The following is a 144179-nucleotide window of genomic DNA, read 5'->3' on the forward strand; positions in this document are numbered from 1 at the left end:
ACTTCTGTTTGCAAAAGCATTGTGACCGGAGCAGAAGCTTGAGCTAAAACAAGCTTGGGCTGGAAATTTGATTAAGCCAATAAACAACCAGGTACTCTTAAGAAGTTAACCTTTTTAAGCCTCAGGTTTTTTTTTTTTTTTTTTTTTTTTTTTTTTAATCCATGAAATGGGCAATAATCACACTTTCTACATTTGCGGTGGGGATGAGATGATATATCCAAAGCACTTAACACAGTGCCCGTAGTAGGTGTTTGATAAAGGACAGATACTGTTATTGCTATTAATGGCCCTTATTCTGCACTCATTACCTTTAAGTGATGTGGGTATTGGCCAAGGCTCCTGCCTGAGACCTGAGTCCCTCCAACAGGGTGCCTGTCCTGGTGGGTGATGGGTGGTGGCTGCATTTTCGGCAGGGGGCCTGGGGGGGGGGTCTGCTCTGGGGCTGCTGAGGGCACAGAAAGGTCACCGAGAGCAGCAGGCCCGGGACCCACACTATCAAAGGCCTGAGGCCCCACAAGGACTGGCTTGTTTCATTCAAACAAAGGGAAGGGTTTCCTTGAAAATCCCCCTTTTTCCCCAGATTTCCCTCTCGGCTGCTTCTGTGGTCACACATGTTTCCGATGAATCCACATTCAAATGAATTTTGGCCGACAAATAACTCGATACAGCTCTTTGGTGGGAGAGAATTCTTTCGGGATGAGGTCATGGTTTGGCTACAGTAAAATTAAAAATAACCCAGAACCCCCTGCTGGCCAGCCTGGCATCCACCCAGGACAGTGCATTTGGGACCCATTATCGGGTTTATCGGGGTAACGTATCGCAGAAAACCTGCTTCTGTTTATAGACCATTTTATTATTCCGTTTTGACATTTCCCTTTTTTCTTCAACCCCTTTTCCCCCTTAAGCAAATATCTATTAGACTGAGTTGAAATGTGATCCAACCAAATATACCCTTTTTCAACTTCAGGCTAAAGTAGGTCTGACTAGAAGCAGAAATGCTTAAGTGAAAAGTTATGATTTACTTTCTTTCTAAAGGGAAACAGTGTCAGAAGGAGAATTTTATGTGACAAGGGAACATTCGGCGCACAGAGCAGGGGCTGGCAGCCAGCACAGACCTGGCCTGGGAAAGCGGTGGGACTTGGAAGGCTGGGCGTGATCCCACCCGGCGCCCCCCACCCCCAGGCAAACTGGGAGCAGCGCACAGGCAGGACCTGAGTCACTTCCCAAACTGCAAAGCCCTCAGATCGTTTGTGGGTGTCACAGTGGTCAGATCAGGAAGAGAGATCAGAGATAACACATTTCTCCTTATCCTCATTATCTTACTACTGGGCAAACTGGGGCCTGCAGGCTGCAGGGACTTGTTCAGGATAACTCTGCTGAGATGTGGTGTTAGCCTAGCTGGGTCTTAGACTGGTAAGATTTTGAGGATCAGCTCTGCCTTGTGATCTTAACAGAGAGACGTGACTTTCTTGTGCCTCTAGTCCATCGTCTGTAAAATGGGATAATAGCTTCTGCCTTGTCTGTATTATACAGCTATGGAAGGATCCAATGAAGACACAGCAAATACATACTGCGTGCTTCCTACGTGCTCTGCACCGTTGGAAGCCCTCACACAACCCACTTACGAATCACCACAGTCTCACCAGTTAGATTCCAGCATGATGCCCACCCCGAGGATGAGGGAGCTCAGTGAGGCTCAAAGAAGCTCAGTTACATGACCAAGGTTACATCGATGGAGCATGAGAGAGGCTTGATTCGAAGCTAGAGTTCCAGATGACAAAACCCATGCTCTTAACTATGACAGGACCGGGTCTCTGTGACCAATTAAATCAGAACCTGGATGTAAAGGTAAAAGGTGAGATCCAGGCTGACAAGACAGAGCCCACGTCTCCTGACTCCTGCTGCCGTGTCCTCTTCCAGGACCCCGAATGGCCCCAACTTCTGGAGGGGGATACGGTCAGGCTGCTTTCCTGCCCTTTCGATCAGGCCTGGTGCAACAGATTCAATTATGAAATGGAAAGATGGTTTGAATTCTCTTTGAACGCATCAAAGTACAGACCTGAAAGGAATGTGTGCTGGTGAGGGTTGAGGGTTCGAGAGGCGGGCCTTTCCTGAAGGCTGACACGCATAACGGCATTTCACAGCCACTGGGGGTCTCGGAGGAGGGGCCTCGTGGTTGCTGAATCCTGAATCGGGCTCTGCCCTTGCGTTTGCTCCTCTCCCCTCTTCCTCCCTCTCTTCCACTTCTGATTGCTCCCAGGCCTGACTCCCTCCTGGCTTGCCTCCTCACAAGCGCCTGGATGGTCAGATGACCTGATGACCTGGCCCCCAGCTTCCTCGTCAATCTCCATGTTCCTCTCTCCCTTTTGCCCTCTGGGCTCCAGCTCCACTCCTGTGCGTGCGCGTGCGCGTCCCTGTGTGCATGCGCGTGCCTGTGTATTTGACCGCTTCTTGAATGCATTAAGTTCTTGCCCCTCTGTGGGCTGTTGCCTCTGCGCAGAATGTTCCACACTCCACTCTTTGCTCAGCTAACAACTCACCCTTCCCATCCTGGTCCAAATAACCCTTCCTCAGACACGACTTCCTTGACCCTCAGTCTTCATTAACCTCCCTCGACCTCTCCTTACTTCTCTCATAGAACCATTTCTTTTCCTTTGTGCCTTTTTTACACTTTGCATTCATACATGCATTAAAAAATGTATCTTTTTATCTAGACCAGGGATCAACAAATTATCTATTACTATAATAAACTTTTTATTGCAACCCACCTGGCCAATGGGTTAAAAATGATTTTTACACTGTAAATGACCATGTAAGCACCTTAATATCTTTGATTTTGCTTCTTCACCCTGCAAAACCTGAAATATTATTATTTATATTTGTCTTTTAAGATGAAGTTTGCCATCCTTGTTCTAGACTATGAGTCCCGTTAGAGCAGAGACCATGTCTCTTTTATTTCCTCTGCATATCCAGCACCTGACTCAGCGCCTGGCAGGTAGTGGGTGTTGGATAAATATGAATCTACTGAAATTACCAACGGATTCTTCCTTTCAGCACCCCCTGCCCTCCACACCCCCAGGAAGGCAGTAAGTTCTGTATGAAGAATTCACGCTGCATCCAAATCTCATTTGAAATCCAACTCTGGTGTTTACCAACTGTGGGATTCTGGATAACGATGTCTCTGAGCCTCAAATTCCTTATCCTTCAGGTGAATTTAATAATTGGAAAGATGCAATAAGGTAATAAATATAAAGGTGATTTAACAAAATGTGAAGACTATAAAATGTTAATTATTATCATAATAGTTGATGCAATTGGACCAAATATCAATTTATTGCCCCTGAGCTCCCAGCCACCTTTCATTGTTTCCTCTGCAACAATGGAGGACCCTGTAAATAGTTCCTCTTTGCCAGTTCATACAATGCTTAGTTCTCTCAGTAGAGGGCGCTGAAGAGACACATTAGGAGGAAGGGACTACTGATTCTGGGGTTCTGCTTCTTCCTCTTCGCATTCTGCTGCCAGCATCACATTTCAGACATTCACTGGTGCTTACCCTAAACACCTTTTGGTGGCATCTCTGTGAACAACTTCCCTTTGATTTTCACGAGCACCTTTGTGGGCAGATTCCCAGTGAGTCCCGAAGCATTCTGGTGGTCAGTCTTCCAGCCTTGCTGGCACCATGGTAGGTTTCCAGATTGTCAGTCTTAACCGTAGGTCCCTGCCCATCTGTCCTGACCTACCTGTACCTAGACAGGGTATTTCCTGCTGGCCGCCTCCAACTGCAGTTTCCTGCCCACCAGCCGCAGCCTGGTGTCTGTGCACCAGCTCTGACTTGGGGCAACCCAATGAACTTCCTTGCCACCCAGCAGAGTACAAAGGGGACCTTCTCCAATGAGGTGAATCCCATCCTTGGAGAGGGCCCCCTGCCTTCCAAGTTTATTTCTTCCTTAGATGCTCTCCATCAACCCTAGGGAATGACTTTAATCTTTATTGCTTTATAGATTAACTATAACTGTTATAATTCATAATTCCATCCATTAAATTTTCTCTGTCTAAATAACTACATGCTCTCTGTCTCCTGATTCGACCCTGACTGAGACCGCATTGTTGCTGGGAAGGGTCTCAGGAGACAGACACACCAGGTTGGGGTTTCGGGGTTGGTTTGGTTGTGCCTCTGAACGTCTGTGTAGCGCTGTTTTCTGCCAATAGGAAGTGAGAAGCCAGCAATCCATGGCACGCACTGGCATCACCATTAGTCAGGCTGCCCTCTGAACATGATAAAGTGCCAACTGAGGACACGCCTTGGGAGCCCATGGGTTGTGGCAGCGATGATGACAATAGGGACCGTGGTGTGGGAGGATTCTTCTGCATGCACTCGAGCAACCACAGAAAGGAAACGACAAACTCTAGCCCTTTAACTATCAGCTCAAGTCACAGATTGAGGAGCAGAGAGCTTCCAAGAGGGACTTAAAATATGTTCCTATTTCTTATAGCTGCAGGGTTGATATTGCAAAAAATAAAAAAAAAAATTTATTGTGTGAGTTGCTGAATTACAGTAAGAGATGAATTCAGTCTTGCCAAGTTTCCCACGGGAAAGTTAGGACATTTATTGGGAAAGATTAGGATACTAAAACCAGGAATGAGAACATAGGATTGGCCCCAGACAAAACTGACAATCTTGAGCCTCCAAGTCACTCTGCATTTCCCTTGTCACTGAGATTATCTTGTTCTCCCTGCACCCTGAAGTTAGACTCACCTTCCTGTACCTGAAAACCTTATTACCACTTTACCTGGGGTAGATGCTTTAATAGTGGAAGATCAGTCTCTTTAAATTCTTTCCCTCTTGCCATGGTTAGAGTCACATCCATTCCTGCTCCAGAAATGAGCACATATTAAGGCTCAGGTGGAAATAGCTAACACCAAGGAGAATGGGAGTTGTGGTCATTAATACATTGGAGGAAACCTGGGGAACGTGAGTTGGAATGGATCTTATTGGTGTTCGACCAAGGAGGGTAGGCGATAACCATGCGTGGACCGAATCCACTGGTGTGACTAGACATGCCAGATAGCGTTAGCTCAAGCATCCCCTGGTGGCTCTAATCACTTATGTGGGAACTGTGAGTGGGCAGGAGAGGTAGGGTATGTATGGCGAAGAGATGCAGAAAACGTCTGGTCTCATCTCTACCCTCCAAAAGACCACAACTCTGCTGGGGAGAAAATCACCTAGATCTATGTGAAAGTGAATCAAAACCAATTTATCAGGATGGCAGCCACCTTGGAAGAGAAGGAAAACAAGCAGCAGAAACAGTCAGAGCTGCGGTGCTCAGGGGAAAGAAACCCTTACAGGCTGTAGGAGAGAGAAGCAGTTTCTTGGAAGGAAGGAAAGGGCTATTAGAACTGGAGGGATACCAAAGTTTGAAGAGGGCAAGACAGGAGCAGTAAGCGAGAGGGAGAGGCAGGCTTTCAGATCAAGACGGAAAGCATGGCCACAGATCAGGGATCATGAGATCTGTGGAGTTTGATAAATGTCCCATGGATACTTAGGGCCCCTCTAAAACCCAACAGGGCATTGACTCCCAAAGTGTAACTTACACCCTACGACCTCAGCATCCTCAGCCTGTGCCCAGGGCTGCTGTACCTCCTGTCCAGATCCCAACATGTGGCAGGCATGAATTTTGCCCTTTACCCTCAGGAGCCCACACACCTGGACATTGACCATCATCAATGTCTGGTCCAAGAGCATGCAGGCTCCACAGAGTAGGAATCACCCCGGCTGCAAGTTAACCTCCTCGTTGGTTCTAGATTCTTGTCTGAGGCATAGACCTCTTTCTTGGGGTGGCTGGATGGGAACAGTCTGCACTTTTTGGGAGAGATTCTGTTCCTACCCCCAGAAGTTTGGCCAACACTCATCCCAGTGGCTGACAATCACAGTAATACATTGTGACAAGGCACAGCAGTCCTCTCAGAAGAGGCTACCCCCGTACAGTCAGCGTGGAGGGAAGAATCAGTGGGCTTTCTTTGTTCTGCCTTTTGGACACTGATGTTCATAGTATTACCTCACCTTAGCCTTCTGAGCATTTATAGTGGTAGGTTGGTCAAAAATGTCACTAAAGGAGCTACATGCCTGTAACCCAAAGAGGTGGATCTGTGTTGTATCTGTCTCCAGATAGTGGTGTGTTCAGATCTGTTGCAGTCTGATGCCAGAGCCTCCCTCTGGAAGCTAAGCTGCTCTCCAGTCCAAGACAGTTGAAGAAGCTTCATGGGAGAGTGACTCAGTGGGAAGTTGGGGCCGAAAAGCCTAGCTGACCTTCCTTCTGTTCTTGCCTTGGATGATCTGATTTACATCTTTAGTCGTATAGGAAGTTTCTGATGGAGGCAAGTGGTGATGGAGACTGCAGAAAACAGGCAGAGATTCAGCCTTCTCTGGTAGGTGGGTCACCATCATAAACTGAAGGGAAAAGACCAAGGAGGTTATGGAACTGGGCAACAGGCCACACATGAAGGAGAGCTGAGAGATGGGGGAAAGAAGAGGAACGCAGGAAGGGCTTAGTCAGTGTCCTCGGACCTCTGAGGACAGGGGGAAAACTCGCTTTGTTTGGCTACAGTTTATATCCATTCCATTCCTTCCAAAGGAATGTAAAGGACAGTAAATACATGTTTGAATACATGAATGAAGATCCAAAAAGCAGATCCAGAGTCAAATGAATATAAGGTAAAAACAAGACGTTTTAGTTGAGTATAAAGAATGGATTAAAAATCAACGTCAAGTATTTAATTGTCCAGTGTTCCTTTGGGGATATAAGCCCCTCACCCCTGCGGTGTGCAGACGTCAGCAGAATGGCCCTAAGGAGGCCATGAAGCGGCATTTCTGAATGGCATAGAACCCAGGGACACATGTCAAGCTGTCGCTCTCTGGATTTATGCTGATTAACTTGTGAGATACAGATGTGTGGTGGTCACTTGGGGTTGCCTTACTACACAAACCACAACAGGGAAAGGAGGGCTTTCTTTGTTCATGGATCCATTGCTAAATTTTATGGATATTACAACCCTGACCTATCAGTACCTCCAGCTTTTTTCTTAAGTAAAGCACAGACTTGTAAAAAGAAATAAGAGAAGACACGGAAAGCTGGGTGACTGCCACAGGGCTAAATTGGATATGCCATGAATAATAAGATAAAGATGAAATATGCCTGATTATTTGCAAATTTTAACTAAATCTATTAGAAATATTTAATTACAGCTATAAAAGTTGTCATCAAAATGGCCTGCCCTAACATGAACATAAAAAGAGTAGACGATGAAATCTTCATTAGTTAATTAGAATTTCTTAATGTAATGAAGTGTCATCCTGATAGATTAAGTTAAATAAATATGGTATGCTCCATAGTTTACAAATGAAACCCTGAAAATAAAAATGGTTCAAAAGGCTAACATTCTGTCTTTGTTCTGTTCATTCATTCATTCGATGCCCTCACTATAGTTACTGTAACACACACATTATCAAGTGTCAGAGCTGGAAGGACCCAGGACAATGGAGGGAACTCAGTAAACATTTCTGCATGCACAGATGATCACCAACGCCAGCGCTCAACCGTGGCACATTCAGAGGAAGAAACACTCGGGGCTGAAAGCACTTGGCATTTGATTAAGGATAAAAAAGTCATCTACAAGGATATTGCTTTAATGGCAGCATTATAGGTATTATCTGACATCTTTGGATGAATTGCTTCAGTGTAGATGCCAATGACTGTGTTAGGTTGAACATGGGGTGAAAGAATGAGGAGGACTGGGTGTCTGTCTCCCACACAGCAGTCAGAGTGATCTCAGTCTGAGGTATTTCCATATCTTTCCATCACTGTCATAGCCTCTCAGTTTCCTGTCTGGCCTCACCTCTCATTGGGTTCCCATCTTTTATCTCTCACTTCCAGGGGAAAAAAAAAAACCAACTCATGTGCTCCATTCATATAAAGGCCCTGATGGTGTTATGGCTCCTTGCCTTTGCAAATGATGCTACTTCTATCTCATACAGTTACCCGCTCCTTCTTGCCCCTCTGGATGTCTTCCTCTGGTCTTCAAAGCTCAGCTGTCTTCTCCAGGATGACCTCATTTACTCCTCTGCTTCCCCAGCCCAACCAGGCTAGGCTAGGTTTCCCACATCCTTCCTATTATGTGACTTTGTGTTTATCTCTATTATCGTAATTATCAGGTTGAATTATATTTATGTCCCCCCACTAGAATGTAACCTTCCAACTTTCATAACCATGTCCTTGGCAATTAGCACATGGTCTTATACTCTTTAATTTCATAAGTGAGAAATTAGAAAAAAAATAACTGAGTTCTGGGCAAGAAATGAAGGATGTTTTCACTGAGAACTTCCTCCCCTTTATCCCTGGGTCAATGGGCTTCACTTATCACCAGAAAAATTCAGAGATGCTAATTTGACAACAGTTTGAAAAAATCATACATGGGAAATTATAATTGCACAGGTCCAGTCTCTCTATCTTGAGGTTACAAAATGAGTTAACAACAGGTAGTTTAAGTCAACATGCCATGCATGGTTGCTTCTCAAACAACCCAACTCTGTCTAAGGCTAGAATGGGACTTTTATTAAAAACACTGGCAAAGTCTGTCAAAGTGAGTCCTTTCATATCTATAATTTCTACCATCTGTAACATCTTACATTACATAAGATCCCCAATTACCAGTAGCAGTGTTAATCCATCATCTGTCCTAAATATTTTTAGATGTTCTTTATGTACTCGACTTAGCCCCCCTTTCTGTTTTTATAAATGTATGTTCTTTGCTTGCCACAGTTAATTTTATGCTGACTTTATCATGGGACAATCCAAAATCCTTTGGGGATGAGTTTTCCAAAGTTGTATAGAGTATATAATAACAAGCTATATAGAAACCAAAGGAAAAAAAATTACAAGTCTCTTAATTAAGGAGAGGCACCCAAGTTTTCTCCTTACATCATATAATATTACAAATATAAATTCTTACAGGGTTATTATTTCTATCTAGATAAGAAGTTACTCTATAAAATCTGTGTTACTATTTGTAATAATAGGAAAAACATATTTCCAGTAAATTATTAATGCTAATATTTCAGATTGCATCTTTTCTATCTCTTCTTAATTGGTATGAGAAAATTATTTACTTTTCAAATTCCAGTTTGACGTGAAGAAACTCTTGGTCAAGTAAATATGAGCAATTACTTACCATTTGATAAATGAGAAGGCTCTATATCTCTGCACCTCCACTTCTTTTGAAATGGCAATCACTCTCAAATATCCCTGAATAGAGTTGTCTGCCTTGTGAAGAACTGAGCTACTCCTTGGTACAAATTTAAAAGCAAAGACTGGAAATTATACCCCAAAGAGCCTTAAAAAATAAATCCTTCTCACTGGCACACTTTACAAGTGGAGGTGATTTTATGTGTAACATACAAGATGGGGTCCCACACAAGACTCCCTGGACCTGCCTGTCCATGACGCCAGCGGCATCTGCGGTGGGCAGTCCCCATGTGTGTTGTCAGTGGCCTGCCAGGGGTTAGACTATCGGTCTCCATTTTTCCGTTTCCTGGCTTTCTCTGAAGTCAAGGAAGCTTGCTCAGCCCCTGGGGGCTAGCAAACTGTACATGGACTCTGGCATCCCGTACTTCAAGGAGGTGGTAAGTAGGAGTTTCTACACAATTTCTTAGAGAGTTTTCAGGAGGACTGGGCCCTACTTGCCCACAGAAGCGCCTTGCTCAACAGGACATCTGTTATTAGGTCCTCCTCCCGCCCTGTCTCTTCCTGTCTGCTCGCCTGTCCCTGTTCCCTGGGTTCATCCAAATAAATTACCTGTGCTTAAGTCCTAGTTGTAGGTTCTGCTTTTAGGAGTGGATTCAAACTAAGATATTAGGTTCCAAAGAAAGCCTTGGTGAGCTCCAAAATGGCAGCAAGACATCCTGATGATGATACAGTAATACTAACGTTAATGACAAAAAAATAGAGTGAAAAACTCAATAAAATCCTCAACTCTTTAGATATTTAAAATCACTCCTAAATTATGCATAAATGGATGAAAAATTATACTCAGAGCATAAAATAATCTAGTAAAAAAGATAATGAGGGAAGTTAAATGCTTTATCATAGAAAAATTCATTTCCTGAAAGTTTTTCCATCAATAGAGGGAAAAAAAAATTCAGTAGTCCACATAAGACATTATAAAAATAAGAAATAAGAAAGTTAGTAAATAAAATGAGGACATTTACTAAGAAAGCGGGAAATGATGAAGATAAAAAGTAGTACTATAGGCAATAAATACAATTGACAATTACTTATTGGTTGCTATGAGCAAGGACCGTTGCCCCTTTTTTATAATTGACATAATTTCACAGGTGATAAATTGAGGCACAGATCAAGTCACCCAAGATCACACACTTAGAAAGTCATGTGACTGAATGAAAACCTAGTTTGCTATCTGGACTTCAAGTGTCCCTCTCTCTCTTAAACCATGAACTGCTATTCAACAACTGTGTCTTACAACATGCACATGCACACACGTGTACAAACATGTGTACACACACATGGACAGATAAATCATGTATTTGTCTAACCAAGGTAAAAAAAAATATGAAACGTAAATTCAAAAATGTTAATGTTAAGGAAGGAGTACTTCCTTAACCACAGGTAAAGGGAAGCTGTATAAAAAGGAGCTATAACCACGGGTAAAGAGAAAATTATGAAATAATGAATAATTTGTAAAAGGTTTTGTCAAATATTTAAAAATGTGGATAAAATGTACTGTTTTCTATGAAAAGGCAAACTACAAAAAAAAAATCAAAAGAATTGTATAGACTTAATGAACAAGCATGGCTCTCAGGGCTCACACTTACTACTGTGATGATATGGAAAATGCTCCTTCTTCCAGGCTGGCACAGCCCGTGCCAGGATCATGGGCTTGGAGAGCAGAACAAAGACCAGAGTACATCCCTCATTGCCATGCACCTATCTCAAACCATACATGGTGGCCCTGGACCAGAGCTCTTGGCAAAGTAAAATCCCAACCAGGAAACCATCAGGCAGAGCTGCATTTGTGCAAAGCATAGGAGACCACCCTGCTTTGAGTCTTGGCATAGTCTGGACTTTAGCCTTTGGTAAGATGAAGGAATTCATTTAAATATGCCCTGAGCACATATTGAGGGCTAGACATTCCACTAGGTGATGGGAATAGAGAGATGCCCTAGATACAGATTTTGCCTTCAAGGCATCCATTTTCCAGTGAGAAAGAGATAAACAAACACATAAATGCAAAATATTATGATGAATATCTATATATTAGGAGGGAGAGAGAGATAGGAACATGAGAGTATGCAGGATAGAAGAACTCTGCTTGGGTAAAGTATGGAAAGATTCAAAGAAGAAGAGCCATTTGAGCAATGTCTTCAAAGATGAATAGGATTTCATAAGACAAATGAAGAGAAACAGAATTTCAGGCAGAAGGAATAGCATTATTAGCAATGTTATAAATATGAAAAAATAGATGTTATGCCAGAAAACTGTGAACATTTTTTTATAGCATGGGGAAATGGGATGCAAATTTGGTAGAAGAGGAGTGAGATGGGAAAATTAACCTATTGGGTTTGTATAAACAGTGTTTATGCAGAATGCTAACGAGCACGAGAAAACATAGATGTTCTGGGAAATATAAGAGTTCTGCAGACAAATACATTTGAGAATTGCTACATATCATATGCTTTACCCTTCTGTGGAGATTTACAATGAATAAAAAATTCTAGTAGTAAAAAGAGTAAGTAAATAAAATAATCTGTTTAACCTTGTTTCACAAGTACTTGAAAATTGATTTTTTCTTTCATAGAACACCAGGTAACATCTCCAAGTATATATTTCAGAGACAAGTCACAGAAAGGTGAGTGTTGGATGTATGGAGAATGGACTAGAGGAGGGAGGAAGTAAAGGCTGAGTGATGATCTTCTAAGGAAGACATGATGAAACTTGAGGTAAATAAAGCAACATGACCTGGGGTGAATCTAATAGATTTCGAGAGCTCCTTAGAGAGGGTATTTCTTGGGCCTTAATAATCAGCTGGAGGAGTAGGGTAAAGAAGAAGGAAAATTCATTTTTATGAGTTTGTCTTGAATCTAAAAATACTGTGAATATGAAAACCCAAGATGATACATGGTCTTTTCCAAAACTACTTTCTGCCCATATTATGTGATACACAGAAGTCCCAATATAAAGAAAAATGCTTTTCCAGCTACCTAGAAACTTTAATTTTATGAGGAACATATTATCTTTGATAATCAGAGTTCTCGAGACAAAGCTGAACCAAATAATAGGGCTTAGGTATTCCAGGATACATGGCTGTGGATGGCCTGGGCAACATCCCTAGGTTGCTGTCCTAGGTACTGAACTCATTGTTCTAGTTATTGGAAACGCCGCTTCTCTTGCCCTTCTGCCCCTGTCTCACATTCACCATTCTGACGGAGCAGCAGCCTAGTACCAGACCGAGCAAAATTTCCTCCAACTAGCATGCCTGCCCTTGCCAGAAGCAGCTGACTCTGACTTTTGATCAAGACAACAGCCTGATTTCTCAGCTGGACTCCTGGCAGCTCAGCAGCAAGCTGCAAGCTCTCTGCATCCACAGAGGTTAAAAATATCCTGACAGGTAGGTAAACATTTCCTCCAGGAATAAATTGACCAGTCAGAGGAGCAGATAATTTGTGGCTGTGGATGGCTGTGAGCTGTAGGAATGAATTCTCAGGGTCTCATTTCAGCAGACTCAGGTTTCAGGACCTGGAAGTTTTCCCTTTGCAGGCAGCTTCTATTGGCCACTGGCTTATGTCAAGCTCGCCCCTCTAAAGGACACATTTTCTGCCCTCAGGAACTGAAACATCTAGTGGACAAAGCAAACTCATAATTTAAAGTAGTGTGCAGTGGCCTATATTTAGCATCAAGTAAATTAAATGTATTAGGAACCAAAAAGAGAGGATTAGCATTAAGTGGGTTAGTTATGGAAAGCTTCATGGAGGACGTGGAGTATGACCTGGCCCTTAATGCCCAGGTAAACTTCAGATAGACAGTGAGGAAGAGGGTGTGCATAAAGGCAGTATCATAAGACTGGAAATGCCCATGACGCATTATGGAGACAGTAAATACTCCCCTGGTTCAGCCTAGGGCTCCCTCCCCTTTCGTCCTCTCCAATTGCATTCACATATATAACCTCTCCCCTAGTGATTGCATTATTTATATCACACAAAAGGAAGAAAAAAAATCCTTTCAAATCTATTGAAATTTGGAAGAAAATGACTTTGTAGCCTCCTCCAAGTACTTTTGATATTTTCTAGAGACAAGCTTCTTCAAGGTATAAGAAGCATTGTAGAACTGCTGGTCCTCAAGTCACAACATTGAAGACTTTAGCTCTTGGGTGGCTTAGTAAATGTTAATAAAATATAGCTCCTGACTTGAGAAAAAGCCTGTCATGGGGCAAACAAGGACAATTTGAAACAAACAGAAAGTTTAAAGAGATAATTTAAAATGAACAGAAAGTAAACAGAGAGAAAGAGGAATCTGGAAATGGGCAATCTGATGGAAGAGACAGGAAGATTTCATAGACAAAAGACCATCTTAAGTGAGTTTACAAAAACTTTCTGCCTAAAAGACAGTTTCTAGACTAAATTCTGAGACAACAGGCAAGAGAAGGGCTAGAGTAGTAAAAATACAGCCCCAGGAACTTGACGTGACCAGGGCGGAAAAATCTCCCTTCTTTGGAGTTTGACTTTTAAGTTGGAGCAGATAGAATGGCCAAGACCTCCCTATTTACTGTGTAGGAAGAACCATGTAGGTCTAATCAGTGGGGGTGAGGGTTCCCAGTAGTAAAAACTAGGATTTTGGCAATTGATAGATAAATGTACTTAATATGAATAGTTTAAAAATTGTAATCAATATTATATAGTATTAATCAATCACTTACTTTGTGATGACTAATTATCCTACAGACCTTTCAAACAGCAAACACCTAGAAATGCTGTCTCCTCACTGACATGCATGAAATCAGATGGCAAATATTCAACAGGTTTCATGAATGTGACAGCTGAGCTCTTCTTTACCATCCTGCCAAGAGAACTCTGATTAACCACCAAATTTCTGGCTGGTAGGAAGGGTATTCAGTTCCTCACTAGCTGTGTTCCTCTTGACAGTCACACTTCTACTTACTCATTTTCTCCCGTGTCTTTTGACTCTCAACACTCATTTAATTAGGGTCCCTTTCTTCTCCTTTCTCTCTTTCAAAGAGCCCCTTCCCTTTCTCTCTTTCTAGTTTTTGTCCACTTATAATTTGTCCATGTGTCCATTTACAGTAAATTTTCCCATTCCTATTCATTTCCCTTTGTCTTTTGTATATGGCGCCATGGACGATCTCTCTTGGGGACTTTGATCCATGGGGAGCACACACAGTTAGGTCTCAGGTGATCAGCTTCAAAGGTTCAGGAATTAAAAGTAATGCTCTAGAACAGTTTCAATGTTCAATAGTTAAGATAATTGCTTTAGAGCTTCAGATGCCTGAAAAAATGTGCTTTTATGGAATAGGTTATTTGCTAATTTTACCAAATCCATAAAGGACTTGAGAAAAAAATAGAGCCTTTAATAGAGTTTCTTAGCATCCTTGAACAAGCAGGTCTCATGTATCTCTAGATATGAGTCATGTCTCTGTGTATTTTATGCCTTTTTAAAATAATGAGGGTCTTTCCTGAAATGAGTAAGATATACCTGGTACCAAGAATAGTTCATTTTGGGTATTTCATGCTGTGTATGAAGAGACCGAGGCTTAGAGAGGTGAAAGGCATTTGTTGTGATTTCCAGGTCCTCAGAGCAAGTGTTTAGCAAATATCTATGTTCACATGCTTATTACCCACTTAGCCTTGAACATCATATAAAAGAAATGTATTTTTAAATATATGTACCAAACTTTAATTTTCATTTCACACTCAAAACTTCTGTACAAAAAGAGGCAAAGCAGGCAAAAAAATTACAGTGACTTCAGCAAACAACATCTGACAACTTTAAAACAGCTTCGTGTATGCAACAGCCTTTATAGATGTAGTGGGGAAACTGGGTTCCAAAGTCTTTGTTTCTTTAAGATGAAATTCCAAGCTTCATTATCAACATCTAGAAAAATCTGTAGCAGTCTAGAATACAAGATTGAATGAGCAGCCTCTGACTTCTACGGCACAATTAGATCCCAAGATTGAGCAGGCTTCATTTGCCTTTTGAGGAAGCATGAAATTACTGTTACTTAAATGTGATGATGTATTAAAAAAAAACCTCAGTTACCATTAACATCTTGATACAATGTTGATGACTAGTAGCAAACATTGATGAAGCATGATCTGAACTGATAGTTAAAGGACAGTATCTGGTGACTTTCCTTCTGGTTTTTAATTAATACTCCAGCCCCAATGGGTCACCGTAATTCAAAACATTCATTGCCATTTTTTTCAACTAATTCTTAGTGGCACATAAAAGGTTTCTGAGAACAAAGTTATAATGTCAAACTAGCAGTGCATCTGAGAAATAGAATTTTCACCTTGTCGCTTGCCCCAAAATAAATATGAGTAATGGAAAACACTTTAATTTGAAAACTATGAGACATCAAATATGAAATATAGTTAACATTACATGGATACCGTGGCTAGCGCTCTCCCCTAAACCACCCACGGGCCTTGGACATGTGCATGCAGCACAAAGAAATGTCATTGTCCAAGGACGTCCATTGTCTGGAGGACAGTCTGTTAAAAGGGTTTGTCTCCCACCGCAGCTCTGGAGTGGACCCAAGGCCCATCACCTGCTAGTGATCACAGACACTCAGTTAACCTGTCCTCAAGCTCAGGCCCTGGGCTTTTGAGAATCCAGGTGCTGATGAATCCTGGCTTTGAAACAAGGTGGCCTGACTGAATTGGGGCAGGCCGGCAGCCCCTCCCGTATGTTTGGTCCTATTTGATAGAAAGTCTAATTGAAAGTCATAAATGTGCTCAACTGTTCACTCTGCAAGTCCTCTCCTCTCTCCAAGACTTAATCTCCTTCCCTGATAAAGGAGGAAAGAAGCCCCAGTGATGACGCATGGTGAATGCCTCTCTATTTCTCGTCTTGACAGTTGCTGCCCAAAGATAACATGTGGCTGCCAAACAGAAGAACGTTTCTTGAGCTGAATATTTAATGAATTTGTTTACCCAGGGTTATCCTACTCTCTGGCTTCCTCCAGGGTTTTAGAATCCCTGGGTTTGAAAAGGTCTTGAAAGCCATCTAGTACATTTCTGTTCTGATGAGAGAGCCCTCATCCAAGCAGCTGTCCTTGTTCAGCTTGAAAAGCTCCAAGGAAAAGGGCCTTTCCTCTTCTTGTTGACTGACATTTAGATACAGACCAGGGAATCTTTTCTGCCACTTGACTGGATTTCTTTGCTAAAAATAAACCAGAGTATGTCTCTTTTTCTCTTGGAGGACCCCAAGGAATGCCAGCTGGCCACTAAAGTCCAGAAAGCAAAGGTGTGACAGCTTATTCTCTGGGACCTTGTGAATGATGCCAAACCCTGATGGACGCAGCCCCAACTTCTGTAATTATCATTCCCCTGGGCAACTCCTTCCATCAGAAATAGGCAAGTGATCAGATAGGCCAGGCTGAGGGTTTATTTAAAAGTGTCCAGTACCATCTCATAGTATGTATGCATAGGCCACTTGGTGAAAGAAAAAGGGCAGAATCAGGAATGAGGCATCCTGGGTTCTAGTCCTACATGTGGGTGATCCTGTTTGACTTCATCCTCTGTCTCACTTCTCCACTGGAGATCAGACTAGAAGATCTCCAAGATGCCATTCTGAGCTCTGCTCTGCAGACAGAATGGCCCTTGTTGCATTGTTAACCATCAGGACAAGTTGGGGTGATGCTTATTGGATTCTGCTTACTAAGGAAGGATGTGAGAGTCAGTCTGTTTACTGGCTCACAGCCTTGTAGGGCTATTGGAGATTATCTGTTTTATTTGCCCATTTTATAGAGGAGGCAAGTGAGACACAGAGAGCATAAGTGAATTTCCCAAGATCACTCTGTGAATCAGTAGGGCTAGGACTAAACCCGGGCAGTCAGACCAGAGATTATACATTGAGACAAGCTGGCAGTTGGGTCGTGGAGGGGCTGTCTTTTAAGTATCAGGTAACCAGAAAACAAAACTGTCTCCTGTAAATTCCTCCAGTTTTCTGGTAACTAAATAAGTGTCTAGACCTCTGCTGACACACGAATGGTCCGCAGAGGACAGGGCTCCTGTTAGGAGTGGCTGTGTGCCCAGCGCTCCACAGACACATGGAATGTCAGCAAACTCACCCGCAATCTGAGCCAGCGCTCCGTCTCCCTGACCCTGCAGACAGAGGCGTGAAGCAGAGAGATGATGTCCTGATGCCTCGGTGCCCCTCCTCCCCACCTGTCCCCCACTTCCAAGACAAGCCCCGTCGCCAGCCCAGCCACAGCAGCACATCATCTAGTCTCGCTTCCTTCCCACGCGCTGATTCAAACACAGCTGATTTTCCTCTTGAGAAGCTGAAAGGGAGCGCTAGAGGGTAGAAATCGAAGCAGAAAGAGAAGATGCTGGTAAGTAAACTTACGTGCAAACAGAAAAGTTGCACGTGTGCTGTGCGGTCTGAGGAAAGAGAGGGGGCGTGCTGAATTCCAAACTCATGGATTGGGGTCTCCACGTGCATTTTTCTTTCCTTGGATCCCTCTCTCTCCCTGTCAGGATAACAGCTGTGTTTCCTGTAGCTGAGCTGACACAGGAAATCGAATATTTTGTCTTTCTATAGCTATACCTCCCGGTGAGGTTACACATCTAGAATTAAAACCCGACCGCAAACTATTAGGGATTTCTGATTGTTACAGGTGTAAAGAAATCCAGTAGCAAAGATCAGCGTCTCCAAATTTTGCCTTCGGAGAAGGGGACTTTGTTTTCGACATCAAAGGTAAGGCTCGCCAGTCAATTTATGCTCTGCTGGGTTGAGTCAGTCAGGATACAGATTAAGGTCCATATATTTCAGTGACAAGAAGGAAACGGTTATGTAAATACACGAGTATTAACATCAATCTGTATTAAATTATGTAAACATATACATCTTCTGAGGTCAGTACAAAGATCCTCTTCTCTGAGCAAAGCTTTACTGCAGCATTGCTCGAATCTGTTTGGAAGTCGATTCATCATTCAAGTGTTTTGTAGTGAACCTGGATGGAGAGAAAATGATGGGGGTCAGTGTGCAAACCACGCTCTGAGAAAGCTTCAACGATAATGACTCACCAGCCTATCTTTACATTGGGAGACACAACTGATATTTAGAAACCAAACTCGGCCTTGGTCTTTTAGATGAAGAGCGACACTTCACTGCCCAGACTGCGCCCAGAGCACTCTCAGGTTTAATATCTGATCCTTCCTTCCGAAGGAATTTTATATTGTGGTTATTACACAAGTAGATCTTCTATCTAATCAAATAATCATGCAAAGAGATACAAGCAATCTCACTGTCCCGGGGAGTAGACTGCACGGGCTTCAGTGCAGGATCTTGGCCGTGTCGGCTACCCCTGCTGGGTGTTAAAATATGGATTTGCATATAACACATTACCCAACACTTAAAAAATTTATGGTTTTCTACTTTGATGGGGATGCTCGTCCTCACTGCCACCACAAGGGGGCGCAAAGGCAGGTCCACATAAGGAAAAAGCAGTGTAATTTGTATCCTCACATGAACTGGTGTCAAATAGTTTGTGAAAAGGAAGGAAAGGAGAATTAGCTTGTCATAAAATCTTGACCTTGTCCGAGGCCCTCCGTGGAAGTTTTTATTTCAGTCACACTAACTCTTTGCAGGACAGGTTACTGCCTCCATTTTACAGATGAGAAAACTGAGATTCAGAGACACTGAATGACCCATTCCAGATGACAAATATGACAACGCATGAGTTGTAAACAATTTGTGATTTCTGATTTGGATTCAGGTCTGGCTCTATTCCTTCGTCACTAGGCCTCCCGAGAGACACAAAAGGCCAAGACTCAGATGGAACGCATAGCCCATCACAGTGCCCTGTGTTCGAAGCCTTGCTTGACTGAATGAAGCTGGAAAGTTAAAAAAAAAAAAAAAAATCAGACGCCAAAGTCTTCTTACTGAGCATGGAAAGCCAGCCTTCCGTGAAATGGGCTCCAAGGGAGAAAACCTTGGTTCACCCGCAGAATCTGGAAGGCTCTCGGATGAATACCACATCTGTTCTGAAGAGTGAGGACTTAGCACCTCCACAAACAGGATCAACCTCAGTGCTTTCTTTATTCATTTCATGGGTGCCTCAGTTTCTCCCTTCACTGAATGGGAAAATAGATCTCAGCACTCTGGCTTGTGATAACCAAACGGGACGGCATGATGGGAAATGAAATACACACACGTGGGGGGTTAGTGCTCCGTTCCACTCACACTTACTACATTTACTACATGCACAGTGTGGAGCAGAATGGAAGGAAATTGAAGATGGGTAGGACAGCAGGGACCATAAACTTTCCAGACTGCAATCCAGATTGGCACGAGTCAACAAGCTCCTGGAGATGTGTCACAGCTAAAAAGCAAGAATCCCCCCTGAAGTGGATTAACCACGTGTCCTGGGGAAGAGAGCAGGTGCTGGGGCATTACTTATTAGCAGTGAGGGGCACTGGCCAAATACAGGGACATCCAGACGGTGGAGAGCAGGGTTCCAGTTCTGGCAGCTGCGCATATGAATCGCCCAGGGACCTTCAGAACAAACACACAAGCACGAAATGGATGCCTGAGTCCCTACCTCAGAGATTCGAATTCATTTGGTCTGGGTTGGCCCTGAGCATGAGTGCTTTCAAAAGCTGCCCACATAATTCTCACGTACAGCTGGTCTGGGAACCACGGGTGCAGGGGGAAGTGAGACCCGGGGAGCTTCTGCTTCTGACAGGTCCTCACTAACCACAAAGCAGTGTGGCCGGGAGTTAGGCCCTCGACCTGCAGGGCCACCCAGACCTGGGTTTAGGTCCTAGCTCAGCCATCTGCTGTGAGACTTTTGGCAAGTTAGTTAACTTCTCTAAATTTCGGTTTCTTCCATCTGTAAAAAGGGGATGATAAAAATGGTGCTGACCTCAATAGGGTGCTGGGAAGATTAAATGTGTTAACAGATGTAAGGGGTTAAGCCTGGTGTTCTGGCCCTCGGATCCCAACAGCATCTGAATTTGCAATGGATCTGAGGGGTTGGCTGCCCTGCAGGGCTGAGGCTCACCTGAGGGCGTTCAGTAGCCCCTCCACACTGTCCGGGGCCTGTTCCTTCAAAACCTTGATGCAGCCTTTCATCTAGGAGGAAAAAGCACAACATTTTGTTAATACTCTAGTAATTCTGTCCATCATAATATCTGTCCATAATAATATCACATTATTTCTGCCCATGGAAATCAAACACAGAAATGACCCACAGACCTTCCTACCTCCTAGGGCCAGTGAGTTGCTTCTCTGGGCTTCTAGAAGGTTCTGTGTCAGTTTTCATATTATACTGCCATTGAACATTGTATGTGTCTGGCATTTGGGGACAAAGACTTGGGGCTTTGATCTTCTTGTCTGGGACTCCAGAGCCAAGGGCAGAGCTCTTCCTCCAGCCTGTGCTCAGTTGAGAATCACTGGATGAATTGCAAACCTGCTCATTTTAAGCCATCCCTCTGCCCAGAATGCTCTTCCTCCTTCAGCTGTTTGACTGGCAAACCTTTAACAATTTTTTAGGACTCAGCTGAAGATCACCAACCCCAGGAAGCCTCTTCTGACCTCATTACCTTAACCAGGTAGAAGTAACCAGCACCTCTTTGTATTCCCAGTAGTATGCTGGCATTTCTCAGAGAACCTTAAGGTTTTGTTCCCAGACGAAGCTGTCTCCCTCATTAGGCCAGCAGAGGGCCGGTAAAGGACAGTGGTTAGGAATGCGAACCATGTAGAGACAGGATGCCTGGGTTTCACCCATCCTTCCTTGTTTAGTATCTTCATGAACCTAGGCACATTTTCTTAGCTTTCTGTGCCCATGTGATATAATTTATTCGTAATTTGGGAAATTCGTGAAAACTAAATTTATACAGATCACATTATATTATGCACATTCTGGAATTATTATTTTTATTTTTGCAAAAGAAAAATCTTTCTGAGAAGAATACACTCGCTCACTTGAAGCTCAGATGTTCACGCACTGATTCAAGAATACTGTACTAAGGGTCTCTTTTATAATGATCATTTATAAAGATTTTCTCTGGGTATACTTCTGGTATGTGGACATTTTTTTCCTGAAGTCCCGAAAAGCCCTGTTAGATTGATGGAAGCGGCCAGAAGCACAGGGCTGAGAATCATCTAGGGGCAGGTCTAGGCTCATCAAAAAAGGAATGTCGTAGTCAATCAGAGATGCCTGCCATGGGTGCAGGACGGGATCAAGCTCAGGATGAGGAGATCTGGTCCCTCTCCCAAAAGAGCGCATGGTCTAGTGGGAGAAGAGAGGTACCTGGTTCATTAGGAGGTGGGGTCTGGAATTCTGGGTGAGGTTTGGGCTGGGGACAGGGGTTAAGGAGTAATTCTGCAGTGGACCATTTGATACAATTTTAAGGAAATCAGTTGCAAATGCCATGTCACTCCAGCCTGTTTTCCTGGCACCCACGACTAGCATCGGTTCTCTAAATGACACGGATCCCTCTGGGCTTCCACGACTTTGCTCTGATGATACCTGCCCTCACCCCACCAACCCCCACCTGCCTGCGGTACTCTTCCTCGTCTCTGCCCATGCGGTAAAATCCTACCCCTTCTTCAAGGTCCACCTCGAACATCACCCGCTGTCCCTGCCTCTACACAGAGCTTCTCCCTCAGCCTGGTTTCTGGAGCTCCCGCACCTCCATCGTGCACTCCTGAACACGTTCTCTGACAGTGCAGGTAACAGTACCTGTTTCAGGGCCTCACAGATAAATATTTGTTTTTTTTCCATAGCTGATACCCTAAGGATTTATAAACCAAGTGCACGTGACTCCTGGCTTAGAAGCAGACTGGTGCCTGGAAGAAGCCCCTTTATGTCCTCAAAGAAAATGGTCCATCAGACCATTGTGCCTGGTAGACCCGAAACCTTCTTAGATACGTACAAACTTTGAGATAAACAAATCTTTCTTAGTGAGACCTGCGTGAACAAACAGACTTCATCAAGACTGAGTACGGTTAGATCTAATATGATATAATGCTTAGGGCCTCAGCAGAAAGACTGCAAATGACAAGCAAGGACTAGCTTTTTAAAGGTTAGGGCTAAGACATACTTGTACGCAGTATATTTTTAATTACTGACTCTATGACAAGCTAACGAATGGCTGTGGTAAATGAGAATGTCCTGTGGAGTGCCAGGTAATAAATTAGGTCTACATTCAGATGATATTCATGGGTTATTAATAGAGCTATTTATTCCCAATCTATAGCATAAAAATGTTTAAGCCTCACAAAGAATACAGTAAAAATATTGATTGGTAGGAAAAAACTTCCATAATAGACCATTATGCAAATTAAATACGTTTTAAAATTGCAATTAGAACAGGGTGCTAATTTGTTAAGTGCATACACACACCGGCACAAACACCTATGTAACAAGAAGGGACTTCTAGATGCTGACATAATGACAGTGGTCATCTATCCATGGTGAGGTCACCATGGATACACTTAATTTTCTGTATTTTGATTTCCTGTATTTTCTCCAAACCTTTATACTAAATATTTATTTTCTTGGCAAACAGAAGTAATTACATTAAAAATAATGATGCCTCTATGAAGAACTTTGATGAGCCAGGGAACCAGGACCTCAAAATGAGTAATCCAAGTTGCATTATTCGCTGATACATTTTCTTGCTTTCATCAGACTTATGGCCCCGCTGAGCACATGGGCCTTCTGTCTGCGCAGAACTAGAGCATCGGAGATGCGGTTCTGTGCGGATAAATGAGCATACAGTGTGTCACCCGAACTTAGCCGCGTCAGAGTAAGTTAGTACCGAGACATCCTATTCTGTACTGAAAAAGCTTTAAGTCAATGGCATACACTCCTGGGTACTGTGGCAGGCCAACGCTGGGACGAGACGAGGACTGCTTTATCCCACCATCAACAGGAAATCACCAGCACACCAGAATCATTTGTTTTCCAGTCATATTCATTCATTCAGCAACAGCTGTGGGGAGCATCTACTGAGCGCCATGCTCTACGTGCTAAGGACACTGCCAGGCAAAGGAGCAGACATTGGGGTATAGATCCTGGTCTCTGCCCTTGTCAACAAACTCAGAGTCTGTGAGGGAGTCAGAAAATCCAAAATGGCAGGTGACTGGGGCCAGAGCAGAAGGAAGACTCTGACCCATGCAGGGCACAGGGGATGTGCTCTGAGAAGAGGCGACATTGGGGAGTGTCTTAAAGGAACCCACCCAGCAGAGAAGAGGCAGGGTACTCCTGGCAGGGGAAAGGGCTCAAGCCCCAGGACAAGAAAAGGCATTTGGAATGGGGTGGAGCAACCTGCAGGGGCGATGGGAGAGGAAGTTGGAACGCTGTTCGGGATTTGACCACAATGTCTTGTAATCCAGTATCTCCCAATGCTTTTCACATTGAGACACATACAACATATAAAACCACAGATTTCAACAGCACTCTGGGTACGTTGCACGGGCAGTGAGCGGCTGACTGTTCCCCTGCTGGGCTCCTCTACAAGCTGAGGGCTCAGCACCTCTACCTTCCTGCTGTGCTTGTGAGGTGGGATGTTTTGTTAGAAGCACATGAAAAAGCCTGGACTTCTTCCTACAAGGAGAGCTGCCATGATGGGGCTTGTGTCTCAGAGAGCTCACTCAGAGAGTGATGGGGAGAGAGAGAGAGAGAGAGAGGAGCAAGGTTTATGTGGCGACATTCATGAGCTCTTGCTGGGAAAGCACATTTCGCAGCTATTCTTACATCGATCTTGGAGGTCTTGCAGAAAGCTCCCACGGGGTGGACGTGGTCGTACAGGATGATGACCCCCACCATCACCCGCATGCAGAACATCAGCGTCTCTTCGCTGGTGAACCTGCTCCTGTACTCCCTGCAAGAGAGGAGAGATGGCACCGGCCGGCGTCACTTCCGTGGCGCAGCACACTCCTCCCTGACTCCACATCTGGCTACTTGACACTCCTCCGATCCTCTCCTGAGAACCATCCCAGGCCTGCAACAACCAGGTGAATATGCTCTTAAATTCCCCCTGAATCTGTCCCAACCAGTGTGAGATCAGGGAAAATGAGACGGCAGTAAATTCTCTTCTCTTCTGTCCTTCAGCGAGCCAGCTCATCCTGAACGTGACTCCCCCGCCCATCAATCTTGAATATTTTATAGCAGGTCTCTCTGGCTGTCTTAGATTATAGAGAGTAATGGCTTCATTATGGAGAAAAAGAATCTAGCTCAATTCTATAGAGCAGCTCCCGGGTCTCCAGTCAGGGTAACTTTCTTTGTTAAGATCCAGGCTGCAGATGGAATTAGTGGGCAAAGATACCTAAAATTCACTGGGCTGCGGGTATCTGCGGGGTCTAACTTTTGTTCACTTACCTTGACAGGGTCGCCGATGATTCTGATAATTCAGGCCAGTTCTAGGGGCTTTCTTAACCTCTACTTCATTATGAATTGGCCCCACAATGATGATTACTATTTCTGTTTTGGAGTAAATCTTAACTTTGATATAAGGGAAATAGTTGAAATTAACACCATCTCATCTTATATTTGAACTGAGGCACTTTAGGAGGCATTTTATGAGGCACTTTTGATGCCTCTGGCCTTTCCAAACATGCTGCATCACAGATGGTGTCATGGGAACTTCATCAGAGGAGGAAACCGAGGCCCAGGCAGGTCAGACCACGTGTCTACGGGCACCGAACAGGCTGCAGACATCCGTGGAACAAGTGGAACCCTGACTTTTGTGTGCAGATTTCTCCCTATACTGACTCACTATACTAATTCATCCCAACAACCTCAACCATTTTTTAAATCTAGCAACTAATTTATGTACAAAGAAATCATTGCACCCAAAAGAGAGAGAGAGAGAGAGATCTTCATTATTATTCTTGCAACAGTCTTACCACTGCTACTCTTGGCTCTAAATCTTCTCTCAAATCTTTGCTCCAGTATATCTATAATAATACCCAGTCACTCAACCCGAACCTCCACTTGATTCTTATTTACAACTGCTGCATCTTTGATCTGAGTTTTGACTCTGCCATCTAACAAGCTATTCAATATGCATGACGGGGACACTGTGCTGTACACCAGAAACTGACACATTGTAACTGACTGTACTTTAATTTTTTTAAAAAAGACACATTAACAAGCTATGCAATCTTCAGGAAGAAGTCGGTTCACTAATCTGAGCCTCATCTTCTTCAGCTCTGACATGCGGATAACTACACGGCTCACCCAGAGTTCTTTATGAAATGAATTCAGTCAACAGAGAAGAAAATGTTCATGTGTGGACTCAAGTGTTAGTCCCGTCATCACCATCATCCCAGAGACAGGGGAGCTCCCCATTGTGAATGCCCCTCTGATTTCACTTACGGAGTTTCCAGCATGACTTTGCAAACGCTCGTCATGGTACTGAGGCAGTCTGTGGTGTTCTCTATTGGCAGGGTTTTGTTCTAAACAGGAGACACAAACAGGTGTTAGGCCTGTGAGCAACTTTCAAGTGCAGTTAGGAAAAAGGCCCCCCACTGTTCAGCTTAACTTACTTCGGAGACAAAGTGCATGGTGGCGTTGCTGAGGGTTTTCAGCATCGGCGTGGCTTCTGCATAGAAGAGGGACATTCGATTGGCCATCTCATTATTGACTTCATTCTCAATGTCTAGCTGATGAAAAGAAGACAAGAAGATAAAGAGATGGTCAAGATCCTAAAATGGTGTCCTCTGGAAACTGAATTCATCAAGGAGTCTGTCTCCTCCCTGTGCCCCTTCTGATGCAGGAATCAAGAGACACAGAGGATGGGCCTGAGGACCAAGGAGATCCAGGGACTCACATGCATGTTGTTGATACGATTGCGACTTATGGTCCTTCTGTAGTAGCTGAAGTCATTCTGAATAGCCGGATTCCTCATCTGAAATTCAGAAGGGAGGAAAGCAGGTCATCTCTCAGCATCAGTCGGGGGAGACGCATCCGGAACTCAGACACTAGATTTTGCACACACACCAGGACTCCTCTTTGTTACACAAGAGTCAAAGCAACTTCTGGTTAAAAATAAATACCCAGAGCTTCATTATTTAAAAACATGCCCTGTTTTTACCCTTGGCTAGATTTCCGAGCAGGTGCACTTGTTCCCAAAGAGGAACAGACGCTTGAAATGTTTTCTCTTGTTGCGTTTGGCAGATTTTGAATTTCCACGTACAAAGCACCACTTTGACCACAAGGAGTGCAAATCCTCACGACATCAGACATCTCCCTCAGGAAGGAGCCACGTCTCACTCATCTCTCCTGCCCTCACCCCACGGCACCGCAGAGCATCTGCACACAGAGGAGGCACTCTGTCCGCATCTGTTAAAACCGTCAAAGCACACGTGGCCTCACCTTCAGCTCATCGAACCGTAGGGTAAAATGCAGAATTTCTGCAAACTCCTTGGCCAGGGCCTGCTCCCGCTCCAGGTGCTGGGTTGGCGTGTAGGGCGGGCAGGTCAGAGATTCCAATAAACTCTGAAGGGCTTTTTCTGAAAGTCAAAGGGGTAAATGCATATTTGAGGTGGCCCACAGAGATCCTTCAAAAAAACACCATTTGCGGCCTCCGTGGACATTCTGAGAGATACCCTGCTAGAGTCCTTCCTCTCCCATATCTCCCCAGCACCGGGTGCCAGTTGCTGTGTGCGGATGAGGACGAAAGGGAACCCCCGCCCCGCCGCCACGCCTGAGCAGGCCGCCCCCACTGCAGAAGACTCCCGTGGCCACACAGTTTTGTAAACATCTCCTAAAGCTCAGCTGGAGCCTCGCACGTCCTGTAGTCCCAATTCCTAACACAGTCAGGAAACCACAAATTGGTGTTTTGGGATCACGTGGAGAGCCACTTATGATCCGGGATGAGATGAGGCGGCCCGAACGCATGGGTTAAATGACTCGCTTTGCAGGAAGAGCCTTCCCGTCCTGTCCAGCTGGGCTCTGTCCCTACACCCTCACGGAAGCCCAGGAGTACTTTTCTACAAACCCCCGCCACACCTACCCCCACTACTATCCTGGAAACACTCTCATTACTCCCACTTGTCTGTTTCTACACCTTTCTTCCAGTTTTTCCTCCAATATATTTCTAACAGCTCCGGGTCATTTCACCAGTCCTCTAGAGCAGCTGTAGGCAAACCAGGGCCCACGGGCCAAATCTGGCCCACAGCCAATTTTTGCAAATAAAGTTTTACTAAAACAGAGCCATGCTTTATTGTCATTCCCTCAGGAACGGACTGTGGCTACTTTTGTGTTGTAATGACAGAGTCGAGCGGCTGCAACAAAGACAGGAAGGCCCGTAAGCCTAAAATATTTATTACCTGGCTCTTTACAGAAAAGTTTGCCAGCACCAGCTCTATTGTCCCTAAATTCTCTTACAGTTTCTTTATAAAGGGCCTCACTAGCCTCTTCTATCGATGGGAACACACTGTTTTCTGAAGCAGCTAGTTTGACCTTGGCCCGCTCTGATCGCTGGATCTTTTTCTGTCTGCTGAGCTGGAAATTGCTTCCTTAGGATTTCAGTTCATTGGGTCTAGGCACACACTTTGAGAAGACAGAGAAGTCGATGCCTCTTCAACCTGAGAGTCTTTGGAAGCTCTTTCTTCTTTAAAAACTGGTTCAAGTTCATTCAACTGCTCCCTCTGAATCTTAGCTCCACTTTCTCTCAAGATCATGGCTATTATTCCGCCAGAGTATTTCAGCTTCTCTGTTTAACTCTTCAAATGTGCATTCATGTATGGCAAAAGCTGAGTAAAGCATGACCACGCCCTTCCTCATTCTGGGTATATTACGTTGATAAGGGAACCTCGCGTGGCTTTGCTGTCAGGGGAGTGGTTATATCATACGGGTGGTCACACTTGAGCCCGCTGCCAGTCAGACTTGATTTTAGTTTTGCTTCTGCAAAGCCATCCTCTACTGATAGATTTTTTTTAAGTTTAAGAACAGGTTATGTTTGTTTTTCTTGTATTTTACTATATCAATTTTTATGCATGGTTCAAGACAATCAAGTTCTTTTTGGGTTAGCAGATAACCTGCATTTTCCAACTTTTCTGCCCTTCAGAAATGTGATCAGACACAGGAGAACTGTTAAGAGTCAGACTTAGCTGAGAACAAAACCACAGGGATGTCCCTTGGCAGAGACACTAAATGTGTCAATAAACACCGAGGGAGAAACTCTGAGGTGGATTGAAAGAAATGGTCGTGGCAGGTGCTGTACACGAATGGCTTCTGAGAACGCACAGCGATGGATGTGGGACAGTTTCCAACACGCTGAGTTTTTTCTGTTACTTTCTCAAATGCCACAAGAGAGCTTCATACATGGGACATGAAAACCATAAACACGTACTCACCTAGCCTTATGGAAAACTCATAAAATCTCTTTAGCCTCACGACCAAAGGACACACTGCATTCCAAGCTTTTTCCTGAAGCTGAATGTCGTTGGGATTTTGAATGGCCTGCAAAACATGACAGAGTTGTCTGTTTTTAATAAGCAACAGGGTCCGCATCAAAATGACTTCAGATTGAGAGAGAATTCTAGCTAAAAAAATGTACTTCCCGATGTTCGCTGACAATGTGCACTTCTCAAATTGACATCAGTTCATCGGAGTGTCCTCCGAGATGCTCAATTAAACCGGTGATTTTAGCACTTGAGCATAATGCAAATGGCTCTGCGATTAGATACTGTGTCATCTTACTTGTTTCTCTTATCTTCAATGCAAAATAAAAATGCACGTCTAATTGGAAGCAATTCAGTCTTCCTCCATCCCCATTTGATTCTTCTGCAGGAGAACTCGTGCTCATTATGAAGTGCAGATTCTTCCTTTCTCTATAATGTGCATGATATTCTGCTGGTCTGTGCTAGGACCTAAATTACCTGAATTAAATGGTGACCCCTAAGTAGAAAACCAGCCTCTAATTGGCTGTTAACTTTCTTAGAAGTGCTGTTTTGTCTGGGTTTCAGCACTTTGAAGATTATGATGCTAGTGGTGTTTGTTTTTTTTTTTTTATTCCTCAGAGAATGGTGGGCGTGGCATGAGGATGTGTGTGTGTGTGTGCTGATACGTCCATAAAACTAATTATTTCAAACAAAAGGAGTGTGAAGTTTCTTGCCTTTAAGGCATCATGAAGTCTCAAAAGCACACCGACAATTTTCTTTTTTTGTTTTAGTTGTTTTTTGTGTGTGTGCATTAATTTTTTTTAATGTCATACGTCATTTCAAGATGACAGACCTGCAGGCTACTTAAAGTGAGGTCATTTAAGGTTGGTGATACTGGTGGAACCTGCCCAAATTATTGTAAAATATTGAAAAGTTCATGTAAGCCCAGACCTCAGGACTCATATTTCAACGGTTGTTCAGAGATTTTTATATGTACATTTCCCTTATATGAAATGTAACATATGGACAAATTATGGTTTAAATGTGAGTCCTGCAACATCGAATTTATGTCAGAGAAGAGAATGGTTAACACTCTACACAGTTTACAGCACTGTGTGCTCAGATTGACGCAGTAGTATAAAAGGGACCATTCATACATCTTTTAAGGACACATTACCCTCCTTGTTCTTCCTCGTACGCTAGGAAATACTAAGGCTAGTACTTAATTTTGCTGTGTGTGTACATGCGTGGGTTTCCCTTCTCCACCAGGGGTGTTGTCAGCTCAGTTTTATTATTGGCATACGTCTCGGATCTCCGGTCCTGCTCCCTTGTAAGCCTGCAGGTCTGCGAGGATGCTCTCGGAATCCTGGAGGACAGCGCTGATCTGGTTCCATATTTCCCTCTCTCCTTCTGTGGGCTGGGCATCTAAACAGATGGGAAACCAAAAGACACAGAGGGCTCGTGTTTATCAACAGCCTGGGAAGAAGCGAAGCGCCCAGCTCAACCTGCTGGAGAATTCTGCTTTACTCCTACAGGTTTGGTGTTTGCCCTTTAACGTAATAAGGTGCAAAGAAGGGAAAACTAACACACCTTCTGCCCATTACTCAGTTCTAAGTGGTCATCAATATTTCACACACTTCCAGCACAGCGTGTTGGAATCGTCGGTGGCACTCTTTCATTTATTTGTGCAGGACACTTTTTTTTGTACATCTACAATGTGCCGAGTGGTACCCTGGGTGATGGAAAGAGTGAACATTATCTTTTGGGGTCCGCTTTTAAGAGAAACTATTGAATATTTCTGTTATAATTGAAAATCTGTGAATCTGAGTACAGATGAAAAGATAGCCCCCCTTATATTTCCATATTAAAAAGGCTTAAAATATCAGATAATCCTTCAGAGCCACGGCAGAGATGTCTGTTTCTAGAACACAATGATTATGTAGAAAGCTTTGGGATTTCTCTTTGAATGTGAGCTCAAGAAGTACAAGGAGTTCATTTTAAGGACATCCGTACTGTGCATCCTTGGTCTGAACCATAAATGCTATCTACAAAAAATAAGTAACACATTCAAGCTTAAATGATGAAGAACATTCTAACAGCCATAGAAACATCCCCATAGCTCCTCAGCACATTCTACTTGATTCTGTATCTGGAGCCAATGTGTGTTCTTGTCTGCAGGAGTATTTTGTGGGGGCTGGTGGGTGGAAGTTGAAAGGTGGTAAAGATTGGGTTTTATTTATCTCACAATACCTATCAAATAAATATGTTTCCTGCCTGTAGTAAGAAAATGAATCTCCATCTAAAAAACAAAGGCACTAAAGAAAGGGGAGAGATGCCATCTCTTAAAAATCTGTTTTCAAAAACCCAAGTCCTAAGGTGCTGAATTCTCTCAGCAGACCTCATTACCAAGCGGCAGGATGGAGTTACACCTGGTGTAACACTCCCCAGATCAAACCCCAGTTTTGACTCATCTTGGTGGGGACTGGACAATACAGCATTCACCAAACAGGTGCCATCTAAGCGAGACATTGGCCACGCCGACTGGGTCTTCAGAAAGGCTGAGGATCAGAGCAGGGGTCGGGCTGGTTGTGGGTGCTTCTGCTTCAGCAGCCATCTGCTGGACCTACCCTAACGCAAGGCCAGACCCTTGAGAAGTGATGCCCCCAGAGATTTTCAGACCGTTTCACTTTCCAGGTCCCACTAAGACCTAAGAAATTGGTAGAGGTGCTTGGGAAATGAAGGGTAAAATTCATCAGTGTGTGCTCGTTCTCTTTAGAAGAAAAGAAATAATAGGCCCTCAGAGATTATCCAGAAACTCTGCAGACTGTTTCTTTTGGGAATGAGATGGATTTCAACTAGTGGCTGAGGAGGGACTAAGGTAAATGTGCACCGGGGTGGGAGAAGGGAAAGACGAGTGCGGTCTCGGAGAAGTGGAAACTGCTTAATGTCAGGGCCGGGACTTGAGAGCTGGCCGGCTGGAGGGTGGAAGAGAGTGCAGCCAGGAGGAACGTGGGGAAGGCCGGGCAGCTGGGGAGAGCATGGCTGGGCCTGGACGAGGAAAGAGACCGGCCAGGTGAGAACAAAGATCTAGCCTGAGAAGCAGAAGGAGAAAAAGAAAAAAGTGTTCCTCCTTTATCCTCTGCTACCCTGCCCCTGTTTCCCCCAAACTTGGTAAGTTTTCTCAGGTACAATGTGAGTCACAATATACTTTATATTTCATCTTTTCCCACTGTCCCTGACCTTTCTCAAAGCAAGATGGCGTCTTACACATACACCTAAAACCCACACGCCAGGAAGCCTGTAACTGAGGAAAGGATTTCCATGGAACAGAATTTTAGGGTAACACTGGCAACTTCCAAGGAAGAAGAAAGTCAGGGAAGAGGCCCTGTGACAAACATGCAAAGATCCTAGAAAGCAAATTAAAAAAATCAAACACTCTTGACTCAAATCCTTTCCGCTTTGGACAAATGTATCAAAAACTCTCAGACTGAACATGAGGACAGTTTCCTAGAGAGAGACATATTTGAGGAGAAGGAATAGAAAAACAGATTGTGTGACCGAGATTCTGAGGGGTAAGTCCATTTGAGTGTAATTACAGAGCGGTATGCAAAGAAGAAGGCACTTGGAGACCAGAAAAACAAGCCTCCTAATCTTGGCTGTCTCAAGGCTCCAGCTTAGCAAGTCATCAGTTGGGTAAGTTTTCCACCAAACAGAATTAAAGCTAAGAGGTCCTAGACTGGGATTTCAAAATTGTAGAATAGATAAATGAGATTATACTGTACAGCACAGGGAAATATATACAAGATCTTGTGGTAACTCACGGAGAAAAAAATGTGACAATGAATATATGTATGTTCATGTATAACTGAAAAATTGTGCTCTACACTGGAATTTGATACAACATTGTAAAATGATTATAAATCAATAAAAAATGTTAAAAAAAAAAGCTAAGCGGTCTAGAAGAAGCGTGCTAAAAAAAAAACAAAACACACAAAAAATTATTTTGACGATTACTTAAACACAAAAGGAAAAAGAATTCAAACTCAATCTTTGAAAATAGAGGCCTTTCTTAAGTGCGTCAAATGTAAGACAGTTTCCGGTGGGGTGGCCTAAAGGTGGTGCTGGCCAAAGACAGGCAAGTTTCTCTCCCCATCCTGGGCAAAATGACACTCTCGAATGTAAATCCACCCCGACGTCGTCCGTGTGACCGCAAAGGGCTGGATGAGTAACGTGGAGGGTGAGATCACTTCTCTCCCAGAGGTGGCAGCGCGAGTCCCTTCTGTCCTGCAGTAACTCTCTCCTGCCAGCCAGCGTGATCTGCGACACAGGACCCTCAGTCCCCACCCTCCGTCCCTGGGAAAACGTTTCTTTTGGCAGATATCCTAGTGTCCTATTAGAAATGTTTCTCATGTGGCCCCATTTGGCAGGGGCGGGGTTGGGGGGCGGTGAGAGAAATCCAAGCCAGCTTTCCTTCTTTCATTCGGACTTAGAAATGTGTTGGCTCATTTTCTTCCATAATTTGTTAGGCTTATTGACCACCGTTGTGTTTTCCTCCTTCCTCTGTCATGGAACTGAAGTCATCTTTCCTTCCAGCTAATAATTACGCCCTGGTGCCGGCAGCACAGGCCCTGCCTTCTGGGCCAGGCAGTGTCAGACTCCCAGAGGACGCAAAACACGAGCAGCATCAACTTCCAAGGCGGAGTGTGGCAACCAGGAGAATTTCTGGTCTGTCTGTGCCTTTTTTCAAATGGGAAAAGGACTGTGTAACCCCAAGGGATGCTGGTATTGGCTCATATCCCTAAGTTCACGATTCATCCCACTTTGATCCCCCAGCTAAATCATTAGACAGTTAGGGCTAATTAATGAGAATCTGGTCCATTGACTCATTTGTTTCATGTGACATTAAATCTCCAGGACCTAGGCTGGCACGTAGTAGATACCAGTAGAAAAACGTGCTGCACAGTTGAAACAAATATTTTAAATATACTTCTCATGTTGTTCTGTGGTGGTTTTTCTGCTTGTCTTTGAATTCTGAGATCTCTGCAGACAGGGTCTGTGTTCTTGTCCTCAGGGCTCCCATATCCCTTACCAATTGGAGACACTTACAAGTCAGGACTCAATAAATAAACGAGGAAACTGACCAGGTGGTGGAGACCGTGGGTGTTGGAAGATCCTATTACTTCTAGGTCCGCTCCCCTGTCTCTTCTCCCCAAATGGCTTTTATACAGTTATATGTCTCACCGTTACCATGAAGATAATACACGTCTACCTGCAGTCAGGTTGGCTATTCACGTTTCCATTAGCGCTTGTGTTTTTAAATTGTCCTTCATTTATCTACGCCCTCCGTGTCCCCTCGGTGTGGTTAGCACGCTGCTAGAATATTAGATGAGTGAGAAACTGCATTTGATGTTTGCTGTCCCAGTTCTAAGGCTGTTATGATTTTGCTTTCTGGGAACAGTCCCTTGAGAGGCTTTGGGGTCTACACTTTTGGCATTCTCCAAATTCAGACTCAGCCGGCCACCAAGGCTTGAAATGTACTGTGTCTTCAGATGTCAAGAAGAGACATCTTGCAAAAAGACCTTGAAGAATTAGTGATTGAGAAGGTGACTATACTTAACCTATCGGCACCCTCCTGGAGCATTTGCTGAGAGGACATGAACTCTGAATTACGGGTTTTGTTTTCCTATTTTTAACACAAAGACATTTCGTCAAAGGTACACACACACACACACACACACACACACACAGAAAGGCACGCCGATAATATTAATGATGGAGATGGGTCTTTATTTCCAGTTGCAGCCCGTGAATTCATTGGTGAGGTTTCTTCTAAGATTCACATTCTAAATTTCTAATCATCACCAGTTATTTCATCGAAATTGAGGAGAGCGGTTACGGAAAGGTGGGCTGCTCCTGTCTCACAATGAAGCTGTTAAACCCCCCTGTGATTTACACAGGCAATTTCAGAAACCAACACTTCTTGGAGGCCTGAGCAAGCCTATCCAGGCCTTTCCCCGGGTGATGATTTAAACCCCTATTCTGGACTTGCTATTGTGGAAAGTATGAAAATGTATCATGTGCATCGTGACCTTGAGCACATATATTTATTGTCAAGAACTTGCTGAATTCCAAGTGCTTAGAATTTTTAATGGAAAAATACCATCTTATCAATTAAGAGAGTTAAACAGTATTCGTTTGGTTTACAGGGAGTCTGTTTATCCTCCTTTGGCTCAATTTGCTGGTGACGGTGGATACGAACTGTCAGCATTTTGGAGCACCGAGGTCAGGCAGAGGTTTCCCGGTGGAGGACTAGGATATTTACTGAAAGCAGAATGCTTGGCATTCCACTGCAGGGATGGGGAGGAAGGTGGCCGCGGGCTTTGTTTGTTAGGAAGGAACATCTTTGATGAACAGACCCCAGGGCTGTCAAATCAAAGCGTCCTTATCTCTGTAAATCAGCCAAGGACACACTCCGTCTTCACAAGCACCAGGAACACACCTACCTTCCCATAACAACCTATTCAGGACCGTGTGGAAAAGCCGACAGAGAATCAAACAAATTAACTGAAGATAATGTGAGTAGAAGACACAATTTATTTGGAGATGTCTTTGGCTTTGAAGGAAGCCCTGGCATTTCATCAATATCCCTGTCTCCACATCCCACTGGCCGCCGTACAAACACTGGAGAAAAGCTCCAGCAGGAAGGACTCGCCAAAGCCATAAATTAAACCCATAGCTTTCTTTTTCCCCCACCCACTTCCTCACTTCTCTACCCCTCTCCCCTTCAGGATAAACTGAGAAACATAAATAACTATCTACTATTAACAATTGGGGATGTAAAGTGATAATGATTTATAACAGAATACTCTCTGCTCACAGAAACAACATAAAATTGCAAAGGCCCATTGGAAAGTGTAAGTGTGACTGGGCTGACATATTTATTTGTACAGGAACATTAGTCCTCCTATGCCAGACCCCTTTCCCAGTGGAACAATCAGATGAGGAATGGCAAAGAGCAGGGAGCGCCGAGATACTTCGAGCCTCGTTTATTTCACTCACGGGCAGTGGGACCCCTGTGACGTCACAGGGGGAAGGAGGACTCCAAGGATGCAGTTTTGGAGACGCAGGTTCTATGACCAGTTTTATCACTTACTGAATATGAGACCTCAAGGCAAGCCAATTAATCTCTCTGGGCCTCATACTAACTCTTAGTAAAGGGAGGGAAGTGAATAAGAGCCCTGTCTCCTCCCTGTTATGGTGCTGCGGGGTCTACAGTCTGTAATGAGGATGCTGACAGATGAAAAGCACTTGAAAAGCAAAAGTGCTAGCAATTTAAAGAATCTTTGTGAATGGATCCTTGCGTTGGTGTAAACAAATTGCTTCCCAGGTCTGCTTGGTTCCTTTGCTTTTTGTCTGTTTTTTGTTTCATCTGTAAAGTGACCAAAAACATCCCCTATTTTTTCCTCTTTCCCCTCCCAAGATTATCTAGCCCTCTGCGAACTACCCTAGCAGATGTGAGGGTACCAGAGAAGGAGAGATGAAAGAGGAGATCACTAGCAGCAAGAAGTAGCCTGGGTCGATAAAGAAATCCCAGATCGCCTAATCTGATAGCAGCCCCTCTTTGTTTTAAGGAGTAGGAGACTGTGGTCCTAACAGATCAAAACACTCAGAGCCTTTCTGAGAGGACAATGGTTTGAAGGCTTTAGAATTTCCCTCTTAACACCTCCCCCTTCCTTTCCCATCAATCACCACTATTACTTTTGGCATTCCTATTACGCCCATAAGGGTGGGTTTTTCTTATAAGAAAATCTTTTTTCTTTTCAGTTGCTATGTTCTAAGACACATGTCTTCAGCCCACCCTAGAACTTGTACTTCTTTTGGCTAGCCTAACACTTGCTCTCTGTTCTAATATTATAGACTTCTTCTCTGCTACCTGTACTATTGTCTCTTCAAAGTGTTTGCATCTGATCTTCCCAATCAAGTTACTCCTTGAAAAAGAGGTCATCTTCTTCTGATGTTCCTATATTTATGTGCCCTATATCATCCCTCCATGCTTCCCTGCCCCACCAAGACCCCACCCCTACTTCTGCTATTCCTGCCTGATGCCAGGATGCAGGAGACGCTCTGCAGATAGTTACTGAATTAGCATCAATAAAGAGATCGAAGTTCCTAAGCTTATATATTTCATGCCCAGGTCTATGCCAGAAACTGAGTAAGACACACATAACAAAAGCCTAAGGTGCCACCCACATCCTTACCGCAGGGAAGTTCTTTAGGCTAATATGTTAAAAGGAATGGAGAACACTGGAAAGACAAACTATGTCAGTAAATATAAAAGATCTATTAAGATTATAAATACAAACACACACATCTAAAAGACGATTGAGAGTTTAAAGTTGAAAAAAGATACTGCAATGAGGAGTTGATAGCATATGTACATACATAGAAACAAAACACAGAACAAGGGCACAAAGGGTGGAAGGGTAGTGATTGGAAGTGTCCTGCGATAAGTTTCTTAAATGCTTCATGAAGTAAAGAATACATTTTGAAGGCAGATGGCAGTAAGTTAAAGATGTCTATTGTCATCTCCAAAGGAAGCACCAAGAAGCATAATTTTAAAAATCAGCCGAAAAGGCAAAAGAGAGTACTAAAAATTATTTGATTTATTCAAAAGGCAGGAAAAAGTTGAGAGAGATACAAAAAGCAGATATAGAAAATGGAGATCAACACCAAGGTACACTCAAAGACAAGCATTAATTAAATGTATCTACAATAATTAAACATAGATGGACTAAACATGCCAGTTAAAAGGTAGATATTATCAGCTTGGATGAAAAAGCTCAGGCCAGCTACGTGCTGTTTACAAGAAACACACCATAAAAAAGGAAGATAGGATGGAGCAACATATACCACTGCAAACACTAAGCACAAGAAAGCTGTTATGGTTGGTCAAAATATGACATGCTTAAGGGTATATTTAACAAAAAAAATATTCAGGACCTCTAAAAACTGTAACATTGCTGAGTGCAATTAAAGAATATCTAAACAAATGGAAAGATGGACCACATTCATAGGTGAGAAGAATCAATATTGCCCAATGCCAATTCTCTCCAAACTGAGCTATAGATTTTATGTAATTATAATCAATATCTCAGCAAGAATTTTTGGTAGACATTAAAAGCTGATGATAAAAGACAAAATTATTTAGAAAAATAAAGCTAGAATAGTCAAAACATCTTGAGAAAGAACAAAGTTGAAAGACTTACTCTTCCTGACTTTAAGACTTATGAGTTGTTACGTTTTGGTATTAATTGGTGAAATGTGAAAGGTTCAGAACTACGCCCACACATAATACAGTTAACCGATTTATGATAAGGGCATTAAAGCAATCCACTTGTGCTGGAATAATTTCATATCACACACACAAAAAAAGAAATAAGCCCAGCATCTCTCTCACAACACGTACAAAAATTAGCTCAGGATTGATCATTGATCTAAATGTAAAGCTTAAAATTCTAAAGCTTTCCTGAGGAAGCATGGAATCTCTCTATGACTGTGGAACAGGCTGTGACTTCTTAAAATAGGTAGAGCAGACACTTACTATAAAAGGGAAAAAATGATAAATCACACTTCATCAAAATTTAAAACTTCTGCTCATGGAAAGAAAAGAAGTGGTGGGATAAAAAAACAACAATAAAGAAAGATGTTAAGCGACTGAGTAGAAATGTGAGCATAAACTGCAGAACTCACTGCAAAGGTCAAACAAATTAAATCAGATCTACACAACTGGAAAACCTAAGGACAGATGTGTCTAATTTTCTATTATATTCTGACCCAGCTTAATTATATCTATTTGACCCAGTTCAATTATATTCCATCACTGACTTCAAAAAGAATATTCAACACTCAAAGTAGAGGTGCCACATGCATTTAAGCTATTGTTAAATGCTCCTCAGCCTTCCCCCCCGCCCTCCACTGCTCACTCCTTAACTCTTTGCAATCCAGCTTCTGTACTCAAAGCAAGAAATCCTGAATCTGCTGGGCAGCTAACTGCCCAACTCGTCATCCCCTTTTCAAGCCTCATCCTTCTTGACCACTTTGAGCATTTGAATCCATTTACCCTCTCTCCTTCTTGAATGTCTGTGCTCTCCTGGCTGCCTGATCTAGCCTGATCTATTCTGTTCCTTCACATGGTCAGCACCTGTTACTCAGGCTCATTCAGTGCCCTGAGCACCGCGCTCAGTACAGGCTGAGCGCTGTCACCAAACCAAATGGGGCCCAGGCCCTGCCATCAATAAGATGTCCTGCTTCCTCTTCCATGCAGCCTCTCCCCCAGATCCTCTAACTTCTCAGCCTCCCCTTAAGCATAAGCACACCTGAATTCCCATCTGCTCAGCTCTGGCCTGTTCAGTTTCCCCTCAGGGATTTCAATTATTCTCTTTGGAAAACTTCTATGTCTGTAGAAAAAAAAAAAAAAAACCTCATTGTTTAAAGTCCATTTCAGACGCCGCCTTTGCAAGAAGACTGCTCTAATTCCGTCTACAGTCATCTATTTCCTAAAATTAGATGCATGCTTTCTCCCTCTGCTAGTGGGCCACGCCATGCCTCTCTTAAGCCCCTTATTTTATTTTGTCCTGAACTGTGTCCTACATCATCCTCCACACCAGCCTGGGGCCTCACTGGGCAATGCTTCTTCTTGTTTAGTTCTGTCTCCTGGATGCCACCTGGTTCACATGGATGCTCAGAACCATACTTGACATACTGTTACTGTACTGAGCAGAAACCTACAGACTCAAGGGAAAATCATAACCACAGCAGGTCTTCCCCACCCTTCCAGCCCAGGGACGTAGGATTTGCAGGATTAAGAAACCAAATTAAAAAAAAAAAATTGTTTTTCATGACATGTCCTAGTTTGTAGATGATTAAGACTTCTCTCTCTAATCAGGAAGAGAGTCGTACTTCTAGGAAGCTGCCATTTGATAAGACTTAAAGGAAGCAAAGCAGAGAAAGGAGGAAAACCAAAGACATCTGTGTTCCCACCTGAGTCCCCCAGCATTCCCTGTGTGACTTTAGTCCAGTAATTTATCTTCTCAGTCTCAGTGAAATAATGTTAATCTTTTCCTTGGGATTGAGGGGGAAATAAATAGGATTTTATACATTTCTATAAATGTATAGTTTTATATTTTCCTTAAATACTATAGTTATGATCCTAGTAATGAACCACCAGACACGGGAATCCAGTCCACACTTCCCCCTCTTGAGGAAATTATAGTATATCTACAAATGGAGTTTTGGTACCATAAGCCATCATCAAAATTTAAGATTTTTAAATGTTCTCTTTGGCCACTGTGACCTTTCTTTAAATAAGATATTAAGAAAATGTCCAAAGTACAAGACTGAGCAGATCAGATCCTCGGGTTCTCAGAGAGAGAAAGAAAGGCCCCACTGCTACAGTAGGGGGGCAGGGGTTCCCCTGAGATGTCACCTCCGAACTCTGATGCTCCAGAGAACACCAGTTGAAAACTACTGCTTTAAATCCTTGCAGATTTTATTTTTATCACTTTAAAAGACTTTAAAATTAGACTTGACAAAGAACTCAACACTATTCTTCACGGAGGCATGGAAAGCCAAAATTCAAGAACAGCTAGGTAGGCAAATGGGGCCAGTGAATTCCGGTAGGCATTGTGAGAAGCACACATAGGTATGTGGAGAATTCAGAGTTTCCAAAAAAGAAAAGGCATGTAACTCTTCTAGGTGTTTGTATGTTGCCAAAGCAATGAGTGAAGACAACCATTTTGGGCTTTGTGGATGTTGAATGAAACAGTGTGAAGTGCATATGTTAAGAAACGGAAAGAACCAACTAAAAAGGCAAGTAGTAAAATTAGGATGTTGGAATAATGGGTAATTTATTTCATAATAATTCTTTAAAGGTATTAATAAATCTTTCTTTTAAAAACAAAACCAACAAAGATATGTGTTTTGTAGAGGAGTAGCAAAGGTTAGGTCAGTTAAAAAAGCCCATTCTTTTTGAAGTATCAGATCAATCTGGCTCTTGAACTCCCCGTTGTATCCTTACCAAACCCAATCAGGCCTAGCCAAACCCCACCAAACCCAGCCACGCCCAACGGAGCCCAACCAAACCCAACCATACCCAGCCAAACCCAGCCAAGCTCAACCAAAACCAACCACACCCAGTCAAACCCAGCCAAACCCAGCCAAATAACAAGAACAAAAACAGCAAAATGAGTTAAATCAGAAATGAGATCTCTTTCATTAAATATAATCTAGAGTAAAAATTTTTTTCAGAATGCATGAGCTTTGGGGACACTTTCCTTTTCACATAAGTATTTTAGATATATCATTGATTCTAAAAATGATACATCTAGTGAACTTTCACCTTTTGGTCTGCTGTATCTTGGAAGGGTCTTCTAGCATTTACTTAGAAAATCTCTGTTAGAAGTTTTGGTCTACATGTAAAGAAGGTCTAATTTATTTTTAATATAAATCAAATACTTGAAATATTCAAGTTTAAAGCAGATTACAGTTTGCAACAGATTGTGACTACTGGGACATAGTACATTTAACTGTGCTTGGTATTGGAACTGAAATTCAAAAAGAGGAGAACCCAAGAGTCAATGTAGAATCATGAGCTTAGTTGATTAAATATGAGTTTGTCACTCATTTGTAAATATATTCAATCAAAAAAATAACAAGATGAGAATCTCTCTACTTATTCAGTCATGATTCATAGGCCATTCTACCTTAGAAAAAATATTTAAAGTTTTTGATAAAAGAAACATAACCTTTCAGATGAAAGCAGTATATCTCAAAATCCTGAAACAGTTTTGTATTATCAAATAATATATAAAGAACAGATAGAGATGACTAAAGAATAAATAATCTGTAAGTGTCATTTCTGGTATCTATCACTTTTTCTTTCACGTCTAGTGATATTTGTTCTATGTTAATCTGTGCAAATTACTATGTATACCATTTTCCTTTAGAATATGACATAGTAATTCATGAAAATTATTAAGAAAATACACGATGATGATTTATGCTAGGGCTACAATAACTGACTTCTTCCAAAAATCAAAGAAAATCATAGGCATGTTAAAAAGATGTTCTTTGGAGGTCTTTAAAAATATAAATGAAAAGGAAGGAAAGAATTAATCTCTGAAGACCCAGAAAGAAATGCAGAGTGACATTTAGATGTGGTTTAAGTATCACACACAGTCTTTATAACTCCACTATCCACAAGTTATTTTCATCATTTCAGTCTTTTAATTTGGGACACTTACTTTCAAAATCCAGGAAAAAATGTGGGTAGTTTTCAATTTCCCGGGTAAGGACTTTGAGCAGGTTTCCCATCCCAGCAAACCTAGGAGAGGCAACACAAAACCAAATACAATTAGCAGTTTAAAGAACAGACTTCTTAAAGGACTGGACATAACTGACTAACTTGCATAAACACCACTGGACCCCTACAGCCACATCTGAAGACCCAAGAGAAAGCATCTTTATACCGGGTGACAAGTGATAACTCAGCAACTATTTTTTACTCAAAGAATCAGGTATGTTAGTTACAGGAGGCAGAGTTTAGGTACATTCTACAAAATGTTTCCTTTTCCCCTTCACGAATCCCCTGAATCCTTACAGTTAATATTTCAGCTTTGTTTGTTTCTGTTCCATTGATGTGGGAACATACCATGTCAATAGACAAGCAGAACAGAGAGGTCATTATTAAAATATTTGTCCAGAAAGGTAAGTTTCTTATAGTTTCTGAGGAAAAGAGTTTAGAAAACACAGGAACCCCTCTTAGCCCATATAGGAGGTTGTGTTTCTCAGAGGAGTAACCCCCAGGCTCCTGCAATTTGACATTTCAACGGTAATGACATTAGGTACTTCGTGAACTGTAAAAATGAAAAGGTATAACATCCAGAAAGTTATTCTGAATGAAATTTAAGCCTGGAGCATTTGCAAGGGTAAATCAAATCTACAGAGAAATACAAATTTGCTACATATCTGCATCTCAATCTAAAAAACAAAAGAATAGGGAAAATGTAGTTATTATTTAAGTAAATAACAAAATTTCTACTGCCCTCTGCTCTAGACATTAAAGCATCTTCTTCAGAAGGCCACTTGACCATTCATTCATTCCATACATATTTATGGAGCTGCAGTTTGATGCTGGGTGCTGTGCTCTTAAGAAGGCATTTCTCTAAATCCCTTAAAAATACTGAAAAAATGAGTTGGGAAGAGGATGGAATAGATACTTCTCAGACTTCACCCACCTTGAAGTATATGAATATTTGCACATGCATGCACATGTATGTACACACACACACCAAGAGGTAAATACCATGCTTCTCTCTTTCAAAAGAATCTTCCTTATTCTTTCTGTCATTCTTTTCTTCCCCTTTTGCCTTTATGCACGTTTCCTTTTAAGATATTTTTGAGCGAAGCCCTGTATGTGATGGGTTCTGACAAGTTAAAATTCAGAACTGGTATAGTCCATCCCTGCCACCGGGCAACAATCACAAACCCTCCTGGGTCTGCAGGAAACAATCTGTTTCCAATTTAATGAACAATTCCAACTCAGACCCGGAGGCACTTCCTGCAGGAAGATGATTCTGCTGTTCAGCAGCAGCCCTGACTTTCACATAAAATGCCTTAATGGAAGCTAAATATTCTTAATTTCCCTAGTTTTGTGCTATTAACGTGTCACAAGAGAGCCGAATGGATTTAGCTTCCTCCTAAAAGTCTGTCTTGTGTATGATTTTATTGTCAGAGTACCTGGGTGGGAAATACATTAAGCCTTTAAAATTAGTAACAGACTGACACAAACACGTGGAAAGACGTCCAAATATTAGCTGGCTGCAGAGTTCTTGCTGTTCAAAAGGTTACTTAAGCTGGCTAGCTGACGTGGTCAAATATTTTGAAACACGATTCTAACAACAACCAAGGGCAATTCACCGGAACTATTCTAGGTGTATTCCGATGGTTCACATCCCAAACAGGAACTATCTGGAACAACAATGATTATGGGGCCTTATGCAGTATTAGGGGTTAAGCCCAGTCTTATGGAACCTAGAAAATGCATTTCAATACAAGCTCCTCAAATAAGGACAGAAATAGTTCATCTTCTTCACGGCAAATAAATGAATACATACATAAATACATACATATATAATGCTTACTGCTCCCCTCCAAGGTGGACAAGAATTCACAGAAGTATATTCTGGTTTAAGGACTGCAAAGTGGGTTAGCATCACACAAATGGTCACTGGATAGAGGCCATGCTTGTTTTTAATTGGATCTAGGGCTCCACTTGGGAAGACCCCCCACCCACGGAAGTTTCACTGCACCGCCAACCACTAGCCATATTCCTCATGACAGAGACTCTCCAATCTTTTCAAACAGCTCTTACGTGCATGCCAAATACATTTCTGGAAACCACGCTACTAGTGAGATGGCTTCGTTAATTAATGAGGATTTTTAAAAAATACTTTATCTTGTTCAATAAAAAAAAATTAAGATAATCCATTATACACTATTAAAGAAAGCAAATGCTTACATAATGAAACTGGGGGGAACAGGAAAATAAAAGTAGAATAGTAAAATAAAGGCAGAGAGGCAAGTACTACATGAATTATGTGTCATCCAGGCCACAAGATTTTCACATTTGCTGGAGATGACATCGATTTGGATCTAAGCTTCTGACAGTCAAAGCAAAGGAAAAAAAATCTCTTTCAAGATTTGGTGTTCAGAAAATTAAAAACACACAGGTTATCCTACAGAAGTACAACTTTTATTTTATTTTATTTTTAAAGGAAAAAGTGATCATGGCTAAGAGAGAGTTGAGACAAAGAGGAATGTCCTCCAGCTAAGAGTAGGCTGACACATATCTGCAGATGTGCAAGTCTCAGAGTTTCCGTGAGCACAGCAGTGGTTTCACAGCCAATGGGTGGAAGAGGAAACCGGTTGGGAGTCCAGAGCTGTATTTAGGGAAGCTGGGAACTCTGGTTTCCACGTTCTTTTCAGTGACTCCATGGCTACACTTCTAATGTGACCTGCTACTGGGTCAATCTCAGGGAACTTGCCAGCTACCTGCTGCTCTCTCCTATGGGGCGGGGGCTTATATCAGAGAGAATACGGCAATCCAGCAAGTGCTCTGAGCCCTTTGGGAGGATCTAGACCTGTGTTCCTTAAAACAATGATGATTCTTGCCAGTTTCTACAGTTAAAGATGCTGCTTATGTAAGCTCAAAGGATATGAAAGGTCTCCCCAATAATACAGGAGAGGAAGGAGCACCAATTTGAAGAATTACAGCAAAAATTATAGATGCAAAAGTACTAAAATACTAGAAATATAATCACAAAGGACGATAAGAGGGATTCCAGGCATAAAATAGCTCAAGCAATAATTTATAAAGCATGTTTATTATTTTAAACTAGTAGGTTGTCTGTATTAGAAAGTTTAGGCTTATTGTCACACACACACACACACACACACACAATGTTCCCCTTGACATCTCCCAAGATCGTCTTAAAGTGAAGCCTCCCCAGGACATGACACAGCTATGGAGGGCACGTAAGTGTTGCAGGATCTGAACTCGCTCCCCAGGGGAAGGTCTTGTAGGGGCGAGCAAGGGAAGGGCATAAGATTTTGTCTCCAAGATGAAAAGAGAGGGAAGGATGCGCCAGTTAGGTAAGGACTCAGGAAGTGACAGGCCCTGCAAATACACTCTGGCTCTTTCCCGAGACGTTCCCCGGAGACTGGCATCGCAAGGTGGTCTTCTCTTCATCTGTGGCCACTCCGGGTGGCCTTCTGCTCTTCAAGGCACCAGTCTCCCTCCATGACTGGTTCTCCAGAGCTGCCCCTTCTCTACCAAAGTGAAGGAGTGTGGGCACCTGGGCCCGTGGCGTGATGGCTTCAGCTGTTTGCTGGGCCTGTTTCCCCACGGCTTTGTTGGCTGGGACTTACTGATAAAGATGGAGACACAGTCTTGAGGATTTGTAGCAGAGAGCAGGCCAAAATAACAACGTGGCCTACTGATGCTCTCAAAAGATACAGGGTGTAAGTGGTGAGTGATGAGACCCAAACAAATGTGAAACACTGTCTCGCCCGCCCCCCCATTATTCTGGAGCAAGTCATTTTAGCTACGAGTCTGTGTTCCTCACCTGCAACAACAATAATATAATCATCTCTTCTGCATGAGATTCTTCCAAGGACTATTGAAATGAGTATAAAAGCACTGTGTAGAATACTGTAAGATGCTGTGCAAATATTAGCTATAATTATTCAGCATGACAACTCATTTTATGGTTTAAGATATTCAGGGAATCAAAGAATTATAACATCCCCAGAATCATATAAGTTGCACTTTTCTTTATCTTTCAAGTTTGGTCTCCCAAGATCCATGATTCTTCATGCAAACTGCTTTAACATGAAGCCATAATCAGGTAAATATTCAAAGGTATTAATGGTGAGCACCACAGGAAATTCTCCTACACGTCAAACGCTGTATTATAAACACATTTTCTTATTTTTATCTTCAAAATATACCTAGGAAAAAGATATATTTTTTAGGACTTAGAAAATTTTAATTTATTAAAGTTAAATATGGAAGCTGCTTGAAACTATAAATCCTTATGAAGCAAAGCTAAATTTTCAAACGAACAATATTTATGTAAGTTTGTGGTAATTAGATGCTGGGATCTTCAGATAACTCTATGTAAGTTAATTCTCATTTTTCAACACAAAAATCTCAAGCATAAATAAATGCTTTTGAAAATAGCATTAGTGAGGTCATTCTTTTAGTAAATTCTCAAAAAAAATCACCAAAAACTGAAAATTGTAACCAAATGATTGTGTCCGTGTTTACCCCATTTCATGAACATAGCATAAAATCTAAGGAAAACACAGATATCTAAGGAAGAAAGTCCTGCCAAAAGGGCTCATGAAATATGTGTAATTGGAAAAGGAAGAAATGTCAAAGGACAAAGGGGTAACATATAGATTTTCCAGCAATCAAGAGAGGCTCGAGGAGGGAGGGTGTAGTTCAGAGGTAGGGCGGGTATGTAGCATGCACGAAGTCCTGGGTTCAATCCCCAGTACCTCCATTAAAATAAACAAACAAACAAACAAACCTAATTACCTTCCTCCAAAATAAAAAAAAATAAAAAATAAAAACAGAGGGGTTCAAGATCATGGTCCACTCTGGTCCCAGGAGACCTGGTTTACCTTCCTCAACACTGACTCTCGTGGTGACAGTCATCTACCTAAACAAAAGGAACAATCAAACTCCTCTTCCAAGAAAAGAGAATCTGATAACAGTTTGGTGGGAAGTTTTTTCTTCCCTCTTTGGTTTTCTAATACAAACACCATCTTTAATAAGTGCCCTGAGAGAATGAGTCAATCACTGGGTGACACCCTGAATACCGGGAGGCACGTGGGGGTGGGGTATGCAATGACAGAAGCCACAGCCGCAGCTCAGGAGATACACATTCCGTGCAGGGAGACAACACAGGTTTAATTTAAGAATGTAATCAACCTGGAAGCACCTAACAGGCTTCTGACGAGTGGTAAGTGCTCTAAAATGTGAACTGAATGTGGAAGTAGTGGCACATACTTGATATACATTAAGTGCCACTCTGAGTGATGATGACTACGACGATGATGATTATAGATGAGAGGGACGAGAACATTCACCTTTTACTGAGTGCCCACTGCGTGCCTGGCTTTCACACACTTAAGTTCACGCAAACCTTACAGCAGCCCTTCAGGTAGCTGTAATTATCTCCATTTACTGGAAGAAAAAGAGGCTCAGACGGATCTTTCTGAAGACGACAAGAGAATAAAAAGTCGAGTCACATTTGAGCTTGAGAGTCTGGGAACCCAAAGTCCATGCTCTTTTCTGCAGAGGAGGAGACCTGGGGTTCCAGACTTCTACGAGGTCCCTGTTTGGGGACTTCGCGAGTCCGTGGCCTGCAGAAAGTGCAGACAGAATAGTATAGTATTGTATATATATGTTCCTTTTTCTGGGGAGCGAGTCTGTAGTTTCGGTTAGATGCCAAAGTGCCTGCTCTGTGCTAGTACTGCTCTGTCATGCACAGGCAAAGACAAATTTCTTTAAGAATTCAGAAAAGAGACAAGGCCAGGTGGGTGGAGTCTCCGGAAAAGTTAGCTTCATGTAAGACGTGAGCTGCTACCCAGGCAAGAAGGACTGGGGGAATCTGGATCGGCCAAGAGGAGGCCTCCAGCTGGGGGGTCGGGAGTGAGAAGGGCTCAGCAGACGCAAGCTGGGTGACCCCTTAATTCTTCCCAAAACTGAGGCTTATTCCTCAAGGTTCATTTACAAAAATATAGCTTTGAAGCAGGTCCTTCCTTTCACATTTTGTCCCAAACTGTCTAGAAGGTGGGGCGTTTCTCTAGTCACTGCAAGAGTGCTAATAACATTTTAAGACTGCCTGCATGCCCCCGCCATGGGATGCTCTCCTCTCCCAGGGATGACAATTAGGGATGCATTCATGGTATTTTCTATGACTACTTTCTTGGCCTTGAGCTCAGAACCACTTCCATGAGAGTTGGCTCTAAGGCTGCTCAGTCAAAAACGATGATTCTCTAGAAAAAAAAAAAAGAAATTGTTTTTGGCTAACATTTCAGTTCCAAAAAAGAAGAAAATCAAAGCCTGTGCACAGGCACACGTGCGCGCGCGCACACACACACACACACATGTATTTTTCCCCTGTTTAGAACTGTTTTTGTTTGGAAGAAAAAAACTTAAATAACAGGATTACCTGTATTCCCACAGTGTAAAATCAAGTAAAATCAAGCAGGGATGGTTTTAAAAAAATGTGGTCATCACTGGGGAGGAAATGTATGTATTTATGATAAGTGAGACACAGCAAAGGACTCAGGGTGCAGGCACTGTGAATGCTGACCTTTGCCCAGGAACAGCAGGATTTCAGGGCCTAATTCTCATGATTAGAGAACAAGCACTTACACGATTTCTTTTGCATCTATAACTACTGAAAAGGAGAATTCCTAAGCCAACACCATCTTTAATCACTAATAAATAGAAGGTGAGAGAAACAGAACAGCAGCCCTACATGATTTTATCGGCTAATAGTCTTCTTAAGGTTTAAGATGACAAATACTCACCGCCCCTACCAGAAGAGATGGCATAGGTTAGCACTTTGAATGAGTCAAAATCTTCCAGCATCTGTAAGTTTTAGAATCCCTGGTACCAAGATGTTAAGAAATCAAAGACTTAGATTTTTTTTTTTACCGATAATGCAATATTTCGAGGATTACAAAGTCCTGATGGAGACTAATATTCTTCTGCAACAAGAGAGCACAAACGCCCCAGACCAGTTATAAAGACAACAGTGACCCATATTTATACAACGTCGCATCTTTGTCAGAGATGTGCTAGGCTCATTTATCCTCAACGAAAACGTGGGTCACAGGTGAGGAAGGTGCTATTGGACCCATTTTATGGATCAGATCTTGTGGGTCAGGTCGAGTAGGTGTCTTTTCCAAAGTCCTCCAGACTAAATATCATGAGAACACATTCTCCATTAGAACTGGGGGCATCTTTTTAAAGCTCTTATTTTACAAAAAAAAAAAAAGGAAAAAAATGCGTTTTCCAAGGACCCACACTACCTTAGGGACCAGAAGGGAGGTGTCCTGGCTCTCAATATCTTGCTCTGTCCACTAACAGGAAAAGTAAATGGGACATCGGATTCCTTTTTTAAAACATAAAAATAGAAGGTGCAGCGTTACTGCTGTCACAGGACGGTCTCTGCTCCTTGTTGGCAGGGTCTCACCAGAACATGCTGAACAGCTACTTAACAAGGACACCCCCACTGGTGGCCCATGACATCGTGCCCACTTCCCTCCTTCCCTACCTTGCTGATCCTAATTCAGACCCTCAGCAGAGCTTGCCTGCATCCTGCAAAGAGCCTCCAGACCACCCCTCTGGACTCCAGTCTCGTCTCCCTCCCATTCATGTCTGGCTTTCTAAACACAAGTCTCATCATGTTACTTCCTTGCTTAATATGCTTCTGTGGCTCCACAGGGCCCACAGGATATAACAGATCCCAGTGTGGGCACTGGGTCCAGAAAACCTAGCCTCTGGCCTCTGCCCATCTCCTTGGGTCTCTCTGTCTCTCGCGCCCCTGGCCCCACACTTTAGCCATACCCTGCACTTCCCTAAAGCAGCCTCCTCTTTACTGCCTCAGGGTCCCTGCCCCTGCCACTCCTTCTGTTTGCAATTATAATGACAGCTAACATTGTTTAATGATCTGCAGGCCATGGTGATGAGGGCTTTCCAAGTCTTACCCTATTTTAATTTCCACAGTCACCATATGAGGTAGGAAGTGTTGTTATCGCAATTGGAGAGATAAAGAAAGAATCTTAGAGATTTAAAAAGTTTCTCAAGCCTGCAAGTGGCAGAGCTGGGTCAGGAATCCAATTCCACCTGACTTCTAAGCACAGCTCCCTCCCCAGAATTCCCTGTCAAATAGGAGTTTGAGAAGCAGGGACTTCAGACGGAACTCCCAAAGTCTTCCCTCCTCTCCGATGCCGCTTGGAATAAAATGAAACCCGCTCCCTTGGGTGAGCGCTGCTTCCCTCTGCTCACCCAATGAGCTGTGTTCACCGCATCCCGGGATCTATCAGTGTGGACCGTAATTACACACTTTCCCCTTATCTCTGAATGTAAGGTCTTCTTGGGCAGGGCTGTTTTTGCACCTCGTTGTACTCCCAGCCCTCAGCACGGGGCCTGGGACACAGCACTGGCAAAGAAATCCTTAACATTGCTCTGTCCGGTGGTTCCAAAGCATCGATCCATCCAAGGCTAACTGAGAAGTCAAGGCCATGGGTGAGCCTGGCAAGACGCTCAAGTTATGCACGCCTCTTTATGCCACAGTGGTTTTTACTTATTTTTACAAAATGATAGTGATAACCACATCCAAAATCCCCAGAGTTTATTTTGAAATTTTACTGGCTTAAGAAATTCTAAAGTCTAGGAGTTGCTAACCTGGTCAGTTACTCGCCCTGCCTAGGGGGCTGAGCCCCAGCACTCAGTGACACTGGGTGTCCCCAGTGTCCCCAGCTGCATCTTGTGACAAGCCTTACTTAGTCTGACCATACGTCTGACCTCCTCACTGCAACGGGGCTCTGAGATTTCCCCAGCAGTATGGGGAAAAGAAGTCTCAGTTCTGGCTTTAGGAATGTTTCTGGTGACTGGATGCGATTTTAGGGAGGCTATTAAAACAAACTACCTTTCAGTCTGATCCACAAGGTTCCCAGTTGGAGAAATCATGACAGCAGCCAGTGACTTCTAGAAGAGACTTGCAGGCTCCCCACATCAGCCCCCCAGAGCAAGCGACCCCTCTGGCTGTACCATCCAGGGAGCTGTCCGGGAGGAGAGCGTATATACAACCCTGATCCATCTGGTATTCACACAGCTCAGAGACATTTTCTCCTGGTAACCACAGAAGCCCATGACCCACCACTGACACTCCCTGATGGTTTTGAATGATAAGCAAAATCAGTTAACCATCAACCTATTATATACCAGATACAAAATCGGTGGCTTTAAAAAAAAATACTTCTCAACTAAGGCAAAGGTACATTTCTTAAATGATAGAAGCACCTGTGTTTTTTTTGGGGGGGGGGTGCACCAGTGGAATGAAGTAGCTCAGCCTATAAATTCCAGGAGCCTGAATTTGCTAAACCAGGTTAGCGATGTCAGATAAGCCGGTGGGGCTGGAAGTCCCTTCCCCAGCTGCCACTTCTGCAATGAAGTCGTCAGGTTGTCTGTTCCACTGCCGACAGTGCTGCCAAGAACCCAACAGATGATTTCATTCCCAGATGAAGGAGGAAAACTAAAGTAGAGTGAGTCTATTAAGCACTTTCATCTGACAATAAAAATGAGTTAATGGCTAAAATGTGTTTTCAAAACGTTTTAACATTACAAGTAATGGCACTCAAATGGGAAAATGCCTTGAATTCTCATCCATCATTAATACCATGGTGTCCCTCAAAAGGGCTTGGCATTCCCGGTGGGATACAAGCTGCTAGAGTCGAGTTGGAAGGCAATCCATGGGAATTCTCAAAAAAAAAAAAAAACCCACCCCAAAACCGAGAGACCATTATGGAGCCGAACAATTAAGTGCAGGTTTCAAATCATCCTTTCAGAAACCGAGTTCAGTTTTCCAAAATAGACTATTATCTCATCATTGCTAATTTCCCCATAAACATCAATATGACAGCAGCAAAAAGTCTCCAAGAAATGAGGGCAAAATTAGATTCATTTTTAGGGAACCAAAGTCCATGTCCTCTACCTCCCGCCAATTTCCAGTACTGGTGAATATAAAATAATGCGCCTGGGGCTGAGTTCGGGACTGGCCCACTGTGGAGAAGTCATTAGTGAATTTGTCCCCTTCCACTTGTGAAATCAAGAACATGGGAACTCCGAGAAGCCACGGAACTTTGGGCTGAGTTCAGGCAGTCAGTGATTTAGATCGAACAGACTTAGTTCTCTCACATCACAAATCTCCTTTTTCCAGAATCACTTCTCTGGTATTGAAACCAACAAGAGCCAGACCATCTTCTTCCGCGCACAGGGCTGCAGAGGAGCATTGCTGTGTGGACTGTGGGTCGAGCCCTCCGCCTGAGATGCTGGAGGACTTCCTGGCTGCCCCCTCATCTCCGCTTCCTCCATTTCTAACCTTTAAATATCAGGCTCCAGTGGTCTTTCTTCACAACTTTTCTCGCCTTGCCAGGTGATACCCTCTAGACTCTGGTTTTCATCCATACGCGGATAACTTCTCAACCTCTAGCCCCCAAATGGACCTCTCTCTGCAACTCTAGGTCCATAAATCTAAGGGTATTTCCTGCCAGCAGAGCAATTTTGGGAGTATCTTAATATCCTTAAGTTCTGCCCTCCCCCAGTGTCCTCCTCCTTCCTTGTTCAAAGGCATCATTAAATTATGAGCCCCAAACCTGAGTGTCACCTGAGCTTTCTGCATCTACTGCACCCCTTAAATCCACTCTCACCAAACTTTATCCAGGACTTTCCACCCCTTCCTCGGCCCCACCTCTTCTCTAAGCCTTTCTCCTGGCCGAAATCTCTCCTCATCGCCTCTGGTCACTGTCTTTCGATCTCTCTCACGTCCCCCTAATCCAACACCAGAGACCCCGAGCACCTCGGGTCATGCACCAGACTCTGGGCACGTTATAGGAAATGTCACGTGTAGAATTAATGCTGGTGAATCAAACCTTTTTCATTAGCCTAAAATAAAAAAAGAAGAAGAAGAGGAAAGAAGAAGGCTTTGCCCCGACTCTGCCTGGCTTTCACTCCCCCAGCAGCTGCATCACACACTGGTGCTTGTGGTTCCTCTGCCTCCCTGGTTCGCTGTCAGGTGGTGAGATAGGACCTCGCAGGTCAAGGCACAGGGAGGCACCGTGCTGGTGGAAGGAGTCCTTCTGAGAAGTGAAAGTCCCCTGGAGAATCTCACCCGCCCCAGTGCCACAGACTGACTTGATTTGTAAAAGTCTGTTTTTCTCAGATGCTGAGTTTTCTTAAATTGGGACCCACCTGTGCACGAAGGGTATCAAAGGAGGCTTTGGGATGGACGTGTCAAAGCACGAGAGGTACTACTTCCCAGACCAGATTTATTTGGGAGGGTGTTGGATATCAAAAAATTACAGAAGTACCAAAAAGACCCACAAAAGCCATTTCACACACTGAAATCTTGAAGAATTTGAAGCCGAGGGAGGCTGGCATGGTCCATTACATCTCAAGCATCAAGGTCATCTAAAGGGCTGAGAAACCTCCCCTGAAATTTCAGAGGCAGGAGTGGCTCTGCTTTTGTCTCCAGTTTCAAAGTACTCGTCATTGCAAACTGAAGTACTGTTTTAAAATAAAAACCCCGGCTTGACCCCCCCAAGCAAGCGGTGATGACCATCACTGTAAGCTGGGACAGGAAAGGTGGGTGAGGTGGGGGTTTGCTGAGGGCCAGGAGGCAGGGCCCTTGTGGAGGGAGCTGCCTCCCAGTGGGATGTGGAGTCAGCTGGGTAGAAGAAAGGCTTGTTTTAGTGTAAATGCTTCCCACGCTGGCTGTCAACTTGAAATGGGTGCAATTTTTTACATGGTATTCAAAGCAGTAAAACCTGACCTGAAGCTCTCTTTCAAGTTTCAGCTCCTCTGAACGCTCTGTACTTGGGTCGCAGCAGAACACGGACAGGGCCGACAGCTCTGGACTTGTTTCTCAGTTTTTTTCTTTTTTCTTTTTTGCTCCTGCTGCTGCTCCCTCCCCCTTGCCTCTGCCTGTGCATGTCCTGTCTGTCTCTCAAGGCCCAAATCACATAGCATTTCCTGGATCACAGGGTAAGTCTATTTTTAGTTTTTTGAGGACTCTCCATACTGTCCTCCATGATGGCTGCACCAAACTACATTCCCACCAGCAGTGTAGGAGGGTTCCCTTTTCTCCACAGCTTCTCCAGCATTTGTCATTTGTGGATTTTTGAATGATGGCCATTCTGACTGGTGTGAGGTGATACCTCACTGTAGTTTTGATTTGCATTTCTCTGATAATTAGCAGTACTGAGCATTTTTTAATGTGCTATTGGCCATTTAAATGTCCTCATTGGAGAATTGCTTGTTTAGGTCTTCTGCCCATTTTTGCATTGGGTTGTTTGTTTGTTTTTTCTGTTTTGTTTTGTTATTAAGTTGTATGAACTGTTTATATATTCTGGTAATTAAACCTTTGCCAGTTGCATCATTTGCAAATATTCTCTCCCATTCCATAGGTTGTTATTTTGTTTTGCTTATGGTTTCCTTTGCTGTGCAAAAGCTTATGAGTTTAATTAAGTCCCATTTGTTAATTTTTGCTTTTATTTCTCTTGCCTGGGTAGACTGCCCTATGAGAACATTGCTAAGATGTATGTCAGAGAATGTTTTGCCTATGTTTTCTTCTAGGAGGTTTATCATGTCTTGTCTTACGTTTAAGTCTTTAAGCCATTTTGAGTTTATTTTTGTGTATGGTGTGAGGGAGTGTTCTGACTTCACTGATTTACATGCTGCTGTCCAGTTTTCCTAACACCACCAAAAGAAGAGACTCTTTTCTCCATTGTATATTCTTGCCTCTTTTGTTGAAGATTAATTGACCATAGGTATGTGAGTTTATTTCTGGGCTCTCTGTTTTGTTCCATTGATCCAAATATCTGGTATGATCCAGCAATCCCACTCCTGGGCATATATCTAGAGGGAACTCTAATTTGAAAAGATACATGCACCCCAGTGTTCATAGCAACACTGTTTACAATAGCCAAGACATGGAAGCAAACTAAATGTCCATCAATAGATAACTGGATAAAGATGTTGTGGTATATTTATACAATGGAATACTACTCGGCCATAAAAAAAATAATGCCATTTGCAGCAACATGGATTGGACCTAGAGATCATCATTCTAAGTGAAGTAAGCCAGAAAGGAAAAGAAAAATACCATATGATATCACTCATATGTGGAATCTAAAAAAAAAAAGAAAAAAGAGGACACTAATGAACTCATCTACAGATTTACAGACATAGTAAACAGTCTTATGGTTACTGATGAAAGGGGGTGAGAAGGGATAAATTTGGGAGTTTGAGATTTGCAAATGTTAGCCACTATATATAAAAAAAGATTTTAAAAAGTTTCTTCTGTATAACACAGGGAACTATATTCAATATCTTATAATCACTTTTAATGAGAAAGAATATGAAAATGAATATATGTATATAATGCACGACTGGGACATTGTGCTGTACACCAGAAACGGACACATTGTAACTGACTGCACTTCAATTTAAAAAAAAAGAAAAAAAGAGAGAAAAAAAAACCTAAATAGCATTTCTTCCCAGAAACCTCTTCCCTGACCCCCAGGCTGAATTGACAATCTCCCCTTCTTTGCTGTGAATTCCTTCAAGGGCTATGTCTTCTTCGCTTTCAGGATGTTACCCATTGCAGTGCCCACTCCTCCCCACTCAAGTTCCAAGCACAGGTCCAGCCCACAGCCTCCTCATTTCTGTCCACTGAAATGGAATGGAAGTTTCGATCAGCAGTCACTGTGGAGCAATGACAGTAAGACTGTCAACTGCAAACAAGCTGAAGACAGGAAGAGTCACTGAGAAGAGGAAGAGGTCGGAGAAAACAAACAAAGTAGAGATATTTTGGGGTGCTTGACTCTATTGTTTTATGATCCTAATCGATGGCTCAGAATCAGATGAAGACCAGCTTTCTAGAAAATGCACCCTTGGACAGACCCACATATTTTTGCACATAATTCCAGGAGGTCCAATACACACAGTGACGCCCAGGAATGGAAACCCCTCATTTATTTTAAAATCTCCAACTTCAGTGTATGGACAGCCAGGCAGAATGAGGGAGGTATTTCCAAGTGCATGGACCACAGACCACACCAAAAGGGAAAAGGAAACAGCACAGGCTGGAGACCTTGGGCAAGTCTTTACTCTCCTGAATTTGAATTTTCCTCCTCTGTAGAATGCAAACCATATTTCCTTGGCAGGGTCGTCATTGGGTAAATAAGATAATACAGGTAAATCACCCGGTGTAGAATCTGGTATGCACCCTCCGGTTGCAAGTTCGTTTTCTGCACCTCCTGTCTTGCATATAAAGAATTGCAACCACAAAGCAAACAAGTCATTTCCCTTTCAGCAATAAATTCAGCACGGCTGCTTTGGAGCCAGGAAAGAAAGCGACTCAGACCACACCGGCTCGGCGCAGAGGTGAAGCCGGTGCTCAATGGCTGCTGCGGGCTCGTTCGCGTGCCTATTAATCATACAAGAGCCCACTTATGACAAACACAGGTCACTCCCTTTGCATGACAAGGCCTATGGGTCCACAGAGGCCCATTATCCAAAAAAAAAAAAAAAAACCCAGAGCATTGTAGGCGACGCGGACGAAGCCGAGTGCACACACACAAGAGGACATTGTGAGGCTGTTTGCACAACCCCGCAGTGCTCCTCGCGGATTTCCTGCCAAGGAGACATTTCGATCTCAAGGAGGCGGCTGCAGACGTTTGCTCATGCAACATGGCTTCGGGCCGTGGGCTGGAAAAGTCGGGGACGCGCGCCCTCTGCTGGCCATCCGCGGAACTGCAGGCGGGGACAGGCGGATGATAACGCAGGACGCTCTCAGCATCCGCCCCCTTCTCCCCTTTCCTTTCTTAAGGAGTGCAGAGCCACTGCCATGAGCTTTGGGGTCTGGAAAGCCTAGTTCCCGTCTCATCTGTAACATGTATTAGTTGCAGGTCAATGTCACCCCTCAGATCTTACTTTCCTAGGTGGCGTCCACAGCTCCCATTTGAGTGTGGCAAGGACCAAAGGACATGACACACGGGGCAGGGAGGCCTGTGGAACAAACACCTGTACTCCCCTTCTCCACCTGCCTCCATCAGGGTGGACATCGTCGTCTGGCCTCTGGAACTAGGAAAGGAAATCAACAAGCACCTATTGGTAGGTTTCAGCTTAAACTACAGCCAGTGTTTAGAGCAGATGTGTGACCTCCTGATGTCTCTCTAACTCTTTTCCAAACTCCTTTCCCTTGCTTTACAGTGTGTGTTCTGTGTTGGCGAGGGCGGCCTTGACACCCACTACTCCACCCCGCATCTGAAATGCCCCGCCTTCAGGACAGGCGCCACTGAAGGTGGGGGAGGGGTGAGCTGGCAGAAATTCTCTGCTAAGTTGTCCTTCGCAGGGATAAAAGACAGACCACTCTTGGGTTTGAATCCCATCTCAGCCATTTATTAGCTGGGTGGTCTTAATCAATGCACTGAACAACATTTACTTAACCTCCCAGAGTCTGAGTTTTAATATGAGTAAAACCAAGATGATTTCAACCTCTGCAAGGTTTTAGAAATAGTAACACAACACTTGTAAGCAGTGGGACACATAAATCCCGTAATCACTATCACCATTGTTATTTTTATTGTTCCGACTTCTGGTGTTAGTTCTGTCCCCCTGCCAGGAAGAAGAGTTCCTCTTTCCAACACAACTGTTAAGCCCTGTGAGGGCTTTAAATACCATCTCAGAGGACAGATGCTGATGACTTGCACGTGTAAAACTATCACCCTGACCCTTTCGCTTGAACTCCAGACTCGTTTATCCCATTGACTGCCTGACTTCCAACAGATGCCTCAAACTTAACACATCCAAAATTAAAGTGTTGCTTTCTCCCCTAGACATCTGCCCCTTCTCCAGTCTTTCTTCTCTCAATAAATGGCAAATCTATGTTTCCAGACACTCAGTCTAAAAACATCAGTGGCATCCTTGGCTTCTCTTTTTCCTCACACCCTATATCTAAGCTGAAAAGTCCTATCAGCTCCCCTCTTTAAGATATAGCTTGAATTTGCTCATTTCTCACACCCTCCGCCATCAAAGCCGTAGACCAACGCACAAGCCACCGCCAACTCTTGCGAAGTGAGTATCGAACTCACCTCCTAAACAGACCTCCCAGCTCTGCTCTTGCCCACTTCCAGTCGCTCAGTTGGTGACCCATCCAGCAGCTCTCATGGGGTTTTGAAAGTTTCAACATGTCACTCCTCTGATTCAGTCTCTTCAATGGCTTCTGCTTCACTTAGAGTAAAATACAAGATTCTTAGCACAGTCAGCAAGGCCCTGGGTCACATGACCCAAGGCAGTTCATCTCCCCCTCCTCCCCCTCCTCCGATGGGCTCTGGCCTCTGCCCTTTTTCATTCTTGAACTTATCACCTGTGTTTCTGCCACAGGATCTTTGCTGGACCTTCTGCTTAGAATGTTGTCCCCAATATATCTGCACGGTTTTTCTTTAGGCCTCTGTTCAGGGTTTACTTTTCAGTGGAGCCCAACCTAACCACCCTCTCCAAAATCACACTTCGCCCCACTCCCCAGTCTCCATCTTTATATTTCTTTTTCTTCTCCATCGTCATTGATGGATACACCCCCAACTGCTAGACGCGGCCCTGGTGCACAGCGGGAACTCCATTCACACAGGTGGAATGAATGAAGCTATTCCTTCATGAACACAATTCCCAAGATGCCCTGGGACTTCCCTTCCAACAAAACATACGTTTCTTCCTCCAAAGTCACGGGAGGAGTGGCTCGCAGGCCATCTGTCCTTTTGGTCAGACACCGCTCTTGTTTGTATAAGAATAGGGGAGAAGTCGTCATTCTAGGGGATGAGGGGGGTGCCTGGTCAGTGAGCATGGTTCTCAAGAGGAACACCATGAACTTATAAAGCAGAAACTGTGTTTTGGGGGAAGCAGAGGGAGAGAAGTTTGGGAGAATCAGCTGGGGACTTTGAATCCAGAAAGCAGGACCAGGGATACTGCAGGGCAGAAATGCCACTTGGCGCCTTGGTTGGGTCAGATGGTTACTGTGTGATCCTGGGCCTGAAGGACACAGAAGCTCCCAGTGACTGCAAGTTCTCTGCAAGGCCACCGAGTGCCCAGGGAGTCATGGCTCTTGTCCTAATCTCATTTCAGCCCCGTATTTGCTACACAGCTTGGGAGAAGGCCATTCCCCCGCTCTGGGCCCCCTCCTGTCCTCCGTCACCCGCCAGGACCGGCTAGATGACCTGGGAAATGCCTCCCCGTTTCAGCATTCTGAGGTTTCGTGCCACGGGAACGTTCAACAGGTTCCCAAAATGTATTCAGCCCACCTAATGCCGAATGCTTAGGAAACAAAACTGCGTGCTAACAGCACTCCTGGAGAGCATCCCTGGTCCTGGTCCCTGAAGCCCTTTGGAGTTCAAGCTATTTGGGAAGGACGGTGGTGACAGGTTCCCAGCACTTCTGCATGCACCATGCTATTTCAAAACTGGCCACAGCTGCAATCAGGAAGTGCTTACAGAGTTTACCTCTGTGAAAAAGCAGTAAGTCAGAAATCAGGCAGACCATTTAAACCACTAAAGAGAAATTGTCCTCAAGCCCTTGTGCATTTTTGAAGCATCAAATGTCATGAAATGCACAGATAGGCTAATTACAACTAATGTTCACATACTTGATAAAGACGGCCCCAAAGTACTTATATTAGGTTTAATCCAGCGTGTGTATTCAGAAGTTTAGTATGCTGTTCAGACTCTTTTCCTTTGGAATTTCAGGAATTTTCTCTTTAATTGGAGAGCCACTACAGTCCCAGCCCCAGGAGCCCAAATCAGGTCTCACTACAATGGAGGTAAAAGTAAAACTGGAAGATGAAGGCACTAGTGGTTGGGGATGATTTGCAAAAACCAAAGCTATGCCCACTGGCTTTCAAAAAAATTCCAAGAGATGATGAAACGATGCTGTTAATTCTCAAGGCTTTGGAAGTCTACTTACTTTGCCCAGGAAATGGCAACAGTGGGCTGGAATAAGTAACAAATTCTTTTCAACATTTCTAGAAATCACCAGTACAACTGAAGATGCTGTTCAGTTGATAAAATGCTATCGGCCCTGCCAGCTGATCTGTCCACCCACACGTCACGTCACACTGGATTCGATTCAGCTGATTTCCATCTCCACCCACACCCCACAGCCCTCCCTCCCCTGCCACTAGCTCCCAAGTTAGAACTGACCTCTTCCTTCCTACGGCCTCAGTATATACACCCTGCATATCCTGTATATATTTCTGTCAAAAACATGACATGCATACGTGTCTGCGGAGGGCCCTCACTGCTGAGATCACACTCAGTGTGGTTGGTGGAGCTGATAGAGCTTGCAGGCTGTGATCTTCAATGATCTTGAGATCTGTTGACAGATTCCAGTCTTCTGGTTAGGATGAAGTGACTGGCCCAGTTTTCCTAGGTAACTTTTAAACCTGCCATGAAGGTAGTTCCTGTCAGGCAGACTTACCTCCCCCACCAGCCTGGGGCCCGAGGTGCAGCCTGCCCAGTCCTGGGGGGATCCCCTGCCCTCTGCACCTCTCCTGGCAGCCCCCCGAACCCTCCCCCAGCACCTCTCTACACTCCTGTCACCCTGCTTACCTGGGTCTGCCTCTCCCCTGGAAAGTGAACACCCCAGCACGGGGACTGGGACTGACTTACGTGTGAATCCAAAACAGTTTGCTCAGGAAATACACGTTTCTGAATAAATGACAAAGTGAGTGGACAAGAGATGGTGTGGATGCCAAAATCTGGGCCCAGGGACCTCTCGTCAGAGTGCCAGCCATCAACTCAGAGAGAGGGAAAGAGGGAGGGAAGGGGGAAGGGTGGGCGGGAAGGAGAAACTCGAGAGAGGGAAGGAGGAATGAAAGGAAGGAAGAAAGGAGGAGAGAGGGAAGGAAAATCGTTCCCCCACGTTCACGCCTAGTTTAAGAGAGATGTAACCGGCCTTGGGCACATAAAGAAACAGACTCACGGGACCTCATGCTCTGCTGCGCAATCAGAAGACAGAAAACCTGAGTCCTCAGAAAAGCAAACTCGGGCCTCAGTGATGCACAAATTAACTTCTGAACAAGGCATCTCCTGCTCCTCCTAGGAGGAGACAGCCAGAGACTCGCTTTCGCACAGGGAGGCCTGTGGCGCCGTCTCATGTCCAGGGGCAGAGCTGGGAGAAGTCCAATGTCAGGGACAGGCGGGGCCACGGAACAGCGTCTCCTCCCCAAGGCGGGGTGGAATTGCATCGTGCGGATGCTGTGCTTTTAAATCAGAACTCCTGCACGGCGAGAACGTGCATGTTCTGAAGTGGTCTCGCCTCGTCTCGCCTCGGGGCAGGTGGGCGGCAGGGAGAGTCCTGTCCCAGGGGAGGCCTGGCCCACGACTCTTGGGTCATCTTTCCTAACATGTATCATAGCCGACCCGGAGGGCCCTGAAGCTGATATCTGGAAGACTCCAAAAACGACTTTGCTCCATCCCTGCTTCCCAAATCCTCATTCTCAGATGATCAGGGAAGTAGCAGCTGCTGACGGGGTGTCAACCCCGCACTCAGTGCTGTTTCAAGTGCCGTCCACGAATGATCTCATTTAAAGCCCATAATAACCCTCCAAAGGAGATGAGCTGTTTGGCTTTACGAGTTACTGAAGTGATGGACTTCTGCTAAAACACACAGCGTTTCTTTGGGCAAATGTACCAGCTTGCAGTTACGTACTTTCTCCACTAAGAGGCGTGATCATCTCACGGTAAAAATGCCGGTCAGCGCAGCTACTTAGTATAAAAGCAGAAGTTTGTAAAAAGAACAAAGCAGAGGGATCAATTTCAACGCCCTGAATATATTCTAAACGTTGTTCCTCTTAGTAATCAAAAGGGTGCAAATTCACAGCTGCAGTAGCCAAAGCTTACTTAACACAGTAACGCACTTCATTCTTGTTCAAGGTCAGTTCAAAAGCACTGATCTTGACCACTTTGCCAGAAATGGAGACCTGACATTTAGGAGAGAAAAATTAATAGATTCAACCATTTGGCTTAGTCATCATTCTCCCCAGCCCCTTTCGCTAATTCCTTAAATCACGTTTTCCACCAAGAAAAACATGTCTTGTGGCTGAATCAACTTGACTCGAGTTGCAAAATGTAAAGAGTAAAAGAAAGAAAGAAAAGGTTGAAATCCTCTCCAAGCTCATCGAAATGAATTTAGACAGCTCATTTTGGTGACATGTCCACTTAAAATTATATTTGTGATCTGGGAAATACTTTGGAAAGGCAAATTAAGAGAGTGGGAGACCCTCCATCAGCGATCTGTACCCCCAACCCTATACATTTACAGACAGATGGGCGTCTGGAAGTGCAGTGTTGCTTTCAGAGAGGACGCTCCTGCCGGAAACCCGAATACACAGAGAAGGCGGCACAGTCACCGTGGAACTTCCCTGTTTGGATTGATCCAGCAAGACCACAATTAAAGCAAACAAACAAACTCACCAAGTTTATCTCCAGATTTATGTGGAAGTCCAGCCCTGCTCCGGATGACTCAACCATGCACTGTCCTGGTTTAAACTTCACCCTGCAGCTGGCGTTCCCAGGCTGTTGTCTGTGGCCGCAAGTGACTAAATTTGAAAGCTATGCCCTGCATCTGCACTAGGGCACCCGGTCCTCATGGACAGATCAAGTGCTGTTTAGGCTGTTTCTAAATTCCACTTGAAGATAGCAAATTGTGGTTCAAGCACTAGGTCTGGGGCTGCCCGGCAGTTCCCACCAGCTGAGGACCCAGCTAAACAGATTAATCTCAGGTCATTCGGTGGCGTGGAAAGTGGAGTGTGGGAAACACACTGGAGAGACAGTGGAGGCTCATCTCTCACTTACCAGCCTATGGCCTTGGCCGTGAGGTTGAGAACCAATGCGCTAGACTAAGGATGTGTTCCAGTGTCAAATCCACTTTTCATCCCGTAGCTCACAAGTAAATGGTTATTTTTAGAATTGATGGATTTAAGAGAAATGAAATCAGGACTTCCCCTTGTATGGGTTTCACATTCATTTTGTCTTAGGAGTGAGTTCATTTATGGGCGTCAGCTGGCACAAACCAAAGCTCAAAAAGGAAGCAGGGAGAGCGTTTCATAAGCCCCCAGTGTGGACCAGGCTTTGTGCTGAGTGCCTGTCATACAGGATCAGAATCCCGGAGGCTGGAGCTGCATGATTACAATGTCTTTACTCTTTCCATTCTCCCAGCCTTGGTTTACTCATCTGAAAAAAGGATCAGACAGAAGCTAGAATGGATGACCTCACAGATCCCTTGAAACTGTTAGCTTCCATGAAATTTCCAAGGCAAAAATGCTCTCTGTAAATCTTTGTTAAAATAGAAAACCCAGGTGTTAAATGCAACATTTGCTTACTTAAGACAAAAAAGCAAAAAACAAAAACCAGAAAACAATCAACCCATTGTATGCAGCAATTAATTAACATGACTCACTAATGTCTTGTCCGTTACTGACCAGGCATCTCTCGGAACCAACACCGGCAGGTCCCGTTGGGCTCTGCCCAGGATGTTAGCAACTCAGGGCTGTCCCTCCTGGGGCGTGGCCCAGAAGATGCTCGGGGCGCACACGGCAGGCGCCCCCTTCCTACCCTGCGCCGGGGCCGCAGGTTGGCATGGTGACGTCCGAGACAGTCCTCACTGGGTTCCCCCCTTCCCTTTCACGCTGTTCTCACTGTGTGAGATCTTGCCCCAGAAGAACAGAGAAATCCTGAGGGCGAGGTCTGATGTCAGGGCAGAACAAGCCAGTCTTTGTCAGGCCCTTCAAGGAGGAGGCCCGACCAGGGCTCCCGGGCCGCACACAGAGGGGCCTGTGCTCGCTCTGCCTGGAGCAGCGGGGCGGCTCTGAGCTGCGCTGTGGGGGCCCTCCGCTGGCCCACCCCGAGCCCTCTTCCTCGCAGACACCAGAGCCAGGCAAAGTGGAGGATCTCCACCTGGCACCCGCAGGCATTCCACACGGAAAAGGGTAAGGCAGAGCTTACCGCCCACAGCGACACCAAAAATCACTCCCAAGCCATCCCACCCCCTTTAGCTCTCCCCCCAGTCTCCCATTCAGCACGGCAACCCTCTCCCTAAGTCATCCTTAGTTCACTCCTCCATCCTCTCTCAACCCACTGTCTGCGCACCCCCGCTCCTGCCTCCATCTCCTCCTTGCCACCCCCTCCACTCCAGACCCCCCAGCGCCTCCGAGAAGCCGTTGGTCAGGGAACTCTCCAGCCTCTGGTCTCCTAAAAGGCCTGGCTTGTTCTCACGGTACAGGAGTCCCACACTAGTGATGTCTGACTGCGTCTGTCATGTTGCCGATCCAGCTTTGAGACCCCATCACCTTGACTAGTTCTGCACACAGGAGAGGTCTAGTAAACAGCCTTCAAATGCCTGGACTCACAGCACATCCCAGAAACTGACTTTGAATAGAATAATCAAGTGAGGCTTTAGATCAAAGGAAAAACAGCGAAGAACGCTTACTGAGCCCTTACCACGTGCCAGGCCCCACTCTGCACCGTGCCGTGCATGAACTTGTGTCGTGATCAGAGCAGCCCTGTGAGGCAGGACTGCTGGCTCTCCTCACTCTGCAGATGAGGAAGGTGGAGGAGAAAGGTCCAGCGAACCTGAGCTCCCCAGAGGTGGATCCCAGCCCGGGCATCCGGCTTCGGTCTGCACCACTAACCACAGCGTCACACAGCCTCTCACAGTGACCACGTGAAAACGAATCTCACCCAAAGTCCACTCCGATGCACGCCATTTGTTCCGTGGCCTTCCTTAAAACTAGGGACACAGGCTTTTGCAAATGTCACCACATTTCCGGCTCCTTGTATGCTACATTATAACAACAGAAGGAAATCGGTAGACTGCCACGGCCCTTCTTCCTTGGCCAGCAGCAGAGTCAGGCAAGAAAGAGCTGACATGTGGGGAAGGCGTCCTGTGGGGAACGGGTGGCCCCGCGGAGGTCCTCAGAGGGAACATCTCCAAGCCTGCGTCCAGCATGAGCAGTCCTGCAGAACTCCTCTCTCTGCCAGTTTTGCGGTCTGCCCTGACCCCTGGGTTCCTTCCTGCTTTCCAGGAAGGGTGCCCGACACCTGGAAATAGAACCAGCTGTCTTATCAGGTAGTGAGCACCCCGTCGCTGGAAGCACGTGAGCAGACACCTGCAGGGCAATGTGTAGTGTGTTTGCTGGCACCAGAGGGATCTGCAGAGGATCTGGGGACACGAGCACGCCCGACTCCACGACGGGATGCCACTGCTCCACCCAGTCCTGCGTCTGGAAGTGCTGGGTGCGGCCCCTTCCAAGGCTGACACTTAGTTGTAGAATCACCTCCTGGGTTTACCAGAAGCTTCACTGTTCATAGATAGGGGGACACAGAGCACGTATGGCCGAAGAGGGGCACTTAGAGGAGTGTTTGAATCCTGACCGCCTGATAGCTGTGGGCCTTGGGCAGGACGCTTCATTCCCTGAGCTCGGCTTCCTGTTCTGGAGCTGGCGTTGAGACGCCCTCCTGGTGTGCTGTGAGCATCCAGCACTTCGGTGTGCACAGAGCTTGGCACATCCCGGGACACGTGCGGGTCAGCAAGGTCGAGGCTAACCCATGCATCCACCTTCCACAAGTGTGACTGGAGGTCATCGGCACTAAGCTCTGTGCTACAGTAGAATAAATTCCATATAATATATATGTGTGTATACATATATATGCACTTACACTATATACTTCTATATATGAGGGTGTGTATACACACAACCACACAAACATATATAGACAGATATGTATTTTTTCCCCGAGAGAAAGACAGAAGGACAGATACAGTTTAAAAATCTCTTGTAGTTTTTACTGCAAAGAAACAGACCCAGTTCTTTGTAAATTTGAATTTTGACATCAGACAGCTATGCTGTTAAATCTGTGTTTCTGGAAGATGGAACTGGATTCCTCCTCCTCCTCCTGCTTCTTTTCTTGATCCTCATCATCCTGTTCTGCTCACTAACACCTCCGTGGGGTCACAGAAGAAATGAACTCGTATTAGTCAATTTGATTCTTTTTAGTTACTGCTGGGAATGAGGTGGGAGGATGAGAAGGTGGCGACTAATAGATTTTTAAAAAGCAGAGTTGAGGCATTATCTGTGTGTGATGACGAGCAGTCTGGCTATTTCCTCCCCGCCACCAACCCCGAGAATTGAGTGTTGGCCTTCATTTATGAGAGTGCTGTTCCGGACTCTCTCCCAGATCCCAACTCCTACTCATCCTTCAATGCCCAACTCATATGCCCCGCCTTGGAAGCCTTCCCTGACTTGCTTGGGCAGAGAGCAGCCTCCCTCTCTGCACCCACATCCCCTCGTTCACATGCCGGGGCTCTTACCCACCATCTGCTCCCATGATGGATGGTTTCTCTGTCTTTGTCACGAGGTTACGAACTCCTTGAGGGGTTGACCACGCTTGATACGCCTTGATGCTCCCAGGCCCAGCACAGCATCTGTTGCCTGGTAAGGGCTTAGTTCTTATCTGTTTAACATCTGTGTACATTTCTAAAGGGAACACTCTTATTTTTGTCTTCAGCAGAGAGAGGGTTAAGAAATACAGTTAACGATTTGTTTTCTGACTAGAAAAAAACAGATCAAGATCTAAATCCATCATTTCTACTGGAAAAGCATGGGCTACCACCAGCCACTCTCTCCCACTAGAAACAAGGCTTGTTGTTCTAACCACTCACCAGCAACCTGGTACCAAGACTGCACGTGAGACGCTGTCAGCATTTCCCGTTCCCCAGGGCACTGGTGGTGGAAAGGCCAGGTATCGCCTACCCTCCCTACCATATCACTCAGGTAATTGGTATGGACCTACTTTACAGCGGAGGAAACTGTGATCTTATAATATTACAAGGAGTGGATGTCAAATTAGCACTTTAGAGAGCAGAGGGTCAAATAAAATTAGACCCTTTGCTTTGTAAAACTATGGTCTTGCCAGGCCATCCATCTTTGCTGAAAGCACTGTGACCAGCTCTGAGCTGTGTTCAGGATGGACTCAACCCTCTCGGCTTGACCTTCATGGTCCCTGGTTAATCCTTGCAGCTTGTCTATCTGAATGAGTCTTTCACACTCTCAGACGCAGCTCAGCGCACCTCCATGGCTGCAGGGAATGACAGTGCCAGGGTTCCTCCACGAGGTGCCCCTTGCTTGTGCTTCTATGCCTGGACACATGGAACCTTCCCTGAAGTTTCCCACCCACCCCGACTCACCTGGCGGACTCCTCATCTCTAGGACTGAGCGGAGACAGCGTGCCCAGGAAGCTTCCCAGGCTCTGTCCCTCTCCTGGGGTCAGGCGTCCCTCCTCTTGTCTCCCTAACACCCACTCTAATCATTATACTGAGAAGTGGTGTGCTGCTAGTCACTAGCAGGTCTCCCAGGAAAACCGGAAACAACCTGAGGGCAGTCGCTGGATCTCAGCATTGCTACCCCATGTCTGGCGCTGGTGCTGACACAGAACAGGTCCTCACAAGTTTGCTGAATGGCAGGATCCTCCCTCCTCTCTGAAGGCGAGACTTGGCAATCATCTAGGTGAATGAACCCTGAGACAATTGGTGCAAATGACTTGTGGGAGGTTCCAGCGGAAAATTCCCACTCTAGCAAGTTGGTTTCACAATGACCAAATTAGGACAGCTGCTCACTTGGACCTAATTTGTGGATGCATGTTCTCTAGGCAGCCTTGGACCAGCGCCCTGCCGTGGGCTCCGAGCACGGGGCCAAAGCTCGTTCATCTCCAGAGTCTCGGTACCTAGCGCCCAATACAGGGTTTTGAATGAAGGTCTAATACTCTTCTGGCCAAGAGCATCCTTCTTTATTTCTCCTTAGGGATGTTTCAGGGATGAGTCGTTTGAGGTGCTCTGGGGAAGAGGAGGAAGGGTAGAGGAATTTCTGGAAAAGCCACTCAGAACAGGAAAACCCAAGTCTTCACAGGGCCTTCTGAGACCCACACCACCTGCCCCTCCTCTCTGTTCTCACCTCCCTCCCCTGTCCCTCGTTCCTTCTGCTCCAATCCTGTTGGCCACCTGCTGGTCCTTAAGCCCCAAGCACGTCCCCACCTCAGAGCCTCTGGTCCAGCTTCCCTTCTAGCCTCGCTCCCTCACTCTGTCCGGGTCCTGCTCCAATGACACCTTATCAGGTAGGCCTCCCCGGCCTCCTGCCTAACATAGCGATGCCTGTTCCCCGCCTTCCTATCCCTCTGGCTTTATTTATTTATTTATGCTTGAAAAAAAATTTTTTTTGATATTTCATATAGTATTTTTTTATTGAGTTATAGTCAGTTTGCAATGTTGTGTCAATTTCTGGCATAGAGCACAGCTCTTCAGTCACACATGAATATATATATATTCATTTTTATATTAGTTTTCACCATGAGCTACTATAAGTATTGAATATATTTCCCTGAGCTGTACAGTATGAACTTGTTTATCCATTTTATATATACCTGTCAGTATCTGCAAGTCTCAAACCCCCAGTTTATCCCTTCCCACCTCCCTCCGCCCTGGCAACCACAAGTCTGTATTCTATGTCTGTAAGTCTGTTTCTATTTTATATATAAGTTCATTTGTCTTCTTTTTAAATTTTTTAAATTTAATTTTTAATTTTTTTTTTAGTTTTGCTTCCCCCCCCCCCGCCAGATTGCAGTGTTCAGAACACTTCATACTGCCTGATATCAAGTATGTTCTTGGACTTGCTGACACGCCCTTGACTCCAGCCGAATGCAAGTTCCAGAACAGGAGTCCTATTTTATTTCGTCTTGTCCTGGAGCCCTAACACCTAGAATGCCCCTGCTGTGTAGCGCGTGCTCCATAAATATCTGGGGGATGAACGGGTGGCTGGAAACACGAATGCCCCACAGGAGCTCAGAGCCAAGGAAGCAAGCCAGGGCCACAGCCCTGGATGAACACGGGCTTGAAAGCGAACTGTCTCGGGCCCCCACATCAGTTGACCCCAGTGGTCAGCGCCTGCCTCTGGGTCTTGGAAGTATGCTGGTCTGAGGGTGAGCTAGTTTTCAGCTGACATCTCAGGAGACAAAGGAGGCACTCAAGGGGCTAGGAGGGAGTGAGCCCCGAAGTTGGAGGTAACAGAGCAAACCTTCCAATGGCCGAGCTGCAGAGGGCAATCTGGCCACAGGAGGGAGGGGAGGCTGCTACTGCAGAGGGACTCTGAAATCCGAAGCAGCTGGAAATAGCCCCTCCCTTCTTTAACTGGGTGGGATTCAGGCTGTGTGGAGATGAGGCTCGTCCCTAGATTTTAGGCACAGGTTCAAATGCAACCCAGTGGGGGCTCAAAGCTCTATTTAAATACCTCTGATCAGGTTGGACAGGGAAAGAAGCTGGCATTTTCTGACGTTTACGATAAGCAAGAAAGTACGCTACTGCATTAGGGTCTCCTTTGAGCCTCCGCACAAGCCTGCAACACAAGGAAGACAGGCCCGTCTCACAGAGGGGGAAGCAGAGGCTCAGGAATTGAACACAATCTAGGCAAAATCACTCAACCAATAAATAGCAGAACTGAGATGCGAAGTCAGGTCTGTCTCATTTCAAAAGCTCTTCTCCTTTCTCTGAATGACGCTCAGTCAGGGACCACTCTGGGGAAAGAAACCGTAAGGGGAAGAAAGGAAAGGAGCAAAAGAGAAACCTGCTCCCCTCCCCCAAGCATGAGACTCTGGTATAAGAAACAAATCTGGGGTAAAACAATCACAAGAACACAGAATTGGAAAACACCATAGGAATCAACTGGTCTTGCCTCTGTCCTGGGCTCAGCCTTCTGAAATGCTTCTGATTTTAGGTTTTAAGGAAACTCAAGATGGCTTGATGAAAAAGAAGAGCTTCAGGAAAGGACAGCAGGAGGTGACGGCAGCAGCTGCTAAAAGAATAGCGGGTATGTGGTCCTCTCGGCTTACTGCCATCTCCTCCTGGGTCCTGACCTTGGATGTGTGGGTGCCCTGCCCCAGCGGGAAGGAGATGCGCTAAGACAACACAGCTCAGGATGCTGAATCCTGAGCAGATCCTTCATCATCTGGGAGGGATGCCAGGTCCAAGTCCAATGAAGAAGTTCAAGTAGATGTGGCCCTCTCCTTCCGGATAAGGAGAAAAATGTCCAGGACTGATTGGGCGGAGCTGAGAGAGGAGGGAGTTAACCACATGCTGGCGGTGAGGGGAGAGGACAAGGGGCTGGGGCTGTGGCCCGTGGCGCCCTTGGATGACAACTTTACAAGCTGAGTTTACCTCTAAAAATGTTTATGGCAAGTGAGATGCCAACCAGACCTCTGGCAGGAGACCTAAATTCCATCCCAGGCTGGCTGCTTCTCTCCCTGCTGGTCCCAGTCTGGATGGCCAGGATGGGCAGAGAGGAACTCCCACATGGATTCTGCAGGGAGAAAGCCACCTACAAGTGCCACTCTATTCTGCTCTCCCCCGGCATGCAGTTCCAAGCGACTCATTTCCTGCCTAAACACTCAAAAGACTCAAGGCAGTGACAGATCCCACTCAGAAGGCAGTGAGAGAACCCAGGGATGTTTTAACCACTTCAAAATCACAGCTTCTTTGAAATGTACATTAATTATTAATCACGTCCTTGTGTTTCTCCTTTTGCGTGCACGTGGTGTTAGGAAACACGGCTTCCAATCAAAGAGGACAAATCTGATGGAATGGCCTCCTGAATCCTTCCAGATAACCTGCAAGCATGCACATCACAATCTCTGCACCAAAAACGCTGGTCATGCTCCTGCTGTCTGCTATGAGCCAAGACAGTTGTTTCTTACCTGGAGATGTCTCCTGTGACACAGATTCACCAATCCAGGCTGGTGGAACAGACCAGAAGAGCAGCTGTTTGGCCGAGACAAGTCTGGCTCCCCAAATCAGGGCTGTGGCCCTCAAGAGTCCTGCGGTTTCTCTGTCTTTAGTGAGTGATAATCCGCTAAAAGGGAATGCAAGCCTTGTTACTACAAGAGGCCACTTCCTCTTCCCCTCTCATCAGAACACATTCTTTTAAGGAGAGCAGAGAGAGTCCCAGAATCACAGGTTCCCGGGGCTGGACGAAATTGCTGTGCCACTCCTGTCTACGGCTTCCGTTTTGTCGTCGGGGAAGCTGAAGCTCAGAGGGGAAAACAGCCCGGTTCAGGGGTTCAGCAACACGGGATGGGGAGGCTCCAGATCAGAACGTGTCTCTGACCCTTTGGCCCCTGGAATTTTTTAAAAAGCAGTCACACTGTCAAGCTGACTTAAACAAGTGGTCATTGACCCTGAATGGACATCTTCTTTTTTTTTTTTTTTAAATGGATTTTCAAAAAGGGAGGAGGTGGCACTTTTTCCAGATTGCTGTTTTTGTAGTTTTACCCCTGGGAGCTAAATTAGTAAAACAGCCCCTCTCAGGCATGTGGTTGGGATGGTTTTCCCTGTTTTCCATGAGAAAAATACTGCCATGGAATAATGGAATCCCTGATCACAGCGGGAGGTGGGCTTTGGTTTTAGTGAGGGACGCGCACGCACCCAGCTGCTGGCCCTCCTCGTCTCTCCTTGTCTCTGTCTCTGTCTCTGTCTCTGTCTCTATGTTTCAGGAAAACACGGTAACAGACACAGAGACTCTCTTCCCACCGGTATCATTTATCATGTGATTTTTCTGACCACCGTACATTTGAAAAGCCACTCCTCTGGACAGAAAACCAAAATCAAAGAAGGGATCTCACATTTATTAAGCAAATAATATTTATATCTACAAGGCACACCGTGTGAATCTTCTAGATATATCTCCCTACTTTGGCCTCCAAAATTCCTCTGGAGGTACCACGCACTCCACTGTCCCAGAGGGTTAGGGAACCGAGCTTGAGAATACTAGAATGATCTGCAGAGTCTTGGAGAAAATTCGGTGCAGAACCAGATGTGAATTCATCTCTGTGTTTGGTCCATCTAAACTGGACTACAGCTATTAGGCCAAAACACTAAGGAATTGTCTTGTTTCTCCAGTGTGTTAGCTTGAAGGCAGGAGAGAGCTCTTCGGAAGCGGTTCATGGTGTAAGGACATGAAGGGTTGTTCTTGTTAGGCTGCTGCTCTTTCAGAGAGGACGCTCGAAAGGCCGTGGCTTCCTGTGTGTTTCCAGCCAGGGCTCATGCGCCCCAGAGAAGCCGGGCTGGCCCTGGCTCCGAGCAGCCGGAGGAAATCATGGCTATCAACGCCCAGCCTCTGTTCCTGTTCTCAGACCAGGGGCACGGCTGGAGAGATGAGGTGGGGGTGGAGAAAGAGGAAGAAAAAACAGGAAGTGGGGGGGGGGCGGGGAGGAGGGAAGGAAATGATAGAGAAAACACAGCAACTCTGTAAAGTCTTTGGCCTGATGAGAAAGTGATTTTCTGAGCCCTGCATTTTGGGAAACCAGGTCATGGTGGCAGCCGGGAGAGAAGTGGGTTTCCTCCAGATTTGGGGCTGAGCCTGTGAATTCCCATCAGAGCCCAGGCTGAGGAGAAGGGGGCCTGACACAGGTGCTGTTTCCCACGGGCACCTGGGGTAGACACTGAAGAGGGGGAATTTCTAAAGAAGAGTCCCCAGGTAAGAAGAGCAGGGCCCTCACCTCTAAGCTGGGGCGGCGAGGCCAGCCCTGCAGCAGAAGGACCTGGACACGGGAGGCGCTGTTGCAGTGATCAGGCATCAGGGGGCGCTGTCCCACCCCCACCACTTTCTCAAATGCTCTCAAAATGATAACCCACTTTTCCTACCACAAAACTAAACGGGTCAGGGCAGTGGGATGCGAGTCTCCTCCAGACCATGACCCTAAGGCACTTCTAGAATCTTTTCCTATCCATTTCGTCCTCTACTTATTTGCAGACACTTCAGAAGTTCCCCAGTTCCCAACAGGCATCATTAAGGATGCCAGTCACCTGGTAAAAGGTGAACAACCACACAGAGAGATGACCCTAATAAGGACCTAATCACACTGCAATACCAATACGAATAGGACTTTACAGCCTCCTGATGGGTAGGGGGAGGAGGGCAGGGAACACAGCCCCTTCACGGGCATGCCTTCAGATACCAGTCCCACCCACTCCCGTGGTTCCCCAAACTGGTTGTGCATCTGGAGAAGCTAACAAAAAGTACAGCCCCAACCTGGAGTCGAGGCCAAGCTCCTGAGTTTGTCACCAGCTGGCTGTGGTCCACGGACCAGTGTTTAGATGACCTGGATCCTAACCCAGCCTTCACCATGTCCCATCTCCTCCATCTTATTGATTGGATCACAGAGACCCGATCAAGGCGGAAGCTCGCTTCTCCCACCATCGAAATAAACACAGAGTGATGAAAAGTAAGCGCATCTTTGAGAGGAGTCCAAGCTTTTTGAAGGGATGGCTGATGGTTTCCCGTTTGAGTCACCCATGGGCCAGAGGTCCAGCGGGGAGAACAGAGACCACGCAAGGACAGACACAGCTCCCGTCTCGGGTCCCCACCAGCAGCCCAGCCTCACACAACAGCGACGCCGCTTCGCTTCTGTCGCCAGTGGTTCCGGATGGCCGGAGCTGCGGCCACAGTCCCTCTGCTCCATGGAGGAGACCGGCACGACCTGAGACCATCAGGAGGCGGCACCTGCCATGCCTGGCAGCCAGCAAAGTGCTCTTCAGTATCTTGTCTTCTTTGGCCATTTTAAGACACATGCAAAGCAGGGGGTCATTATCCCATTTTAAAAACGGGGAAGCTGAAATCCAAGTACACGGAATGACTTATCCAAGGTCACACAACAACCGAAACTAGAAACTAGAACAGGCATCTCCTGACCTCCAGGCTGGTGACCTGTTAACCCTGCATTGCCTCCTGCCCCGCCCCCTGCCCTTCAGGGGAGGAGGGGAGAAACAGCTTAGAACAGCTGCCCAGCTTCCACTTTTGAATGGTTCCAGAAGTGGGAGGGCTGCACAGGGGGCAAACCGAGAGAAGGCAATATTGATGGTGAGGGGTCTGAGGAGCCTGGAAGACCACTTCCCCGCCCTGCAGGCTGGGCAGACACGGACTCCAAGGGCAAGATGGCAGCGTGCTTGTTCAAGTCCCCGCAGCAGAGCCTATACCGAGTCAGGACCCCTCTCTCAGGACAGCCTCTGTCCCCCAGCACCACACGCACCTGCCCATGAGAAGACAAACAAATGGGATGGTCTGTAGGTAACAAACACCATCCCCGTTCATCAGGTATCCTCAGGGCTTCCGGTGTCACTTAACTTGGGACATCTGGTAACTCCTGAAACCTCACAGCAGCCACACCAGACAGATGGACCTCACTCCCACCCCATTTTACAGATGAGGAAACTGACACACTTTGTCCAAGGGGTTTGGCTTTTGAGTAGTAGAACCAAGATCTGAATTCAGGCAGTCTGGCTTGGATTCCTGCTCCTAGCCACTATGGGGTTAACACTCCATGTCAAAGCAGTTACATTAAAAAACAGAAACAAGGAAAGAAAGGGCGAGGCGTGTAGAACAGCCAATTAGTGGAAAGAAATAGAGGATAAAGTAAGGCTCTAGGAACAGATGACATCTTCCTTCAAAAGGCGGAGGAAGGGAGGGAACTCTCCAGGCAGGGAATACTGATGGCAAGGTGCTGAATAAGCAGGACCAGGAGTCTGGTCCCCAGCCTTCCTTGGGCGAGCCCCCCCGGTGGCAGCCAGCACCACCAGTAAATGACTTCCTGGCCTTGGTGTTGATACAGCACCACTCGTGGGAGGAGGAAGTGGGGTGGGCTGGGGAGGGGACCGAGGCGGGGAGGGCCCAAGATGGGAGAGTCATCAGGGTGGGTGGAAGGGATGATGTCTTGGGAACCCAGTTCCCATGTCATAGAGGGAGGGACCCGCTGGGCAGGCTGGCAAGCAACTCTGCCAAAAGTCCCCACCTGGAATGGTCAGTGCACGTACTCCCAGGGACCCTGGGTTCTGGGGATGCTGTGCGATTTCAGCCTCACAAAGACCTGGGGAGCAGGGCAGGGCAGGGGCCAGCCCTCACTCACCATTTCATAGCTGGAGAGACTAGAGCCAAAGTAAGCATAGTCATGAAATAATAGTAGTAATAATAATAATGTCAAGCACCATTTGTTGGAGCCTATCAGGAAACAAAACAGATGCTTTCCGCAGGTTGCTCAGTAATAACACCAACTCTATGAGGGCCATACTATTATTCCTAATTTATAGCTGAGATAAGCTCAGTGAGGCCCTAAAGGTCAGCCAGTTGGCTGGGAGGAAGGATCTGAACCGCTGTCAAGTTGACACCCTGGCCCACGGTCTCACCTCTGAGCCACACGTGCCGTGAGACGGTGTCAGGCTCTCCCCATGACTGCACGACGGTGCTAACCCGCAGCCACCTTTGAGCTGTTAAAGCACAAACGTGCAGGCCTTTCCTTGTAGAGATTATCCACACTCCAGCTACACTAAGTGTGCAGGTGTGGTCACATACAATTAAGGGGTCGTGTGATTTATCATCCAAACTTGGGTACTTCTCAGAGTGAAAGGGGCCTATTAATAACGCCACTGGGACAACAGGCATCGACCAGGCGTGTCCCAGGCACACGGGAACATAGGGCCGCCCTTCTATAACCCACAGTCCCACGGGGTTGGTCATTTTTATTCTCCAGGACGATCCCTTGCTTTCAATTCACCCAAATACTCCTTTGCAACAACTCACTCTCCCTTTGCACACCAGAAAGTCTCCTATAACCACTGGTCTTGTGGTCCTTACGTATAAACCAGGCTGATGCAACCTGATTATAAGGCAGATGTGCTGTGATACCCGAAGCGAGGGTGTGACTAGTTCAGCAATCTTCTCTGAAAGGACTGTTGGGTGCCTTGTGCCCTCGCACCCAGAACCTGAATGTGCAGCTGTTCTGATAACCAGCCAGCCCCCCAAACCTGAGGGCTGGCGGCTCTCCCATCTCGGGGGCCTAAGGCAGCAGGACGGGTGTCTCCACTGCCAGCAGCACTGACCCCGCCCGGAGCGGGTGGACCTGTCGCCCTTTGGCCAGCGGTCTCCCCTCTGATCCCACGCAGCTAGAGAGGATGAAGGTGGTGCTTAAAGCCTGCTTTTTGTTTCTTAAAAAATCTGCCTCCTTAAGAATCTCTGGTCAAGAGGAAAAGAGTCTGCTGTTCTTCTGAAACCAGGAAATCAGTCGTAAGTCAATCTCACACACATCAATACAGGTAAAGTGAAAGGCTAACAAGAGAGTAATTAGCCCAGTCTCGGAAGAGACCGTCTCGGCATCTATTTAATTAGGGGCCATCACAGGACCTCTGGCCCAGCGATTTTCTGACAGCTCTTGGAAGCTCACCCGGGAGACCCCGAAGGGCTCTTCAAGGCACCGGCTGCCGGGCTCAGGGCCCTGCCCTGCAATCACACAAACGGCCCGCCTCTTTACTTGTTCTGCATAGGAGTGCCTGCCAGTGGTGACTTTTGGTAAATAGGAAGACCTTTTTCTCTAAATTAGGTCACATTCACAGGTTGTTGGGGGCTGGGACACGGATTTATTTTGGGGGCGGACTGGGACCACCACTCAGCCCACTACTGCTGTCATTATTATTGTTGTTACTGTTATGCTGTTGGTATTAATGCCATTCAGGGGACACCTGAAACCTAGGGGAAGGAGGGGACTTGCCTAAAGCCACCCAGCAAGCAGGTGGCAAAGCTGGGACCAGAACACAGTTCCCTGACTGACTCTTGTCTCTTCCATCTCAGCGTGTGGCCTCTCATCCCAGGGACCCAGAAGGGAAGCCCAGCCTGGGAGCAGGAAGCAGCCTAGAGATGAACAGTGACTGACAGAGTGGCCAGGGCTCAGGCAACTCTAGACTGTCCGAGGGCACCGGGGGATGAGGGTGATGGGACGGAAGACCATCACTCTTCTTCGCTGTGCACTGACTACGAGCCAGGCACCAGGCTGCACATCACGTGACTATTTCATATGTGATATTTCACAGTGTCGGTTACATCCGGTCCTCCTCTAGGGTGGGAGAGGGGGAGACACTTTAGAGATCAAATGAGATCAGCCTCCTCTCCCCGACAAGTCTGAGCATCAGTCCAGGCAAGTCGCAGACAGCCGGGGCACTTCCACCTTCCCACTTCCCTTCCCAGGGCTGCAACTACAGGATCGTCACCTTTCTGAAGGGAAGGGGCACAACTTAACAGGTTTGAAGCATCAGCAGCTGACACCCACCCAGGCTCCATCAGGCAGGCGGCAATAAAGAGGCAAACACCGTCCAAGCAGTGGAGGCAATGCCCGACCATCACCACGGACACAAGCCTGGATGTCTTGATGTAGCAGGAATGCTTTATGATGGGGCAAGGAAACCTTGCTGTATCTAGAACTTGGCCTTGGCTGAGCTGTGTGACCTTCAGTCCCTCACTAATGCTGTCTGATCTTCAGATGCAAAGACCGGTAGATGCAGACTTCCAGCCATGTACCCCAGCGAGCCCCTCTGGGCTACTCTGAAGATGAAACGAGCCTTCTTTACTAACGTACCATAGCTAATTATGTTCATGCATTATCTCTGCCATGGATGGGAAGTCCCTTAAGAGGAGGGACATGTCTTACTGATGTTTATAAGCTACTGTAATGAGCTCAAAGCCCTGCACAAATGACAAATGCAGATGGCTGCTTTTGTAAAATTCAGCTTCCTTGAGGGCAGGGAACGGCTCGGTGTGGCTGCAGAGGGAGGAAGAGGGGGGCAGCGATACAACAGAAACAGGCTGCTATCAGACTGTAGAGGACTTTACGTACGCCAATGCTTTTCGTGACGCCAAACAGTAAGCTAGCATTGCAAATGCTTCTGTAAGTGTTTGTGGGAGGGCGGGGCTATGGAAAGAGCCTGGAGTCTCATGCCCAACAACTGTGAACTGTGACTTCTTTGAGCCTTGGCTGCCCTGTCTGTACAATGGGAATAATCGCTCCCTTTTAGGCATTCGGGTTCCGCAACATTAAAACATTACACGTGACCAGTGCAGTCCTTGGCACCTGTTTGAACTTCAGCAAATACAACTGGCCCTCAATACGTGGGGCAGAACTGACCTGGACTCTCAGAGTAAACGACTGTTATGGAAGTTCAAGGCCAGTGCTCCCCGGAAGTAAGAAACTGAGAAACGGTGCCATGGCCGGACTGCACTGTGCACAGTCCCAGAGCCCATCTGGCTGAGTCCCTTGCTGTCCAAGTTCTCAAAGATTCCGGTGCACACTGGCACCCCGTGCAAAGCCTGGCAGGACTCATGCACCCAAAAGCCACACGGGTCTCCCAGGGCAAACACCACCTAAGGACCACAAACAAGCTGTGAACTCCCAGCAGCCCCTGGCCAGCAGCAAAGGGCACCTTTCAGGTGGTTCGTGTTGGGTGTTCTGTGGACATCCTGCTTAGGTGGGAGGCGAAGCACAGCGGGTGGAGAATCAGGAGCTCTGGGCTCTAGTTTCTGCTTTGACCCTAAGTCTCAGACCCTGGGCATGTCCCTCTCTGCCATCTGTGTAATGAATGAAGCTGTCTTTGCACTTGGGGCTCTCAGTGTCTAGAACAGCCCTTCAGTGGAGAGCTTGGGGAGAGTGGCTTTCTGATAATACTGGCCTCGGCTGACGTGAAAAGTAGAAGCCCTCCCGCAGACACCCCAAGCCAAATCCAACAGGTTCTAGTCCTCACCCCCTGATTCCTGGCTGTGCAACCCTGGGTGAGTTACAACACCCCTCTGAGCCTCCGTTTCCTCACGTGAGCCTCCAAGGTAATGATGTTTAGTTGTGCCATCTTCCAGCAAACTCTGTTTACTCAAGCTTCACAGAAAGTTCAAATCTCATTTCTCTCGGATGAGACGAGGCTAGTCATCCGTCACCTTCGCGGACAGAGCTGGACACACCTTCACAAAGCAGAGCAGGGCAAGGGGGACGTCCGTCGCTCTTAGTAAGAGGAGAAAGTCGTGTCAACGTGAGGAAGAATGATGGGGAACTACCTGCAGTGACAGCTGGGAGCAGGCTTCTCTGCGCTGCTGACAAGGACAGTCACCCTGGCCCCGGCAGACAAACACTGGGGATCCTCAGACAATAACACAGCTGCTCCAGTTCTTGGGCCCCCTGCTGCGAGGCAAATGAGGAGTCATGTGATCAGCATTCATCCTCAAGATGCAAAGGGATTCTGTCCTCCCCAGTGGCACAGGGATGCCGGCGGCAAATGCATACACATCCCCCCCGTCAGGGTCCCGGGCACCCCACACCCTGCTGTGGGGAAAAAAGAAGTGGGAATTGTGGACAGAAAAATACCCGGGATAAGATCCTCACAGAAATCGACTACTGGGAAATGCACCTTCCTCGTGAGACCACCACCGTCTAACACAACCCATGTTCCTAAGCCTAGCGTTCAAGTCCCTCCCTAAACAGGTCTGTAAGAATTGAGAACCATCCTTACAGAAACTCTCGGTTTAAGTCTAATGTGATTCACTGCATCTTGGTGCTATGTGGCCCTGGTCTGCAGCCCGGACTTATCCCTCTGTGTACCTCCATCCTTTCTACCATCCGTCCAAGCCGGCACCAGCCTCACCTCCACCATGAAGTCTTCTCTGATGCTTTTCTGATACCCAGCCCACACTGATCTCTCTTTTGTCTGAACTCGCTTAGCACTTTCTGTCTGCGCCACTCGGCACTTACTGCCCGTGGGTGGCTTCAACACTTTCTGACTGGACCCTTACACCAAACTCCTAACTGGTTACATCCTGCCTGGACTCCGTCCCCACGCTCTGCAGAAAGAGTTTTGTAAAGCGCATACCTGATGATGTGTGTCCCTCACTTAGAATTCCACAAGCACTTCCCACCACCTCTGAGATCGAGTCCAAATGCTGCAGCATGCTCCCGCCCCTCCCCGGGGCTGCCCACATTCAAGCCACACCAAAGGACTCCTGGGGTTGTGTAACGAGGTGGTACCAAAGGTGGGGCAGGAACCCAGCTGAGGGTTCTTCCCACAGTCCCAGGCTCTCCTGGGTCTAAAGCTGGACCACAGAGAAGATGACTAGGAGCAAACGGCACTGAACCATGGCCAAGGTGAGAGAAATCCAGGCCAACTAAGTCCTTCGTCTTGATAAGCTTATACTGTAGTGACAACCAGCTAATCCAGCAAACAGCCAGGTGGGAGAGCAGACATCCGCGGCTCAGACCTAAGAGAGTCCATGCTTTCTTCACAACAACAGTGATGAGGAGATTTTCACAGCAGTGGAAACCGAGGCTTGCAGAAGTCACAGTTCATATCTGGACTAACGCTCCAGCCAGGACCCTACTTCTATGGGCCAGAAAGGTACATCCCACAGCCCAGTGGCCATCACTAAGCTGCAGCTCTAAGCATCTCACACTCAAAACATCTGATGCTGAGAAATGGCGCTTAGTTCCTACCTAAAAGTTCATTCTGCACAGGAGAGCCTCTTGATGAGCTCCTGCAACCCCTTAGATGGAAAGAGTGTGAAACTGGATGGCTATTTAACAGAAGAGGGAGAAAATCCCACTCTAACTATTCCATACTTATCCAAAGAGTCAGTGGTCAAACACCCTCACCAGGCTAGTGCTCCCCCCACCCACAGCACCTGACAGTAATAATTGCGTGTGTTTATGGGGGAAAGCGTGGAAGGACGGAGTGCAGCAGAGAGCAAGGCTCATATCTAGACAGAAGCACATGTGGATCCAATGGCAGCCTGGAGCCAGCGGGCGCCAGATGCAATTATATGCATCTCTTCCCAACTTCATATTCGGTGAGGTCTTGTAATTAAAAATCAGCCACGTGGGAATGTTTACACCATGGAAATTGGCAAACACTCCTAATCAGGTCTGTTTTGTTTTTCTTTTTCCCCAGAGAGTCAGTTGCTAAATATTTTCCAGCCATCATTCAATGGGTCCCATGAGAAGCCACTGAGTTAGGACAACAGGAGGTTTAAATTGTAGCCATAGCTCTGCCCCCAACTCACTGTTTGACTTGGGCAAGTTTCTTTCCCATCCTAGCCCTCAATTACCTTAACAGTAAACGGGGAGCAAAAAAAAAAATCCTTGCTTTCATAACACACAAATATATAAAATAGGACCATGGATGTAAGGGCATTTTGATAAGTGTTAAGCTATGAGGACATGCTTGGCAATGTCTGTAGACATTTTTGGTTGTAACTGGAGGGTGTGTGGTGCTACTGGCATCTCATGTGTAGAGGCCAGGGAAGCTGCTAAACATCCTACTATGCACAGGAGACCCCCCCACAACACAGATTTGTTTTGTCCAAAATGTTAGTAGTACCAAACTTGAGAAACCCTGATCTAAAGATACTGGCCCACTCAAGTTCCCTGAACACATTAGCATCTGGGAGAAAAATAAAAGCAACTTGGGTCAGTTCGCAGGAACCCTGGAAGGCCGTTGGGTGCGGAAACTTGAGACATGTGTTACAGGGCAGCAGCGCAAGAACACGGCAGACTTCCTGCACTAACACGGTGCCCGGCACACAGTAGGTGCTTGGCACACAGTAGGTGCTTGGTGATGGTTTGTGGGAAAAGCAAGTGAGTCTAGCTGGACCCATGACGTACTCTCTCACAGACCCGCACTCCGTGTGTGCACAGCCCCCCACAGTGACTCCACGCAGAAGAATCTGACAGGCGGGATTTCGCCCTGTCTGGGAGGGAGATGGGAAGAAATGGTGTGAAATCGCAGCTCTAGAGACGTGGGTTAGACGCGCAACCACTAGCCTGGCCATCACAGTGGCAGCGGTCAGAAGAGCAGTTTTATTCAAGTCACTTTCTAATAGGAGTTGAAACATCTTGAAAGGTGAGGTTTTCAAACTCTCTCTGGGGAGGCAACTGTTAAAAACACACGGCAGGCAGCGCTGCTTTCCACACATTCAGAAACCACTTTTTGGAGACAATCCTTTTATCCCTGGTACCACTTGGGATTGAAAATGCATTCAGCACAAACCACCCGAAGCGGAAACGGCGCTGGTTAAGATACACTCCACGCATGGCGGCCACCACAGGGAAGAGAATCGGACCAGGCTGGCACAGCGCAGCCACTCACAAGGAAAAGATGACAACAGGCAACATGCTGACTGTCCTGGGGCCCAGGGGCCCCGAGTCAGCAGGGCTGTGGGGTGCAGCTTTGCCACAAGCCTTTCCTGGAATTCCCCCTGTGGGACTCCCTGTTTCTCAAGAACCAGATGACAGGACAGGACCTCCCTCTGTGTCTCCCTGGCCAGACCCCATCTGACTCATAAAGCCCTTTCATTAAAAGCCCAAGGGTTCAGAGCTAATTCTAGATTGTAGGACCCAGTCGCTTCTCAGGCCCTTGAAGTGCGAGCAGGATTACGAGGGTAATTTTGCCCTTCCTGGTCTATGAATGATGACTCACTCCACCAGAAATTTGACTGGCAGAATGCTGTAGCTGGAAGCCGCCTGAGCACCTGCCTGCCCCACCTGCACTTCACTTGATGCACGGGGGTTGTGGCCTGGGGGAGGGGCGAACTGCCCCGGGCCTGCTACAGAGTTTCTTTGACTCTCAGCCCAGTGCACTTTTTTGAGTGCCCAGTGAATCTTCTGGTTCAGATCTCTAAACCACAAACTCCAAGGCTTCCTTGGAGCCCAGGAACAAGCTAGTTACAATCCAGACAGGCCTCAGGGCCACAGGATGGAAGGACAGCTACAGGGAAAGACATTTCAAACACGACCACTTGGTGAGAAGCCACTCCATCCTCGGCTCAAGCTGGCCCCTTCCATCCTCATCTCTCATTCATTCCTCACGTCCGTGACCTGGCAGCATGGGTCTTATCCCCACAGTGAAGATGAGGGAAACCAGGCTAAGAGAAATAAAGAAGTGCACTGACGTCCAAACAGACCGAGTGAAGGGTTTTGATTCTGATGCTTTTGCCTTAAATAAATTCTTTTTTTAAAGTCCTAACGCTCAAAACAACAATGCAATTTCTCCAGTAATGGCAAAATCATTTTGCTGCATTATTAATAATCTCTTGAATTATCAGATTTCAAGCTTGACCTTTTTCACACTAATAATGGCCAACAGTTCCAGGTGCGGTGCCAAGGGCCTGGGTCAGTGGAGACGAGAAATAAGATGGCCATCGTGATCTCCTCTTGGGGTATGAATGCAGCCACACTCCTGAACGGCACACAGGACAGTCTTAAAACCCTACCTGGTGGGTCGAACCCTTGTTTGGGGTGCATCCAGGCAGAGGGACAGCAATAAGGAAGAGGGGTCCTGCTGAGGCCCACCCTGCATCCTGTCACTAGCTTCTTGTATTTCTTCCTCTCTGGGGATGAAGATTCTGAGAACAAAGGACAGATCCTCACCCGTGCCATGAGCTCATAAGCTCCCAGAAAAGATAAATACATGAAACACCAATTACAATACACAGTGTTTACCTTTCATTATTTGGCAGGGACAGGGTGAGGTTGCCAGGTTTATATTTTATATCACATCTGTCTGTATGTGTGTATGTGTACACATATACTACTCTAGTGGTAGTGACTTCTCCATCCTGGCTGTCAACGATTTCATCTCTAAAATGGGAGAAACATGATGCGCACTTCATATCCCCAAAGTCTTACAAGAATAAAGTGAGATAATTAATAAAAGGATTAGTAAAGATTAAAAATAAGATGAGAAGCCTATATGAAGAATTACCCCTGGCCTCTCTCCAGGCTAGATAATATGGAAATATGCACCCCAGAAGAATGAACTTGGGGATGATCATGGCACACAGAGCAAAGGAGACCATCACTGCCTGATGCTACACCCGGGAACAACCTGTCCCGGGATCCTATGTTCAGAACTCACTTTCCAATTCACGGGATGGCTATAAAGAGGCAAAAAAACAAACACCAAACATCCACCTTTCCTATTTATCCAGTTAATGTTCCCAGTTTCAAATTAAAGAATGATTCTCACACCCTGCTTAAATCCTAGGGAATACACAGGTGGGGAAAGCATATTTGCTGTTCAGATGGAATGGCGAGCTCTTTGCCATCAAGGGTGGGCAGAGAATGGCCCAGTGGATTTGTTTCTCCTGGGCCTCAGCCCTGGCTCTGGTATGTCTTTGACTCCTGCTGAAATCAGGCAAGACAAAGCGGAAGCAGGCTGCCAGCCCAAGTACCTGGAGTGTGGGGCCAGTGTCGCGGGATAAAAGCTTCCATCAGAGGGGAATATTTCCAACCGCTGCACAATTACCTTTTTCTTTATTAGCATAACATCTCATCGTGCATTTTGTAAAATGCTTTCCTTTCCCATTTCTGGAAGAATGCAAAACCAGAAATTGCTGCCACTAGGGGGAAAAAAAAGTCTGTAAAATTTAAACCATGGGGCATTTGTTCCAGACTCCAGGGTAATGATGTCTCTTGATATATAATTCATGGCAGCCTTAAAGCTTGGCCTACTTCTGACTCAGAGATCATATATTTTGGAGAAGTCGGGCAGGGGGAAGGACAAAAATCATTTATAAAGGGTTCTGCTGTACTTTGCCTTTTGAGTAAAGCCAGACGATATTTTGGACCACTCTTTTCCACCAGAAGGGCTTCCCTTAAAGAGCTTTTTTATTTTTTTCTCTCTTAAATTGAAGAGGCAGCGTATCATCCAGTTTCAGTTTTATCTTCTGTAACACTAGATAAAAGACGAGGATGAACCCATCTGTTAACACATACAGGCTGCAAACTGTGTGAAAGCGCTCACAGCGCACACACCACACTCACACCACACACACACCACACCACACACACCACACCACACACACACACACTCCTTGCAAAAAGGGAGAAAAAATCCACACTTTTAAGAAATTTATCATCAGTAATGCCACCCAATGCCGACGAGATAGCAGCACTTCTATCCTTTTAAGGGCAGATTCAGGAGGAAGCCAGCCTCCCCACCAAGGCTGCTCCCCCGACGCTGCCACATGCATTGGGATCCTGGGACTGGCTGCGGGCCAGGCCCTTCCCCCACAGCCCGCGGTTCCAACCTTCCCGAAATCAGTGATCAGCCCCCTGGGCCTTCACCTGCCACATCTCTGCCCACCCAAGCTGATGCTAAAGGAGTCGCAGAGCAAAGAGAGGGTTTCCATCCTCTGGCACAAAGGCCATGCTCCCCAGGGCTGGGTTTTCTGGGGAAAATGAGCAGGCAGGCTGCCTGCACCCCATCTGGGTCACTTGGCATTTCCTAGGCACCGCCGGTTGGGGAGGCGCTGTGGATCCCTCCCCAGGCTTTGAGAACTGCTTTTGCTTAATTACTGAAAACGCTGGATGCAATTGATCAGATCAGATGCAACTGATCAGAGCTGGGAGGCTGGAGGTGACCTGGAGGGACCCTCGCCAGAGCTCATGTGGCTCACATCCCCACCATTACCTCTTTCAAGTGGGCAGAGTGCAGGTGGAGAGTCCTGAAATGCAGAGTTCTTTTGTTTCCTACACGCAGAAACGGTGTGAATCACAGAGTTTCCAAAATAAACAAGCTTCATTTCATTAATGAGGTGAAGCTTGAGTGCTCCCAGTTCGGAAGAGGATGGGGGTGGAGGTGACAAGCATGGTCCACTGCATGTGAAGGGGCTTACGTGGCCTTCAGGGAGGGGCCCAGAGCCCCAGCTACGATCCACGCACCCTGCACTCTTGAGCACGGACTCCGCTTCTGCAGTGTCTCACGTTGTTCCCCCCTCCCCTCCCACTGCTGCTGCCCTAGTTTAGGCCCTTATTATCTTTCAACTGGATGGTTTTGCACACGCGGCTGGCAACTCTTCCCAAAGCGGCAGAGCTATCACTGCGTCACTCCACGGCTCCAAAGCCTTAAATGATTTCTCCATTGACCAAGAAATAAAGCCCAGCGTCTAATTTCTAACGCCCTCTTCACCTGGCCAAAAGTCTAGCCTCACCTTCTTTTTCTCCTTCCCAGGCCCCACCGTCCAGCTCAGTGTCACCTTTCCGGCTGTTACACCTGCAGGCCCCTGCTCTTCTGTTCCCCTCTGTCTAAAAGAGTCTACTCTCTACTTAACTCCGTAACTCCAAACCCTATTTATCCTTCAAGACCAAATTCAAAGGCCTATCCAACTATGGTCTTAATCTTGACCCCCAAGGAAAATTCCTGTCCTCTGAGCTCCCATAATTTTCCCATCTCAATCTCCTTCTTTTGCTATGAGATCCTATAAGCGTTGCCTTACTCCTCAGGCTGTAAGACAGATGAGGGCAGAGGAATGCCCAACTGACTTGGCAGATTTATTCCATCTAGATCGGTGCCGAGACATAGGAGGTGCTCATTCACGTTACACAGGCACATCGTACACAGTGAGGATGGCTGCAAGATTGCAGACATGCAGCTAGTTCGTGGTGGCACAGCTATCCAAAGACACCAGATGAGTGTGGTGTCATTAAAGGAGCGTACCGTATGCAGAGGAGGCAGGCTGCGCGGGCTGGGGTCAGAGGTGGATGACCCTAATGACCTCCACGATGAGAAATCTAATGGTCAACTTTCATCTTTCCTAGACCGTCAGCAATTGTGCACCACTGAGTCATCATCCCTTCTAGAAAGTCTTAAAATAACAGTCTTTTATTTTTCCTCCCACTTAATGTCTGCTCCTTCCCAGTCTCCTTGGCTGGTTCCTTCTCTCTCTCTCTTTTTTTTTTTTTCCCCAGAAGTCTTGACCTTGGCATTCCCTAGGACTCAGATCTTCAGTCTCTTCCCTATCAGGACTCATGTCTTTGGTGATCTCACCCGGTGTTATGGCTTTAATATCATCTCTATTTTGATACAAGTCTCAGATGCGTATTTCCAGCTTTCACCTCCCCCGGCTTGTGGTCACCACCGCCTGCTCAAAACCCACACTTGAAGTCTCAACTCAAACTTACCATGGCCCCTAACCGAACTCCCTGTCTCTGCTCCCAATTCTGCTTCATCCACTTCCTTTCTCATCTCAGCTAATGACAATTCCATCCTTCCAGTTTCATGGGACAAGATTATGGAGTCATCTCAGCCTCCTCTTTATTTCACGTCCCACATCCAATCCTGCAGGAAATTCTTCTGGTCTTACCTTTCAGACACATCCAGCACGGATCCAAACGTATGCCCTTTACTCTGCTTCATTTTTTCTCCATGCTCTTTTGACCTTCTAAGAAACTACAAGGCAATAAATATTACTTTATTACCTTTTCCTATTATCACTAAAACTTTACTATCTATTTTTTCTCACTAATGTGTCATATCCCCAGTGCCTAGAATTATGCATGGCACAAAGTAGGCATTCAATAAATATTTGTCAAATGCACAAATTACTTCAGCGGCTTAACAATAGGTAGCATTTAGCCCCAGAGGAAGGCAGCTGAAAGGCCTCTGCAGGCAGAGATACAGAGAAGCAAGGGCCTGGAGAGAGAACCTTCTCCAACATCTGAGGGTGCAACAGTGTTGCAAAAGCCTGCCCCCATGATGCAAAACCACCAAAGAAGCAGACCTGAGTAGTTTCCAGCTGGTCCAGACCAGCCAAGGAAGTTTTCAAGGGACTTCAATGGACAACTACTTTTGTTTTGTGTGAAAAAGAAATACAATCAAAATGGAAATGAAACACACAAAAGTTGGTAAATAAACGCCTAAACATCCCCTCTACAATTCTGTTTGCATTACACATTTCCCCACATTTTTCCCCCTAAAATATTACAAAGACATTAGCCCTAGTTCTTTTTTCTGTCCACAGTCACCCACAATCAGATATCCTGTAAGCAAGTGTTCAGAGCCAGGCCCGTGTCAGTCCCGCCCCCTGTCATATTTTCAGTGCCCACCCTGGCATAGTAACTGTTTCAGAATTATTTATTCAATGAATAAAAAATGAGTGAATGCCTTCTGATTGTCTCCTGCCAAGACCAGTTCCACGATGTAAAAATATATTCTGAGGAAGAACTCTCCACCAGAATTGTCCTCACGGCTGAAAATACATCAACCCTCACTCCCCCTGCCTCCCGGCACCTAAACAGCGCCTGGTTTCCAGCAGACATTTGAGCAGGATTTGATGGCTGAAAGTCAAGCTCATCTACACACAGACCCGGACGTGGGAAAGGGCACTGAGGTACATCCCTCTTTTTGACGCTGAGCCAGCATCTCAGCATCTCTACTCTGCTGCTGGGATTCGATCCGGGGCAGAGAGTTAACGTGGGGCAGAGTAGAGCACCCCGCTCAGTCATGGTGTCCACCTGGCCGTCCAGGGAGGTCACGACTGGGATCCGAAGGGCTGGTCTCTAAAATCAGGCCTTTCAGTGGATGCGCCTCAGCGTTTGCATCCACAAAAAAGGGAATTATCACACCGGTGGGCCACACGAGGACTGGGAAGACCCTTTGAAGACTGACCTCACCGAGTTCTAGCTTGGCTGATCACATCTTCTCTGGGCATGCCCTGCCGTGTCCCCAGGGAGACGTGCCACGTGCCACGTCCCCAGGGAGAGCGTGCTCTCCAAGATGCATCTGTCGAGCAGGCGTGGTGGCTTCTGTTGTTATCAGACGCTTCCTCTAGGCATGTTTTCTTCACAGATGTCTGTGAAGATACTTGCTGCTAACTGCCAACTCTGAAGCATGATTTGGGGCTTTCGGGCTCTGATCAGAGTCAGGAATGCATGGGGCTGGGGAAGTAACATCCTTGGAGGCCACACTTCGATAATCACATGGCAGATGAATCCAGCATCGCTGTACATGCTTTCTTCCACCTTTGGGGGGTCTTCAACATGGAAAGGGGTCAATTACTGCCATGGGAAATAAGAGAAAAGTAGGGCAGAAAAAATAAAGCAGGATGTTCCCAGCCCTGCTGCCCACACACACACGGAGCCATGACCACAAAGCCTCCTGGAGGCCTGCGGCTGGTTAGATTTCCCCCATAAATGCAAGACTTATCAAGGAAACTGATTATTGGCAAAATGAAAAAGCACGAATTCCCATTTTCGTTGTGGCAGAAATCAGGGGAGAAAGGCTGAGGACAGTCAGAAGATTCTCGCATCTGCAAGTCATATTTCACTTGACTGCAGATGTCCTGGGGACAACTGGCAGGCGAGCAGGACACATCCATGAGAACCAACATTCTTTTCATTTTTTTCTCAACACGAGGGTAATTTGATGGCCACTAGCAAAAATCACGCATCCTTATGCCCCACATTTATTAGCCTCTAAATTAATGAGCCCCGCCCCCTTCTTGGCTTGTATATTTATTCAGAAGACATTAGTTAAGGCGAGCAGGGATGTATCCTGGGTGGTACAAAGGGTATGGGGTTTGGAGCCCAGAGGTCTTGGCTTCAACTAAAGCAGTCTTGAATAGGTGCCTCCCTCTTGGAGTCTCAGTTTCCTCACATAGTGAAATAGAGCTCGCATGCCACGCCCACCTGGCAAGACTGTTGAAGTTCAAAGGAGCTCCCGTATCACAGACCCACTGCAGCATCTGACACGCAGCAAGCCCTCAAACAACGCTGAGTCTGAACTGACTGCCTGTGAAGTAAATAGCACTCTGCTACGTGCATCACACGTAGCTCTAATTTCAAAGCGGTCATATTACTGGAAAGGGAGATGGAATGCCTTCACCTACGACTCTAACGTAAGGTAGAAAGTAGCCCAAGCGCGAAGATGTCACAAAGAAAATGTTCTTGAGGGTCACACAAAGCAGAGATGATTTACAGCCAGGGACACTTGGGAATGCTTTCGGGAAGAAGGGATACTTGACACAGGAGGATGCCACAGTTTATTTAAAAGGATAAGGATGGATGATTATTTATTTATACTTTAATACATAGGAAAAGTCCAAGCCATTATGCTTGGCAGTTTGGAGGGTTTAAGAAAGGAAAGCGAAGATGACAAAGACCCCGTCCCTAGGTAATTTATAACCCGGTTGGGAAGTGGTCACGTGTGTATATACAGACACACACACGAGTCAGCTGTCCCTGACAATGTGTAACAAATGGCTGATGAATAATTCAGAAATCTGAAGTGGCTACAATGGGAAGGCAGCCACACAGTGCAACCACAAGTGTGCAGGATGGTCTCAAGCAGTAACCAGGAAGCTCTGTTTTTCCCACCCTGGGCGTCAGTATTTCCATCTGTAAAACAGATCCGACCAAGTGGCAAAGATGCGCTCATTTATACCCTTGGTCTGGGGGACCGCTGAGGGGGTCAGGGTGGCCAGGCCACAAGCAGCTTCACCCGTGTCCTCTGCGCACTGTACAAAGATGACCAGTTTCCATGTGGCCAGGACGTAAGACATGCTGAAAATCCCTAGTCCAGACGATCTCAAAGAACCCTGCTTGTTCGGTCCACCTATGAAGCAGAGCTCGAGGCTGCCCTGAGAGCGGAGAGGGTTGGCACTGGCTGAACGCGGAGTCTGAGAGGTCCAGCGAAGCCGGTCCACGCGAGGGGCGCCCGGGCTCCGGGCACTGCCAAACCCAAGCAGGCACACGCAGGGCTGAAGCCTCCTCACTTCCACGTTCTGGTTTCTGTACCTGTGTTATATTAGTAAAGGCGGTCTCTGTGAAGGTTAATACCGTGTGTCAGCTTGCTGGACTACGAGGTGCCCAGGTACCTGGCTGAACACTTTTCCAGGTGGGTGTGTCTGAGAGGCTGTTTCTGGGTGAGATGAACACCTGAAATACGGGCTGAGCAAAGCCGAGCTCCCCTCCCCGACGTGGCTGGGCCCGGCGCAGTCCCTCCAAGGCCTGGAGAGAACGCAGGCTGAGCAAAGGGGAAGTCACGCTCTCTGTCTGACTGTCTCCGAGCCGGCATGTCACTTTCTCCTGCCCTCGGATTCGAACCATCAACTCCCCTGGTTCTCAGGCCTTTGGATACAGACTAAAATTACACATCAGCTCTTCTGGGCCTCCAGCCTGCAGACTACAGGTCTGGGACTCCTCAGAGATACACATGTCTGTATATATGTCTGAACAAACGTATATGTCCTGTTGGTCCTGTTTCTCGGTAGAACTCACACTAATACATACCAGGCAACAGGGGATGCATTAACTTGCTCAAGAAATGAACTTACACCTAGTACAACCTCCCTTCCAAAAAGATGTCTTACAGGCCTGAACTGTGTGAATGCACATTAGGGGCTAGAAATTGAGCCTTCCTGTATCATCACAGTGGATATGGGGCAGACAGTAAATAAGTATATTCAGATACTAAATAATTAACAAATGTCTAAATTGTATTTTTTTAATTGAAGTAGAGTCAGTTCAAAAGGTTGTGTCAGTTTCTGGTGTACAGCACAATAGCTCAGTCATTCATTCACATACTTAAATTTGAAGCTGGCCTGGGATGTGCCCTGAAATCCAAAAGACCTGGTTGAAACGCTGGTTTTGACATTTGTGAGCTGCCTGATTGCAGACACACGAGGACCTCAGTCTCTCACCTGGGCCATGGCTACCTGGGCCTCTTGCCAAGTTACTAAAGGGATAAAGGGATGAGACGAGAGGCAGCTGGAGCTTAGTGCACAGCAGGGGTTCAGTCACTGTCAACTTCCTGTCTCCCTGTGGAGAACCCATTCTACAAGGCTCTGAAGATACAGTCCGGCCTCCCCCTCAGCCCTTCCCTCTCCTGGCTTCATTTACTCCCCCAGACAGACTCTCCTCTTCGGTCTTTGATCAGCAAAGCATGCTGTCCTCGGGGTCACCCCACTTCTCTTCCCCCTGCCTGTACCATCCACGCTATTCCTGCAGATGTGGACGTGCCTCCCCTCCCCCTCTTTCAGGGGTCTGCTCACCAGACTGCCGTCTCCAAACCACCCACATAAACATGAACCTTTTTCCCCTCTCCTCCCTTTGCCAAGCTTTACTGAGGAGATGAGGTGCAGTCGTCACAGCCCCGCTGCAAAGCCAAGCCGTCCAGTCTTGGGTAGAGGCTGACAACAGGGAGCGGGTGGGAGCAACTCACCCACTTGGGAGCCTGGGTGGGATGAACCCTGCATTCTCCTCCCTCTCCACGCCACTGCACGGCTGGGCAGAGTGCGCCCTCCCACCCAGGGGATCACCTCTCCTGACCACTAGGACCAGCCTCACACAAACACTTTTGAGCCACACTGGAAAGGCTTTCATAAATGCATCTTCTCGCCCACTTTGGCCCAAGCAGCTGGGGACAGAAAGTGGCCTCAGAAAGCTTGGCCATGGGACAGTCACAGGGACGTTGTCCAGCGTCTCACAACTGACCGCGATCCTATGTTATGCCAAGAACACACGCTCTGAGTCAGTCTTTGGGGTTCAAGTCCTGGCCCCTCCATTTACTAGCTATTATAACCTGGGCCAAGGGCTCAGATGAGCCCCTGAGCCTTAGTTTCCTCGCCCATAAAATGGGCATAAATCATAAGGTATGATTTCTAGGACTGTTGTGAAGAGTAACGCAGGTGGGAATCCTCCTGCAAATCAGTGTCCTTGTGCCCTTGAATGACACACAGAACGCCTCCCCCAGTTAGTGCCAGCAGAGAGGGAAAGAGTTAAATGTAAATAAGGCCTATACTTTCCCCATTGTAACTAACACACAGCAGTCTAAATCAGCTGTTCTGTCTGGCTAAAACCTGTCCATGCTGGTGACAAAAGGGTTAGATGTTGCAGTGGACTTTGAAATTTCTGGACACTCAGGATGGCATTATTTAAATTAAAGACGTTAGAGAAACGGTAAATCTCAATGGCAGAATAAAAAGCAGAATGACATTCTATGCTTTGTGAGCTCAAGATACAGTTTACACTGGCCTCTTGGGAGTGGTCTACTCAAGGTCTTAGGGGGAACGAGATGACGGTTTGCAAGGACCCAAAGAGGACGTTACATGCATAGGAGACGCCTCCTACCGTGTGGGGCGCTCACCTGCACTGTGACCAGCGCCCGGGGCCCCCGTCAGCCCTCTTGCCCGAGACTGGCTCTGAGCCTGTTTCCCGAGCCACATGTCACACCTGGAGGCCCCACGCCTTCCACAGGCTGGCCAGGCATGACCTGACCTGGCCTTCAGAGAGACACAATCAGAGGCCCTGGACAAAGATGGACAACGTCCCTGTGACTGTCCCGTGTGCCTCAAAGGAGCATTGCTTTGGGAAGCTGCTGCCTGAGTCACCACCACAGCAGGGCGAGCCCCCTGATGGCCTAGGCTCAGGTACAGCAGGGACAAGGACCCTGGAGAGTTTTTCAGTGTCTGCACTGGGTCAGGAGGCTGTTTGGAACCGGAGCATGGCCACTTCCTTTCCTCCTCACCGTCCATGGAGTCCCATACCCCGGCCTCAATCCAAAGCCTCATTGCTACCTTTGCTCCCCCTTCTCAAAGACCAGTGACACTGCTGCTCTCTGCCTGCCACTCTTCCTTCTGCACCTGGGTTTGGTCAAAGCTGAAAACTAAAAAAGATCGTGGGTGCACTGAGCACTCACTCTGTGTCAAGCAGGGCTCCAAACGCTCTGCATGCATCACCCTGTTAAATCATCACAGCACCCCCAAGACAAAGATGCAGTTATTAGCATCTATATTTGGCAGATGTGAAAAATGAGGCCCAGAGAGGTTGCGTAACTAGCCCTAGGTCACACAGCTGGGGAGGGGAGGAGTGATGAGCCACATCCCCTGCTTGACCTTTGGCCCTGCCCTCAGATCTTGACGCCTTGGTTTTCGTTTCTCTAACTTTAACAGACTACCGTGGCTCCTAGCAAGACAGGAAGGTACAATAACAACAAAAGATATGAATAATAAGTGTTTTGGAAAGCCGCAAAGAGAGACGCAACAATGGTCAAAAGTGCAGTGATGACTGTCCCTCACAAGGACAGCGACCATCAACCATGCTGGGGACCTTGGGTTACGTTTGTTTGCACACTGAGAGTTCTTTGATGTCATGATGTGAGTTCCACCATAAGGGAAAAAGGGTCTTCAGAGATGTGATTATATTTGAATTTAAGAATACACTGATAGACCTGTTTTCCTAGCACACAGTTAAAATACACACTTTGCCGAACGTTCTCATCTGAAATAGACTGGAAACCTTAAATCTGTTTGACTCTCGGGTTCCCAGAGTTTTGGAGCAGCTGTGACCTCGTGTACTTATTCAAAACAGCTAGTACATGTCAAATATCAACTATTTTCCAGGCACTGTGCTAGGTTTTACTCCTCACGTATAAGGGTAAATGACTCAAAATGTCTTCCATGCTGGAAAGGCTACATTCTAGCATAGCTGAATGTTGGCTCATCCTGTGCAGTCCAGTTGACTTATATATCAACACCAGATATGAGCTCAGTTCCTACTATGCCATCAAATACTAGTTCACTAAGAACATAACATTCATACCCTGCTTAATAGGTCTACAGTGTATGGGTTGTAAAAAGAACATACAGTCTTTCTGGCTGCCATGTGATTTGCTTGTACCATGTCCCTTCTCACAGGATGAGAACACAGTTGATATGAAAGTTGGCCATTTGCCCTGTTTAGCAAATGGAATGTGAGGAGAATAAAGCAGAAGCTTCAAAAAGCATCTCAAGCGTCTGCCTCGCTGACTCTCTTCCCTGTCGTGAGGAAGACACATTCCAGGAGGCAGCAGCCCCTTCAGCCCATGTCTCAGAATAAGAAATGTGGGGCAGCACCACAGATGCCAACCTGCAGCCCCTGACGTGTGACATAAGTGAGACACTTGCGGCTACACTTGACAATAAGCACTGAAATTTGGGGCTTATTTCTTACTGCAGCAACACTGACTGATACACCACTGGATGCTGTATTAAGTCATTTCATATTTGCAGGTATTAAGTTGAGGTCATCAAAGAAGGACCCACATCCATTCTATGAAGGAGGCCCCGAGGGCCTAAGAGTGGTGAAGTGATGGCCCAAAATCAAATGGCCAAGAGATGAACAAAACTGTATACTTTATTACAGCCTAGTGTGATTAAAAACAAGACTGTCTCATCTTTGGTGTAAAAATCTCATTTGCAAACCACGGACTGATGAACATACCAGCCAATCATAAAGATTTCATTGATCTCTGGTCGGTTCCTGATATCAGGGAATAATGGAGTCAAAGAAGATGAGAAAATACAATAAAAGAGATGAAGTGCTTCCATCTCCATTGAACTGAATGGGCTGTGAGCCTCAGCTCTTCTGCCCGTGGCTGAGAGGCTGTTCTCTGGCCGCAGGAAGGCTTCCTGAGCTGGACAGCATGACAAATGTCCCCTGAGTGCCCATCACAGGCCTGGGGCCGGCACTGGGAATGGTGTGTTATTTCACCAGGAAATTCAAACATAAAGAGACCCTGACCTTAAAACCGAGTCAGGGACGTAGTCATCCAGGACAGAGGCTCACAGGATCTGAAAAGAGTGACTAATGCACTTTTCTTGTTCCCATTGTTTTAACCTCAACTCCTAGTGTTCTTTGTCTCAGCTTTATTCTCGACTTTCTCTCTTACTTTCACTTTTTTTAAAAAGCTCCTTTCAATGGGAATGGGTGAGTCACCTTAATCATTTATTTAGACACACTGCAGGCTGCGTCGGCGCTCTGCCCCGCTTGCTGACATACAAGGCGCACGGTCTCCACTCTGCAGCAGCTGATCTGCTCACCAGAAAGCCCCATTTTCAGCAGCTATTTTGGGGTGGGAGGGGGCCGACAGAGCTGGCATCCTGCCTGCTGCTTTTGTTGGTTTCCTACCCTGACCCCAGCAGGCCGACTTCTGACACCTCCCTCCCCCGTTTACCCACAGGTGCCGTTTTCACATATCACCCCTGGCCTTTCACAGCCTGAGCCACAATCTTGGCCTTTTTTCTTCCATTAGTGTAATTTCCACCAAAAAAAAATCGGCCCCATGGTGTATAGGTAAACACAGACACGTGTGCATTTGTAGAGCATTGCACTGAACTGCAGAAAGCAGACGCTAATAAGAAGTCAGGAAAAGCAATTCTGAAAGCTGGAAGAAAGCCCAAATAGGCAGTCAGAGGCATACAGGAGAAGCAACGTTTGAGAAAGATGGGAGTCGTGAACAAAGGTTAGACTTCACCCAAGCCTCTCACAGGTCCCGCGTTGTTATCAGAGGTCCCTCGTGGGCATGTTAGTAACACCCTGCAATGTGTACAGAGCTTTTTAACTTGTTTTCAAAGCTTGTAACGTTCCTAATATCCCTGGGGGAGGGAAGTCTGCAGGACCGAAGGTCAAGTCCACCAGTGGGAGAAGAGATGAAGGCCCGGAAGTGCTGTCACTTGCCTTACACAGATCACTGGCAGGTACAGAAGTAACTCTCCATTCTTCTTTTTTTCCCTACTTTTTTTTTTTTTGGGGGGGGGCAAGGGTACTTCTAGATACAAAACATGGTTTCTTAGTATGACAAATGATTATACATTTTATTTCTTTTTTGTAACAAAGGATCTAGGCAACCCTAAAAACTTTGTGTACAGTCAGGAAAATGCTGGAGGTGCACAGACTCACATGCAAAAACTTACTACTTTAAAAAATTCATATACATACCACCTTTTTTTTAATATCAGGTATTGTGGCTTTCTGTCTCCCCACCTTTGAATATCTGCCACGTACATTTGAAGCCAAGTCATTCAATTGATCTTATCCCACATTCTTTGAAGGACGGTTTTTCTAGCAAGGCCCACAACAGCTGTGTTGATCCTCTGTGTCCACACAAGCACCTAGCACGGTGCCTGCACACTTCCGTCGTCAAAAAGGAGTTGTTGAATACTTTACAAGACACATCTTTCCTTTTCCCCATTTTTATTTTTAAACAAAACCACCACCTGACACACCAGCAGGAAAGGAATCCCTTCCCTCCCAATTGTCACTAATGGCCACTCCATAATGGAACTATGTCACACTCACTTTGACACACACGCACCTCGGGCTGCACACCCAATTTCACCCAATTGTGCCTGGGTGGAATTCCCTAATGGCTCTCCAAAGCCTTCAGAAGGTCCTCCAGCTTCCGCGTCCACTAATTGCTCTCCGTCCTCTCCGACTATTGGACCAACTGCTCTGAGCTGGGACAAACTGTTCTAAGTCTCCATTTGTCCCGAGGATGCAGGATTCGGATTGGGAGCGGATATGAAGGTGGGAGCTGACAGCCGTGGGAGCCCCTGACCCCATGGTGTCCCTGGAGGGCCTCTGCACAGCCCTCCTCTCTCCCGACTTTAGCTGCATCTCCTAAGCTCTTTCTTTGCCTCCGAAGCAGCCAGGGCCTCTCAGAGACCAGCGTTCAGCTCTGTGAGGGAAACTCCCCACCAGGGAAAATGCTCTTTTCTTTCCTGAAAGGTCTCCAGAGACAAGGCCTTCCAGGCTCCCAGGGGCCCCCCCAGCTACCCTCTGAGTCAGCACAGCGGGGAGTGGAAAGTCCTGGCTGGGCTCCCAACACGCTTTGAGGGTTTCTCGAGAGCCTCCCTGCTCCAGCCTGTGGTCGCCCTTCTGTAAACAGCAGTCCCGGCAGGGATCCGAGGAGCGCTGCTAATCCCCAGGGATTTCGCGTGCAGCCCTCTTCCTCAGGACTCCAGTTAACACTCTCCTCCCCACAACTTCCACTCCCAGCTTGGTTCTGGCGTCTTATTCTTTCCCTGGCAACCCTCAGATGGTTGTCCAAAAAGGAACTGGCTAATTGGAGTTTAGAAGTGTGGCATGCCTTCAAAATTCCCATTTTTATCAGAAGAACTGTAAATAACTTTTCATTAGACTCCTTGGCCTTAAGAGGGGAAAAAAAAAAAGAAAAAAAGGGGGCAGAATTATCATAAATGCTGCCTCTCCCTCCACCCCAGGCCTGGCGCTAGGTGCTTGGGATGTGAAAACCACGGGTACTCGAGGCCTTTGGTCCATGGTGCACAGGCCAGTGTGGGGGCAGACCAGCGGGAAAGGAGGCTGCAAAAATACAGCCAAGGGTCTTAGTCGGAGGGAACCTCAGGAGAGAACCGAAATCACCAGCCAGTCCCTGGCTGTCTCCCCAACCTCCTCGCCCGCCACTTGTCCACCCTGCCACAGCCCCGGCCTCCGTGCTGTCCCTGCTACGCCGGGTACATGCCACCCCAGGTTCTGCACTTGCTGACTCTCCGCCTGGAACACGTTTCCCCAAGCTAGCTGCGTGGTTCACTCCTTCTCCCTCCCTCCAGCCTTCCTTCCCAACTTTAAATAGCAACTCTTCCCCACCCCAGTTCCCCTGCCCACCTCACTCCACACACCCATCTTTGCTTCATTTTCTTTCATGAACGTGGGACCACCTAACGCAAGATCCATTTTACCTGTTGATAGGTTTATGGCCCATCTTTCTCCAACAGCATATCAGCTCCATGGGGGCAGGGGTTTTGTGTGTTTGGTTCACTGTTGAAGCTGCAAATACTGACCCAGAGAAGTACCCCACTCACTGTAGGGGCTCAATAAATGAGCTGAGCAAATGGATGGATGACGGATGGATGGATGGATGGATGAACTTGGTGGGGACTTTTCCAGGAGAATGAAAGACCAGATGTGAATCTCAAAGAATCTGTCTGGGTAAAGAAAGAGCATCTTGGAAACAGCAGGCGTAACTCATGTGTGATCTTGGGTAAATCACATCACCGTGTTCTCTTCTGTAATATGAAGTTAATGCATAATATTGGCAAGTCTGCACTGAGCCAGGAAACTAGAAGAGGAGTTCGAGCCAGCTCAGATGAGCCAAGGATGGCACAGGCTGATGCAAGATGGGAAAAGACAAGAGGAAACAAGCCTTTCTCCACAACCACCAGATCGGGCTCTAACCGCAGCAGACAGAGGCTGAGGAAGCCAGGCACTGTGAGGGTGAGAGTCGGGGGGTCAGTCGGACTAGATTTCATGATTCGTCAAGGGGATGCTCTGGTCCTAAGCCAAAGGCCACATCCCAAACCCCTACAGCACCGTATTCTGAATCCTTAATTCACAAAGCAAGCCACAACCTCCCGTATGCCATCTGTCTTTGGGTAAATAATTGACTTTCCCTGAGACTTAGTTTTGACCTCTATAAAATGAAGTCCACAACTTCTTCTCCCATTAAATGACTCATGAAAGTTTCTAGAACAGTGTCTGGCACTTGAGGAGTGAATGGAAAAGTCTGTTACGTGGAAATCTATCATTTGCATGAAGTTTACATGAAGGTAGAGAGAGACATGGGACTCAACTCCGGAAGGAGGCAAAGGGCTCCAGCTGGGATGTATTTTCTGAGGCTTAAGCAGAACTGCGGCAGGAAAAAAAGATTTTCTTTTCCTAAAAAAATAAAATAAAACGGTGCCCTGGAAGCAGGGTGGACTGAGTGATGTGGGAAAGTGCAGGACTTTGAGAGCCAGGCAGACTTGGATCAAAACCGTGGTGCCCCATTTTCCAACCTATGTCTTAAAGCAAGTTTTTAAAACTGTCTTAGCTTCAGTCTTTCTCTGCGAAAGAGACAGAAATACATCTACCATGCCAGGCCGTCTGTAGGGTGAGAAATATATACAAACAGACAAGCAAAAGAGAATGAAGATGATAATCTTGGTTCTTAACATAATTTAAAATGTGGCATACTTTGAAAAATGAGGGGCCATGTCGGTATGGTTAACCTATAAATAGCTAGGGAGAAAAAATAACTCGTGTGCATATGTGACGACATATCAAGCATACTGGTGCTATTTTAGCTGATACGCGCGACTCAAATCATTTTCTGAATCTGAGGTGGAACAGATAAATTTGCACAACCCACAGCCCTACCTGCAGGTTACTGAGTGGACAGTGTGAACGGGAAGTGGGTGTTGGGGCCTGGACACAGAGGGGTTCTAAAGCGAGGGGAAAGCAGAGGACACACACAGCATTTCATCTCAGACACACCGGCGTGAACTTCCACACTCACCCCCAGTCTTGTGGGAGGAAACCCCCGAATTGGACCCATGAGGAGGAAGGTTCTGGGCCACTGAAACTGCAGGCCAAGGAACTGAGGCACAGAGAGAGAAAGGATGACAAAAGGGGGGGGGTCGGTGGGAGACTTCAACCCCCAGGGGATTCCCTGGACGGTGCTCTCTCCACCACCCACCCTGAGAGGTCTTCCTGATCCTCAGATGCTTAGCAAGCAAACTGCAAAAATCCTTAACCCCCACCTCACCCCCCCTTCCTCCTCCTCCCTCACGTCCAGCCTCCCGGCTCTGCTGAGCCCTGCCTGGGTCTGGCCTGGAAGAGCCTGGACCAGGAGACCGGGGACCACCGCGTCACAGGGCGAAGGCAGCTGCAGCGTCTCTTCTGTGTTTCTCTTTCCCCTTCCCTTCCTTGTCTCTTGCATAACCTTTTCTTATCTTCCCCCAATAAGTTACTAAATGAAACTGAACATATTTCTAGGACTTTATTTTTTTAAAACCCATATCAGGTTTTTCTCCTGTTTTTATTTTTAAAGTAGCATGGGCAAACGACTTGAGTCTTTTCAAATATGTATCAAATAAGCTCTGACTGGGGTCCAGGTTCCCAAAGCAGAAGGATTAGGTCTTTCTCCCTCAGAAAACATCATTTCGTTGTTTCCTGCCAGTTAAGCTCAGAACTGCCATGCTCGGTGGTCACTGGTCCCTGAAAGACAAAAGGTCCCTGAGCCCCGTGGGAGACCCTCAGTGGTCAGTTTCATTCGTGAGTTACACAAAGGCCAGGGGTCAGGCTGAAATGGAGCCTTGCCCAGAGGCCTTGACCCTGGCCTTGGCAGCACCGCCCAGGATCTGAAAGGACCCCTGAATACACACACTCACACATAATCCACTCACACACGTACCTATGCACATTCACATACACAGAACACACTGCACACACACTCACACACACTCACACAGACCAGCCACTCACACTCACATGCTCACACACAGAAGTCCAGGCTTCTCGAATTTCTAAGGACCAGTCACCCCCAGAGGGGCCCTCATCTCAGTGTGCCCCAGTGTCAACCACATTTACAGCTGCCTGGCGGCTCCCACAGTCTGTGCAAACTGCAGGACTTCAGGATCCTAAAATTCAAGGTCACTTCTGCCTCGTGGAAACCCCCTGGCCGCAGCCAGGGCCCCGGTTCCTGTCATGAGCTACTGCTGAGTGAGGAGCCCCTGGATGGGCAGGGCAGGTACTCCCAGGGGGAGAGAACCATCAACTCTTTAAACCTCTCTCGATCCTAGAGGGAACTTTCAACCTGGCAAAAGTCAGAATTATGATACATTCTGCGTAAACTCGAAAGATAAAGGCAGTGAGAGGGAGGCAGGTCAGTCCCAAGGCCCTTCACCTGAATCTATATTTCAACACTTCGGCCACAGAGGTCCTAACAGGGACCTACTCCTTTCCTCCGGCAGACCTTGCACTGGTCCTGCTCTGTGATAGGGAACTTTGACTCTCCTTCCCGACACCCCCTTCACCCCGTAACACAGCCCTGACTGTGGCCCCAGTAATGCAGGGTAGCTGCTGGCGCTAGCCAGACCCAGCAGGTCAACGGTCCCCTGCAATATAACTGATGTAACACTCCGTGGGCCCTCCCTGGGCATCAGGAGAGGTGCCGGGGGCCACAATGAATCCCACACCAACCAGCCTAAGGCATCAGAGGATCGGTGTTTGAGAGACGTGTAAAGGAAAGGCGCGAAGGAGACCACGGAAGCCTTTCCCCTCCCTCCAGGCTGCCTGGAGGCCGGATGGAAGCTTCCAGAACACAGCCAGGCAGGAAGCTCAGCGTTTGCGCTCTCTTTTGGGGCCCCGGGCTCTACCCGTAGACTCTCAGAGAGACAGAGAGAGAATGAAAGAAGTAATTGATTTGGAAATGAAGTTTCTAGGGCGCAGAGAAGGGCAACAGCGTGCCCAACTCCCTCAGCAAGTCAACAACAGACCCATGATAAGAACGAAGACCTTCTCACGCCTACTGGGGGCTTTTCACTTCCCCATGTTCACTCTCCAAGCCCGCTTCCTCCTCTCAAGGCTAAAATGATGAGTAAGATTTAAAAATTCCCTCCAAAGGTGAATGATGAAACTTAATTTTTTAAGCCACACTAGAACAAAAATTCCCAGCTAATTTCAGCTCTATGGAATTTTTTCAAAAATACGTTGTACCAATGAAACTTTGGAAACTCTGCTTTAAGAAGTTTTTGTTGTTGTTTTGGTTTTGGTTTTGTGCCAAGCACGGTCATTTCATTTATTTCCTATTATTTAAATTGATGAAATATAAAACCGGCCAGGAAGGTATCTGATGAACACACGATGAACCACGTCACCGCAGCATCTGGTACCAAGCAGACACGGGAGGGCCCCACCTGTGCCTTCGCAACCCGCTGACTCCAGTGATGCTGCGAGTTCCTCTGGGCTTTCTGAATGAAAGCTACAAAAGCTTCTTTGAAACCCTATGCCTCCAAATTCAGAATTTTTCAGATTTTAGAAAGGTAATACAGGACACACACCATGGACTGTGCACCCCCAGCAAGGTCTGGAACACTCCTCCCGATGAAAACCTTGTTCATCCTGCGTGAAATAAATAAAAACTATAAATAGTCTCATGTACCATCAGGCCAGCTCTTGCCTCCAAAAAATGAGTTATGAGAAAAAAAAAAACCTTTGCATTTCAGAGCTTTTAGGGTGTTGGACTTGCAAATAAGGGAATGTCAGAAAATAGCTCACAGCCCCATTTATCACTTCTGAAGGTACTCGAGGGCACAGATCCGAAACCTTAACTCTTCAGGAAAAAAAAATACACACACACATATTTACAAAATAAAAGACTGGTGGGGAGATAGATTATATAGAAGGTGTGGTGCTGGATGCCCACTGGATTTTTATCCTTGTTACACTCAAGTGAACGGCACGGCCAGGTTCATTTCAAGTATAAAATGAAGGCTTACGAGCTAGAAATTAAAGGTCCAGAAGAGTGGGTCTGGGGGGTGCTCTGTCAGGGCCAGTTCAGGGGCGTGTCTGTCAGAGAAAGAAGTTCCCTGTTGTTCCTGATCTAAAACAACAAACAAGAAGCCTCAAGGAAGCAGACTAAACACTTACCAAACACATTTTCTTAAGAGATCAAGCAAAAAGGGGAAATTGACATATGCTTAACTCATCTACAGGAGGACCTGCAGGAATTGTGGGGTTCGGTTTCAGACCACTGCAATAGAGTGAGTCACATGAATTTGGGGGTTTCCCAGTGTATACAAAGTTATGTTCACATTATACTGCACACTATTAAGTGTGTAACAGCATCGTGTCTAAAAAATGTGCATACCTTAACTTAAAAAATACTTTATTGCTAAGAAACACTAACAATCGTCTGAGCCTTCAGCAAGTTGTAGTAGTCACATCAAAGACCACAGATCACCGTAACAAATACAAAAATAATGAAAAGCTTGAAATACTGCGAGAATTACCAAAATGTGACACAGAGACACGAAGTGAGAAAATGCTGTTGGAAAAATGGCGCGGAGTCGATCCGGTGGAGGGTTGCCATAAACTTTTAATTTGTAAAATACGTGGTATCTGTGAAGTGCAAAAAAAAAAAAAAAGAGGCGTGCCTGTGTTCTTTGCCATATTGCTGAGCCACAAATATTAACTTCAGTTCATAAATCAGAAAACTCAATAAGCCTAAGGCATCTGCGCAAGTTGGAAGAGCCAGGATTCCACCCAGGTCTGTGGGCCCAGATGCACAGTCACCCTGAGCCCCGGGAGGTTCTCATGGACCCTCTAAGTGCACATTTCACCTGCCTGGATCTCAAAGGGTTATCATCCAGCTGCAGCTTTCCCAAGGCTGAATTCCTGAGTCTTTATCCCAGCTTTGGAAAAGCCTTTGGTCAATCTCTCTGTCTCTCTGTCTCTCTCTCTCTCTCTCCCTGTCTCTGTCTCAATCTTTCTCTGTGTCTGTCTCGCTGTCTCTCTCTCACTCTCTCTCTTGACCTCAGTTTCTGTAAAATAGAGGGATTAGACTAAAAGTGTTGTTCCAGCCTTGACAACACACAAGTCTGGCATCTGTATGTCAAGACCATGGTTCGCTTGTGCCCGCATGACCTCCAGTGACCCCAGGGAGGTTCTAAAACATGAGTTGGCTCCACGGCTCAGCGAGGCCATGCGCTGCACACAGCAGAGACCCCCGCTCAGGACCACGGGGTGGCCTTCACCTCTGATGGACTGAGCTGAGCACAGGATGCCCTAGAAGGACGTCAGTCCAACTCAGAGATACCACTCCCAGGGAAGCACTCGAAACACAGCCATGTATGTAATTTTTATTTTTCCAGTTTCAAGGTGTGGAGACACATCTAGCTCTTTGAGATGAGGATTTTACTCAAGATACACACTTCTTAATTCCACACTTTTCACATATGGAGGGCTCTCATTGCCAGGGTGGGTGGTAGAGAGACACCATGCTCTGAGAGCACACAGGCATGGTTTCAGGTACCAGCGATGAGACCATCCTACTGACACGACATTATGCAAGTTCCTTAACACAATAGAACAACCATAGTACGGGGATCTCTGTTTCAAAAGCTCTTTGGGGAATTGCTAAACATGGATATTAAATGCTCATTGTTCAGGAGATGCTGCTGCTGCCCATGTTTCATAGAGGGAAACACAAGACTCAGAGAGATAAGATAAATTGTCAGAGCCCAGGCCGCCCTGGGCGGGCAGTGCAGGGTGAGACCCCAGGTCTCCTCTGCCTGTCTACTCCAGTGCCTGGGATCCAGCCCCGTCACTGCTACCGGAAGAGCCTGAGTTTCGCTGCCAGTGGGAATGAGAGAGGTTGACGGTGTGCTGAGGTAGTCGTGCGTCTGCTCTCGTTCCTCATGACCCTAAAATGATCATGCACTTTAATTTATTCTAAAACCCGGAAATCATCAAACCAAATGATTTTCTTTAAAGGATATTAACTTAAAACAGAAGCGCATACTGCAGTCGCCGAGCATCTGTGAGGTCAGCCTTCCGGGTCCCAGTTGGTGGAGACCCTGGGACGTGGGAGTGAGCTGGTGACGGCCCCTCCCGCTCCGCTGAGCTCCTGCCTTCCTTCTGTCTCTTTTGCCGTCAGCCTTGACGTTCAACCATTTATCGGGATGTTCAGTCAGACTTGGCTCCCTTGCTCGGGGGAGAGCATGGCTTCTGTTTTTTGCAAACATGCCTGGTTCTCCCCATCCCAGCTCTGTCTCTGAAACCCTGCTGACTACGGCTGCCAGGCTCTGCTCCTTCACCCGTCACTTGGGGACAGAAGCCCAAGGGTTTATTAGCATCAACAGGCAGACGTGGACACGCCCTTCTAAGTCACCGAACCCAACCCTCCCATTTTACCAACAGTGAAAGTGAAGTACAGCGTCTCCTCTAATCCTTAGGGGAGATGCCGGTGGAAACTGTAAATGGTACTGAATCTTACATATACCACGGTCTTCCCTATCCGCACGTGCCCAAGATAAGGTTTAATTTATAAATTAGTCATAGTAAGAGATTGACAACAACTAATAATACAATAGAACAATTATAACAAAAGTTGGAACTGTAATTAAAGTTATGTGAATGTGGTCTCTCTCAAAGTAGGTCATTGTACAAATTTAATGCCTTTTCCTTCTTAACTGAACACGTCATGCACTGTGGCCGTGACTTTCGCAGTTTGAGGTATGACGGCAAATGGGCAGGAATTTCTTTCTCCCTCACGGTTTCTTACCATAGATCCTACCAGCCTCAGCAAAGATTTTTTTTTTTTTAATTTCTTTGTTAGGTTGAGAACTTACATCTTTCCACTGAAAGAAAGCGCTTTATGGCTTCTCTTTGGCAGATCTGAATTGCCATCATCACTACTCTTGGGCATTGGTGCCACTACTGAGTAAAATAAGGGTTCCCTGAACACAAGCAATGCAACATCGCCACAGTCTATCTGATACCAGAGATGTGTGCTGAGTGACTAAGTGGGGTGGGATATGCTGCACACAGGGAAGATTCACATCCCAGGTGGGACGGAGCAGGAAGGGGCTAGATTTCATCACGCAACTCCGAACGGCACACAATTTAAAACGTATGAATTGTTTATTTGGGGAGTTTTCCATTTAATATTTTCAGACCAAGGTTGACTGTGGGCAACTGAAACTGGGGACATGGAGGGGACCCTGTACAGAGACCTGCTCCTCCTGCCCCACCCAGGCAGCAAGGAGCAGAGCTGAGGGCAAAGCCGAGTCGTTTGCCATCCAGGCTTCCAGGCTTCCTCTCCCTGCCCCGTGTCAGGTGTGATTCCGGTGCGCCACAGACAACACCCAGAAAGATTGTGTTGCAATAAGGGTTGAAACAATTACATTTCCCACCCCCACCTCCACAACCTCGCACGCTGCTCTATGACACTCTCCACGGTCCCCTGCCTTGGTGGGAGTGACAGCTACCGGCGGGCAGGGTCACCTCACTGTGTTCTGTCTAGCACGGCACAGGGCAAGAACCTGCCCGGTACACATGAGTTAAGTGAATGAATGAATGAGCGCATATTTATGCTTGTTCCATCATAAAACTGCAGTTCAACCCTTTGGGGGCATTCCATTTCCCCAGTCTCATTTTAAAGATCTAATTATCTATGCCATATAGAATTTTTATTAGAAAATGAAGTCATTAAATAAGCAGACACCAGACTCAGGCCCTGAGATGATTGCAGATAGAAACAGATCCATCTGCAGAGCTAAGCTGGACCGGGTAAGCACACTGCTGGCAAAAAAAGGCACAGTTTTCAGCTCTTGGATTCATTGGGTTCCCAAACCAGGGAAATAAGGCTTCGAAATTACCCAAGGAAGGCTGGGAGCGAGCAATTCTGTGATTGCTTTTCTACCTCCATCTGCTTAGACATGAGTTATACTGACCCACTGAGTCCCATCCACTCCTGCATTTGAAGAGCCACCAGCTCACATCTTCTGACCTTCTTGCTTCCGTCCCTATATTGCTGGGAGGCATCTGTCATGCTTTCCGTTCATACATTCAGTTATAAAACCAGTTCAATTTATTTCAGCAACAAACCAGGAACCCTTCCTTGTGCAAAGGAAGCCACTTTGAGCATCATCAAACATTTTCTTTTCACTCGGACACGCCAAACTCCTGTCCATCACTTCTAGGAATGAAGCCTTAGCCAACTTCAGAAAGCCTCGTTAATGCTGTGCTGAGAGCAAAAACCTAATAAAGTCTCTAAATATTTACTATGAGCCTGAGTTATAGCCTTGACCAGTTCCACATCCAGTAAAATCTGCTCACATTCCCCAAACACAATTATTTTAGGTCACTGACATGCCAGCCAAGGAAATGACGAGACTGTGTACTCTGGCACGAAGAGCAAGGAGGACTCGTTTTAAATTCTGGCCCTACCCCTTACTAGCTGCCGGCCTCTGTGCAAACGACCTGACCCTTCCCGGTTTCCTTAACTGTCAAAAGGGGACGGAAATACTAATGTCACAGAGTTGCAGTGACGATTGGAGAAAATGTCGGTACATATATATGGCAACTTAAAAAAAATAAAAGGAAGCTAAACATCCCCAGGATTAAAAAAAAATTTGGAGCAGTCATTTTAAAGTGTTGTCAGACAGAGGAGCCAAGAATATACAACGGGGAAAGGATGGTCTCTTCAATAAATGGCGTTGGGAAAACAAGAGTCACATGCAAAAAAAATGAAACTGGATCACTCTCTTACACCATGCACAGGAGTAACTCAAAATGGATTAAAGACTTGAACATAAGACTTAAAATCATACAACTTCCAGAAGAAGACATAGGCGGTAATCTCCTGGATGTTGGTCTTGGCAATGATGTTTTGGGGATTTGACACCAAAAGTAGAAATAAACAAGTGAGACTGCATCAAATTAAAGTACATTCTCACAGATAGTAACATGTTTTTGAAACTCAGGGTGTTTGTTGGCATTTGAAATTTGTTCCCCTTTGAGGAAATCAAAGTGTTGGTGATTTGCAGTCTTGCTATGGTGGAGAACACAGTTTATCTGCTGAGAGATAACTCAGCGATTAACCAGCAGTGTGCAGCGTGCGGAGCCTGAGGAAGGGCAGTTTTTAACTTTCTCAGATAATGGATAGATCTCTGAAGACCAGAATTAGTCCAATGGTTCTAAGAGGACCCAGAGGCCTGGTAACTGAGAACTCTTCTCTAATCAATATAACTAAATAACAGCACGTCTATTGTGAGGGAGGGACCATGCCAGGTCCTATAAATACAACAGATCGTTTACTTCCTAGAAGGCAAGTCTCATTATTGCCATTTTACAGAAGCAAGAACTGAGGCTCAGAGATGTTACATATTCTTTCAGGATCACACCTAGAACTCATGGCTGACTCCAAAATCCAGTGTCTTTCCAATCACCATGCTGCCTTTTCCTTGAGAAAGGATTCTGAACAAGATGAAACAGGAGCCAGAGGCTACTATGAGTGGATGAGTCAAAACTCAGCAAGGAAGGCAGGACCGGCTCCCTGCCGTGTGCCCCTCTCCTGACCCTGCTCACCAGCGCTGAGCCAGGGGCTCAGCTCGGCAGCCTCACCCCGATGCTTCCCAGGTGGGCAGTGGTAGGACAACATTATTTCAGCCACAAAGCACATCCTGCCTGATTCAGCCCTAATGGGGACCCCTAGTCAAATCCCCACCTCTGGACGCCACATCACCTCGCCTTTTCCTTTACCTCACCACCTCTCCGATGGCATTCTAGGGGCCTCTTTTCATGTCTGTCTTTACCACCAGACTACATCCTTTGAGAACTGGAATAGTGTTCTTTTTTTTTTTAAAGCCCCTGTTCCCCAAACTGTATTTGGTACAGATTAGATGCTCAGTTAACACAAGGTACATAAATAAAGAAATGGATTGAGTCAGTACCAAGTCTGGAGATTTGACAGCTTAATTACTCCTGAATCAGTTCTCAATCTCTGGGCAGCGGTTTGGGGCTCTCTTGAATACCCAGACCTCCCAACAGGAGGAGGGCTCTATGTGCCCCTCAGACTTTCAACTTTGCAAAGCACCGTCTGTAAGCTACTCCGTTCCATCCTACAAAAACAAGCAAATGTGGCCCTTAGGGCAGATGCTATCAACCCCATTTTACAGACTGAAACTGAGGCCCATAGGAGTGAACTGACTTGCCAGGGCCAGCATCTGACAATGAGGCTGTTGACTCCCTGGTCTTTGCATGCAACCATAATGCTTTTCCAGCTTATCATTAACAGGCTGAGAGCAGAAGCAATGCGAAGGGAGGAAGGGGAGGGCGGGGGAAGAGAGTGTGAAGTGAAGGGAAAAATAAAAGGGAAGAGGGGGCAGCTTCTCTGGAGTGTCCCTGACAGATGACAGTCGGTGACCCAGGGCCCTGGAAGCTCTGAACTCCTCACCCAGGACTGGCTCGGCAAGGTCTCCTGGGCGCTCAGCGCCCCCAACCCCCTGCCTACATCCAGGCCCTGAGAGTAAAAGCAAATTGAACGCTTCTGGGTGCTGAGCAGAAACAGGAAGTCACAAGTGGCTCGACTCCCCTCCCAACTTGAGTCCCCAACAGCTGGGGGCAAGGGTGCATGAAGGACCTGGCAGGCAGCTCTCTGGCAGCTGGCCTCCGTGGGAGTCCAGTCGGGAAACTGGAGAACACTTCACAGAACATGCGAGTAGCGGGCTCTGCTGTCCTGGGAGCGGGACCCAGAAGCCCGCAGGGTAAACAGTCAGCGAGCTGGGCGTTTGCACACCTGCTCCATCATTTTTCCATTCATTCAACAAAAACTCAGTGCCAACCATATGCTAAAACCAGAGTGACCTCAGGGAAATAGCTCACTCTGAGCTTAGTTTTGTCGTCTGCAAAGTGGGGACAGCCCCGACCCTACAGGGTTGCAGTGAGATGAAAGGAAATAACATCGTGAGCTTCTCCATCACACTTGGGTCTATTATTAGCACTAAGGCCATGTGTTACCCACGGTGTGCCCAAGACTGTGATGCCACTGTCCCCCTCCCACAGCTGCGGGGCAGGAGGGAGTGTGGGCAGGTCAGCCCCCACCTCTTTCCCCTATTTGCCCCTCATAGGAGCCCAAGGCCAGGAAGAGGTGCAGTTCCACAAGCCCCAGCCTGGGCCCAGCGCCCATGTTTATGACTGTTTATTTCAGAGCAAATAGAAAGGAGAAATTAGAGCCATAAAAGACAGGACAACAGACCAATAAAAACCAGCTCCCAGAAGAGTCAGAAGGAGGAAGAGAGGCAAAACTGTCACCATAGCAACACAAGACAGTCAGAAGCACGCAGGAAAAACAGCCCCTGCTCTGCCTCCTCTCTTCACAGCAAAGAGAGCCCTTGGACCCCCTTCGGAGAGCAATGAAGGCCAGCGAACGACTCATCCTAAAGCTCTGGCCCCCAGGCCCAGATGCCCAGCCCAACCTGGCTAGCAGCCACCCTGCTGGCCCAGCACAAGTCTCAGCCGTTCGGGGTCCCAGCCCAGCTTTCTGTGCCCTGGGGACTCAGCGCTGTGCAGATGGCTCAGGCCCAACCAGAGTGATGGTGACTGGTGAAAAGGGGAAAAAGTTTCCAGCAGAGAAAGGAAGGAAGGCCAAAAGGCTGTGGGGCCAAGGCCCTGAATACCAGCTCCAGTACTCTGTCCTGGGCTCCCCTGGGAGCATGCTAGAAAACAAGGCCCTGGGATGAGAGGCCAGGCCCAGAAGGGTGGCCCCACCAGTGCTGCACCCTACACTCCCAACCCAGCCACTGGAGGAACTCTGGGGATCTGGGGGTGGGGTCGGCAAATAGCTTTGTAGGTCTTAAATGACAAAGCTGTCGGTCCTGGTCTCTGGGGACACTGGTCAGCAAGTAGGGCAGCTTGGAGGAGGACCCAGGGGCCGGCTGGTCCATTTTGACAGAGGCTTTCCATCCTTCAGCTGGCAGGCAAGACAGGTGTCTCCACCACATAGCCTGGCCTGGGACCAGCCCTTTCGGAAGTGGGTCAAATTGTTCCCAAAGCTCAGGATCCGTCAAGTCCCTTTCTTCAGACTGGGATTCTGGAGGCGGGGAGGGCGATGACAAGGGGGCCTGGGTCCAAGCCACAGCAGCTTGCTGGCTGGCTAAGCATATCTAGGCAGGTGGGAGCAGAAGGGTCCAGGTGTGCAGGCACGAGGGCGGGGTGGGGTGGTGGGGGTCACCCCTGCCTCTGGAGCTATAAAGAGTGGTGGGGAGCTCAGGCCTCTTGTGGTGGGAACGGGGAAGCAGAGACTTGGGGTCTCCTGGAGGAATGGCTTTGGGGCTGAAGATACCTGGCGCTGGGGGTGGGGGGAGGAGGCTGAGTGGTTGAGGGGCGAGGGAGGTGATCTGGAATACAATCAGGAGGCTGTCCTCGGGACAAGGGGCAATGGGGAGCCTAGCCGGCGGTCGCTGAAGAAGGGACTGGATCCTCGGCTCTTCCACTCGCCCACCCCCCGAAGGCTGCAGGGGCGTCGGGAGCCGGGGAAGGATGGCAGGGATGGCCCGGCGCCTCCCGAGCCCGCCTGCCCGCAGGCCGCCGGCCGCGCTCCCCGCCGCGCCCCCGTCGCGCCAGCGCCCCGCTTACCCCGAGTCGCCGCCGCCCTGCTCGGCCGCCCGTCCGCCGCTGCCCCAGCCGCCGCCGCTGTGGACGCCTCTCCCGCGGCCGCCGCAGCCAGCGAGTCGGCCCCGGAGCCCCGCCCCGGCCCGCCCCCAGCCCGGCCCGCCGCTGCCGCCCCGCCCCGGGCCCCGGGGAGCCCCGCCCCCGCCGTCACCCGCCCGGGTCCCCACGCCGGCGCCCAGACCCCTTCTGCGCCCGGGAGCTGGTGCTGGCCTCCGCACACGGTAACCCTGCCCTTCTCTTGGCCTTGGCCACTGCCTTTCCCTCCAAGGGGAAGCCTGGATCCGCCCCTCTGTTTCTACACACAAAATTCCTCCATATCCACTATTCCCCTTAAAAAAAAAAAAAAAGAAAAAGAAGAAAAAAGAAGGGAAAAAGGCCCTTTGGTCAGTCGCTAGAGGCACACCCACCCTCAAGTTAGTGCCTTTGCATTCAGCCAGATCACCCCAGCCTCTACCCCACTCCCAAATTACTTTGGATTCGGAACCCAGCCTTCCGCCCTGCGCTTACTATTAACGGATTCCCAGCCCAGGGGCCACGGTTATCTGATGGGACCACCGAAACAGTCTTTGCAAGTGCTTAGTCCGAAAAACGTAACTACCTTCAAGAGCAAGTTTGCAAAAACACTTTGAAAAATTCTATGATGCAAGGGAAAGTAGGGGATTACAGCGTCATTGTCATGATCATTGTTTTAAAACATCTGCCATGGAGGCTTTTTGCATTTGAGAGAGAGATTCAGGAAACCAGAGAGGGCTGCGCGGTGCCAAACAGGTTGTGAGTCAGAGCTCCTGTTGGGGGGGCCCTCCTTCAGGCCCAGGCCTCTAGGGCTTCCTTTCCTGGTCAGTCAGCTAGAGCGTCATGAAACTGTATTAAACCCCGACAGTGGGCCTAGCCATGGCTGTATCAGTTGCTGCAGGAGGGTGTAGGTTGGGAGCATAATGTCCCAATCCTGGAGTGCAGGAAGCTTCAGGAGACCTTACCAAGTCCTTCCTCTTTCTGAGCCCCACGGTCCTCATGCAGGACCCGATGCCATCCTAGCCTCCTCCAGGCTGGGACCACCCATCAGTCTGAAGAGCTTCCACAAACTGCCCAGCATGGCTCCTGCTCTGGGTTTTGGCAAGAATTCAGACAGGGGTCAGGAGGGCGCAGTCTAGTTAGAATGAAATAGTCTTCCAATTGGTAGGGGTCCCTCGGCTCAGAATGAAGAAGGCTTGCCCTTTGCCATCCGTGTCAGTCGAGGTGCCTGAGTCTGGAACAAACCCTGCCATCAATCTTGGTAAAGAAGATCCACTTTATCTTTGGATGGCTCTATTAGAAAATCCTTCTTGCTACAGCCTCACGCATATACACACCAAAATTTCTGACTTATTCTGCCCACCTTGAACTTGGTCAGGCTCTGGGAAGGGTAAGGACAAATCACCCGCAGACGCCATTCACCCCACACAGCACTGTCATTTCAGACCACGGGAGGACTCCTTACTTTACACCTGTCTGTCTCTAATAACACAGCTTCAGTTGGTGAGAAGAGACTATTTGATGTACGAAATTTCACTTCCACACACTTAAAGACGGCTTCTGTTTCCATAATTGAGGGCTACCTGCATGGTACTGCCTACCCCACTGTGAAATAATAGGCCTTCTAATTATTAGTGTGGAATTTAATAATTGTTTCGTAAGACACAATAATCAGATGAAATGGTCTTTCAACTCCATCAATAATACTAATAACAAGTTTAGAGGTTATTATAACAAAGATTACAGTGAAATTAAACTGTCATTGAGGGTGCAGGTAGGTTGAGATCAAATTTCAGTGGTTTTCATTCACAATATACATTTCCTAAAATGAACTTTAACATCTTAGTTCAATTAAATCTAAATGGAACTGTTCTAATTTCAAGGATATCCTGGCTGTGTGTGTGTGTGTGTGTGTGTGTTTTTTTTTTTTTTTTGAGAGATGTCTTGAGCTTTGACAAAGTGCCAGGCACTGTGCTGAATGATGGAATCAGGACACGTGTCCCTGACCTGAGAAGTAGACAGGCTGGTTGCCGGCCCAGTTTATGACAAAGTGGAACAGGACACAAAAGAGGGGTGGAGGGACCCAAGACAAGAAGGAGTTTATTATGATTGGGGAAAACAGGAGCAGATTCCTTTAACCTGAACCCTGAGGGATGAATTAGACTTCATTAGGCAGGACATGGGGTCAAGGACATTCCAGAAGCAGAGACAAAGGAGAGGCCCTGGTGGGAAGGAGTCCGGTGTGATCAGTGTGTGACGGTCTTGACAAAGTGAGGCTGAGGATGGAGACCAGGAACACCAGCCTGAGAAGGCTGCGCTGGATCCTGGGAGCTCCCGGGGACTGGGTTTGACTGGAGCCTCAAATAAGAGATTGATGGCCCAAGGATGCCTGGGGACTGGGGGTGGTAAAAGTAAAGGAAGCAGTAGTGAAAATGATCAGAGGGAACCACATCATCACCCAGGGACTGTATGCTGCCAGCAAAGGACCAGGTTCTGCTCCCTCACATTTGAAAACACATTCTCTGAAGCATCTCCAGTGCTGAGAACAATACTTGGCACAAACCTATCCACAATAATATTTATTGAATGAGCAATGGAGTCGTGAATGATGGGCGTCCCCAAGCAACAAGGGCTGTTCCCCTCCAGGGCTGCTCTCCCTCCAGCTGAGATCCATTCTAGGACAGGTGGAACATTCCTTCCAAATCCCTCCACAAGTCAGATTTCCCTTTCTCAGCAGAGCTCCTCTGGTTCCTTTGAAAGATCGTTTCTACTTCTGAACCTTTGTTCGTGTTTATACATACATCCACACCTAGGATGACTTCCTCCCCCATCTCCAGCTGTCCAAGACCACTCGTTTCAATGCCAGTGATGCCTTCAGGACGAGGATGGACTGTGCGCTCGCACTTCTGTCCTCTGAATTCCTATAAAATTGACAATCTGAGCCCCTTATTCCTCTGACTTATCGCATGTGCCAGTTTCTTGAGAACAAGGACCTTATCTGAGCCATAGCTTAAAACCCCCACTTGATCTGGAGTCAAAGCTGAGCATAAATTCTGATGCTGCCACTCACTAGCTGTGTGAACCTAGGAAACGTAAGCCTTTGGAGTTTTAGTTTTCTCGTCTCTAAAATGGAAGAAATAATACTTATTTTAGAAGGCTGACATGAGGGCTGATGTCAACTCTTTGAAGCTGTGAAAGAAAGAATAGTGTGTGTGTGTGTGTGTGTTTGCACGCGCGTGTTGCCTCCTAGGGCCTTGAATGATGCTGGGTGTATAAAAAGTGCTCATTGCAGACTTGGTGGTTAGTGGGTTGATTTATCAGTGAGGGCTTGGAGTGGAGGCTGAATCCCTACATGGCTCACTGCCTGTTAGGCCACGGGAAGGAGTCTTTACATTGTCCTCCCAGTTCACTTAGCTCCCCAGGAATTACACAGTGCTTTCCCTCTGGCATGACCAGAATGGCTTCCAAAGGTGGTATATTTTCTTGCCAATTACAGGCCAGGGTTCCTTTATGTAACTAGGGGTTTCTACGGAAACATGGCTCAGGCTTCAGAGGGAGCATAATAGATTTGATTATGAATATTGAGCCAATTTTCACAGCTGACATACTGCACACTTCCTTGTTGCAAAAGTTACAGCCCAAATTATGTAGAAGAACTTGGTAATGGCTGGAAACCCTTGCCTGTGGCTGAATGGGAGCCTATGGCTTAAGAAAGCTGAATTAATCACTTTTTAAATCACTGTGCATGTCAAGCTCTTTCAGACCTTCCCCGTCTTTGCACGTGGTTCTCCTCTGCCTAAAATGATCTTCCGTCCTGGTGCACTTCATTGAGTTTCTACTCATTTTTAAAATTCTGGTTCAAAAGTAACCACTCTAAAATGCCTCCTTCAGCTCTCCAAGACCAAGTCAAATGTTTTATTTTTTTCTTGTGTGCTTTTTATAGTATTGCATTCATACCTTTATCATTTCGCTCTCAAGGGTATGTGGATCTGATCAATTTATATAGAGTTGATTTTTGTTACTCCTAGCAACTATGTTCTATGAAGTCACCACAAACTCTGAGCTAGCAAATGCTGAACCATTGCCGCTAGGGGAAATTCAGGATTAGAGTTCTGTGAGCTTCTGGTCATCACATTTTCATCAATTCATCAATCTTCCATGTGTGTTTCTGCTTCAGAACACCTTATTTAATTTAATCAACAATGTGTATTGTTGATTCATTAACATTGAACTCACAGTCAACAGCGCTGTAACTTATGCTAGAAGGAAGCCTGCCTAACATGTTTTGTCCATAAGCCACAGCACCACCTTCTCCCTCTTGGCCACAGTAGACAACACTTCAGCACTGTGCCTGGGGGCCGCTTTTGACGGTGAAATCACCAACAAAAAGCACAAAAATATGAAAAGCATGGCACTACATTGACCACAAAAAGGGCACTTGTTTCCAGTATGACAGCAGAAATAAGAAGGCAGAACTTTGCCTCATTCGACCTCAGCTAGGGACGTGCTGGTTGGTAACAAGTTTTTGCTGCTGGGTGCATGTTGACAAACGACACAAAAGCACCTGGAGTAGTAATTTTGAGGCTACAAATAAATTTTGGCAAGTAGGCAAATTCACCAATACAGAATCTACAAATAATGTAGGCTGTGGGTTCCTCCCCACTAGACTATGAACTCTGCATCCGGGAGCTCCGTCTTATTGGTCATAGTGTCCGCACCTCAAAGAGCCCCTGATACATAAAACTATTGATGCTCAATAAATGCCAGTTGACTTAGTGAAGCATTCAATGCAGTCTTGCATTTCTTTAGAGATTTTCCCAATCATTTAGAAACTTATATTAATAAAGCATCAAAATGTCTCAGGTCTTCTCCCATATGAATGTCAAGGACCTGATCAGGTTCCTGTGAGTCACTTGAAAAAGTTCTGCTTTTGAATGCAAGGAACATTCTTTTTTTTTTTTTGCCTACCACATCTTTTTATTCCTGTCACAAAATTATACATTTTATTTATTCTTAAGACGTCTCATATAATCCCTTGGGATGTCAAAAGTCTGGGTGAGGTTGAGGTATCTTGAAAATTTTAGTTTTGAACTTGTAAAGAAGAATTGTGAATGAAGTAGATCCCTCATGTGTGGCAAGTCTGGATAATATGGATATTGGCTTCCAAGATGGGTAAAAGATTATAAACACCATCCACCCATCTCCCCTCAAAGAGAAGAGGCGGACAATAATTTTCCAGATTCTGGAAAAATAGAGTCAAATGATGGTCAAGAATGGAGAAAAATTACATAGTCCAGAAACTGAAAGTGATGAAGTTCACTGGGTAGTAGGGAAGGAAAGGGGACACCTGGCAGCAGAGAAGAGACAGGGGCCCTGCAGGAGTTTTTCAGTGAGGTCAGGTTTAAATCTGGGCTCCTCTCCTCCACTTACGGCAGCATGGCTTTGAACAGGACTTCCTTCTTCCTTGTTTCTCATATACATAAAATGGGGGAAATAGGGGAAATAGGAGTTACTATAAAGGATTATTTATGTAACTGATATTTATTGAGTGCCTACTGTGTGCCAGATGGAATGAGACAATGAATGTGCAGATAGCGAATGTGTACCTAGCACAGTGCCTGATGTAACCCAGCTAGCAAACTTAAAAAGTGATCTTAATTATTTGCAGAAATTCATTCCTGCTTTCATCCTCTCTCTCTTCCCTCTCTTTCTTTCCCTGATTTGCAAGAATGTGTGACTTCCATTCTCTTCGAACTCCAAACCCTCTGATACTTTTTCGTAGGTCAGTTGATCTCAATCTGTGGCTGACCAGGTAAATCCGGAAGTTGCTGATTGCATCAACTTCTGGCACCTTTGACCAAATGAATCAGCCCTTCTAGGAGACTCAGCCTCACCACCCACAAAGCTCACACCATCTCCAAAATCACCATCAACAAAGCAATGACACATGTAAGAGGGCCTTTGAGCAAAGGCTGAGAGCATTTTATAGGCACAGCCAACTAATGTCTGCAGCATCACCAACAAGTAAGTAGGGGTCACTTCTGACTATACCCATTTAATAGCCAGGGAAATTAAGGCTTGCTGTAACTTGTTCAAATCATCAACTGAGTCTCAGCCACAGCCATGAAAATAAAACGCAGGTGTCATGGTTCATGGTTTAGGATTAAGCTTTGAATTCCTTGGACAACCAGATCTTCCTCTTCTTCACAGTTTCTTTGGAGGAAATTTATCAGTGAACAAGCAGGCAGGTTGATTCAGACACAGGCCAGGATTCTCTCTCTTGCCCTCAGAGACTGTGTCCAATGTAAAGAGCTGAAAACACAGCTGGGTACTAGGATGATGTTAAATTTCCTACCAAACAGAATGGCTAACTCTACAGAGCTTCCTTACAAGCCCTGCTAGCAATATATGAATGTTTTTGTTTAAATGCATGTAACTGTTATGTGTGACAATTACATAAATGGCTGTTTTAATGGTTTTCTTCCTACTGTGTTTGCCTTTGGACTCTTTAATCACTTGAGAAACGTCTTAGAATAGTGATGCTAGCAGGAACATTGATATATTTAGAACTCGTATTTATCTTCCTTTTTTTTTTTTATCCTCCCTTGAACCACTGCCCAGATCAACCCCTTCCTTATCAGCTCTCGCCTGGGTTATTTTGACAGCATTCTGATTGGTCCCCTGCCTTCACATTCAGCTCATCCAACCCACTGTCCATCCTGGAGCTCCAGTGACCTTTCTAAGAGACTTATATGGTCACGGCAGCCCCCTTATTCAAACCCCTCAGGGGCGCCCCAGGACAAAGCCTTCCATTCTTTGGAGGACTCATACAGTCACTAATCATCTGTCCTTTTTTGTTCTTTCTGCTGCATTCTTTTCTACTCTTAACTCAATTATATCATTCCTCTATTCCTTTGTTCCTGCTATGTCCTCTTCCTGGAATGCCCCACTCTCCCTTGTCAAATGGATGAACTCCAAGTTATTCTTCCGGCGGGGGAGAAATATCACCTTGTAGTGAAGTACTTTCCAAACTCTGATCCTCAGAATACGCAGGCCCAGTAGTCACGTGCTTTATCTCACAGCATTTTAATTCTGCCCATCACTTCCTGAGCTCCTGGAATTTACGAATGTTATAGATATTATATATGTCATACATCTCATATAAACGTATAGGTACATGTATGTATATATATTTTATATATATAATAAAATATCTGTGTTCCCAGTGCTTGAAATGTAATGTACACTTAATGCTAAATGTTTATTGAGTTGATCTGAGTTAAACTGAATCCCTCAAAATCCAGGGATTAGAAAAATTGCCCTTTCAAGCTATTTCTGGAAAAGTAGAATTTAAAAGTGTCATCAATCCTGGAAGAACATTATAGGATCCTTTTAATAGAAAATCAATTTCAAGGTGCTTTTTTTGTGTATGAATAAAACAAAACTCCTACCGTGTGCTTCTCTAGCTGTGTGATTTTAAAATAAAATCCACATTAGTGATTATTAATCAAATCCAACAAATCGTTCTCAGCTTCTGATGTTAAAACACTTCCTTTTGTCATGTGCCAACACCTTCATTTTCTTTGTTTTAATTATGCTAAGCGTCTTTTTGTTCTTCCCAGGACACTTGCCTGGGAGGCTGGGGCAAGCTGTAAATAATAGTCATCACCATTATGAGGCTTATTATTTGCAGATTCTATTTTTAGAGCTGAGGACTAACTCACAAGCATATCAACTATGACCCCAATAGAGATGCAGTGATTTCTTGGGGAGAGTCTTGGGCTCTTGAATATTTCACCTGCCTCATTAGTGTCACTCATGTGGTGTGACTGCTCAGATGGCAGCTGCTTCGTCTGAGAAACTCCATCAAACTGCTTCCCATCTGTTAATGGGAGAGGAAGTGGAAGATTTTTTAAAATACGGTGATTTTTCTGTTGTTACACATAAATGCAAATGCAGTTGGGTTTCCGACTTCCACATTTCACCTCTACCCAGCCTTTCACGAATTTATTATTCATTTGTTTGTTTTTAGAAATAAAAGGAACATTACCTTTCATAACATATGTTTAGCCATTTCAGGGTCTGTGAAGGATCTCAGAGCAGAAGGGGCCTTTGAGAAACTGAGGCCCAGGAAGGAAAGATGATTTGGAAGTAAATGGAAGAGGCGGGATTTGAAACATGGTGCGCTGGTTCCAGGCTGGTTTCTCTCTCTGGTACCGAAATTCTGACTTGAGCACTAACGTGTCATCTTGTTGTATATCTTTATGTAGATTTTCCAATTTTCTCCATAGCTTCTCATAAATCCCTGAACTACTCTATTGGCCTGCATTGGGGCTTCACCCAAGAGGGACGAGTCTAGAGAAAGGTCCAGGCTGATTCTAGAGACAAGAATCTGAAACTGCTATTGTCAACAGACAGAGAGATCTGATGGGAAGAGCGTGTCCTAAATCCTGGATGCTAGAAACAGTTCTGCTTTATTTGCTGTCTGATTTGGGGGCAGGTGAGTAAACTCCTCTTGTTTCAGTGTTTTTATTTGTTCACATGGGTAATAAAGCCTGCCCTGCCTACCCAAGAGGAATTTTCGGAGAATCAAATGAAATGACAGATGTGAAAAGACTGTGTGAAAAAGCTAACTGAAACATCATTATTTCATGCAGCAGCAGAACCCCAGCAGAATATTTCGCTTCTGTTCATTGCCAAAGTGGCACCCGTGGTTATTCGATGCTAATTTTCTGCGGATGGTCAGGTTTTCTTTGTCCTTTATTTTTCTCCTTCCAAACACCACTGAAGTTTGGAATAAATTTGGTCTTTCTACAATTTCAGGATTTACTTAGCACTTACTGTATGTCAGACACTCTGATAGGTGCTAGAGATACCAGCAAGGATGCTGTTGTGAACTCACTGTCCAGGTGGGAAGTTAAACATGAAAATACCTAAGAAATTGCCTTGTGAGTATGAGAAGTCTGCTAAGGAACCTAGGGACAGGCATTTAACATAGTCTGTGAGGGGGGCTTCCAGGAAAAATTGTTTTTTGTTCCTGAGTAGGACTGACTCAGGGGAAGAAAAGGGAAAGTCAGAAATCACGAATACATCAGGATGTGGATTTACTTAGGATATTGTGAATACTTCGGGTTGACAGCAGATTTGGGAATGAGATGGTAGATTTATTTATTTATTTATTTTTATCAATTTATTTTTTGTGGGGAGAGGTAATTAGGTCTATCTATTTTACTTTTTTTTAGAGGAGGTACCGGGGATTGAACTCAGGACCTCATGCAAGCTAACTAAGCATGTGCTCTACCACTTGAGCTATACCCTCCTGCCGAGATAGTAGATTTAGATGGCGGCCATTATGGGGATTCTCTGGTCTTCTAAGGAGCTTATCCTAGCTTTTGAAAGCTAACAGGAATTTTTCATTAAAGTTTGATTTCAGCATGCATCCGTTTCCTCTTCGCTATCTTTTGTCCTGATCCGAGCACTGATGGTCTAATTCACACTAAAAAGTAATGATTGAGAAGTGCTTATCCCATTCTAGGGAACACGGATACAAAGGATAATATGACAAGCATTCATGTTCCCATCAGCTAGGATAGTAACACTGTGTTATTTGTGCTTCGTTTTTTTCTATTCAATAGTAGGATATCAATGATCAACTGGAAACTCTTATGCTCCCATGGGTAGTAGAAGCTTTTCCTGCTGAATCACTTCTGGTTCTTCTCTCCTCTGGCCACTGGGAGGACGACACTTCTCTGCCCCTTTTACAGCATCATCTCACCAGTTCTGGCCAATGGTTTGTGGGCAGGTGTCACTTCCGGGTTGGAACACTTAATTACCAATGTGAGCCCTTTATTGTTTCTCATTTTCTTCTTTTTGGGGAGGGTATTATGTTTCCATTTTTTCTAGGTTTTTAAATAGAAAACTCGACTCATTTTTATTTCTGAATGAATGGATTTAACAAACAAATTATCTTCTAATTGCTGTTTATTTATATCCCATCAATTGTGATACATAATCTAAACATTATACAGTGTAGCTCTTCCTTTGTTATTAGGTAGTAAATATTTATAACTTCCACTTGGCCTTCTCTTAAAAGCAGTGGGAGTGTGTTTTTCAGTTTTGAAGAATTTTCATTTTGCAACGTTTCTATCAACATTATCTTCAAGCTTACCAATTCTTTCTTCAGCCATGTCCAGTCTACTGATGAATCCATTAAATGCCTTCTTCATTTCTGTTACAGTCTTTTTAATTTCTAGTATTTTTTATTCTTTCTTAAGAGCTTCCCATCTATTCTTGCATGTTGTCTAGCTTTTCCACTAGAATGTTTAGCATATTAAATTTTAATTTCCTTGTCTGATAATTACAAAATCTCTCATATCTGAGTCTGGCTCTAACACTTGCCTTGTCTCTTCAACACTATTTGTTTGTTTTGTGTGTGTATGTGTGTGTTTTATTTGTATCTCATTTTTTGGCATTTCTTGTAAAATTTATTTTTGAAAGCTACACAATACATTAGGTAAACAGAACTGAGATGTGGGATTTTATATTTATCTGGCTAGGTGTTAGGCTCTGGTAATTTTTCCTGTAGCTTTGGTGTTAGAGGCTAAAATTTCTTCTAGTGTCCTTGTTTTGTGTCTCCTGTTACCTTTGAGTTTCCTTAGAGACTCCTTCTTAAATAGGGTCTAAGTCAGTTCTTTTGGCTATAATCTCTGGCTCTTATACGAGAACCTTGGTGATGGTGTGGTAAGATGCTGGGAAAGGGGAAACATTCTATAATCCCATAATTACTTCTCACTCCTGTAAGTGAGGGGGCCCCTCTAAGGCTAGGTCCCTAGGAGTTTCTCTCAAGCAATACCTCACTTAGCCTCCAGTAGTTAGTCAATTGCTAGCTAAGTGTCCCTACGGGGCTCACATGCAACTTCTGCCTTCTGCTTCTAGTAAGCTGTGAGTCTCTGCGTCTGCCTGTCTCTCCAGTGTTCAGGCCCCATAACTTCAGTTCTCTAATAGATCTATGACAGGTTGCTGATTATCAGTTTGTTCAACTTTTTTGTTGTTGTTGTGCAGATGGGAGTGAAGCTTTTAAATTCTTTTCATGTTGAACTGGAAATTGGAACTCTCCAGCTTTGAAATTAAAAAAAAGAATACACACACACATGCACACACACACATATACTGTTTTTTAAATATATATATAGTTTATTTTAGTTTTACTTGCATTTTCATAAAAGAACACATTTTCATTTGTGTCTTAATACATAGTTATTTTTAGAAACAGTTCTTGTGTACTTGGAAAGAATGCATAGTGTCCATGTTTGGGGTGTTACGAGTTTTTCATTGACTTATATTCCTAGAATTTATTTTTCTTTTCTCATACGGACTTTTCCTTACAGTGTGATTTCTATTTGCTTCTCTATCTCTGCAAGCATTTAAAACACTTAAATGCTTAAAAATTGTCCCGTTATCTCCAGGATTATTTGTTGTTCCTCTTGCCTCTTCTTCCTGGTCATTCATCTTTTCATATGGTTTGTGACTTTGGCTATGATCTTGTTGTCAGTGAGGATATTTTTCCATGGGACACACGTGTGACTTGCTTTAGGTGACATTTTCTCATTTGCATTTGCTGGGACCTTATGGATTTAAGTGTACTGGACTAATGTTCGTGTTAACTTGTTTCTTTTGGGTCCTGGACTACTAAGGTGGCTTAAGCTCGGACCCCTTACTGTGTTCCGATTATTCGCATGTGTGTCTATTTCATCCCCTGGCCTAGTGGATAGGAAGATTTATTACAGCATCCTTGGATTGCAGGCAGTGATTTTCTTACAAATGGCATAGTGCTAGCGGCTGCAGAATCAATTCAGGGCACTCAGTCCCAGCTGCCCACCCACACGGGGTTGCTGGCTGGATTTCCCTCTCTGGGTGGGCATTAGTCCCTAGTCCCAGCTGTTAAAGCCTGTAGCAGGTTACAATTTCCCTATGACACTTTTCCGTTTTCACTGTCACTTACCAATTTTAAGATTCCTCTCTTAATTTTTTTTTTCAGTTTGGAATTTTTCTTTCTTGATCTCAAGGTAGGCTGTGAATTTACAATTGCTAGCTAATGTGTTTTGTTTTTCCATTTAATTCCAACATTTCTGTCTTGTTTTGAGTAAGGGCAGTAGACACTCCACTGCAGCCCGGCTTGCCTTACTTTCTAGAGGATGAGACATGCATATTCTGAAAGGGACACACAAAACCTGCAAGCAGATCCTTAAGGAAGGCTCTCCCGTGGGTGACCAGAGAGCCTATTGGTGCACTGGGAACACTGGTCCAAAGCTGGCTTATTCTTGACTCTCAAATCATGCCGCCAATTTAGTCAAGAGTCAGCCCTGCCTGGTGACACACCTAAGGCTTCCACTACCGCTTTCTTTTGGCTTCTGAAGTCACTGAAGTCTATGCCTGACTCTGCAGGACCCATCCAGCTAATGCCCGCTAGGATTCCAAGGAGTCACTGTCGCCTCAATGTGTGCCCAGCCCCCCGTGAAGCCCTCTGTCCAGGCCTCCGGGAAGAGGCGATGCCTCCACTTTGAGCTGCAGCCACATTTATTGCTCCAGATGTTCATGCCTTTAGAACAAATGTCCTCTTTTTCTCAATCTGGGTCAGTCCCTAGGCTTAATAACGGTAGCTAGAATATGTGAGTGAAGCTAAAGATACCTGAAAATAAACAAAAAGACTTTTTCTGTTCCCAAATTCATAAATGTGAAAAAAAAAGTTATCACTCTAGTGTGATGCCTTCAGGATTTTAAGGAAACATATCCTTTAGTCCACATTTTAAAAATTTGTTCCAAACCTCATACCCTGAGGTTACCAAGTAAGGAAAATAATACTCTGTGAGTTCATTAGTCTCTAATATGATTTTTCTCCTCATTTTATTTCTCAGTAAGGATTCTCCAAGTGATGTATTTCAGAGGCTGAGGAGAAATTATGATTGGTTTCTTCATGGTTATTATCAACCATAAGAGAAAAATTCAGCGAGTTGGCAATATTCAAAGAAGTGGAGAGATTGCTTTGTTAATATTTATTCAGTTTATTTTCTATTTGAGGAACTGAAAATTTGAGTGTGGCTGCAGTGGACTGACTGGAGAAAGCTTATACTGCAATACAGCGGTATTCCCCATCTGCCGAACTGCTTTGAAGTTGGTGATAGTGAATGTGGGAATGTGAGTAAGATCTCCAGCCTTGTCCTCTAGAATTGCATAATTATCCTAAAAATCACTATTGTCATCAAAAGAGCACTTATTAAATGAGCATCTGTGCAGGATTCTTTGCAACGGGAGGAAATATACAAAGGCCCAATCAGAGACGATGAATGAACTTGTTGATGGTGTTAAAGAGAGACGATCAAGTTACTCAGAGGACACACAGATACCTGAACTTACATAAAGAACTGGTGTACTGAAATTCTCTGTGGGCCCAGGGGATGCGTTGGAAAAAGTACTGGCATGAGAGTCCGGAGAGCTGGGTTTCAGTCCCAGTTTTGATACCACTCAGTTGGGAGAACTTGGGAATCACCCAGCCTCCCTGGGCTTCACTTTCCTCACGTGAAGTTGGACAAATTAGGAAGTTAGACAGGAGGCACTGATGAAAAAGGCACATGGGTTTCTTTACACATAAGCCATGCAACACGAGTCCCTGCCTCCAAGAAGATCAGTGTGTTCAAGAAAAAGAAAAAGCCACAAGTGACACGGTCAGGACGACGACAACCCTAGAAGGATTTCCGGGTGAGGCTGCTGAACCACCGCAGAATAAAGTAGGGATCGGAGAAGGTGGGTTTTCAGGTCCAGTTTCCAGAGGGAGGTCCTGGAAAATGGACCTGAGAAGAAGGGCAGCTTATGAACCAGTAAACAAAGGAATCCATTTTGGGTGAAGGCAAGAAGAAAAGCCTGGGTGGGGTTGTTGTCAACTTACGGATCAACCGTGGGGCGCTGAGTCTGGGGACAAGAAGGCTCCGGAACCCACGACAGTAATTTCCATAAAGAGCAGTTGTGCACGGTCTCCCAGGGAGAGAAGAAAACTGGGTTCCCCGTGGCCCCAGAGGATAGCGATGTGCCTTGGTGACATTACAAGGAGGCAGAGCTCAGGCCTGAGTGACATTGGGGCCAGACACACTCAGTGCCTGGAAGACAGTGTAGCTGTCCCAGCCCTGAAACGGAACCAACTGGCTGAGCCACCGGGCAGCGCCTTGCAGCTTCCTGGCCCCGTTTCGCACATGTATCATGATGGATGTGTGTTCCAGGAACCTTTCAAGGTCCTTTTTATTTCTCTTTGGTTTTGAGGAAGAATGCTCTGTAACTGGAGGGATTTGCCTGGCAGGGGTTCCATGGTCACTGGACACCTTCAGGCAGGGCTGCTGGCGGAGGGGGTGTCCACACTGGGTCAGCTCCTTCTGTTGTTGAGCTTCTCTGGCTTCTAGGAAGCATCAGGGAGTGTGAGCAGGTTGAGGAGAACTGGCAGGGAGAGGGTCGAGGTCATCTTGAACTTGAACGCAGGTCTGGAAATGCAGCAACCTGAAGATGCAAGGGGCCGAAGGCATCTGAGAGCAGGCTGCAGCGGCCTGGGGCTCAAGAGGGAGGGGCGGAGGAAAGAGGGTTCCGGTGAGGCTGTGATGGAAGGGCGGGGCCAGCTGGCCGGGAACTCACATGTAGAGGGAAGGGAGAGGATGACGGGCCATTCCTGGAATGGAAGGGGAGGCTCCATGTGGGTGAACACAGCCCTGGGAAGATGAACGAATGCTTCTGTCCCTGCCAAGTTCACTGGGTGGTGGGATGGAAACTCCGATGTATGATCCAATTTCACGCATCTTTGCAGAGGCCTGTAAAAGCTGTTCAGGGCATCACTGTGAGGGGAGGGGCACAGACACAGCCCACCCAGTCATACACGTAGAGCCCAGCCCTCTAAGGAGGAAGGGCTCCAGGACGCAGAGCCAGAACACAGGTGGTCAAGGATCAGGCCCAAACTGAAGCAGGATATGTCGATGCAGCTGACTCGATTTGTCCCAGAGATCTGGAGGCCTTAAAATGTGTGCCTGGATCCCAGTTCCAACCCTCAGACTTTCCCTGGAGGCTCAAGAAAGGCTGGTCATCTGGGTGACATGGATCTGAGGGATGGGGTGAATGTGTTCTGCTGTTACTTGGTAAGGAAAACAACTTACATGACGATAGCTTTCAAAATAGCTGTGTTAAAGCAACCACATAATATTCAGGAGTCTCAAGAACTACCTGTAATCCTCATGACAAAATACCACAGACAACAGAAGAGGAATGAGCAGGGTTCTCCGGGGGCACAGAGGAAAGAGGCAGAAAGGCAGAAAGGGGTGGTTAGAACAAAGCATGGCCCAGGGAGGCTCACCTAATAATAAATCAGAAGAGAGTTCATGGAAACTCATCTCTGGGTAGGAATTTTCTGTTCCCACCATGGCACCCATGACATTGCCAGTTTATTCTGATGTGTGCAGTCGTGCCCTCTGGCCTCAGTGCACACAGTCCCACAGGCCCGGGCGCCTCCCAGGGAAACCTCCCTGCCAGGCACACAGCAGCCAACACTCAGTGGATGTTTCTCGAATTGTCTCCATAAAGAAATTTGCTTTATAACCAGAGTTTTTCTTCCCCTCTTCATAGGTGCTGTGGCTGAGCCGCCTGGAGCCTGACACCTGTGGAGAGAGGAAGCTGATAAGCAAACAAGACCAGAGGCCATAGTTGGGATGTTCTGGAATTCCTGAGAACGCCCGGCCGGGGCTACTTCCTCAACCCCCAGCAATGGCGGTTCCACACAAAGGCGACAGTTCTTTTCGTTTCTGCCTGCTGGTTTTTATCTGATCTCATGTCTCTGCCAGGTTGATGCTCCAGTTTCTCTCATCTCCACTTTCAATTCCCGTTCTCTGTGCCCACTGAGGCTCAGCCCTGGATGCTCAGAGTCTAAGAACCCGGAACAAAGAAGGGAAGAAAAGCGGGTTGGGGAGAGGCATTAGGACAGATGGGGGGAAGGGGAGACCCCTGCTTCAAATAAAAGAGCAATTTCCTGATTACGAAGCTGTGCCACATCTTCCGAGTCTGGTTTTGGAAGAAACGATCCTTGGAAAGGGATTGGGTAGATTAAAGGAAGAAATGAGAAATAATACTTGAAGTTAGGTTGGGACAGACCAAGGAGTCAGTTAAATGTCAGGGGAAGTAATTTCCTGGGATTTTATCCCAGTTTCCTCTTCTTCCTACTCATCTTTCTCCTCATTATAATTTATTGAAAGGCTACTATAGGAGGAAGTCACAAGGTGAACTCTCACAACTTGGATTTGTAGAGAAAAATGGTAATTTTTAAAAAAATTTGCATATAACTGAATGGCCTTGCTCCAGAACCTCCACGTGCCGGTTCACCAGAATAAAACAAACCACACACATGCCAAACACATGCATTTTTACACACACGCCTTAGCGAACAAAATGAAAACTATCCCGCCCCACGTTTCAATCTGGTGTAAAGCTTAGTCTAATCTTGAAATTTAAACCGTCTCTTGATGGTTTATTCAATCTCTTGGATAAAAACTATGCCATCATTTTGGGGAGCTCCCCTCCATACTCCTCTGCTGGGGACAGAGTCCGGGCATGTAGGGGAAGTTAATGTTAATGCCCTGGCATGGGGAGGGCTGAGGTCCTCGGCATTATTCTGGTTCTCAGGCTTGCACTGGGTCCTATCTAAGGAGTTGCCCCTCACCAGGAAATTGTCAGCAGGGATGTCCAAGAAGTAGGTCACATCTTACTCTCCAGAAGCCAAAGAAGGGACAAAATTTTTAAATTTGAAGACCCAAAAAGTGCTGCTTGGGATGAATTTAATGAAAGAAAGGAAGAAAGGAAGAAAGGAAGAAAGAAAGAAAGAAAGAAAAGAAAAAAAGGAAGGAAGGAAGGAAAGAAAAGAAAAGAAAAGAAAAGAAAAGAAAAGAAAAGAAAAGAAAGACATCCAGACCTATGCTGGTAAAAGCTCAGAATCAAAGAAAAGAGAAATTCTTCTAAGTTTCCAAATACAGAAAACAAGTAATCAGGGTATCTTCAGAAAACTAAAGATTAGATTATCACTGAATTTCTCCTTGGCAATGTTGGATGCTTAAAAACAAAGGAACACAGTTTTTCAAAGTTATGAGATAACATTGTTTTGAAACTGAAGTCCTAAAACTGTTTAGAACTAAAATGCAAATAAGAGGGCAAAGTAAAGATGTTTGGGGCAACGCAAGGACTCATAAACTTTACCACTCAGAACCTTCAGCATAGATTCTGGCAAAATAAGTAATAGATTCAAGAAAGAGGAAGATACAGTTTTTAAAGAAGTTGGGCCTTGGAATAAATAGATAAATAACTTATAACAAATGAAACAATACCACCCAAACACCGGAAACCAATAAAACTTATAGTTGAAGTGATTATTTTGGCATAATTTAAAAATATTTTAGCACCAATCTGGATCTTAAGATAGATGGATGCTAGGGTTAGAGAGAGGAGGAGAGTGAAGCTTCACTGAGTTTTTATCTTGTTGGGGTAAAAGATATAAATACCAACAGGCTCAGAGGTTGATATGCAGGGCAATGATTTAAGGGTTTTCATTATCAAAACTTAAATAAGAAATACACATATTAAAATATTAGAGAAACAAAACAAATGAACATACATAACAAAACAGAAACAGACTTATAGATACAGAGAATAAACTAGTGGTCAGACGGGAGAGGGTGAGGCAGTAAGTGAAATGGGAATAAATGGTACAAAGTACCAGTTAAAAAAATAAACAAGTCACAGGGATGTACAGCATGGGGAATATAATCAATCTTTTATAAGAACTTTGTATGGTGTGTATTTTATAAAAGTACTGAATCACTATGTTGTACATCTGAAACTAACATAATATTGTAAGTCAACTACACTTCAATTAAAAAAATACTAAAGGGACAAAATGAATAACGGAAACTCAATTGATTAAAACAAAAACGGTACAGAGGAATACAAAGAAACACCAAGAAACACTACATAGAAAATACGCATGCAAAACCATTCCAGCAGACATAATTGCAATGAAAATGAACAGAAAAGACCCTTAGGTAGAGCCCCGCTCTGCACTGCCTACCAGCAGCACACCTAAAACAGAGAGAAACATAGAAGACACAGTTTAAAGTGACTCTTGTGTCTACACCAGGCACATGGCTGTGGTACAAGTGCCGAAACAGCAATGTTAATTTTAGGCAAGAGAGAATTTAAAGTGAGGATTTCTAAGCAAGACAACACAGAGGGAAAATATTTAATAAAAATTATAATCCTTAAGTGGTTCTGAACCACGGGTTTTTAGTCCTTTCATAATCTTGTTTCAAAATCTGCGAAGGAAAACTGACAAATTATAAGGGAAATCCACATTCATGTAGGACGTTTTAATGCCCATTGTTCTGAAATAAGCAGATCAAGGAAACCATGAAAAAGGATTGAGGGCCGGCTTCCCAGGCCTCCCCACAGTGGTGGGCCGCACATGGGCACGGAAGTGCTGAGATATTGATCCACGTGGCCACGGAGTGGGCTGGTGGGACCCGAGGCGGCCACAGCCTTCAATCAGTTACCTCCGATTTCAGGCAGCTTTGTTCTTTTTCTGAAGGTGCCATCCCAGCAAATCTCTGTGTGAGATGTGCTCTGACCTAAACAAATCTAGGAGTGACTGAGAATAATTCACTAGGATCTGAAACATATGATGAGGCATGTATGTATGATATCTTATATACATGTTTGTATTCCATGCATTTACATATAACTTCTGTGAAACTAGACCGATAAGAGGAAAAACACATTTTTTCCCAAAAATACAAAAACAAAAATTGACAGTATGTTACATCTCAAAGAGAATCTTCATGAAATTTAAAAAATGAAAATGAAAAGTGATCTTATTCTCTGGCTATAATGTAATAAAATTAGAATATATATCAAAAGTTGGCTTACACTAACACTATGTTAATTTAAATTTTAAAAATTTTACATACCATAGCAACACTTTCCGTGTGTTTTTTTGTATGTATGTTATACTTCAGTAAAAAGGCTACTTTAAATGTTTTGAATTAAGGAGAAAATAAACATATCTATCTTGAAATCTGAGTGCACTACATTCTAAAACTATAGAATGTTGGTTTAGTAATATCCATAGCAAAATATATAGTCTTACTTTCATATAAAAGAAAAAAGCAAGGTGTAGAATAAAGGAAGTAAGCATGCAATTAAGAAAAATAGGAAAAACATCAAAACAAATCAAAATAAGATAGAAGAATATTTAATAAAGACAAAAGCAAAAATATGGACATTTTAAAAAAGTGACAAAAAAACTTCAATAATTAAATGAAGTGATTGTTCTCTGCAAACATCAATGAAACAGAAAATCTCTGATAAATTAATCCAGAAAACAAAAAAAAAAAGGAAGAAATAAATATTGGAAAATGAAAGTGATTAAAAATGATAGAATAATACATTGGTTTGTTTTGATGGAAGCTGAAAACTAGAAAACATAGATAATTTTTCCAGTAACATACGATTTAGCAAAATTGAATCAATGTAAGTTAGCACATCTCTCTATTAACATAGGAGAAATGGAAAAAAGTAGCCCAAATCTTACCCTATGAAAGAGTTCAATCCAGGTTGATGTTATAAATGAGGTAATTTCTGTTATGTTAACTGCTCTGGAGCACAGAAAAAGATGGACACTTCACAGCCAATATAATGCTATCCTGATCCTAAAATCTGAACTAGGCTAGCGAACACATTCACCAGTCTTGGCCAATCTCACAAACAGATATGCGAAACTCAGAAGCAGCACACTTATAAAACTGAATTTTGCGGTGAATTATGGTAACTAAAGCTTCTCCCTTCTACTCTTGCATGTAATAATTGTTCCCCATCAGGAAAACAATGAAATTCACTATTTAGCACATAGAAGGACAAGAGACATGGGGATTGTCTTAATAGATGCCAGAGACATTTTTGATCTCTCTTTCTCCCTCTCTTTCTCGCTCTCTCTCACACACACACACACAGACACAGACACAGACACACACACACACCCCCAAGTGCAAACATTCTCTCCTCAGGAAGCTAACAATAGAAGGAAACATCCTGACTCGTACAAAGTAAATCTACGTAGTTACACAACTTACTCAATGAAATCAAAGGATAAGAGGAATAAATATTAGAAAGCAAAAATAGATATTTGCAGACCATTTAATTCTTTATATGCTAAAACTAACATAACAAGAATAACAAATTTTGTTAGGTGACTGGACTCAAGACCAACATAAAAACTCAATAAATTCCAATATATATTAACTGTTACTTGGAAATTATAAGGGAAAGCAAGCAATTTCTATAGCTACAAAAATGAATTAAAAATACCTTGGGAAAACCCTAACAAAAATATGCACAGCCTATGTGAAGTAAATCAGAAAACTGAAGGATATTAAAAAACTCCCTAGTGGAATAGACCTAATATTTTTAAAAAATATCACTTTCACTGGTCAACTTAAAAATGTAATGAAGCCCTATTTATAATATGATACTTGACAAATGGATTCAAATATTTATATGGAATTGAAAATAAATGTAATCTCACAGAATAGTCTTGCTTTTAAATCATGAAATACAGGGTTGGTTTGCTAATATGTAATTTATTTATATACGTAGGTTTTTTCCCCCAAATTTATTAGGTCTGTGGTTTTATTTTGAGTGCCTTTATAACAATTTGATATTAACATTTAGTTATAAAAATAATCAGGGGATGTTCTATCTCTTTCAGTGCTCTAAAATTCATAATAGCATATAAATTATTTAATCCTTAAAGGTCTATTTTTTAAAATATTTTGCACTAGTGCCATTTTTTTGGGCCAGTTTTAGGTGACTGGGTTTTAAGAGTTTGTCAGTTACTGGTCCACTCAGATTTTGTTTTTCATTAACATCAAAAAGATTTTCAAATTCATTAGCATCCATTATACATAGCATTTTCTTATAGTTTTAAAATATCCTTCAAAGGTCTGCTTTTTGATGCTTTTTAATTCTGCTCTTTTACTTTTTTCTCTGGTATAATTAGAGAATTGTCATTTTATTGCTTTCGTCCATTAATTCTGCTTTTTAAAACATGTCTAAATATAATTTTGATGTTTTCTAATTCACAGTATATTGTGTTTTTATCTTTATGAATTTATTTCTAGTTTTGATTTCCTTCATTCAACTTTTTGAGCCTGATGCTTATTTTATTTATTCTCGGTCTTTTTAATTTAATAATGAGAGACCTTTAAAATGAAGGATTTCCTTTAGCTATATAAATACATGTTTTGCTATCTTGTGTTTTTATTGTCATTAATTACAGATTTACTAATAATTTTATGTCAAATGGGATTTTCCCTTTGAAACAGAAGTTAATTAAAAGAGTAATGTTTCAAGTTTTAAAAATTTAAGTTTGCTATTTTTTTGCTAGTAATTTCCTATTTCGTTAGTGTGGTTAGTGACTGTGGCCTATAAATCTCTATTAGGGAACTCTTTTCTTTGCTGAGTTTGACATGGTCAATAGTCTGTGTACAGTAGAAAAATGGTTGGGTATTTAAGCTTGTTTCGTGTACACTTTGGTCTCATGTTATTGTTTATTTTCTCCTCGTTACAGCATATTCTGAAGGGTTTTTGTTGAAAATCTAAGAGTTCATAGGTATTCCAGATTCACCATGAGGTATACATTTCAGTAATCTGTAATCTCCCCCTCAGTGCTTTTTGCTTTGAATTCCACTTCATTTTTATAATGTGGCCACTACAACTTGCATTTTGTTTGTATTTTCTGGTATAATCTGATCTGTTGCTTTGTTTTAAGCTTCTGATACATTTCATCTTCATAACTCATTCACATTTATTACGGATGATGGATACACTGACCTCATTCTTGCCGTATTATTTTATGCTTCCTGTTGCCTGTGCTTTCTTATTATTCCCTGTCTGCTTTTTCCTATATTGATTTGGAAGTTGTTAATCCTATTTCAAGTCTTCTCATGATTGTTTTACATTAAAAAACAAAGCTGTATTTCTCCATCAATGTCAAGAATGAAGCAGAATATGCATATTTATTTACCACCTTCAACCCAAGCAAGATGAAAACCTGAGACTTCAGAACACAAGGAGGGGTTCTGCTTGTTCTGTTCTGTTTTCAAGTGTGTTCTCCTTTTTCTCCCAGAGATTCTGTTTCCCTGTGTCCCATTTGCTCTGAGTGCTGGGCTTGGTTACCTGTATTAACTGCCTGAAAATTGTCGCATACCCAGTGATATTTCTGTCTAATCATCTTCCTAGCAGGAGGTCAAGCTTGCTAGATGTCGATGATGAAGATGGGCCCCCAAGAGACTGTGGAGGGAATCTTGCAATTCCTTCCATGAAGAGATTCTTCTCTGTGTCCATCCTGTCAATCAAAGCTGTGATGTGTCCCCAGCTGCCTGTGCATGTGTGTTGAAAGCAACATGAGAAGACAATCTTGTCCTGGTGAGCTCTGACATGTGACTTTATTCCTCTTCTGTTCTTGTTTCCCATCCTGGAAAATGATCCATGAAATATTGTGATCTTGGTGTGAGATGCATGGAGGGATGGGGGTGGAACTGACTCCATTTCCTTACCGCCAAGGATGGCTTCACCTTGCTGGTGGCAAATGCTGCCCTCTCTCCACTCATGTCTGTCACTTCAGGTATGAGATAGGAACCTCCACTATTTTCTCGTAGTCTTATATCTTATTCTCCGGCTGATTCCCTTCAGTGAGAAATTGGAAAGGGAAATGGGGATGTGGAAGACCCTGGAGTCTTGCTGGCTGTCACTTAACAGATGCCCACGACTATCAGTGGATGGAATATGATTTAACACCTTTGTATTCATATCCATTTTCATACAGTTACAAGCTTCTTTAGGGAACTTAGGCTGAGTTCCCCAGAAGCTGACTGTTAGAGGAAAATGTATGCAAATGATTTATGTAGAATGTGTTACGGGGTTCAGCGAGGGGGTGATAGGAGCAGAGCAGGAAAGAGGAAGGAGGAGGAAATCAACCAAACATGAAACTACAGCCAAGCTCTAGCCTCAGCCCGACTCCCCAGGGGAGCCCTGGAGTGTAAATGATGCCTCAGAGTTGAGCTCCCTAGAGTTGCAGGGAGCCTCATTCTCCCACGCCGACCACTGGGCTGCAGGCTCAGGGAGGGGGGCTGGAGGGAGGTGAGGGAGAATGTAAACCCCCAGGCTCTCTGGCTCTGTGTGCTTTCAGGTAAAGCAGATCCAGAGACTCAAGGAAGAGTCTCAGGTGAGACCCTATAAAGCAAAGAAAGAGGGAGAAATAGACACCCCCAAAGAGTACAAGGACTGGAGAGGATCTGGGTGCAGCAACAAGAGTGTCTGCCACAGAAACTTTGTTTTGATTTTATCTTAATTCGTCGTTTCCTTGGGTGTCCTATGTTCTGTCAGTGTGTCCACTTGACCACCTTAAGGCATTTCTTAAGAAGCTTAAGAAGCAAATGTGGTCATTTTAGCAAAGGGAAAAAAATTCGTCTTTCTGTTACTGAGAGATGCTGGATCAAGCACAGAAAAACTTCACACCAGGACTTTCTTTCTGGAATATTATTTGGGGACTCCTAATGGCCACCTGCCACTACCACTTTCCCATGGAGACTTCTGGTCGTTGGGAAAAAACAGCAGCTTTACTAAGGGAGGGGCACTGCTAGGCATTCACAGTTTCCTTTTGGTCTGGACTTTGCCTGGACTTTCCCCTGACATGCTCACTTTTGAAAATCCCTGGCAGTTCTATTTTTAACTTTTTGACGAATCTCCATACTGTTTTCCACAGTGGCTGCACCAATTTACATTCTCACTACACATCCCTTTTCTCCACCTCCTCACCAACATCTATCTCTTGTTTTTTTGACAACAGCCATTCTGAGCAGTGTGAGGTGATAAAGCATTGCGGTTTTCATTGGCATCCCCAGGTGACTAGTGATGTTGATCATCTTTCCATGTACCTGCTGGCCATTCATATGTCGTCTTTGGAAAAGTGTCTATTCAGGTTCTTTGCTCATTTTTCAATTGGGTTGTTAATGTTTTTGCTCTTGAGTTGTATGACTTTCTTACGCATTTTTTCTTCTTTTTCTTTCTTACATATTTTGAACATTAACCTTTAAGCAGATGGATGGTTTGCTGTTACTATTTTTTGTTTGCTTATTTAAAGTTCTTTTTACTTTGATTTTTTATGTTGTTACTTTGCCCTTCCTCATTTGTTTTCAGTTTTTCTTGTTTTCTAATTAATACATTTGGCTTCATATTTCTAAGTACCCCTTTAACTACATCTCTCAATTTCAAGGTGTAGTCTGTTGTTCATTTATAAATATTAAGTAATTTCCATTTTTATTTTATTTTCAATCATGAATTATTTGAAAATGAGTCAATAGTATCCAGTTTCATATACATTTTACTTTTAGTTTAAGCTTTACTCTTTATGATCAATAAAATTTAGACTCTTTAAAGTATTTTTATCAGCTTCTTAACTCCCTATTGCTTTTCTTCTGGTCTTTTCTCTTTGCTGAATTATATTCTTAAGTATATGTATCATTTGATATATGTTATCATTTAGAAACTGTGTTGTCTTACCTTTCACATTTAGATAAACAGTTTTAATCTGATGTTTGGGTGTGATTTATATCATACAAAGTACGGGTCAAGATTTATGGTTTTCAATATGAAAGTTGATTTGAACTAGAAAAAAAATATTGAAAAGGCTATCCTTTCCCCATCACTATGCAGAAGCATTTTATCATAAATGAACTTTCCATATATATGTGAATCTCTTCCTGAATCCTCTCTTGTTCTCCACTAATTTCTTTGTCCGTCTCTAAGCCAATTCTGTACCCTCTTAATTACTGTATTACTTAATTACTTACTTTCTAATAAGTCTTGATATCTGGCAGTGCAATTTCTCCAATTGTGTTTTAGTATTTATGATTCTTTTGGCTATTTTTGTTTTGGTCCTTTACATTTCCATTTTAATTTCAGTATCAATTCATCAGTTTAAAAAAAAAATACAAAGAAAAGAAACCAAAAAGCTCTTCTGGTATTATGATTTTGCAATGAATCTTTATACCGAATTGGGGATAATTAACATCTTTATAATTTGGGGTCTCCCAGTTCATCATATGCTATATCCCTTTATTTATGTCTTCTTTCATTTATCTCAATAATGTTTTGCATATTTCTGTACAGAGTGTTTCTTATATCTTTTGTTTGATACAGTAGCCTCCTCTTACCCATAGTTTTGCTTTTCACAGCTTCAGTTACCCATGGTGAACTGCGATCCGAAAATATTAAACGAAAAATTCCAGAAATGAACAATGCCTAAGTTTTAAGTTGCATGCCTTTCTGAGTAGCATAATGAAATCTTGTGCCCTCCTGCTCTGTCCCACCCGTTATTCACTTAGTAGCCATCTTACTTATCAAATCGACAGTCACAGTATCACAGTGCTTGTGTTCAAGTGAACCCTTATTTTACTTAATAATGGCCCCAAAGTGCAAGAATAGTGATGCTGCCAATTCAGATGTGCCACAGGGAAGTCATAAAGTTTTCCCTTTAAGTGAAAGGGTGACAGCTTTTGACTTAACAAAGAAAGGAAAAATTGTATGCTGAGGTTGCTAAGATCTAGTAAGAACAAATCTTCTATCTGTGAAATTGTGAAGAAGGAAAAGGAACTTCATGCTAGTTTTGCTGTCGTATCTCAGACTATAAAAGTTACTATCACAATGTGTGATAAGTGCTTAGTTTAGATGGAAAAGGTATTAAATTTGTGCAATAAAATTTTTGAGAGAGAGGGCACATTCACATAACTTTCATTGCAGTATATTGTTATCATTGTTCTATTTATTATTAGTTATTGCAATTAATCTCTTACTGCGATTAATTTATAAGTTAAACTTTATCATAAGGATGTGTGTATAGGAAAAGCCTCATACATAGGGTCCAGGACTGGCCTTGATTTTAGGCATCCACTGGGGGCCTTGGAGCTAATTCCCCACGGATAAGGGGGACCTCCTTACATACTTAGGTATTTAATATTTTTTCATGCTCTTATAATGGAATTCACTGTTAAATTCATCTGCAAATTTTTTGTCGTTGGTATATGAAAATACAATTTTTGTTTATTGATCTATCCAGGGACCCACCTAGCTAAAATAACTTACTAATTCTATTAGTTTTTATGTAGATTCTTTTGACTATCTTATCTACATCTTCTTGTAAGCTACAAATAATAAGTTTTGTTTTTACTTTTTCAAACCTTTCATTACTTATTTCTTTTTCTTGCCTAAAGGTATTGGCCAGGAGCCCCAATACAATGTTAAATAAACTGGCAATAGTAGGCATCCTTGTCTCAGTCCTTCTCTCTAGGGAAATTGTTCTATACTTCTGTATTAAATGTGTTGCTTGCTAGTGTATTTTAGTTGAATGCCTTTAAGCCTTTAAGATAAAGGATGATTCCTCACATTGCAAAAAATATCATTAATGAGCAGTGAATTTTATCAAATGCACATTAAAATATATTAATTTTATGCCAGTAAACAAAAATACAATTTTTAAAGCAAAATATAAACATAAAAATTGACTCAAGAAGAAATGAAAGGGATCAAAAGGTATAAACTTACAGATATGAAATAATAAAATAAATAAGTCATGGGGATAAAATGTGCAGCATCATGATTGTAATAACTCTGCATTGTATATTTGAAAGTTGCTAAGAGAGTAGATCTTAAAAGTTTTCAGCACAAGAAAAACAATTTTTGTGACTATGTACTGTGATGGTTGTCAACTAGACTTACCACAGTGATCATTTCATAATACAGTTGGCCCTCTGTCATCATGGGTTCAACCAACTATGGGTTGAAATATTTTAAAAAATTCTCAGAGTTCCAAAAAGCAAACTTTGAATTTGCAGTAGGTCAGCAACTATTTACATAATATTTACATTGTATTTACAACTATTTACATAACATTTACGTTGTATAAGTAATCTAGAGATGAGAATGACGCGTGTACAGCATATACAAATACTGTGCCGTTTCATATAAGGGACTTAAAGCATCCATGGAGTTTGGAATTTGCAGGGGTTCCTGGAACCAATTCCCCAAGGATACTGACGGACATCTGTATATGCAAATATCAAGTCACTGTGTATTGAAGCTAGTGTAATTTTGCATGTTAATTATATCTCAAAAAACCCACCAAGAAAAGAAGTGAAAACCCTATAAAATTACCATCAAATAACTTTAAAGCATAGTTGAAATGCCCAGCCACCAATAATTCCCTGTATTCCCCATATCCATTTGGCTAAAGAGACAATTTACCGAGTGTCAGGAAACAAGGAACAACCAATCCCTAATTTACAGAAAATATTCCGGAGAACAGGGAGAGAAGCGAAATGGAGCCGGACATCTTATGAGGCCGTTACAACCTTGAAACCAGAATTGGTTATAGCTTGTTCAGGACAGTAAGTAAAGGGCAATCCTTTGAACACGTGTCGGAATTTCATACATTAGCTTCAATTTCCTCTGATTCTATTACCTGTTTTCCATCTCTCTTCTGCATTCTGGCTGAGTCTCTCTCTTTGCGTCATTTAATCAACCACTAAGCTAATTCACTGAATTTCCTTCCCCCTCTGATTTTAGTCCCTATTGTTCTTTTTAAGAACCTATTTTTTCTTTTTGAAATTTGCTCATTATATTTTCATTCTGTCTTATTCTTGATTTTCTTTCCCTCCATTTGTCTCTTAGGACATTGTAAACGTTCTTGAGGGAAGTCTCTCCTTTAATAAATTCCCTTCTTTGTTGCAACCACTGATTACCTCACAGGGCTGTTTCTTCATGCAGTTTCTCGTACTCAGTGTGGTTCCTTTTGGTGGGATCCTGCTGTGGACTGACTTGTGGAGGCATCAGATGGAGACCTAGAGGATTGACCAGAACCAGGTCACTTTTTACAAGTTTCCCAACTCAGGAGTTTTTACATTCTAAAAAGTGTTTATTACAGCCATGTGACAGTATCCTTTGTAGTCTGAGAGCTTTCATTTCTCTGTGGCAGCTCTGCCTCTGTCTCCTCCTGGGTTAAGTCATCCCGCTTCCTGTCCACAGGTTAGCATATTTCTGCCCTCAGTCCATAGTACAGTTTGTGTGATTCTGGGCTTTATGCCATGAGGCCATTTCTAGATCCCCTGCAGACACACAGCCATATCTTTTCAGTTTTCCCCAGGTATTTGAATCTTAGTTTCTAAGTCATATGTCCAATACAGATATTCATAGGAATTTATTTTGATATTTTTTTAGTCATAGTTATGAAAATTTGAATTTTTTTTCTGTTTTATTTCTTATGCTGGGAAAAGCATTGGAGTGTGATGGGGCTGATTATCTTGCCTGAATATCAGCTGTATGAATTAAGAAATGTTATTTAAAAATACACTTATCCCATTTGTTAAATATGTCTCTGATTTATTTTGAAGTGGGTGAATTAACTAATAGATATCTCAGTCCCTGAACAAGATAATGAAATTGTTCTCAATTCAGTTTATAGCTTATTAGGTACTTAGTGCATTTAGCACATCAGATGCACAACATTCAAAGGAATAAAAGCAAATTCATAGCCATCAATGCTTTCCTAAGTCCCATTAGAGCTCATAGAAAAGGCCTTTGAAGTGAAAAATTAATGGGGATTTTATTTGGTTCTGGATGTTTAAAATCAAACGCTCCAAGAAAAGTTCCTTAAACTGCAGGAATAAAAAGAGCTTTCCTTCACTTAGTGCCTCCTTCTGAAATGCATTTTGCACCTGTGTTGGAGAGACTGTCCTGGGCCCAGGGTCTTTTTCCCTGTGGAAGACTCACGTGCTTCCTGCATTATTCAGAATTAGGGGCACACCTTGCTCATAATTAGTGGGGCTGATCAGGGTCTGGGGAACCATCTGGTCGGTCTACAAGCCAGGAAGAGCCGTCTGGAGTCTGATGTATTAATGCAAAGAAACCAGGATCAATAAGTAAACCAGGTTTTTCCTTTCTCATGTGTGTATGTGTGTGTGTGTGTGTATGTGTGTGTGTGTATGTGTGTATATGTGTTTGTGTGTGTGTGTATATGTATATGTGTGTGTATGTGTGTATATGTGTTTGTGTGTGTGTATGTGTATATGTGTGTATGTGTGCGCATGTGTGTGCATGTGTATGTGTGTGTGTATGTGTCTGCATGTGTATATGTGTGTGTATGTGTATATGTGTGTATGTGTGCGCATGTGTGTGCATGTGTATGTGTGTGTGTGTGGATGCACCTGCACAGCAGTCACGCACTGTTAAAGTAATTGGCACCTGTGATAAAGTTAGAACTTCCTGATCCAACTGGGACTATCATTCGAGTTAATACTTGGGTACATTCAAGGCTTAGCCTGTCTCAGAAGGCTTCAGCTGGGCATCGTGGGTCCTTTCAACTGGAAATGAACTAAGAGATCAACTTACGCAGAAATCTGACTGCATAGATGGGGAACCCAAGGAAAGAGAAGAGAAAGAACTGCAGGTCCTAAGAGGCTGACACCTAGGTTTGCTTGTAATGAAAGAAAAGACAAGAGCCTTCCAGTACTCAGATCCTACTTGGGAAGTATGATGAGTTAAACAGCAGCTGGAAAGATTTGTGGCAACTTCTTTCTTTGTGTCTCAGTCACCTCCTCTTCTCACCACTCACCCAGAGAAAGAAAAGCAGACCCTCCTTGTGACCCCCTCACCGTGCAAGGAGACCAGGTTAAAAATAAAAGCCTCTTCGTGTGGATATTGGTTGTGCCCTTGGGGTATGCTCTCAGGGTTTTCCAGATTGCCTGTACTGAGGGCTCCAGATTCTCTTCCAGAAGACAGAAGTTTCCATGTTCCTAGGATTCTCTATCAAGATGAGAGAGTACATGCTGACTTCTCACTCAGTTTTGATCAAAGGGAGGGGGAAGAGACTTAGAGCTCTGAGTGACAAACAGTGCTGCTCTGTGGCCAGTCACAGGCCTTCCACACAGTCCCACGTGGCTTATGCTAGCAAGCATCGTAAGCAACTTGGTATTTATTTTCTGTCCTGACAAACTATTTAAAATAAACCCTGGGTTTGGTTTTAATCAGGTATGGTAAGACATACAGACATAGGAAAAATTGTCATGAAGGAAGATTGTTTTACTCCAGGTTCCCTGGAAACAGGAAGCATGGCCTGCCACACGGGGCCACATGGGGCCGCACGGGGAGGCACAGGGTCAGTCAGGATGCAGAAAGAGCAAGGGGGAAAGCGGGCCAGAGCCTTTAGCATGGTTTCCAAAGGAAAGGCAAAGTAAGGCAGGGTAAGCAGACTTAGAACTGACTAGTGTGAATCATGTCAGCAGGCTCCAGGACACAGGGGCTGTCCCTAGCTGTCTGAGGCCTGGCCCTAGGATGAGTAGGACAGAGGGCAATTCCCTCAAGGCCATTCCCCGCTGGAGTGTAAGAGCCAGACAGAGGAGGCAGTTGGGAGTGTGGACTCTGGATTGATGATTATGCACAGGAGAGATGCACTTCCAGCCAAGCTTTGCTATCTCAGAGAATCAGCTAGGCCTGGCAGGGCACCTCTCTCCGGTCAGTGAGGCCCCAGCTACCACAGCATCCAGAGTACAGAGAAAAGAAAATACAATCAATGCACCCACATTCCTACTTCTGACTCTGCTCCCCAGTAACTCCCCCTCCCCCACACTTTGTTCCAGCTTCTTTCTTTCTGGTCTCAAGCAAACTGTTGTCTCTGACATCTGCTCCAGCTGACAGTCTGGAAGGTGAGCGCACTTGGATTTCCCTCTGCCGACTCCCTCCCGACCCCTCCCTCTCCTGTGTCAGACCCAGGAGAGCCAGGCTTTCCAGTGTGGTGGCAGGAAGGAATGACTCCGGAAATCTTACTGGGGAGAAAGAATTGGGTGGGGCCTCATGGCCACTTCTCAGCTGCTTCATCAGTTGCACTCTGGGGAGAATTGGGCAGTGGGATAAGGGGTAAAGCAGAAAATATGAATTAATATCAGGGAAGAAGAAGGGTGCTGTGTACTTTTTACTTTCTTCTGTTTCCTGAGAGAATACAGTGATTCATTAAAGGATCTCAGAATCATTCCAGTTAAGCAAACTAGCTTAGCTCCAGTTTGTCTTTTGTAAAATGGAAACAATGATCTTGCTTCTGCGTGGTGTTCAGCCTTAAACGGGCTTGTGTACGTACGTTTTCTCATATATGGCCCAGCATAGAGGAGGCACTTGGTAAATATGTATTTTTTCAAATTCAAAGAATTGATTTTTCAAGAATGTCTTTCTTTTTTCTTTGGCTTGAGCGGCACGCAAGTTGGAAACAACTCTTCAAGCCACTGCAGCAAACTTACAGCCCACATTCCCAGGCAGGAGTGCGGACGCTTCCAAACCTAACAGTGCTGGTCGTGGAAATGCAGTTCACTAATGAAATTTCCATCATGTTTCTGCTGTCCCAGCGTTTTTACTCATATGAAGACTTCTAAGACCTGAGCTGTGCTTCCCACATAGCTGAAGGGGATTAGGGGCTGCATCCGAGCCCACGGCGGGGCTGGGCAGGGCAGGCCAAGCCAAAACAAACAGGAGATTGGCATTATGAGTCATTTACATGCAACATACATACGTATACAGATGTTCATATTAAAAAACATATAAATGTGATTATAGTATATGTATTGTTTTGTAACTTGCTTTTTTAATTTAATAAGTTGATTTTTTTATGTTAATAAAAAGATACATCTAAATATTTTTGAATGTTACTTTTATTCCATGATATAGGTGTATCACCCCCAGTTTACGTAAATAGTTCTCTTTTGAGGGAAAATTAAGTCTGTTTCCAAATGTTGACTGTGGCAACATTGCTTCAAAGACATATACAATTCTTTGGGTAACTATATTTTTTTCTGAGATACTGTTCTTATTAGTTTGCAAGGGCTGACATAACAAATACCACAACCTGGGGAGCTTAAACAACAAACATTTATTTTCTCAGAGATCTGGAGGCTGGAAGTCCAAGATTAAGACGTCAGCAGGGTTGGCTTCTCCGGAGGCCACTCTCCTTGCTTCCCAAGGGTGACGGACCTCCTGCATGCTGGGCTCACGTGTCTGTGTCCGAATCTCCTATTCTTATAAGGGCATCAGTTGTGCTGGTTACAGCCCAACCTAAAGGCCTCATTTAACTTATTTCTTCAAAGATCCTATGGCTAAATATGCTTATATTCTGAGGTACTGGGGGTGGGAGTGATTAGGACTTCAAACATATGAATTTGGGGAGGACATAATTCAGTTGGTAACACAGTTCTGGTAACTAATATTGTCTAAGAAATTGCCTGTGAGTGGGCAACACTCAGCAGCGGAAAACAGCAACAATTTAATTAAACTCACCGATTCTGAGGGTCAGAAACTCGTTAAGTGCACAATGGAGACAGCGTGTTCCTGTTCTATGGTATCTGTGCAGAAGGCGGGAACATCTGAAAACTCCTGTGGCAGACATTTCCCAGATGTTCTTCCAGAGCCTCGTCCCTCTCCATCAAGAAGCAGGACCTGTTTCCCCTCCTCTGG

At 45.2% G+C, this 144179-nt stretch overlaps 1 protein-coding gene across 4 annotated transcripts; it reads right to left on the reverse strand.

Annotated features, from left to right (window-relative positions):
* Positions 1–14952: 14952 nt before the first annotated feature.
* CYRIA (CYFIP related Rac1 interactor A) lies at positions 14953–111595 on the reverse strand. Of its 4 annotated transcripts, XM_074341687.1 has the most exons (13): positions 111465–111595; positions 70860–71014; positions 58167–58305; positions 41951–42030; positions 29953–30074; positions 28623–28728; positions 26638–26774; positions 26093–26170; positions 25809–25925; positions 25639–25718; positions 24016–24142; positions 20314–20384; positions 14953–18261 (listed from the first exon to the last, which is right to left on the reverse strand). In XM_074341687.1, the coding sequence occupies exons 3-13, from the start codon at positions 58262–58264 to the stop codon at positions 18198–18200; spliced, it is 1080 nt and encodes a 359-aa protein (XP_074197788.1). In that variant the 5' UTR covers positions 58265–58305; positions 70860–71014; positions 111465–111595; the 3' UTR covers positions 14953–18197. The 4 variants fall into 4 exon arrangements, with proteins under 4 accessions (XP_074197788.1, XP_074197791.1, XP_074197789.1 ...); XM_074341690.1 differs by lacking the exon at positions 58167–58305; XM_074341688.1 differs by lacking the exons at positions 70860–71014; positions 111465–111595 and adding an exon at positions 60341–60585.
* Positions 111596–144179: the final 32584 nt, after the last annotated feature.

The sequence above is a fragment of the Camelus bactrianus genome, chromosome 15 (genome assembly GCF_048773025.1).
Source record: "Camelus bactrianus isolate YW-2024 breed Bactrian camel chromosome 15, ASM4877302v1, whole genome shotgun sequence".
Lineage (NCBI taxonomy): Eukaryota > Metazoa > Chordata > Mammalia > Artiodactyla > Camelidae > Camelus > Camelus bactrianus.

Coding starts and splice junctions, on each gene's coding strand:
- CYRIA (XM_074341687.1), bottom strand. CDS start 58,264: ATGTTGAAACTTTCAAAACCCCATGAGAGCTGCTGGATGGGTCACCAA. Junction 30,075..41,950: donor TTTTTTCCTGGATTTTGAAA/GTAAGTGTCCCA, acceptor CCATCTGTTTAG/ATGCCCAGCCCACAGAAGGA. Junction 20,385..24,015: donor GCAAGACCTCCAAGATCGAT/GTAAGAATAGCT, acceptor TTTTCCTCCTAG/ATGAAAGGCTGCATCAAGGT.